This window comes from Trachypithecus francoisi, unplaced genomic scaffold (genome assembly GCF_009764315.1).
Source record: "Trachypithecus francoisi isolate TF-2019V2 unplaced genomic scaffold, Tfra_2.0 Lachesis_group0, whole genome shotgun sequence".
In the NCBI taxonomy this organism is placed as follows: domain Eukaryota; kingdom Metazoa; phylum Chordata; class Mammalia; order Primates; family Cercopithecidae; genus Trachypithecus; species Trachypithecus francoisi.
The window spans coordinates 179,288,371-179,432,549 of record NW_022681453.1 but is presented as its reverse complement, the minus strand read 5'-3'; the positions used below and the strand labels follow the sequence as shown (position 1 = coordinate 179,432,549).

At 39.8% G+C, this 144,179-nt stretch overlaps 1 protein-coding gene and 1 long non-coding RNA gene across 3 annotated transcripts; one reads left to right on the top strand and one right to left on the bottom strand.

Moving 5' to 3' along the window:
- Positions 1–28,757: 28,757 nt before the first annotated feature.
- On the bottom strand, positions 28,758–115,588 carry TGFBR2 (transforming growth factor beta receptor 2). 2 transcript variants are annotated; one of them, XM_033212881.1, is made up of 8 exons: positions 115,113–115,230; positions 98,997–99,071; positions 77,402–77,570; positions 71,878–72,068; positions 49,917–50,716; positions 48,082–48,223; positions 34,358–34,485; positions 28,758–31,464 (listed from the first exon to the last, which is right to left on the bottom strand). In XM_033212881.1, the coding sequence occupies exons 1-8, from the start codon at positions 115,204–115,206 to the stop codon at positions 31,285–31,287; spliced, it is 1,779 nt and encodes a 592-aa protein (XP_033068772.1). In that variant the 5' UTR covers positions 115,207–115,230; the 3' UTR covers positions 28,758–31,284. The 2 variants fall into 2 exon arrangements, with proteins under 2 accessions (XP_033068772.1, XP_033068771.1); XM_033212880.1 differs by lacking the exon at positions 98,997–99,071 and having other exon boundaries at positions 115,113–115,588.
- A 106-nt stretch (positions 115,589–115,694) lies between these two features.
- LOC117084288 lies at positions 115,695–118,320 on the top strand. The gene is made up of 3 exons (XR_004437390.1): positions 115,695–115,944; positions 116,528–116,702; positions 116,796–118,320. It is a non-coding gene; the product is annotated as an uncharacterized LOC117084288 (long non-coding RNA).
- Positions 118,321–144,179: the final 25,859 nt, after the last annotated feature.

Sequence of the window (144,179 nt, the reverse complement as noted above, 5' to 3'; positions counted from 1 at the left end):
TAAATAATCCTGAAAAGTATTATTTTATTAATTCCATCACTTATGTATTCTGCATATACTTTTTGTGCTTCTGTAATTCATCTCTGCACTGGAAACAGCAGGTATTAGCAATGACTGTTGATATTTAGATAATAAATATAAAATACTTTGATGTTTAGATGAACTAAGCACAAGATTGACTTGAGAAAACTGTAATAAGGGAAATAAATGGACACAGATAAAATGATTGAGTGATAACAGATGTAAAAGCTAGAATTAAAGAACTTAAAGAGTGTTTCAACTCTACAAGGTGGAGTAGCAGGAACCAAATTTATTCTTTCACATGAAACAACACAACAACATGACAAAACACATTAGGTTTTTAAGACACTGGACATCACGTAATGAAGGACAGTGATCCCTGAAATATAGGAAGCTAATGAGGTGAACCCAATGATTGCCCCAGCTTAATGAATGAGGTGTTTTTTGTTTGTTTTTTAAGTGTGGCACAGGAAGAGAAACCAAGGTGGATCTCAGAACTGAGTTAGAGACAGATTTGAAAGACTGGGGAAACCAGGTATTTAGAGAATATGGGACAGATTACTAAAGAGAAAAGAGCTGCATTGAGAGAAAATTCTGATCCACACAGTGTCTCCCTTGAGTCTTTAGAGTACTGATCAGCACATGTATGTAAGAAAACTACCTGAGGCTGAAGAAAGAATTCCCTTAGAAGGTTTAAGGAAACAGTGTCCACTTCCCATACAGAGCCTGTAATATTGCCTCCTTCTATTAGCCACGCTGAAAAACCTCATGATTTACAAGACATTGGGTAAAATAGTTAGAAAAGCATTGGGTAGAACACTTTAAAAAGCCTTGCCTCACTAGTAGTGTGTCTGAAATGGGGGGTTCTTGTTCTCGCTGACTTCAAGAATAAAGCCGTGGACCCTCGCAATGTTACAGTTCTTAAAGGCGGCCTGTCTGGAGTTGTTCGTTCCTTCTAGTGGGTTCGTGGTCTCCCTACCTTCAAGAGTGAAGCTGCAGACCTTCACGGTGAGTGTAACAGCTCATAAAATAAGCCCGCACCCAGCGAGTGAGCAGCAGAAAGATTCATTGAAAAGAACGAAAGAACAAGGTCTCCATCATGTGGAAAGGGATACTCGGTTACGTTGCTGGCTCGGACAGCCTCCTTTTATTTCATTATCTGACCCCACCCACATCCTGCTGATTGGTCCATTTTACAGAGAGCTGATTGGCCCATTTTACAGAAAGCTGATTGGTCCGTTTTGACAGAGTACTGATTGGTGCATTTACAAACCTTGAGCTAGACACAAAGTGCTAATTGGTGCATTTACAAACCTTTAGCTAGACATAAAAGTTCTGCAAGTCCTCACCCACCTCAGGAGCCCAGCTGGCTTTGCCAAGTGGACCGCATGGTGGGGGCAGCCAGTCCCGCACAGCGCGTCTACACTCCTCAGCTCTTGGGCATCCATGGGACCAGCGCTGCAGCAGCAGGGGGCGGCACCTGTCGGGGAGGCTCGGGCCGGGCAGGAGCCCATGGCAGGGAAGGGGGTGCTCGGGCATGGCAGGCTGCAGGTCCTGAGCTCTGCCCCACGGGGAGGTGCCTGAGGCCCGGTGAGAATTCCAGCGTGGCATGGGCAGGCTGGCAGTGCTGGGGGACCTGGTGCACCCTCCGTAGCTGCTGGCACAGGTGCTAAGCCCCTCACTGCCCAGGGTGCGGCACTAGCCGGCCGCTCTGAGTGCGGGGCCGCAGAGCCCGTGCCCACCCGGAACTCGCGCTGGCCCGCGAGTGCCGCCCATAGCCACAACTCCCACCCGGCCTCTCCTTCCACACCTCCCGGCAAGCAGAGGGAGCCGGCTGTGGTCTTGGCCAGCCCAGAGAGGGGCTCCCATAGTGCAACAGTGGCCTGAAGGGCTCCTCAAGCGCGGCCAGAGTGGACGCTGAGGCTGAGGAGGTGCCAAGAGCAAGCGAGGGCTGCTAGCACGTTGTCACCTCTCAGTAGGACAAAGTTAGCCTTAGACTAAGATGTCTGGGTTGTGTCTAGTCTTATTACTGATGATGTTAACGTTGATCACTTGGTTAAGGTAGTACCTGACAGGTTTCTCCATTGTGAAGTTAGTTTTTCCCTTTTCATGCACTATTATTTATAAGTGAGTTACTTATGGAGGAGAATTAAGCTCCATTTTTGGAGTGAGGAGTATAAATGAATCTATAGACATAAAGTAAAACCACTAACAGTAATTAATACATATTTTAGGGGAGATTTTTAGGATATGCAAGTATCCTCTTTCTTCTTAAAGTTTTGCTCACTAATTTTTGCAGCCATCAGTGGATGTTGCCAGCTGCAATTATTCCTGTGGTGTTCTAATGCTAACTTTATTTATTTATTTATTTGAGATGGAGTCTCGCTTTGCAGCCCAGGCTGGAGTGCAGTGGCATAATCTTGGTTCACTGCAACCTCCACCTCCTGGGTCCCAGAGGTGGGACCCAGCACTCTGTCAAAACGCCCTTTGCTGGGTCTCAGGAGCGTCAGCCTCCTGAGTAGCTGGGATTACAGACACGCACCAACATGACCAGCTAATTTTTGTATTTTTAGTAGAGAGGGGGTTTCACCATGTTGACCAGGCTGGTCTTGAAGTCCTGAACTCATGATCCACCTGCTTCAGCCTCCCAAAGTGCTGAGATTACAGGCATGAGCCACTGCGCCCAGCCTGAGTTTATATTTCTGTCATGCCTTTTACATTTATTAATTGGAATTATTTTGTAAGAAAAACATGCATTTCCCCATAGTTATTTATGTATTTAATTTTGTGCTTATATCAATGTGGACTCAAGGATATTCATTTTATGCTCGGGTGGTTCCAGGTTTGATCACTGGGAGCTTTCACAGATTGACTTCTGTGTCCTTTTGACATGCCCTTATCTTTTACAAAAAGCACTTTCATACCTTTTGGTACTACAAGATGCTCCAGGCTCATTTTTTCATTGTCCTAACTCTAGATTCAGCCATTTCTTCAAGAAGTCATGGTTTCTTTTATTGGAGAATGGTAGAAACTACTATCTGGACCATAAGTGTGCTCATTAGCCCTGGGTGCCACGGCATTTAGTTCATCTAAGAGGGCAAAGCTAGGAAATACATGTATATATCCTAATACAAGTACATACACATTCACAGACATGTAATTTATATATATTACAGACATATATGTGTACATGCATGTTTGTGTGTGTGTGTGTGTGTGTATAAACATGAGTTTGTACTGATTTCTGTGATTTTAAGGCAGCATTACAGAGTTATTTTAGCCTTCTCTGACTCCTCCATCTCTCGATTATTTGTAACTCCTTTCTCTGGCAATAAGAAATCTGGCTGTCTTTATCTATAACATATTTACTTATTGGTTCAAATTTATTATACATATAGATTAGTTCCAGAATTGCTAATCTGTGCTTTTGTGTGAAAAAAAAATTTCCCAGCTAGAGGATGGTGTTTGTGAACAGTACTTTTGTTCTCTAGCTTTACAGCACCCACAAAAAAAATTGTTTTCCAGAGTTACCTAGGTCAGCTTCTTTTCTCTCTATCCCCTTCAGTGAAGTTATGTCATAAATTTTTAATACTGCTAGATTTATTTGTTACAATCTACATTTCTTTCTGGTTATGGATACACTGTCTTTAACCAATCTTTAAAGGCTCCTCTGAGCACGTTTCTCAACTAGGCCTTCATCTTGGACTTTCATGTCCATCCTTGTGCAGTCCAGTTTTAGCAAGAATACTGCTAAGTCAGTTTAGGGAGAATCTTCCTTTCTTGATATCTGATCAAGCTCTTCACCCCCACCTTTGATGTCCAAGACCTTGGCCGTTTGTAGCAAGAATCCTGTCATGTCAGTTAGGCAAAAAAAATCCCCCTACCCTTGAAGGTCTCCTGTTAATGATTTCCTTTTTTTTTTTTTTTTGCTTTTATTGAGACAAGAGTCTCACTCTGTCACCCAGGCTGGAGTGTAGTGACGCAATCTCGGCTCACTGCAACCTCTGCTTCCTGAGTTCAGGCAAGTCTCCTGCCCTGCCTTAGCCTCCTGAGTAGCTGGGACTGGAGGTGTGTGCAACCATGCCTGGCTAATATTTTTGTAGTTTCACCATGTTGGCCAGCCTGGTCTCGAACTCCTGACCTCAAGTCATCTGACCGCCTTGGCATCCTAAAGTGTTGAGATTACAGGCGTGAGCCACTGTGCCCAGCCTGCTGTTAGTAGTTTTCTATACACTGACTCCGCTCAATGTGCTTGCTGGATGTAAATCCCCAGTCGTCTTTGTTGTATTTGGAACTAAGCCTGTTCTCTCTTGATATTCTTATTGCAATAGAGGAGAGAGATCAGATGGAAGTTGATTTATTTAATAGTCCTGAATGAAATCTTCCTTACCATTTTACCAAATGCCAGAATAATTTTTTTTCTTTAATATTACCCTGATATCCCAGTTGATTTGTTAACATTTGCATATAGTAGAATTCATTCATTGTGGTGTATACTTCCATGGGTTTTGGAAAATGTTAAAGTCAGGTATCTACTACTGCAATAGAGAAAAGTTCCACCACCCTAACAATTTTCTTGTGTGATCTCTTTGTGGTCAACTCCTCTCTTCTCACCTTCAACACCTTGCAACTAATGGTTTGCTTTCTATCCTAATGTAATTGCCTTTTTTTATAATGTCATATAAATGGAATCATATAAAGATAGCTTTGGGGGTGTAGCTGCTTTCATTTAGCAAAATATATTTAAATTTACTCATGTTGTGTTAACCAATAATTCATTCCTCTTATCACAGAGTAATATTCCATTGTATGGATATAACACAGTTTGTTTATCCACTTATCTGTTGAAAGATATCTGAGTTATTTCAAGCTTTGTATAATTATGAATAAAGCATCTATAATATTTATAGGTTTTCATGTGAACATGTTTTCAATAAGCTTAGGAGGGGATTTCCGGGTCATATGATAAGTATATATTTATTAGAAACTGCTAAATTATTTTTGAAAGAGGGTGTACCATTTTGCATCTCTACCAGCAATATATTCTATTTCGATTGCTCCATGTTCTCACTAGCACATAGTAATGCCATCTTTATTGGCCACTCTAATACCTGTATCTTCTTGTGTTTTTTTTTTTTCCATTTTTACTGTGATAAAATACACATCACATTTACCATCTAAACCATTTTTTAGTGTAAACTTCAGAGATATTAAGTACATTCACATTGTTGTACAACCATCAATACCACCTATCTCCAGAACTCTTTTATTCTTGGAAAACAAACTCTAGATTCCCCCCAAAAACAATAGATCTCCATTCTTCCTTCACCCCAGTCCCTGGAAACTACCAATCTTTCTGTCTCTATGATTTTGACTAAGTACTTCATATAAGTGTAATCATGTAACATTTGTCTTTTTATGACTGGCTTATTTTACTTTGCATAATATTCTTCTTTGTCTCTTGTAACTTTTTGTTATTTCAAGTTTATTTTGCCTGGTATTAGTAGAGCCACCTGTGTTCTTTGATTAATATTGCATAGAATATCTCTTTGCATCCTTTCACTTTCAAGCTATTTGTATCTTTGGATCTAAAGTGAGTATCTTCTACACAGCATATAATTGAATCATATTTTTATATCCATTCTGCCAATCTCTGCCTTTTGACTGGGGAGTTTAACCTACTTACATTTAAAGTAATTACTGATAATGAGAGACTTACCTCCTTATGCCTTATAGCTTTTTGTCCCTTAATCCCTATTGTCTTGTGTTTAGTTGATTTTTCTTGTAGTGAAATATTTAAATTCCTTTCTCATTCCCTTTTGTGGATATTCTATAGCTATTTTCTCTGTGTAGTTACCATGAGGATTACATTTAACATCCTAATTTTATAACATTCTAATTTGAATTTATAATAACTTCAATAACATACAAAAATTCTAGTCCTTTACTACCCCATAGCCATCCTTTCCAGTTGGTAATATAACAAAATTATATTTTTGTACATTGTTTGTCCAAAAACAAACTAATAATTCCTTTTAATACATTAGTCTCTTAAATTATGTAGAAAACAGAACATAAAATTAAAAATAAATGTTATAACATTAGCTTTTAAACTCATAATTTTTTTAAAAAATGCATTAATCTCCTAATCATGTAGAAAACAAAAAGTGGAGTAACCAACCAAAGTTACAATAATACTAATTTTATAATTTCCCATGTGTTTATTGAGATCTTTATTTTCTCATACACATTTAAGTTACTGTCTACTGCCCTTTCATTTCAACCTGCAGAACTCCTGTTAGTATTGTCTGCAGGGCAGGGCTAGTGGTAATAAACTATCTCAGCTGTAGTTTCTCAGGGAATGTTTTCATTTCTCCCTCACTTTTGAAAGACAGTTTTGATGGATATAAGATTACTGATTGGTAGCTTTTTTCCCTCTCTTTTAGCCTTTTGAATATATCAGCCTACTCTCTTCTGGCCTCCAAAGTTTCTGATGAGAAATTTCCTAATAATCTTATTTATGATTTCTCATATGTAATGAGTTACTTCTCTGTTGTTGCTGTCCAGATTCTCTCTGCCTTTGGCTTTTAAAGGATTTATTACAACATGTCTTGGTTTGAGTCTTATTGAATTCATCATACTTGGAGTTTATTTATTGAGCTTCTTGGAGGTTTATATTTATATCATTGATCAAATTTAGAAAGCTTTAACTCATTATTTCTTTTTTTTTTTTTTTTTTTGAGGCGGAGTCTCGCTCTGTCGCCCGGACTGGAGTGCAGTGGCCAGATCTCAGCTCACTGCAAGCTCCGCCTCCCGGGTTTCCGCCATTCTCCTGCCTCAGCCTCCCGAGTAGCTGGGACTACAGGCGCCCGCCACCTCGCCCGGCTAGTTTTTGTATTTTTTAGTAGAGACGGGGTTTCACCGTATTAGCCAGGATGGTCTCGATCTCCTGACCTCGTGATCCGCCCGTCTCGGCCTCCCAAAGTGCTGGGATTACAGGCTTGAGCCACCGCGCCCGGCCCATTATTTCTTTAAATAGTCTATTTTTCTCTCTCTTCTCCTTCTGGGACTTTCCACAATGTGTACATTGATTCACTTGATGGTGTCCCAAAAGCTGTGTTCACTTTTCTTTAATCTTTTTTCCATGTCTTATCTTAATAATTTCCATTGCCTTATCTTCAAGTTCGCCGATTCTTTCTTCTGCCTGCTCAAACCTTTGAATATCTGTAGTGAATTTCTCATTTCAGTTAGTGAAAATTTTGGCTCCAGGATTTTGGTTTTTGTTTGTTCATTTCTTTTTAGGTTTTATATGTCTTTATTGCTATTTCCATTTTGTTCATAAAACATTTTGTTGACTTTCTCCACATTTTCCTTTACTTTTTTGAATATCTTAAAGACAGTTGTTTTTAAGTCTTTGTCTAGTAGATCCATTTTCAGGTATGATTTTTATCATTTTTTTTTCTTTGAATGAGCCATTATTTCCTGTTTCTTTATTTGTCTTGTAATTTTTTGTTGTTGTTGAAAACTGGCTATTTATAAGTAATAACATGCTAACTCTGGAAATCAGATTTTCTCCCTTCCCTGGGGTTTAAGTATTTTTGTTATTAAGACCTTTTTGGTTGTCGTTGTTGCTATAGACTATATCTTTGCCAAGAATCAACCTCAGATGTGAACTTAAGGTCTTCTCAGATCTTTTCTGAGCTTCTGTCTTTCCCTGGGCATATATAGTGATTTTCTAATTTCTTTCACGTATGTGCGTGCTTTTGAATGCCATAGTCTTTAATTTCTGGCTTCCAAAAAAGGAAAAAAAGAAAAATGAAGGGGAGGGGCACCAGCTTTATACATCCCCTGGAAATCACTTCAGCTGGAGAAGAGGCTTGCACAATTTGGGAAGGTACAACAACAATGCTATCACCTCAATGTCTGCACCCTCGTGATCAGAGTGGCAATTAACAACTAAGCACGGATGAACACTATTTAAAGAGTAGAATTAGTTTTGTCCACCCTGGGTCCTACAAGCTGTGTGCAAGTTGCTCTAGGAACATATGCAAATAGTCTACCATGTGGCTGAGGTGTACAGCAGGGGTCCCCAACCATTTTGGCACCAGGGACCAGTTTTGTGAAAGACAATTTTTCCATGGACCTGGTATGGGGGATAGTTTCAAGATGAAACTCTTCCACCTCAGATCATCAGGCATGAGTTAGATTCTCAAGATCACTGACATGCATAGTTCACAATAGGGTTCATGCTCCTATGAAAATCTAATGCCACCACTGACGTGACAGGAGGCAGAGCTCAAGTGGTAATGCTTGCTCACCTGCCACTCACCTCCTGCTGTACTGCCCAGTTCCTAACAGGCCATGGACCTATACAAGTCTGTGGCCCTGGAGTTAGGGACCCCTGGTGTAGAGCATAGGTAGCTACTACTATTTTAAGAGCTGGAATTGACTAAAATAACAGCAATTTGTCATCCAAGCTTTCCCCTAAAAGTTGCAAGCCTTCAGTAGACTTCAGAGTTCCAAAATAGTTATATCAGACAAATTCTGCCAGTGCAATTGTTGACTTTGGAGGAGTCAGATTTTGATGCTCTATACCCCACCATCTTTGCAGAATATTCTGCCTTCTTGTAGTTTTAATTTGCATTTCTGTAGTGACTGATAATGTTGAGATGCTTTTAATATACTTACTTGCCATTGTGTACTTTATTTGATAAAGTTCTTGTTAAGTTAATGTGAGCTTTTTGTTTTCTTCATATTAAGCTTTAGATATCCTTTATATATTCTGGATAAAAGTCCTCTATTGATACATGATTTACAAATATTTCCTCCCAACCTGTGGTTTACTTTTCTGTTTTCTTAGTAGTGTCTTTCACAAAACAAAAGTTTAAATTTTAATCAACTGAAATGTATTAATTTTTCTCTTTTTGTAAAATATCTAAAAAAAAAAAAAGCTCATTACTAAACTCAAAGTCACATGGATTTTCTCCTGTATTTTCTTCTATAAGTTTTATAGTTTTACACTTTTTCACTTTTTTTTATAAACCATTTGAGTTAATTTTTGTATAAGGTGTGTAGTATGTGTTGAGATTCGTATATTTTGTATATGACACCCAATTTTTCTATTTATTGAAAGGACTATTCTTTATCCACTGAGCTGTCTTTGTATATTGTATAAAGTATAAATATAAATTCTAAAAATGTAATTTTCCCTCATGCCAAAAGAGAGAGAAAACATTTTCTCCCTTTCTTTCTGTTAGATAGTTCCTTTAGAAAATAGATTGCAAATGTTTTATCTGTCATGTTGAGTTGTATTTAAATCTCTTTAAAAGCTAAATTAGTCTCTTGCTAGTTTTGCATTTCAGAGATTTTTATTTCTTCGGAATGTTTGGGCCTTCTTTTTGAAATGCAAACATCGAGGAAGATGAGCTCTGTCTTCCTGTTCCTGCGGGAGTTTTAGCCTACATGCTTGACTCCTAGTGTCAAGCATGTAGGCTTCCTGCTTTTCACAAAAATATAAGAAGTTGTATTATTCTTTTTGATAAAGACAATTCACATGTATGTAATGGACTGCAACTGCTTTGCTATACAAAATGGTGTGATTTCTTTCCACTTTTACAATCACCTTAGCCAGTTGCATGTGATGCTCCTTACGTTATAGTTTAATGCTTATAGAATAATAAAATTGCTTTATTTTTCTTCTACCTTTGTTTTTTGTTTTGTTTTGTTTGAGATGGAGTCTCAGTCACTCTGTTGCCCAGGCTTGAGTGCAGTGGCACGATCTTAGCTCACTGCAACCTCCGCCTTCTGGGTTCAAGTGATTCTCGTGCCTCAGCTTCCCAAGTTGCTGGGATTACAGGCATGTGCCAAGCCCAGTTAATATTTGTATTTTTAGTAGAGATGGGATTTAAACATGTTAGCCAGGCTGGTCTCAAACTCCTGCCTCAAGTGATCTGCCCGCATGGGCCTCCTAATGTGTGGGATGACAGGTGTGAGCCACCACACCCAGCCTCTCATCTACCTTTGTGAAGGGAGAGATTTTATGGATTTGTGAGAGATTTTTTTCCATTTCTTTTATTTAGATTTCTCTGAAAATTATTAAAAATAAGTTACTATATTTCTGTAGTCTATTTCTGGGCTTCTTATTCTGATGACTGTAACTTTATAGGTATTTAAAAAAATCAGATAGTATGAAACCTCCAACTTGGTTCTTTTTCAGAATTGTTCAGGCTAGTCTGTTTCCTTTGCATCTCTACATAAATTTTAGAATATTCTTGCTAGAGATTCATGATTAGAGTTTAGTATTTCATTTATGATTTTCTTTCCTTTTTCATTAGTTTATTATAGCTTTTAGCATACAGATTCTAGACATATTTTGTTAGAGCTTAAACTGACAGATGTATCCTTTTTGAGGTTACAATTACACTGTGTTCTACTCTTTATCCTATCTGTTTCTTCACTGAGTATGTTCAATCTTGACTTTTCAGTGAATTTTTTAATCTAAATTGTTTTGTTTCTGTTAATTAACCTTGTTATTTTCTCTTCTAATAAAATAGATCAAGTCTGTCTACTCAGCACTTTGTAATTATAAAAAGCATTGGAAATAACCCAATGTCTTTGAGTAAGGCAAATAAATAAATTTTGTTATATTCATGTCATAACACTACATAGCAGTTAAAATGAATAAATTAGGTCGATATTCATCAACATAGATAGCTCTCAAAAGTGTAATCTTAAATCTTAAAAAAGTTGTAGAGCAATATACACAAAATACCATTTACATAAATTAAACAGAACATGTACAGGAAGTAACACTCTAGATTTTAGATATGTATATCGATAGGAAAGATCCACATTTAAGCCATAAGAGAACTAGGTCTTGAAGGATCAATAGAGACAGGACTAGGAAGTAAAGACAGTTATTTAGATGTTAATGTATTTGTAATATTTTGTTACTTTTCAAATGAAAGGCTAAGTTCTGAATCAAACATGACAAAATACCTTTATTAACTCTGAATACATGTTATAGGCCTGATTATGTGCTGACTTTTTAATTTGTTTCTAATAAAATAATTTATGATTGAGACAAAAAAGCATAAGAAAACAAACACAAAAACATTAACAGCTGTAATTTTTTTGTTGTTCTGGAATTAAAATATACAAACATTAATTAGAGTAATATTATCTATGATAGACTTGTATGAAATCTGAATTATGGAGCAAAATAGTCCAGAAGGTTTCAATTGCAAGGACAAATGTACTGAATCCTTAAGAAAGTAGCACAAATTGACAACAAATGAAACTTTCTCGTTCTTACTCCACATTAAATGATGTTGGGGTCATCTGTTTAGCAATTAGAAAACATAAATAATCTTCCATCAAGCCCACACTACACACCTGAATAAATCCTGGAGAGAATAAGCAATTAATTGTTTTAAAATAATGCCATAAAAAATCTTTACGAAAATAAAAGTGGATGTTTACTAGATCTTTGGACAGACATTTCTCTTCTAAATATGAGTGCAGCAGGAGAATTCATAAGAAAATAGAGTGAGTGATTATACTCCACGAATATTTTTTAGTTTAAATATTTTAAGTACACATTAAGAAAATTAAAAGACAAGTGAAAGTTTGGTGATAGGGTTTAATACATGCTACCCTAAAAATATGTCACCTTGAGGCTTGAGAAAACAGTAGAACCAGGAAGCCCCCTCTCACCTTTCACTCGCCCTTCTCCCCTAAAGTGGGCCATAAGACCCTCAGAGAGGTACCGTTCCTATGCCCAGGGGAAGGAACATCCTTATCTCTGAAGACACAGGGAGAGAAAAGAATCTGAACAAACAGGTCTTGCTGTGTTTCTCCTAGTTTATTACCGTAAGATTATGTCTTATTTGTGCAGTCATACTTTTGCAGAACTGTCTGCTCTTCATCAAACCTAAGCATGAAAATACATGGGTTTCCCTGTTTCTTTAGGTCCTCCTTTCTAAAGACTCCCATGTCACAAAAAAGTTATAAGAGAATAAATTTGCATGCTTTGTTGTTGTCAATCTATCTGTTGCTACAGAGACTTCAGCAGTGAAGCTAGTGATGGGTAAAATAAATCTTTCCCCTATACACTGAGAAATTATTTCTGACAAATATTATAATTCATAAAATCACTTTAGCATCATAGACAAATATATAAAGGATTGTCAGGGCTCAGAACACAATAACCCTTGGCAATATGTCACCTTGGCATGATGAATATTTTAAGCTGAAGGAAACTGACAACAAAGCTCCGCAGAAACAGGAAGGTCCTTGCTGATCTTCTCTTGCCTTTCTCCTCTGAAGGAGGCTATAAAAGAATTCCCTACACTACCTCCCTTGAAAGTAGGACAAAAGACCTTTATTCCAGAGGGGCTCTGCCCTATACTGGGAGGCCAGTAAGACTCTGAACAAACAGATCTGGCTGAGTTCTCCCCTGTTTATTTCCATTATATCACACCCCTTTGTCCTCTAGTCACACTTCTGCACAACTTTCTACAAAAATACATAGATTTCTGTGGGTCTTTACGTCTTCATTTGTGAAGGCTCTTGTGTCATGTAAAACTTATATTAAATAAAAATGTTATGCTTTTCTTTTGTTAATCTGTTTTTTTTTTTTGCTATAGGTCTCTTAGCCAGTAATCTTGCAATGGGTGACAATAAGATACTACCTGTTCTCTACTGCAAGAAATTACATATAATTCCCAGCCTGGAAATATAATTTCTAAACAAATACATGAAAAAATTCAACCTTCTATGAATAAAAGAGATACAAATAATAACATTAGTGAGGCAAAATTGTGGAATATTAAAATTTAAAAATGCTAATATGTAAAGCAAGTGAATGTTCCATGAAATATATGTCTTACGTATTGTTGGTGGGAATCAAAATGGGTACAACCCTTTTGAGAAATAATTTGGCCAGAGACCATAAGAATCATAAAAATACTCATAACCTCTTATAGTATATCTTAAATAATAAAACATAGCAAACTTACATGAAAATATTAATTGCAGCATTATTCATGATGGTGAAAAATAGGAAATGGGAAGCAATCTAGCACACAGAAATGCAGAAATGATAAAATAACAAGCATAGATGTGTAGGAACAGAAAGATGTGATGCATTTCCTGAGTATGATGAAATAACCAACACTCCTATTACAAAAGACAGGTTAACAAGAGAAAAGCATAACAGATTTATTTAATCCAAGTTTTACTTGACACAGGAAGCTCCAGGTTAAATGACAAAATGATATAGGGTATAACGGTTAATATAAAGTGTCAACTTGATTGGATTGAAGGAAGCAAAGTATTGTTTCTGGGTGTGTCTGTGAGGGTGTTGCCAGAAGAGATAAACATTTGAGTCAGCAGACTAGCAGAGGAAGACCCACCCTCTATGTAGGTGGGCACCATCCAACTGGCTGCCAGTGTGACTAGAAAAAGCAGGTGGAAGAAAGTGGAATAAGCTTGCTTGCTGAGTCTTCCAGCTTTCATCTTTCTCCTGTGCTGGATCCTCCCTACCCTAGAACATCAGTCTCCAGGTTCTTTGGCCTTTGGCCTTACACCAGTAGTTTGCCAGGGACTCTCAGGCCTTTGGCCACACACTGAAGGTTGCACTGGCATGTCAACTTCCCTACTGTTTAGGCTTTGGGACTTGGACTAAGCCACTAACTGGCTTTCTTGCTCCTCAGCTTGAAGATGACCTATTGTGGGACTTCACCTTGTGATGGTGTGAGTCAATTCTCATTAATAAACTCCCTTTCATATGTACATATATCCTATTTGTTCTGTTCCTCTGGAGAATCCTGACTAATACACAGGGAAAACTATCTTATTTTATATTTAGGTTCAATGAAGCAGGGACAGTTGAGTAGAAATGTTATTGGGCAATAAAATGTATTATCTAATAGTAATAGACTGATTGGAGGAAATTTATTTCTTTCTGGCATAGGGCAGGATTCTGGAATGGGGCTGTTATGACTCATAATCAAACAAGGTAGATGAGATACCTTCATTCTGGCCATTTCCTACCTGGAAGGAAGTAGGTGGGGAGAGTTAGAGTAACAATTTTAAACTTCATAGCTGACTTTGGGGAAAAGAGATTCTGGTTTCTATGATTTGCCTTGGAAGAGAACGAGGCTGAGAGATAGGAAGGCAGAAGGTCAGAGAGAAACTTTGATTCTGAGACTACTTCTGATACTTTAATTTGGGGGATATCATTTTCTGAGCCCCAACGGATGCATACATAAGACATAAAATCTTTTTAAAACAAGGTAAAAATTGTAGGTTTTTCATGATTCTTTTCAGTGTAACATTATATCATGCATAGCAGCCTACATGACTTGTCACCATGATTAGCCCTAACTGTAGTTTACTGAATCACTTCTATATTGTTGCCTTATAAAATTTTGAATGTTCAACATTTAAGTTGTAACTTCATATTAGCATTTTAAGAAACCACATTTAATATCAATTAGTGAAAGTATATGACACAAATAATTTAATTTCTTACTACAATACTTTATGTGAATGATTTAATTTTCTAACACAATATCTGTATATTAACACAATTACTTGTCTCATAAAACAAAACCACAAGGTATGGCCACATTAACAGCTTTTTCTTGTATCACTGTGCCAACAACGGAGACATTTCTTGCAAAAAGTATGACTCAGTGTAGTCCATAGGGGAGCTATAGTGAAAAAACATTCCAACAAATCGAGCTCTGTCCCAAATGTAGGGTATGTTCCCTGAGCAGAAAGAATAGAAGATTATATACTTCTTTCCTGGTTTTGGAGGAGATTTTCATCTGATTGCATTCAGTTCCAAATAAGTTCAACTGTGAAGTTTGAGAAGCTGGGAGGATTTCACTTAAATACCATCACTATTATCCTTCTAGGTATCCAGTGCTCCACCCTCTAACTTGAAGGGCTTCTGAGTGCTCTGGGAAACTGAAAAGCAGGTTACCCACACAGGACCTCAGTTAATAAATTGTAGTCTATAGCTTACTTTCAAATAGTATCACACATGTATTTGATATATGTGTGTGTGTGTATGATAGCTTTAATGCACATTACTAGGATGGATGGCTTCCCAATTTCAAAAAATACTCTAGGGATGGTGAGTTAGTATGTTAAAAGTCACACTTCAGAGACTGTTACTGCAAGCATTTCACCTACCTTTATATATCAATGGTGGAGGTTTTGTTAATTATCATGATGGATGTACAAATAAGTGCTCATTGCTGAAATTACTGGTGATCAAGGTATATGTCTTAGTCCACATTTGTGTTGTTATAAAGGAGTACCTGATAATGGGTAATTTATAAAGAAAAGAGGTTTATTTGTCTCACAGTTCTGCAGGCTGTACAAGAAGGATAGTGCCAGTATTTGCTTCTAGTGAAGCCTCAGGCTACTTCTACACATGGCAGAACGTGAAGGCAAGCTGGCATGTGCAGAGATCACAAGGTAAGAGAGGAAGCAAGTGAGAGGGGCATTTCCATCCCTTAAAAAAAAAAAAAAAAAAACTCCCTACAGGAACTAATAGAGTAATACATCACTCATTACCATGAGGATGGCACCAAGCCATTAATGACAGGTCCGCCCCCATCATCCAAACACTTACATTAAGGCCTCACCTCTGACATTGGAGATCAAATTTTATCATACTGTTTGGGGGACAAAAATCCAAACTATAGAAATATGTGGATGGACTAAATATGTTGGGAAGATCCCTTTCATCTTCAGTTGAATAGAATCCAGCTAGCTCAGACATCCATATCTTTTACAATGGTATTTGAAGCTTGTTTCTGAAACAATGTCCAGGTACTAATTAACTAGATTCTGGTTGTTGGACACCAACTGTAAAGTTGCTGCCCCCTAACTTTAGAATATTGTTGCTCTTGTCTCAAGTGTAAGGTCTGGTGATTGTACCTGAAGAGAGAGACTTAGAACTTCCTTGAGGTTGTGGTAAAGGTTGTATTATCAAATCTGCCGAGACCAGCTCGGTCAGGGAGACCCTAACCCAGTGGTGCTAGAGGAATTAAAGACACACACAGAAATATAGAGTGTGGAGTGAGAAATGAGGGGTCTCATAGTCTTCAGACCTGACAGCCCTGAACAGAGATTTACCTACATATTTATTGACAGCCAGCCAGTCATAAGATTTATTAAAGGAATTCCTTACAGGAAAGAACGGGATGGGCCGAATAAAGGGATAGGCTCTGACTAGTTATCTGCAGCATGAACATGTCCTTAAGGCACAGACCGCTCATGCTATTGTTTGTGGTTTAAGAATGCCTTAAGCGGTTTTCCGCCCTGGGTGGGCCAGGTGTTCCTTGCCTTCATTCTGTTAAATCAAGAACCTTCCAGCGAGGGCGTCAAGGCCATTGCGAGCATGTCACAGTGCTGCAGAGATTTTGTTTATGGCCAGTTTTGGGGCCAGTTTATGGCCAGATTTGGAGGCCTATTCCCAACAAAACCAAACTGGAGTCTGCTAATCCAGTGCAGCAAAGCCAAACAGTGACACTGGGATGGAGATGAGAGAAAATGAGGTATTTTTTGCAGGGTACTGAGCAAGAAGATTCAGGCAGCTCATGTTTAAGACCTGAACTCTCAGATGGTTTAAAGGTAGGGGTTTATAAAGATGGGGAGGCAAAGGTTACAGAAAAAGTCATAAACCAGTACATTGAGGCTATACACTGGTTTCACGAGAAAAGTGGGACATCTTGAAGCAGGGCCTTAGGTCATAGGTAGATTCAAAGACTTTCTGAATTGTAATTGGTTAAAAAGCAAAGCTTTGTCTAAAATTTGGGATCAGCAGAAAAGAATGTTAGCTTTAGCTCATGGGTTTAACTGCCTCCCTCAGGAAGAAATTTAGAATGAAGAATGGTGATCAGAGTTCAGTCCTCAGTTCCCTCTTATCTGAGGTCTATATGCCAATGGATCCATTTGATGGGAGTCTGGATTTCTGTAAACCAACTCAGGAAGAGAGGTTAAAATGTTATCTTTAATTTCTATAGGGAACAAAACATCTCCTGATGCTAACTTCTTTAGCTATTGTTTTAAGCTACTTTTGCCTTCTTGCTTATCAAATCGCTCATTTACTTCTCAGGGCTAACTAGGTGCTTGGAATTTCCCTTAAAGGAACTCAAGATATTCCCTTATTATCAAGCTTTGGTGGTAGGGGGTGGGCTGCAGGCCTTTAAGAGGGTTCCCTGCTCCATCTCAGTTGTGTGACTGCTTTTTTTGCAATCTGAGATGGTTTTCAGCAAAGCCTGCTAGGGAGGTTTTTGGGAGGAGTCTTGTATCCTTAGTCTGCTTCTAAGCATTTGAAACTACTGATAACCAAAAGAATCCGATAATTTTGACTGGCAAAATTGAGTTAGGTTAATTCACAACAGTCAAGGCCTGAGAAAATTATCTTAGGCCACTAGAGCCAGTACTGATGAACATTAAGTAGGCAGTAGGCTGCTATGGATGGGAGCTTCTTCCCAGTTGCCAGTATGAAAGACTATTGATGTCAATCTTTGGCACAAGAGACATGATTCTCACTTGAATGGATCCAGAAGTTTTAGAGTGTCTGACTTAGTATTCATGCTGTTCCCATGAGCTGACAGTATAAAGTGCTACTCCAGTGGGGGCTGGCTTTTCCCTGGATTATGACTTACCTTCATTCTGCATAATTTCTCCAAGTCTGCAGCACATTGTCCCTCAGCCCCATGAACATCTTATCTCATCTTAGTTCCTTTGTCTCCCTTCAACTGGAAAATTTTAACTAGACTTGGTGGTGGGGAAATAAGAAGCTTTGTTCTTATGCTTCCTGTCTTCTTTCTTGCTTTGAATCTCTTCACAGATTGCCTCTTGATATTTAGAAGCACAAGCATTTGAAATTTTAAAAAGCCTTTCCTGGTATTCATCTTTAACTGAAAATCATGCTGCCCCATGATTTAGTGTGAATGATGTAGGAGACCAGAATATGCCACCCCAAAATTTGCCTCTTTAGCATAAGAATTATTTTGAGAAACAGCAGACACAGGAGAAACTCTGAAAACAAGGGAGAAGTAAACCCTTTTCTATGGGAAATTTGCATTTATAAAATAAATCTCCATTTTTTAAGTGTGTCTCCCTCTTTGTATAAGAAAGAGAAAGATGGGTAAATCACTAGCGACTCTTACCCATGAAGAAGATACTGACTTAAATCTGCATTACAAAACGTACTCTTTACTGTACTTTTCCTAGATACCTCCTCCTCCCTGACACCCTTCTCTGTTTTGTCTTTAGCTGAAGATAGTATTTATGCTTGAATTCTAAGCTATCTCTTTGAGAGTTCCTCATTTTTCCCTGGGTGTCTCTCATGTATACATTTATTGCAGGGTACCAAGCAAGAAGATTCAGGCAGCTTGTGTTTAAAACTGGAAGTCCCAGATGGTTTAAATGTTGGGGTTTATAAAGATGAGGTGGGGAGGCAGAGGTTACAGAAAAAGTCATTGTATACATGTTAATAAACTTCTGTTTGTTTTTCTTTCGTTAATCTGTCTTTTTATATTGGGGCCCCAGCTGAGAATTTACAAGGGTAGAGAAAAAATTATTTTTTCTGTCCCTGTAATGACACATGAAGAAATACCATGAAAAAGAAACTTACTAATTCATATATATATATATATACACACACACACATATATAAAATATATACATAAAAGATAACATGGTACACATTATGTGTGCAGGGAAGCTTAAACTTCTCTGAAGGTTTGATAATTGAGTCTGCTGGAATAAACTGATAATAGACAGATTAACAGGAGAAAAGGCATACAAATGTATTAACATGCAAGTGCACAGGAGTCACAAAAAGTATAAACACTCAAAGACAGTTCAGATGGTTGAAGCTTAAATCCACTCATATAAACCAAAAATAAAATCCTAAGACCCTCAGCTAAATAAACTTGTAATCACCTGGTGGGTTCTTCCTGCCCATTACATGGACAAAATTAATTCACCGAGATTGTGGGACTGCAGTAAAGAAATAGCTTAATTAACACGAGGCAGACCACATAGGAGAACTGTGGTTGCCAATCATATCAGCCTCCCTAAAGGCTCAGAGGTTAGAGTTTTTCAAAGATAGTTTGGTGGGCAGGGGACTAATGAATGGGTACTGCTGATTAGCTGGGGATACAATCATGGGGGCATGGAAAATAGTCCTTGTGTGCTGGAGGGGCACTCTGGGTACAGGGCCACAGGACCCAGTTGAGTCTTGAGTCTGGGTGGGGTCAGTGGTTGCCAGAATGCAAAAGTCTAAAAAACATCTCAAAAGGCCAATCTTCTACAATAGTGATGCTATGTAAAAAGCAGCAATGTCACAAATCTTGTGACCTCCAGCCATGTGACTCCTGAGCAGTAATGGACTATAGAAAGTAGATCTTAGCAGAATTCAGTCCCCTTTCATGGTTAACTTGGCCTATACCCAAGAATGGGTAAAAACAGCCAACATGTGAGACTAGAAGCAAGTTGGAATCAGCCATGCTAGATTTATCTCACTGTTATATTCTTTGCAAATGCAGCTTTAATCAGACCCTCTCTAGTTCAGGGAGGACCCAGAGAAACCTGAAAAACTGAATTCCCAGCCATGATGGGAATGGAGGTCTGATATGCCTCATCATACTCCCACCCTTTGTGGTTTAGGCACAACTGACCAGCATTAACATTAAAATAGAGATCATAAGACTGAGTAAACAGACTATGGCAATAAGACACCAAATTCCAACCTGACTGGTATAGCATGTCATGGCACATGACAGATGGCAGATCCTGAAGGAAATAAACAGATTTTACTTTAAATTATATTTCTTTAACGTATTTTGAAATGGCCCTGCAAAGCCATCTTTTGTGGGGGAAATTTGCATCTGTAGAGAATCTCCATTAATGGAGTCAGGCCTTCTCTTTCTAGGCTTTTTTTGGATCTAGGAGAGATTAACTGAGAGTCTGATACCTTTAAAGTCTGAAAAGAGACATTTACCTTGTATTCTCTCTGAAGACTGCTATCTATGAAGCTTCATCTACATACCAAAAATTTGGCCCTCACAATCCCCCTTATCCTTACTCAAGCATTTTTTTCTACTGACTTCAAGTCTTTAGATAAAACTTAATTCTTTCAACCAACTGCGAATCAGAAAATTTTTGAATTTACCTATGATCTGTAAGCATCCCCTCAACCCTGCCTTCAAGATATCCCACTACTTTAGGCTGAACCAATGTATATGTTCTATATATAGATTTATGATTTTACCTACAATTCCTGTCTCCCTAGAATGTATAAAACCAAATTGTAACCTAATGTGCTCAGTCACACTTTTGAAGGAGCTCTTGAGATGGTTCTCAGGCCATGGTCACTCATATTGGCTCAGAATAAGCCTCAACACTTTTTCATGGGGGAAAGGGAAGTGGAAGATAATAGACAATTTTTGAGGAAGAATACATGATTTTGGGGGGAGGTGAATGGGCCTGAAGAACAGACAATAGCTTAGGAAAAAGTTTGTATGGGCTCCAAGAGTGGAGTCAGCTCCAATCTTCTTTCCTACGAGTTAATCTCCTCTGTTTGATGAAATTCTGGGGGTGAAGGGTGGGGTGGGGCAAGACAATTGAATGCCTTCTGAAGGATATTATCTTAGTCAAACAAGGAACTCAGCATTTGGTGCTTCTCAGGTCCTCTCAGTTGGAAGTTCAAAGCAGCATATTTCAGGGTATCATTTTCTGAGCCCCAAAGTGTGATACCCTGCAGCAGAAAGTAGGTAACACTCCCATAATCAATCATACTAGTATTTCTGGTATATAACATAAAAATATCAACCCTAAGTGTGGTAAACAAAGACTTAAAAGTAGCCTCACATTAGTTTGGGTCAGGTTTAGAAGCCAAATGAGCGAGAAGTTATTTCGATTTTTCTGAGCTTTTGAATGTGAAACAGCACACAGGGATTATGAACCTGTAGTATCTTATCCCAACAATAAACACTAAGTCTGCCATTTAGCTCTTTCTTTGGCATTTCTTCAGTGTCATCAGCCACGAAAGAGGCTGTTCTCCCATTAGACCCAGGAGATTTAGGAAGCAGTTGAACACAGACTCAAAAAACTCTCTGATGGAAGTGTGATTCCCTTTATATATTGGAGAATATGTAATGCATATAAATTAGCCTGATGTATTCTTTTGTAGTAGGATGTGAACATTCACTCTTATTGTGGAAAAATAGTCATTTGGTTCTTCTTTTCTCTGAAGCAGTAGAAAGATGGAACACAAATATTTCCTTCTCCAGGTAAAGTTTCAGGATGAAGTGAAGCAGTTGTTTGGTTGCTAATGATTTTGATAGGCTATCAAAAACTATTGAGAAAGGAGCAGGAGTAGGGCCTGGGTAAGGCAAAAGGAAGAGGATATGGAATCTGTAGGACCTGAGGGAGAAAGAATTGTGGTAATCTCTGGAGCAGAGGGCACCTGCCTACTGTTCCAAGGCAGGACCCTGAGGACATGGAGGATATAAGGAAATTGCTTATGGTGCACCAGAAAGCAAGCCTAGACCTGAGATACTCTGTTTCCTGGAGAATAATAACAAACTCCCTGCAAGGCAAGGAGCCATAAGAGAGACAGACTTGAACAAGTCCAGCAAACAAGGATAATGGGCATTTTCGGGTGAATTCGGTTTCATGGATAGTTAAGAACAACCCTTCAGCCCCCTCTCCTTTGTTCCAAATGTGTGAGACCTGGATGAATGATATAACTTCAGGAGTTGGTGGAGAAGGTTGTTTCAAAAATGAAGGGCTAATTTCCCACCAGCTCAGCAGGACAGGGGTTCAGAATCAAAATTAAAACAAATTTATAGTAAAATAGGACATTTCTGGCCCACCTGAGTTTGTAATCTGAGGTCAATGACCACTACAATTTAATTGGGATATTAAATGTTACTGTTTCACAGTATGTTTAGTTGTAATGCCAACTGATGGTCTTTAAAAACCAACTTTCAGGCTGGGCACAGTGGCTCATGCCTGTAATTCCAACACTTTGGGAGGCCCAGGTGGGCGGATCATGAGGTCAGGAGATTGAGACCATCCTGGCTAACTCAGTGAAACCCCGTCTCTACCAAAAATACAAAAAAAAAAAAAAAAAAAAAAAATTAGCCAGGCGTGGTGGCTGGCGCCTGTAGTCCCAGCTACTCGGGAGGCTGAAACCAGAGAATGGTGTGAACCTGGGAAGCGGAGCTTGCAGTGAGCCAAGATCGCCCCGCCTGAACTCCAGCCTGGGTGACAGAATGAGACTACATCTCAAAAAAAAAAAAAAAAAAAACTTTCAGAATGTCTTTCTGGCTTAATTCTGAGAAAAGATGCCAAAATGACGTACTGGTAGGTTCACCACACTCACATACACAGACAGAGACACACAAGGCACCACAAACAAAAACACAGAAAATAACTGTAAATATGTAAATATATAAAGATTTAGGCATTGAAACTGAGCCTTTTTTTCTATTTCTAAAAATTCTATGTACTATGGTTATTTTATGATAGAAAAGAATTGGCATACAAATACTAATGTAAGTATCTATAAATTAAGATTATTAAAGGAAAGTGCTCCATAGACTTTAAGCCCTAGAGGAGTCTTAGAGACAATGTAGTCCCATTTTATAGAGAAGAGCTAGACTCATGTAAGTACCTGTGGTAGTTTTAAAATATTGCTCCCAAATTCTTTGTCACATCTCCCATTGAGAGGTGGGGAGCTATGTCCCATTGCTTTGAATTTGGGTGACTTGCAACTGCTTGTTTCAATCGAGTATGGGAGAAGTGATCTTATATGATTTCCAAGGCTATGTCATAAATATCCATGTAATTTCCACAGGTTCTACACTCACCCTAGAGGAAGCCAGATGTCATATTAGAACTATTGTCTTAACACTGCCACTTGAAAAAGCCATGTGCAGGTGTTCCAGATGACAGCCCCAAATGATCTCCCAGTTAACTACTAGCACTAACCACCAGAGTGAGGGATCTTGGTTATCTAGTCTAGCTAAGCTATCAGATGATTTCAGTCCCAGTTGACATATGACTGCAATGGTAGAAGAAACTCCAAGTGAAAACTATCCAGCCTAATCCTTTCCCAAATGTCTGACCCACAAAATTTGAGCAAAATGAAAAGATTGCTTTAAGCCACTAAGTTTTGTAGTAATAATAACTCGAATATCCAAGGGTCATGGAGCTAAGAGATTTAGTAACAGGAGTTGGGCTAGAACCCAACTTTCCCTTCTCACCTAGGGTATTCCTGTAGCCCAAGGTAATCAGATGAGACACTGGATCAAAACAAATATATATACTTGTTGTTAAATTCCATAACATTCTTTGAGCACCATGGATTGCTCCTACATTCTGTCAGGGGCTGTTAAACACAGGGTGGCGTTAAAAGAGGATACAATGTGTGGGGGAAAAGTTGTCAGTTTCACCTCATTCTCATATTCCTGGGAAGAAAAAATCATAACTGCCAGAAAAATGATAGATGTTCAAAAAGTATGTGCTAACATTTAGATAAAGAGTAATCTTTACATGATGTTTTAATTATCATACAGTATAAACATTATCTTTTCTTATTAAGATAGGAAATGAAACCAAATGAAATCCGTGAAGTTGTCAGTCATCTTTGGGAAGGCTTCAAATGAACAAGGGAGAGTCTTGAGCTTGGTATACTTTCATCTTGGAAGAATTCATAGCTGGGAATCGGCTAAAGCTTTGCAGTGGGTTGAATGATGGCTTCCAATGAGATCTGTCCATGCCTTAGTCTTCAGAACCTGTTAATGTGACCTTATTTGGAAAGATGGATTTTACAGGTCTCATTAAGTTAGGAATCTTAAGATGATATCATCCTGGATTACCCAGGTGGGCCCTAAATCAAATGAAAAATGTTCTCATAAAAAAATTCAGAGATGGTGAAGCCTGCAGACACAGTGATTTCAGGCTTCTAGCCCCCAGAACTATGAGATAATAAATGTCTGTTGGTTTAAGTCACCAAGATTGGGGCAATATGTTACAGCAGCTCTAGGGATCTAATACAAGTTCCTTAAAAGGGAGTTGTAAGAGACCTGGAGGAATAAGGCTGTCCTCTTAGGGTAACAACAGTGGCTACAGCACTATGACCACATCAGTAGATGTGGGACAGCAGTCAAACTCATACTAGGAGTTTCTCTGCAAAAGTCAGACATTTTTTTGCAGCCGGCTGTTTTATTCCAGAGACATTACCAATTAGAACATGCTGATCATATGCTGTTGGTTAGTAAGTCTGTCTCTTCAGCTGATTTGTGAATTTCTAAAGACCAAGAGCCTTCATTTCTTTCTTCAACAAAACTTAATTGAAAGACTGTTATATTCTCCACTCTTTGCTAGGTGCTAAGATGCTGAGTAACACATAGTTTTCAAGATGCCAGCTGACCTTGGGTGATACACCACGTTGTGTTCAACTAATGTTTGATGGAGGAAATAAATATGGATAGATAAAACAGTTTGGAAGAGTAGACAGTTTTGTATTGACAGAGAAGAGACCTGGGTTCCAGTTGTGTAAACTTGGATAATTTCCTTAATGGTAAAATGGAAAAAAGTAACACCTACCTTGTAGGGCTTCTAGGATGATTAGCATATATGTAAAACATAGGTCCCACATAAAGTACGTATTTTCAAATGCCTGTAATGTTACTAATGAGGAGCTAATGTTCCAGCAAAGCTTATACCTTGCATCCTTGCATTAATATTTTAGTACATTTTCCATGTGTTTTTACTTACTTCATTTTTCTCCAGCTTTCTAATGTAGGCAGGATAGGGATGATTCTCACATGGAACAAAAGAACAAGACACTGAATCCATAAAAGAAGAGGATGGTAATGGAGCTACACAACGCCCTAGATTTCCTGTCTCACAGGGCCCTGTGTTTCCCACCACAGCCATGCCATTCACCCGGTTGAAAAAGCCCCTCGAGGAAAAAGGGTGGTCTGCTCACAATTACAGTTTAAACATGACTCATCTTCCTTAAGAGTCAATTGTACCCAAAGATTTTGGGAACAAGATATCTTTAAAATACTGCAATAACACAGCTTTATTTTAAAGCACGCAAAACTTAATCATAACAACGAATACTTAACGGGCATCGGTCTCTGTTCTAACCATTTTAAAAAACCACCATTTCATTTAACTCTTACAACTTTCCAAAGTAGATCTTACCATTATCCTCATTCTACACATTAAGAAACCAAGAAATAAAAACAGTTAAAAGATTTATGCAAAGTTACAGTTAGTGGCAGCGCTGGGATTTGAACTAAGGAGATTTGGCTCTAGAGGTTTCAATTTTAACCACTTTGTTAGGAACGTTTAGATAATTTATTTTAATGGACCTAGGGTACCAGGGCTACAGTGATTTTATTCTATTGTCTATCATTGTGGGCATAGGTCAGGGGAAGACTTTGAGGAGAATTTCAGAAGCACTGTGCCACACAGGCTGTTGACAGAAATGATTTTTAAGGATCAGCTGTGTGTGTGTGTGTGTGTGTGTGTGTGTGTGTGTGTGCACGCATGTAGAGAGAGAGAGCACAGAGAACAAGAGAGCAAGCATTTCACAGTGTATGCAATTTTAGCTTAATTAGAATAGGAATACTATTAACAAGTTATTTTTAAATGCACCAAAGATCAGGAGGTATATTAGAATTAAATTACACCGTGTGAGGCTGATTGGCAGCCCGTATAATGTGGGCAAGCTCACCATCTTGTGTTTATCAGCACAGTGTGCAAAGTAGGCCTGAAGGGCATGGCCCCAAACCCATAGAGTGTGGAGCTATAATTATTCAAGTAAAAAAAAAAGAAACTAATTGGAAATGTGATAAGTAATGATTAGCTAGTCTATTTCAGGAGGAAAATGAACAAAATGACCAGATGCCAACTGTAGTGGCTTTAGTGAAAAAAAGATAGATACACTTATTTAAATGAAAAGTTCTCTGTCACCTGAAGACAGAATTTCCCTAAGGACTAGACCATTAGCGTGTCATTTGCATAGAGAGCTTAAAACAAAAACAGCCACCACAAATAGAAACTCCTGGGCACAAATATAGACTGAATTCAAAGGATGCTGACTGGTGCAAAGGACTGAGGCCGTGCTGAGGGCACTTGGAAACTAATTGCCAGTTGGGAATGTTCCTGACCTTGCAGTAGCAAGAACTAAAATAACCCCAGCAAAACAGAGCGTAGAAGAAGGGAGAGGGGTTAGAAGACCTTGGCTCCTGTTTTGGCTGAAGCTCTTGGGCTGGAGCCCAGAGCCCATGTGCATTTGAGGAATAACTTTTCCTCCCTGGGTTCCCTCATGGGTAACTCCCTCCTCTCCAGTGCTAACTGCATCTGCCTCCTCCTTATTTTGGACTGTTGAATCAAACCCTTGGGCTCTCCAGAGCCTCCACGTTGTTATCCCCTAACTCCAGCTTTATCTTGTGTTCAAGGTGGGGGTTTGAGCTCTGGAGTCCAACTGCTTCAGTTCAAATTCTCATGCTAATGATTGCAACCCTTAGCTAGACCTTGCTCTCTGCCTCAGTTTCCTCCTCTATAAAATGGAGGAAAGCTACTTCACAGGGTTGTTGAGAGGATTCAAGCAGATAAAGAAGGTAAAACAGAGAATGGTGCTCGACACTTACCAAGTACTCAATAAATGTTAGGAATTAATATGAATTTGCCTCCTTGGGTGGAGCTCCCTAACTTCAATCATTCATATTCACACCTCCTGTAGTTGTCATGAATAAGTATCATCTACTTAATGTACTTTAAAAATCCATTCAAGTTTTTAAACTCAGCCATATTTCAAGCAATATTATTTGTGAAAGTCCAGGCTGTGTTAATGATTTTTTTCTAATACATGTTAATGATCCACTAAAATAAAGGTGGATCTATTTTTATAAACGTGGCACAATCTTAAATCATCTCAGATATCAGTACACATTTTACACATTAGGAAACACAAGTCTACACACATTCACTCATCTTCCAGTTCTGTCAGCATCTAGACAAAACTTACCATGTGATTGGAGAGGAAGTCAGACAATAGAAGTGGAAAAGCATCTTTTCTGCCTCCACTGAGCAGAGACCCAGAGAGACATGAGAACAACGATCCAGTAGCGGGGCTTTTCTTCATGGGGTAGCCTTTTGGTCCTGCTTGGGCAGGTCAGTTCCCTCAGGAAACAGCAGGAAGAACCAAGCATGTCAGGTGTTCCAAATTCCAGTTCCAAGACAAGTGGGTCTTGCATCCAGATTCTACATGGTGAGACCCTGGGCTTCTTATCTGAGCTCTCTGACCATCTGTTTCCTCATCTGCTAAATGGGCATAGTATGTACCTCACCGAGCTAGTGGAGGATTCAATCCGATGACACAGCGAGTATTCAGTGAATGAGCGTTCTCTTCAAATCATTAGTGCTCACACAGGACGCACATTTCCTGTCCTGCAGACCTGGGGAATATGCCCATTCTCCTCTGTTGTAAATGCTCTCTAGGTTTTTCCCTAAAAATCTGCTGCTTTGCCTAAGCAGTCCTTGGCATACTAAACCAGTTTAACATTGGCCAGCATGTATTGAAGGCTTTCCAAAACCTTCAAGACCCATCTTCAAAGGCCTAATGTGTCTTCTTACCACAATTTTATCTTGTACAGGATGAGGCTTGTAAAATCTCATTTTACACACGATGAAACTGAGGCATGGAGAGGTTAAGTAATTTGCCCAGATCACAAAGCTGGCAAATGGAGGAGCAGGTAACCTCTACAATTAGTAACCACTAAAATTGCTACTACTAAAGACAAGACTATAACTAGGGGCCACAGTAGGACCCCATCATCTAGCTCGGTGATTCTCCACTGAGAGGGACTTTGTCTTTCGGGGGACATTTGGCAATGTCTGGAGAAATTTGTGGTTGTCACAGCTGTGGGGTGTGTGCTGCTGGCATCTAGTGGGTGGAGGTCAGGGATGCTGCTAAACATCCCACAGTGCACAGGACGGCTTCCCTCCCTCCCAATTATCCAAGGCAAAAATAAGTCAGCAGTGCTAAGGCTGAAATACCCTTGTGCAGGCACTATGACATTAACTATTTAGAACCCAGCTGATAACTAAGAAAAAGCTACAGAATCTCTCAGATTCCAAAACAGGTAGCATGAAGTTCAGGCAGAAAATTTTGTGCACTTTGTCACAAGAAATGACCAGGAGCCAATTTCCTAAGGCATATTCATCTCACCATTCATTAAGTCGATTAAAAGCACCAAATGGATGTGGTATCTGGGTAGAAAAGGGAAGCATGGAATATGCCAAGAGCCAAGAAGACAGCCAACAGCTTGCTAGTCTGAGGAATGGAGAACACAGAAGCAGCAGTAGAAACACCGGCTGTGAAAATCCCTGCAAGAAACAGCCATGTGGACAGAGGTCTTCTGGGCATTCAGAGGGACATCACGCCAGGACGCCAGCATGGCGGGCAGGCCATGAGCAGCATCTGCTTCATCTCATATTACTGAGCTTCTGTGACTTTTTTTTTTTTTTTAAGGAGTGTGAGACTGTCAGTTGAGGAAGACAATATGAAAAAGTTGGAGATGATTTATCTGGTGACGTTTTCTGCATAAATTGCAAAATAACCAAATGAGGCAAATGGATTTAGTTACTAGAAATGAGAACAGGAGGCAGGATGCTCACCTGAGTATTTTGCTTTATTCAATCTAATAAACATTTTACTTATATAAAAGACAAACAATGCATAGAATGAAAATAAGTGCTTGAGACTTTTGATATAAAAAGAGTATATAGCATTCACATTCCTATTTTAATAAATGAGTACAGCTGAAGTGTTCCATAAAAGAATAAAACCTTCCCTTTATGTATAGTAGTGAAAAAAGTCAGTATTTTTAGGAACTACAGAATGTTATTCCTTGGTCTTTTTTCTTGAATAAGAAAAAAAAAAAAAAAAAACAAATAAAACAAGCCACAGTATCGTCTGACACTACATTCCAGTTTATGCTGATAACCCAGAAGTGAGAATACTCTTGAATCTTGAATATCTCAATGAATGGACCAGTATTCTAGAAACTCACCACTAGAGGTCAATGAGCAACAGCGATTGGGATGGTATCAGCACGCCCTATGGTGCAAGTGGAATTTCTCGGCGCCTCTATGCTACTGCAGCCACACTGTCTTTAACTCTCAGCCCACCCACACTGAGCAGGGTGCCCAGAGGTTCTGCCTAATTCCAAACTTTTGCATGTATCCTAAAAATCTTAATAAAATGAGACTTTCCAACATCCAAACAGAGCTGATATTCTCACTGCCGGTCCCTCTCTAATATTCCTATTAGGCTGAATATAAGTAGCTTCAAAAACAGTTTTAAAAAAAGAGATTACTTGCAGTATTAACACTTCTTTGCTGATTAACACGTTTCCTATGGAGTTTCAAAGCTCATACTTTGTTCTTGTCCTTGTGGACACAAATTTCCTAACTGCAAATGGGATTTCTGTGTCCCACATTCAAGTCCTCTCTAGTCATTTCTGCAAAGGTTGGGAAGGCTGGCATGATGGAGACAACGGTAACCATGAGGAAAGCTTCTTGGAGTAAAGCGCTCTTCTCTCCAATGCAGAGGGTAGAACTATTAACATATAAGCAAAAGAAACTTGGCCTAACAGACCCTTAAAGGAGTTCCACTTCAGTTCAATAAAAGGCCAACTTCAAATCTTAACACCAGATAAGGTCAAAACCATATTATATACCCCGAGAATGACTGCTTGCATGGACATTTCTTACAAGGGATCTTGGTTTGGTGGAGATTTAATTCCTAGACTGGGGTCCAGGTAGGCAGTGGAAAGAGCTAATGTTTACAGTGAGAAGTGAGGCAGCTTTTAGATGTCTCCACACCTTCACCTTTTGTGAACATGGACTGGAGATAACTGAAAGCCATCTGCTCTCCTTACCTGGGGATCCAGATTTTCCTGTAAAATCTCCACATATTTATAAAGTGGCTTCACTTTTTGAAACGCTGTGCTGACCAAACGAAACATATGTTTGGAGTGCCCAGGGTCGTAGTCCTGACAATGATAGTATTGTGTAGTTGAAATCCCCTTCATTAGGCCAAACTGTGTTTGAGCAATCAGGAGCCCAGAAAGATGGAACCCATTGGTGTTTGTACAGAAAACTAGAGAATCAAGTCAAGTGTAATGAAAAAGTAAACATGATAAAGCGTAAAGTGGGGATTTGTTCCTTTTTAGAAAAGGATGAAGGCTGGGAGCAGAGAATAGTAACGTAAGTGCAGGGGAAAGATGAAAAAAAAAAACAATTTTTCATTAGTAGACGGTGGGGCAATCGCACGGATGGGGAAATATGTTCTGATTTTTCTGCAACTCATGAAGGTAAAAAGTGGGGCTCAAAACATTCAAGGTAGTAAAGATGGGGTAGAGTTTCTAAGCTAGGTTGAGGGAAAATTTCTAAACTAGCCCCTGCAGATGTGCTGCTTGGAGCTTAAATGAAAAGTCCAGGAGAAGCAAGGGCACACAGGAACCCCGGGAACACTGGTCCCCAAACAGTGCCACTGTACTTAGTTCCATGGCCACAAGAGAACTGCTAGGCAGGGAATGATTATTTTGCAAAAGCAAGTGCAATGTGGTCATAGCTGGCTGTGAGACATGCAGCCTCTTTCCTCATGCAAAGTTCCCTGTTACACAGTCGGAGAACCACTGCATGTGTGATTGTCAAATGCTAATGCTGTCATGGGTCCCTTCCTTCTCTACTTGGTTCTGGAGCTCTCCAATAAAACCAATTTCCTGGGAATATTTGATCTTTTTCCTTGTCTCTTTTCAAGGTATGGCTATATATATAGAGATATAGACATATATAGATATATAGATATATATATATATATATAACATAGCTATTCATATTTATATACAGGCATTAATAAAGTGCAAATCTTATTGGCTGTTGTAAAAATCAATCTCATTTCCTGAGGAAGTGCTAACACAGCTTATCCTATGACAATGTCAAAGGCATAGAATGCTTGATGTCACCTACTCCCTGCTGCTGTTGTTTCTGCTTATCCCCACAGCTTACAGGGAGGGGAGTGACCCCCTTGGTTTTCCAGGAAGCATCAGTTCAGGGGCAGCTTCCTGCTGCCTCTGTTCTTTGGTGAGAGGGGCAGCCTCTTTGGACACGGCCCAGCCTGCCCCAGAAGAGCTATTTGGTAGTGTTTAGGGAGCCGTCTTCAGGAATCTTCTCCTCTGAGCAGCTCCTCCCCGAGAGCCTGTCCAGGTGCTCCAGCTCACTGAAGCGTTCTGCCACACACTGGGCTGTGAGACGGGCCTCTGGGTCGTGGTCCCAGCACTCAGTTAACGTCTCACACACCATCTGGATGCCCTGTAGTGGGGAAGAGATCCAAAGGGCACCATTAGTTGGTGGGCTCCGCAGAAGGCAAAATGGCCTGCTGACCTGTTGCTATAGTGAGTGCATGCAGGGTTCAAAAGTACCTGTGCATTTAACACGTGCTGACTGAGTGCCTGCTGCTGGAGGCCAGCCAGTTCCATGTGGAAAGGGGGGATTGTGCTGGGGGCGGCTGTGCTCGAAACTTACCATACTTTTTTGGCTCTGGTGCTAATTGATCACAATAGGTCCTGACAGCACAATGATCCTCTGCTGGGCTTCTGGGGTACACTAACACTCCCAACACCTGAAAATTCCCCATGCAGTGGCCCCTAATATCATTTTAATGCCTTTCTATTTAGAGAAGTTCTTGGTTCACAGCAAAATTGAGTGGAAAGTACAGAGAGTTTTCACAAAACCCCTTCTCCATACAGGCACAGCTTCTCCACCTCAATATCATCCATCTGTGTGGTACATTTGTTATAACTGATGAACTAGCACTGACACATCATTATCAATCAAATTCACAGTTTACATTAGGGTTCACTCTCAGTGTTGTATATTCTATGGGTTTTGACAAATGTATAAAGACATGTATCTACCATTACAGTATCATGCAGAATAGTTTCTCTGCCCTCAAATCCCCCGCATTCCACTTATTCGTCCCTCCCTCCATTCCCCTAAATTTCTGGTAGCCACTGATCTTTTACTGTCTCTGTAGTTTTTGCCTTTTCCAGAGTGTCATATAGCTGGGTCATATATACACTGTTCTCTTTTAACAGGGCTGATTACCCCAGTCAGAGTTGTACGCAGGCATTAGTGTGGTTTCATTTTCCACAGGCCATACATTTTGTAGCGTGATTCAGTAGCAGCTTCTACGAGCTGCCCAGGATGACCTCTGGGATGCTCCATTCCCCTTCAACAACATTAGGTTGGATCCTGTGAAACAGCTGCCTTTGAGGGTGAGGCATGCTTAACTCTATGCTATTTCATAGGCTTCACCCTAACTGAATCGAGGCCCCATCCAAGGAGCCCATCCAGAAGATCCTGCCCAAGAAAGTGGCAAGAGTTTTCTCTCACTGGCTTAATTTTTATTTTGCATTGCAAAAATTTTTGTTATCATTTCAAATCCTTTTTGGAAATAAAGCAGGCAGGAGTTAAGCAAATGGTCTGATAGGTGGAAATAGAGTGTGCTCCTCCCAATTATAAGATCAACATTGCTAATGGGGATCCGTCACACAGGTGGCTGGGAGTGGGATGGATAAATCTCAAACCTACCTGGGAGAGCTGACACTCTCTCTACTTGCTTTCCAATACGAACAACTTTCCAAACACACCCAGGAACCTATCTTTCCCTCCCGACACCATGAGTTCATGATGTTGAATTAATTGCATAATTCACCTAACTGACAGTATTGACAGATGGCCCTGTTAAGAGTAGAGTACTATTGTTGGTACACAAGTAACATTTATTTTATTCTGGCACTGTAATTACAGGCAGTAAATTAAATTAAATATTAAGCATTAACTTGAAATCAATAGGGCAACAAATCTCATTATGAGAAAAAATGTATTATGCAAATTCTTTTCAGAATTTTATCATCATGAATAATGGCTTCATTATGAGAACTATACAGGAGAGGAGGTAACAGAGTTTGAAAGAAACATAACACTCCAGTACATTGATTTCAGAATTTATGCAAAACATTCTTACAGTTTTCGTGTCAACGAGGATTTGCCCAAAACTCCAGAGAAGCCCGTGACCCACCACAGCCTGGCTCACCCCCGCCCCCTCCTTTATTAAGGCCTTTATTAAGGTCTGTCTGCTGAAGTGGCTCTGGGCCAGGACTGGCACAGACCAGGCTTCCTGCTCCATTTGTCTTCCGGATTGTGCCTGATTTGTTGTTTCTGTTTCTTATCTGAATTTGCCTTGCCCTTAGGGAAACCTACAACTTAGCCTCAGCCTTCGTGGTTGAGGGAATTCATCCAAAAGAGGCAATAAAAGGTTTTAGTCAGTAGAAAGAACAGTTTTCTCAGTGAGATAGGGTCACACAGTTCTCTCCCATTCTTCACTAAGGGCTCCTTCCTGGGTATGTCAGACATATGGCTGGTTCTGACTCACTCACAACCTACTCTTTTTTCTCTGACCATTGCCCTCATCAAAGTGCCCCCAAACAAACAATCTGGATCAGCCTCTTTGTAAGTCCAGAAGGACTGCCCTGCTATGGACAGCCTTAGCTACCATTTCCTAACGAGAAAAAATAAGAGGCCATTAGGATGTTCCCAACAGACAGATTTCTCGTTCCTTCCTGGGCATACTCCTCTTCTTTGCTTTCCTTAATTCCAGAGTGAGGAGTCAATCTCCTCTTTCCCATGCGTGCTCACTCAGACCTCTCCCAAGTCTGTGAGCACAGTCTGCAAACACCTGTACACAGCCCTCTGCATGCCACAGTCACTTCTCAGTACAGTTGCCTAACAAACCCTGCTTGTTTGGCATGTGCTAAGTATTTCCTGATGGAACTGAAGATTCCCAGAAGAAAACATTTGGAATCCAGAGGAATGAAATGTAAACTCCTGACGTGAAGGCCCAGGAGTAAGTAGCAAAGGCTGCAAACAAAATGTTTTAACCCAGGACCAAGGGGGCTTGGAAAATGTGACAAATGCCCTCCAAATGTCTACTCGTGAGCTCTCAGAGTATGTATCAGCTGGTTGGATCTGATAATTGGGTCATCCACTTTACTGAAATTTTCTTTACAAACAAAATTTAACAGGGCCATAGAACACAATGGGACCTTCCCTCAGATTTAAGCTCAATATTCCAGAATTTTCTGCCACCTAAGAGGCAACTTTGGTTGAATCTTACTGACCTTTGTAAACACTCACTCCTTACCTGGTGGTTGAGCCAGAAGCTGGGAATTTCTGGTCGTCCTCGATCTCTCAACACGTTGTCCTTCATGCTTTCGACACAGGGGTGCTCCCGCACCTTGGAACCAAATGGAGGCTCATAATCTTTTACTTCTGTGAAGAAAGCCAGCAAACACAGGGTCACTGAGAATGGCGTGTGCGGCCAAAGGAAATGAGCATGGTGAGATGTCTGGCTGGGGAGCATGAAGCACTAAGTAACAAATACATCTGTGATTACTCTAAGAGCAAATTTTAATAATAATGGATTAAGATAAGAAGGAAGGAGTGGTTAGGGGAAGGGCTAGAGAAGTATTCAATAAATGATTGCTGATAACTTAAAATGTGCTAGGTGTTATGCTGGGGGATAGAGTGGACAGCAACAGAGAGAGGGTCACGAAGCTTACGTTTTCACACAGGCATTCTCTACAGGGTGACATTGCACCAAAAGGGTGAAATTGGTTCTTGGGAAGTGGAAAAATCTTATGTATTACAATGGTTTGTGAGCCTCCAAGGGCCCAGAGTATACAAAAAGATTTAAAATGTGGTATTCAATTTCATGCAGGTATTGAGGCATAAAAAGGAATGAAACTCTGGCACATGCTACAACATGGATGAACCTTGAAGACATTATGCTAAGTGAAATAAGCCAGACACAAAAGGATAAATATTGTATGATTCCACTTAGATGAAGTACCTTGAACAGCTATATTCAGAGACAGTATAATGGTGGTTGTCCAGAGGGCAACCGGGGAAGAAGGGGGTATGAGAAGTTATCCTCTAAGGGGTAAAGAATTTCAGTTGAGCAAATGAAAAAGTTACAGAAAAATGAATAATGGTGATGGTTCTAGAGCACTGTGAATGTACTTAATGTCAGTAAATGGAACACTTAAAAATGGTTAAGATGGTAAATTTTATATTATGTCTATTTTGCTACAAAAAAAATCATAGAGAGTAGTGATTAGAAAAAAGTTGTCTATAGGCCAGATGCTGTGGCTCGCGTCTGTAATCCCAGTACTGTAGGAGGCTGAAGGAGGATTTCTTGAGTCCATAAGTTTGAGACCAACCTGGACAACATAGTGAGATCCTCTATCTATACAAAATAAAAAAACAAGCAAACAAAAATGTTGTTTAAAAAGGCTCCTTACGATATCACTGATTTTAGAAAAGGTTGAGAAATGCTGTTTTAGTGGGAAGACAGGGGACAGATTAACAACATCAACAACATTTTAAAAAGATTTTTAAAATTTTAAAATTTAAAAATTTTCCTCAGATGGTATATTCAACAAAGAAAATGATAAAGGAGGAGGTAATCCTTCACCAGGGCTTCAGGATTCAACTAAGGTCAAATTCTTTATAAAAACTTCCTTGAACATCCTTAGAGTCAATCTCGGTTAAATATCCTGGGCAGGGCTCTATTCTTGCATGTACCATATTTTATTTAATATATTCACCTGCTTATTTTTCTCACCTAACTGGACTGTGAGCATTTGGGTGCAAGTTGAGTCCCTTTCTCATTCTTGTATTCTTGGTGCCAGTTGAAAGGGCATGCCAAAAGGCTGTCAACAAATGCTTTGTTGAGTGAGTGAATGAATGAATGAATGAATGAATCTTAGATTCTCTCCAAAGTGGCAGTGCATAAACTCTGGCCGAATACTGAAACAAAACACCAATTTAAATGAGCAGATTAATATAGTGTAAACAGAGCACAGGACAGTTAAAAAGACAGAAAACATCCCAGTACTAAAACATGTCTGGGCTGAAAGGAGAGACTGGGCTGAATTCAACACTTTTCTCCAAAGTAAGTAGGATCTTTGGCCTTTAGCTTCAAAATAATCTTATTTAATGAGTAAAAGTTTCAATACATTTGCACTTCTAGGTAACAAAGAAGCTTTCATGGCAAGATGACATTTTGAAAAGGGATGGCTTTTGTTCTTTGTTCATTTTCTTTTTTCCCCTTTTCCAGAACTCTACTTGAATATTTATCTTTTTCAGCTTCACCCAAATAGTAGAGCTGCCAGGATATTTTCTTTTTTATAGTTTTAAATACAGGGGAATGTGGGATGAAGGCCTCCCATCACATTAAGACAAACCACAAACTATCCTCCTGTGTGTCATGCTTTCGCCTTCAAGTGCCCAAGCACTTAATCCACACTGCTCTTGGATGAGATCCGAATTGTGATTTGCATAGTATTTACACTCTTATTTTTTTCTTTCATTCCCTATCTTCAACCAGACTGTAAATGCCTAAGGCACAAGGCAGTGGCTGAATTTGATGTCTTTCAGTTATCTGCTCAGTGCCTAAAACTATGCCTTATACGTAGTAAGAATTTAATAAATATGAGGTGGGTTGAATTCAAGCAAAAGAGAAAACTGAGAATCAGATCTAGTTCCCAGTAAGTGTTTACTCTCACGTACTACTTCTCTTCTATAAAATGAATAGACTGAACTGAGCTACCTCCTCTTCAGATTTATCTTGTAATCCAACCTAATCAAATATGATGCCTCCTTGATACCATACCTTGAGATATACGTACTACCATATAATAGTAAAGGATTTGTATATGATATAAATTGTTCTTTAGAAAAGGTACAGTCCATAGACCTTCCATCTTCAATTGTTTGGGCTTCTGTAGCAGTTGTAGTTGGTGCCTGCCGAGGTCCCCTTCACCAAGCTAGCGCCAGCAGCCTACAGTTGCCACAGGTGTTGGCTCATAAGGGCTCATACCTTCACCCTTTTCTGGGGTATTGCCCTTGGCCAATGGGAGTTGCCTATCCTGGGGATTCCTGGACATGACCGCCTTACTCTCAGAGGCAGCGTACAGTCAATGACAAATTAATGTTGAAGTTTAACAGTCCAATTCTCTTGGCTCTTCGTGGGTAACTATGGTGCAATTCAGACTTTCCAGAGCTTTTCTGTGAGATCAAGCTGAGGTTAGACCTCTCTTGAACTACAAGTTCACTTAACTCCTTCCATGCCTCTTCCTGCTTCTCTTACTTCCGTCTCGTGAGAGCTTATCCCCAATAAATCATTGCACAAAAGTGTGTCAGACTCCACTTCTAGTAAAGCTGGTCCGATACAGCTTTCTCCTCTCTCCCTAGGCCTTTGTCTCAGTGAATCTGCACAACCTGACTGTAGCTGCAAAGCTACCCTGGGGAAGCCTTGATGTAGCCCCTTCTTGTGAAGGTGAAATTACTAAACCAGGAAGAACATTCTGAATCTCACATTGTATTACTGCTACTCTGATGAAACTCCTTTGCCTTTCCAGGAAGCTTTCATGCTTTTTCCTTTCTACCAAGCATTTCAGAGAGTTCTTTCTCCTCTGACTATCAACAACAATCCCTATACTCATGGTCAGAAGTGACAGAGGAGGACATGATGAACATCAGAGTAGGAAAATGTTGGGATCAGAGTAGACCCCAGCTGTCAATCTCATGGCTGACAGTCCTTGAGAACAAAGAAAAAGTCTTTGTCCTTGAGACTAGAAACCCAGAGCCAATTCCTTTCAAGTCCTAATCTTCCAAGTTACATAAACTATAGAATTTATTGTAATTTTTTTATAGGTACTCTGTGGACCAAAGCAAGTTTCCATGGGGAATAAGATGGCACTAAGCGTATTTTTACTTAAAGAAAAATTAATGAATGCTATTTTAGAAAGGAAGACAAAGGCTATAATCCCTTCCCAGAACGAAGAGACTTATAAATAGGTTACTTCCTACTTTTCCTAAAATCTTGGAAAGTTGTGAGAGTCCCTAATATTCCCAAGGGATACAAGGCCTGCTTCCCATCTTTGACTTATGGGAAATTTTACAAGGAAGGGAGGTCACGGGTAGTCTGAGAGGTGCTGGCAAAGGGACTGGCTCCTTGTGCCCCACTGAGAGAATTTATGGCTCTTCTGATTCCTCCTAAGCTTAAAATAGACAAGTCTGGGGACGGACGATCATCATTTAACCCCAACTGTCATACTCTAATCCTATAATATTAGTTTTTCAGATTAGGAGTAGGGATGGGGATATGCAGTGTGTACATGATTTAGGCTGACCTTTCTTTAACTTCTGAAGAATGTCCTATTTCTGTAATATAGATTTACCAAAACAGCTAAATGCATGTTTGCTTTTTTCTTTCTAATTAAGGATTTTTGCAATTCTTCTTTCTTTACCCTTCTCTCTCATTTTGGACATCCTACTCCTAACCCCCATTTTTTTTTCTCATGCCCTGCAGTGTGTAGGAAGATGGTTTAATGTTTAGCAGTGTGTATACTTGTGGCTGTCAGTTAACATCTTTGATATTCAATTGCAGTGATCAGGCAACACTGATCGTTTTTCCTTCTATGGCCATTAAGGCAATGCCATTCTCAGGGCCTCCATTAGGACTTGTAGGATGACCATGTAACATGGAGGCCATTCCCTCCTGGAGGGCATTTCTTAATTGCTCCTCAGTTCTAAGTGTCCCTTAGAATGCCTCGGATATTTGCTTTGACTCAGCAGAAGCAGGGGAAGAGGGTGGCCAGAGACAGCCTGAACCCTGTGAGAGGAGGTAGAAAGCAGAAAGTCCTCTGTGAGTCAGGAGGGTACCAATGGTCCTTCCTAGGATGAGACCTCCTGTAACAGAACCCAGGCAGTCCTGGGGAACTGGACAGAGCTGGTGAGTGGCAACGAGTTGATGGCCTGAGACCTTTGACACTCCAACTTTTTCCCCAGGGTTTCAGGCAGCTGGGACTGGGATGTTTAATCCACTCTGGCAAATGAGCACTTCTCAATCTATTTTTTATAAAAGCCCAGATGTTTTGCCCTCATTTCATTGGGAATAAAGGCTTTGGTGAAATACAGTAGAAATGAATTACAAGAAAAATGAATCCCACTTGAGTGTTGTGGCAACATCAAACAGCTATTAAAGGTACTAAACACATCTTGGTTTCTGTCCTTATATTGCAAATCTGAAACAGAGAGTTTGAGGACCAGCACCTTCCAAAGACCACACGTGGGGCAACATTGCTTTAAATGCTTCCTAAGAAATGTAAGATGCATTTTGACACAGGAGAAATGAACACAAGTTATTAAATGTATTTTAAGGGTTTCAAATGAGTTAGACAAAGAACATTGAAAAAGTCTTCAGAGACGGGATCCAACATCCTCATTTTACAGTTGAGAAAACTGAGGCCCAAAGAGTACACTGGATTCCAGGAAGGGCATTTAGAATTGTGCACTGTATTACTGTTACTCTGAATAAATTTGCCTTTGCCTTTTTAGGAAGCTTTCATGCTTGCTCATCTCTGCCAAGCATTTCAGAGATTTCTGCCCTAACCAGAGCAAGTACAGCTGGGGCAGTCCCTGGTATGAACACGCCCTTCCCAAATGTGACAAGGGTGCCCCTCCCTGCCTTGATGGGGCCCTCTTCAGCATATAACCTTGAGAAGGGGAACCTTATGGGGTCTGCCGGATGGTTATTTGTAATTTCTAAACAAGCTATGCAAAAAAAACAAGGACAAAGAGCAGCCCTCTCCTTAGCTGGTATTATGTACCCACATTAAACCCAAACACTTGTCCTTTCTGGGTTTAGGGAAGTAGATGTGACTGGTGGTGGAGGTGAGGTAAGGATGAGAATCTCATTTTAACCACAGGCATCAGATCAGGGCATAGTTGGCAATAGAATTAATGCAGTTCCTCTTTGCACATTTGATCAAATGATGCTTGACCTTGGGCCTCTCTCTTGTGAAGAACTGCATAGACAGCAAGTTCAGGAGCATGTGAGATGAGTCCAGAGAAAATGTTACACCTGGCTAACCTATAATAAGAACCACCTTTTTAAAAAAATTGGAATTGCCTCTAAGAAAAAAGTGAAGGGCTTAGAGAGTAATGACTGAGTTTAGCACTTAAAAAGTAGAAGAGCTAACAATACGCATTGCAAGTATTATTTTGTTGTTTTTGCCCTGACTCCTTTAAAAAGTAGATATGAGGACTTAGAAAAGAGATGTCAAGAGTTTGTGCCTCACTTCCTATATCCACAAAATAAGAATAGTCACATGTGTCCCCCACCATTATTCAGTGTGATGCTGCAAGGCCAGCTGCACGACCACCTCCCAACCCCATCGCAATGGCCCTTCCGGTTAGGCTGGCCCGACTCCAGGAAGAACAGGCGAGGAGGGCTGGGGAGTGAACCCTCCCAGCTTGGCCTGGAGCAGCCCTCCAGCAAAGACTGATGGGAGTTGGAAAGATAAACACCCAGCTTCCTTTAAGTCAGGTGGTATGACACTGAGGTGTGTGTTCTATACTGCCCGTAGTTACACTCCAGTTGCCCACAGTGGTAACTCACTTGATAAGATATCCTTTACTGGTTTCCTTCCCTCTCCTGACTCATTTCCTCATTCTCTTACTGGCATTTCCTGCAATCTCTTCCCAAATAAACTACTTGCACTCAAATTCTTGTTTCAGGGTCGGAGGCACTCCACCCAAGACATATGCCTACACAGCAGAATTAGTTCATCAAACCAAGTCTTTGTCTCACCCTCAGACTGTTTCTGAAGCCAGACAGACAGGGCTGAACACCTCAGAATTTCCTTGAGTGCCTCAAACAGCATCTTTTCTAAAAAACCTCTTTATTTCACTGCTTGAGAACAACTTTCTCTTCCTTCCATCTCCCTCCTGCCACCTCTCCCTGCAGTCTTTTTGCTGATGGAAGACACCCACAACTGCCTGGCCCTCGCAGCTTCTTTTACTTTGTCTCAAAAGGCTCTTAAGAGAAAACTATGCTTGCCTGTCTCTTCCCAGTTCCGCAACACTCAGAGGGCAGGTCTCTGGGACAGCAATGATCTTCCTCAGAAAGTCAGCATCTGGTGCACAGCTGTTGTTTCGACTGTAGTTCCAACGTAACAGGGCAGCAAAGTTGTTGATGCTTTTCCCCAAAGCGGTACCCCCGAGTTTTCGTATCTGCTTTTCAAACTGTGCTCCCTTGGAAATCCAGGAAAATGAAATGTTTCAATCCTGATCTCTCCTCAGCCCTCTTTCCAACGCCTCCTTTTTTTCTCTCTCTTTCTTGCCCTACCCCCTTCCCTTTCTTTTTGGTTCATTTGCACTTTTTTTTTTTCCCCATCTCACAAGACTCAGCAACTTGACAATACGCCAAGGAGCCCTTCTTGGAGCTGGGTTACTCCTCGTTAAATACTTGCTTAGCTGGCTGCTATGTGTCAGCTTCTATTCGAAGGCCTAAATGCTAGGGATGTGGAAGTCAGTGTGCTTGTAGGCCAGTTTGGCTGGGGATGACGAGCGTATTGTGCCTGCTGTGTTCACCACAGGGGTCCTGAACGGGACCACCTTCACCCGCCTTCCACACAGCACACAAACACTTGTATGAACACCAAACAGACGGAGACGTCTTTGTAAGAGAACCCGCCTCCAGTTCTGTTCTTGCTGAACGGCGATTTCATGAAGAAGCTTTTTCTCCTTCTTCATAAAACAGTCACACACCAGTCACCTCCTCCTGTCTTGTTCTTACTTCAAACAATTCCAAAAGATTTCTTTTCTTTTCTTTCTTTTGTATTCTTTCAGAGGAATAAAATGTCTGAAATGACAGCCTCTTTCATTATCTATCCCCCAAGTCTATTTTTCTTTCTAAAATCATCCCACCCACCCCACCCAACTCCAACATTATATTATGTATCTCTTTGTTCATTACCTGTCACTAAAATACTGGCTCTTCACTAGACTTCCTGTCTCTCGAGGAAAGACACTGCTTTTTAGACTACAGTATCCCTGGCATTTTAAATAATGCCTGCGACACAATCGGTACTCAATAAATAATTTTTGAGTGAATGAATGAATAAATGTATCTTTAGGGAAATAAAGACAAAGCAGTTATCTCAAATTTTAAGGCATCAATACTGTGACATGCTACACAAATTAACAGCTTTGGGTTCTGTTAACAGGGATTCACCCAGAGAAGTGAGGCTATCAGTGAATGTTCCTCAAACATGTGATTGTCTCCTCAGCTTCTGCTGGAAAGGCTTCGTATCACCTGCCAGGATGCACAGAGTAGCTCTGACTATCCTATCCACACTGGTCATAGGAATCATAGCTACTATTTTTAGGGGCAGTGCTGGGGACGGAGCCTCCCTCTGTCGCTAGAGTGCAGTGGTGTGATCTAGGTTCAAGCAATTCTCTGCCTCAGCCTCTTGAGTAGCTGCGATTACAGGCGCCTGTCACCATGCCCGGCTAATATTTGTATTTTTAGTAGAGATGGCGTTTCACCATCTTGGCCAGTCTGGTCTTAAACTCCTGACCTCATGATCGGCCCACCTTGACCTCCCAAAGTACTGGGATTACAGGCGTGAGCCACTGCACCCAGCCATAGCTACTATTTTTAAAACACGTTCTGCATTGGCCAGGCTAGCAGTATACCTGGAATACTACGGCCAGTGAGCTACAGAGTCAGACAACAGGGCTTTGATTCCTGGCTCCACAACTTTCACACTTCCTGAGCCCTCAGTTTTCTTGTTGTAAAATGGGATTAGTAACAGTATACACCCTAAAAGAGTTTTGGTAGATTAAATGAGTTGATGTCTGCAGCAAGTGCTCAAGAAGTGGTAGCTGTTCCTTTATGGCTTTATCTGGACCAAATGTACTTTCAACATGAAGCCTTTCTCTCTGACCACCCTCTTTACCTAACTGCAACACATCTCCCGAGCTCCCTGGTGGAATTCTGTGCTAAATGAAGCTGTACCACCTGGCTTTTGAAGAGCTCTATTATCATCTGTTTATGTTTTCTCATCTGATAAAAGTGAGGCTTCTCCAGTTGTAGTGCTGCTCTTTCTGTTTTCCCTGTGCTCCCTTGCAGTGAGGAGAGATTGGCTGAGAAAGAAGTAACCCAGAAGGACATTCCAGAGTCTTCCTCTTCCTTCAAGAGCTGACCTAACTCCCATTCCCTGACCCTAACACTGCACTCCCTGTAGCCAACCTGGGCATTCAGTCCCTTGAGCTCACTGCTTTCCCTTCCTAAGCATTTATCACAACTGAATTGCACTTGCCTGTTAAAAGCAGTCTAGTTAAGTGTTCCAGTGCCAGTAAATAGCATGAGACAAAGCCTGGAGGTGAGACCTAAAAGACTTTCATCACGATGAACTGATGAACACAGAATGAGAATGTGGCATGGAGGTGAGCTTGGAGCCTTAATATCCGTGTTTATGAGTCACTTAAAGGCAGGAGACATGGGACTTCACAGTTTTCTGTGAAATCTTCTGTCCCTAATCCTTGTATCCTACTTCATTCAGTTAGATCTTCTGCTACTTAGAACATTTTTCTTCAAGTAGTGAATAGTGTAATGTCAACATCCAAGAAAGTAAAACAAATAGTCACTTCTGCAACAGCTCATTAACAATTGGTAACGGAGAGGTTAATGTTCCATAGCTTAAAAAAGTATCAATACAACTGGGGACTCTCTCAGTATAGGATGGGGTGCTATATCCATATCACCAATGGCAGTCATCCTAAGAAATCCAAGGAGGCTCATTTACCCTCCTTCAGCAGGTAGATCCACTACACTTGTCATGTAGATTAGCTGTTTTCACTGGAGACTTGGATCCCACCATCCTTCTGCACACAGTTGAGGTGGATCATACCATCTTGAGTAGGCTTCTCTGTAGGTGCTTGGTAGCTGGCTCGATGGGCCAGATCATAAGCCTTTCATGTCACAGAAGTGGCCTCGATCCATGATCCCACAAGCACACAGACTCAGAGCCTACAGAGAAGATGACCCTGGAGATCTGGTTCCCTTTACTGTGTATCTATGATTTATCATACAAAGGTAAGCATATTCCACATTTCCTTTTTTGAAATAAGACTGCTGATTTTTTAAAAAGTGGTAATTACATATGTTGTACTGCAAACTGCAGAAGTTCAAGCTTAAGGAAAGGTCTTTTACATCCTTCCCTCTTCCTTATATCTTAAAATTAAAGCCTAACATCAAACAGGGGGAGTCATTATTTATTTAATTTGTAAGGTAAGAAACTTATCTGCATGTGTAAGTTTTTGAAAAAGAAGGGAGAAGAAACAAACAACTATTTCCTGTAGACTATAAGCCTCTTGAGGTCAAAACCTGTCCTTTCATCTATGTTTCTACAAAAGCTACTGCTGGGACAACATCAAGATGCATGCAGTTGGAGGGAATCCATCTGTCTTCAGGCTTCGTGTACTTTCCAGAGGGCTTTTTGAATGCAAAAGAAAAGCCTCTGAAACTAAGACTAGACTGAAAATCTGTCTTTAATGTTTTTGAGACAGGCCAAAAAGAAAGAAAGAAACAAACAAAAACCACTAATGCTTTTAAAAGAAGAAGTCAAGGTTGGAGAAGGAGCTTACTACATGAGTTCACATACTTAATCAAGCGAAGGGCTTTGTGTCAGGACGAACGTGAGGATGGATAAATAACCCTGGTGTCTGCAGCCTGAGCAAAGATGGGAGAAACAGGACTGTGGGCTTAAGATCAAAGGAAATGAGAACTGGGATGGCCTCTTTCCGGTTCCCCAGGGCTGTCTGTTCTTATCCTAAGGTTATAAAAAGGTTTTTTGAGACTAGCTGAATAAACCAGATCCTGTTCCTTCCTTGGGAAAACTTGTTTATACTGTAACTGTTTTTAGACCTCGTAAAAGTTGGTGAACTTCTTCCTCATTAGCTTAAATTTTTCCACACTCAGCAAATATCAACAGGCAAGGGTTTTAGTCAGTGAGAACAATGAAAGCTGGGAGCTCACCTAGGGCCTTAATAAGCTGGCTGCACTGACAGAGGGAAAGACAGAGACACAATCTCCCAACTCATGTTTATAGAATAACAGGGTTGAAAGGATAGGAAACGCTACTGAAATCTAGTAAATTTATTCTGACAGTGACAACAGCATTGTCTCTGACACAACTCATACCCGGCTAAAGATTCATTTTGGAACTGTCAAAGCTTTCAAGCAGAAAATTATTCTCAGTGGCTGAAACTTGGTTAAACAAATTTCACTGTGCAAGGAAAAACAAAGTTTACTTTTGGAAGTGTTTTGGGGGAAGAAACCTCGGTCAAGAAACTAGAAAATAACTATGTCAGCTAGATAGGAAGTGCCATCCCCATGCCGGGGTCTCAGGAAAACATGAGGTTCAGCAGTGTGCAAGATGGGAGCGGGTGACCTAGACCCACGCTGGAGAATTGGCTCTGCATATTCTGAAGAATCCGAGCCAGCAGTGGTGCCAACTGAAAAATGCTGGGTAGTTTGGACCCAGTGACCCAAGCTGTGGCAACCTGAGCAACACAATAAATAATGACAATACTGGATATCCATATAATACATGTCCCAAATCCCCTGCTGATATAAATACATAACTAGTAAACAAAGAACAGGGGATGGTGACAGAAGAGACAGATCTTTCTTAAAGTAGAATGTGCATATTAATAAATGTAGAAGAAACAAGAAAAACAGAAAATCTTCCTTAAGCAAGCATTATAGTAATAATTATTATAGGCACGAATTAGTCATAGATCGTCAAATTAGTGGGTAAATTATGAATAAGAAAGTTCTAAATAAGTATTTAGTATTTGCTAAATTTTGCTAAAATTTTAAATTTTGCTACATTTTGCTTAAGTTTGCTAAACAGGTATTTAGTATCTTTAGAAACAGGTCAAAGGGATGTATTACTTACAAATGGACAAATAGTATTTTTTACAGAGGAGAAACCAGCAGGTCCCACTTTAACCAAGGGACCAAATTTAACATTAGTCATCAGACACATGGACATCTTACTCCCCCTGATATGATGAACTGAAGACAGGCACACTACCATTTCTGTGGTAATTTTGCCCAAAATATGTAATCTCAACTAATCATGAGAAAACATCCGTGAAACCCAACGGGAGAGACAGTCTAAATAACTGTTTTAAACTTTACACAAGTGTCAAGGTCATAAAAGACAAAAATAGACTGAGAAACTGTCAAAAGGTCAAGGAGACTAAGGAGGCGTGCACATTAGATCAATGCGGGATCCTAGACCGGATCCTGTTTCAGAAAAGAACATTACTTGGGACTTGGAAGTACAGATAGGTATATGGATTAATTAAGAACACTGAACCCAGGTTAATTTGCTGTTTTTGACAGCCATACTATGGTTTAGGTTAGATATTAACAACAGGCAAAGTTGAGTGAAGAGTATATAGAAACTCCAGTAGTTTTGCAACTATTTTGTAAGTCTAAAATTATTACAAAACAAAAAGTTAAAAATGGAATAGAGGCCGGGCACGATGGCTCACGCCTGTAATCTCAGCACTTTGGGAGGTCAAGGCAGGCAGATCATGAGGTCAAATTTCGATACCAGCCTGATCAATGTTGTGAAACCCTATCTCTACTAAAAATACAAAAATTAGCTGGGCATGGTGGTGTGTGTCTATAATCTCAGCTACACAGGAGGCTGAGCCAGGAGAATCACTTGAACCCAGGAGGCGGAAGTTGCAGTGAGCCAAGATTGAGTCACTGCATTCCAGCCTGGGTGACAGAATGAGACTCTGTCTTAAAAAAAAAAAAAAAAAAAAAGGAATGGAGTTAGTTTGGCTTCATTTGGCAGCCAACAAGGATGAACTTGGGTGTACAGATTTCTCAGGTAAGACCTAAGACCCTTTCCAACCTGAGAAATAAAGAAGGACATGAATAGAAACACACAGTGGACAGGAGACAGCAAAAGGCAGTTCTAGTTCAATGAAAGCTTGCGCTGGGCTGCTTTCATTGGACAAGCATGCCAGAATTCTGTTGCTTTATGTGTCATTCATCTGCCCTCCACGGTACAGAGAAGAGTCAGGAAAGGGTATAGTAATGTAGACCTCAACTGTTCTTGCCTCCTGGACAATAGAGGACAATACTTCCTAGAACAATAGCCTCACCCTGGCACCCCAGATGTTTGTTGCTCATCCTATCTACAGGTTCACGGTCAATAGTAGTAACATCCTCTAACAGTGAAAAGGACTCAGCATACAACCTGCAAAGAAGACATAGCAGAGGGCATCTGGGAAGCTATGACAGTGTATTCAGGGAAAAATGATCCTAAAAGAAAAAAAAAAACAGTAGGTGGCTGAACTTGGGGAGAAAAAGAGCAAGCCAGCTGGACACCTTGGGCTTTTCAGGAGAAAAGTAGGAACTCCCAATCAGTCTTGCAGGCTTAAGCAGTGAAAGGACAGCCTTCCTCAATAACCTCTTCACTAGAATTTTCAAAACCTAAACAAATATCTCAAACAATGATTTTCTTTTTTTGCCCAATAAAAGAATGTCATGTCCATAAAAGTAAATTTTGAATCAAATCCTTTTCCCAGACATAATTCTGAAAAACCTTAAAACACAAAGTAAAAGAAATCAGATGCTTATCTGAATATTATCCTATGATCATTAGAGGTAATTCTTACACATTTTACTAGTATCCACTTCTTGCCAGATATTTAAATAATGGTGAAGAGATGTGTCAAGAGAAGAGTAATTATACAAAGCTTTATAAAAGGAGATACAAAGCTTTATGCTCTAAATGTGGCTTTCGGTTTAAAAACCTAGGCTGTTTAGCACAACCCCAAATAGTTCTGGGATGGTTGTATAATATCAGATCTCAACTAGCTCTAATAACTGCTTTGTAACCCCTGGAATAATGATCGAAGCAACACATGATCTTATTTTGAAGACAAGTTTACCACTACACAATGATGCTGGTCCATACGTACCTCCCACTGCATTACAGCGCGATGTCATTTCCCAGAGCACCAGAGCCATGGAGTAGACATCGGTCTGCTTGAAGGACTCTACATTCTCCAAATTCATCCTGGATTCTAGGACTTCTGGAGCCATGTATCTTGCAGTTCCCACCTATAGCAAAGACAGTGAGGCCCATCATTTAATTCCAGCTGCATTTTTATTTTCACAATATAGCTGCTAGTGGCCCCTGACATGTGCAAATGATTTTTTAAAAAAATCACGGTGCTGTTTTAAAGAATGAGAAATGCACAGAAAGGTACAGATAGATGGTTATTTTTTAAAATAGATGTTCTCTCCCTGAAAACCCTCTGAAGACTATAAACAAAGCATGCCAAAATAGGGAGGTGCCAAACCCCAGAACTGCCTTACTTAACCCCATGACTTGTGTCATCACATTTTTCAGTACCATCCTTACAGATAACCTGAGAGACAATATTTGTGATATTTTAAATGTTTATTTTTGCTTTTCAAAATTAAGTATTTTTTTATTCCTGAAGCTCCAAGACTTATGGTAAAAATAATAATTGCTATCAGTTTTGATCACTTCAGGACTGAGTCTTAATCTTTATTTATCCCATGGCACATTCCAGTGTGCAAAGGATATAGTACAACTGCATATCATCTCTACTGAATTAAATTGTATAAAAGCATTTTCACAGTAAAAGACCAAATCTGGATCACTTTATAATTCTGACGTGTAGGCCATGTAGTTTTATTTTGACTTTTAGGCCTGTGCCAATCTCTATGACTGATAATATACAAACATGGGATCCATCTGAAAAAGGAAAAAAATATTCCAGGGAATGCATCACTTAAATATTTAGTATTGTAGTATGTATAGACTGACTAAATAACAATGAAGTCCTACCTTCCCAAGGATGTAGGGAAACTGAGTGAGTTGATATTATCATTCCAAGGAATGTTTCTCATTGGCATGCATTAGAAACAATTTTTCTTCTCAAGAGGTCATTGCATGGCTCATTACTCTGGCACATTAGGCTGCCCATGTTTCGATGTTTACCTCAACACTGTGTGTGCTGCCATGGACACAGGGCTGACTGAGCAGTAACCGAATGCTTCCAAGTGTGTCCTGCCACCTGGCTAAAGAAGACAGTGCTGCTCTCCACAGACTCCACTGTGTGAAAACACTGGGCTTGTCATTTATAAGAGATGTTGTGGTGATTTCTAATCACCTTCCAATAGTTTCTTAGCCAAAAACATTTCCATTTTAATCTGTGAGAGTGCTTCAAGAGCGGAAGCGCTCACTCAGTTGACAAGTACTTATTTTACTTTCAATGTTCAAGGCATTGTGCTAGGTATCTTGGGTGACCATGTGGATGTAGATTTGGACTTCAGGGAGATCCATGATGCTATTAATAGGCCTTCCACGATCCTATTAATACAAAGAATAATACAAAGAAACCAACACAACTACAGCTAATATAGAGTAGAAAGGACTGAGTACAACCATAAGAGAGGGAAAAAAGTAGAGGTAAAGTTCTAACAGTGCTTGAAAAAAAGAAAAAACATTTGCTGGAAGAGAAATGAGAATTGATCCAGGAGGAAAAAATGTGTTGAATTGGAAGGGATTTGAAGACAGGAGGAGAAATGCTGTCCATTAGCAAAAATGCTCAGGCAGGAGAGAGCAGAGCATGCTCAAGGTAGACTCGGTACTTTGGCTAGATTCCCTAGACCAGTGTCCAGAGTATGGGGCTGTTTGAGATAAGAGCCAGGAGATATGGATCAAGAGGTTGGGTGAGGCCAGGCTCAAGGTAAAGGGGATCTAGCACTCTCCCTAACTTACCTGCCCGCTGTTAGCCAGGTCATCCACAGACAGGGTAGGGTCCAGACGCAGGGAAAGCCCAAAGTCACAGAGGCAGCAGGTCAGGTCGTTCTTCACGAGGATATTGGAGCTCTTGAGGTCCCTGTGCACGATGGGCATCTTGGGCCTCCCGCACGGAGTGTGATCACTATGGAGGTGAGCAATGCCCCGGGCGAGGGAGCTGCCCAGCTTGCGCAAGTCCTCCCAGCTGATGACATGCCGCATCAGGTACTCCTGTAGGTTGCCCTTGGCATGGAAGGCAGTGATCAGCCAGTACTGTTTCCCCAACTCCGTCTTCCGCTCCTCAGCTGTCAGGAACTGGAGTATGTTCTCATGCTTCAGGTTGATGTCTGAGAAGATGTCCTTCTCCGTCTTCCAAGAGGCATACTCCTCATAGGGAAAGATCTTGACTGCCACTGTCTCAAACTGCTCTGAAGTGTTCTGCTTCAGCTTGGCCTTATAGACCTCAGCAAAGCGACCTTTTCCCACCAGGGTGTCCAGTTCAATGGGCAGCAGCTCTGTGTTGTGGTTGATGTTGTTGGCGCACGTGGAGCTGATGTCAGAGCGGTCGTCTTCCAGGATGATGGCACAGTGCTCGCTGAAGTCCATGAGCTTCCGTGCCTTGCCAGCTTCCCAGGATGAACTCAGCTTCTGCTGCCGATTAACACGGTAGCAGTAGAAGATGATGATGACAGATATGGCAACTCCCAGTGGTGGCAGGAGGCTGATGCCTGTCACTTGAAATATGACTAGCAACAAGTCAGGATTGCTGGTGTTGTATTCTGATGGAAAACAAAACAAGGAGAGAAGGAGTTGGATGTGGTAGGTATGTACTGTCAGGAAGTGGGTTCATGCCCGAGCATCTATAGATTTTAGCATCTGTATAGTTTTTGTAGATACTACATTGTTAATTGTTATTTCAGGGATGCCAGTGCACACACGTTCAGTCTTCCCTGCCTCTGGCCATCTATTTGACATCTCCTCCTCTTCCTTCAAACTTCAGCTTAAATGTCACTCTTTAAGAGAGACCTAGAAAAACTTGGAAAATTGTCTTATTTTATACATTTTCATAGCACTTTATACCTTTCCTAGGTAACAATTCAGTGCAACTTAATTTAAATGACCTATGACTCCACCTCTTGATTTCACATCTGTCTTTCCCTACTTTCTCCATCCCCCACAGACAGGGAACTCCATGCTGGCAGGGACCACGTCTTCTTCACTACGGTAAATTGCACTTAGCATACAGCAGATCCTCAATACTGCCAAATAAAAAGACAAAGCATTTATTGAGTGTTATCGAAGCTCAGGACATTGGGAACATGGAAAAAAATGACACAGCTTCTGCCTTCAAAAAACTTGCACGTATGATATCTGGTAAAAACACAGAGCGTGCCACAGTTTCCACCAAAATCTTTGCTCTTTTTCAAGCTCCAACTTGCTCTGCTCTGATCAGCATTCAGGCTACCCTAGGCCTACAGGTGACAGGGAGGAGTCCGTGGAAAGGATCTCTTTGGACAGTTATCTTACACCACCCAACATTTCTCTTTTCAGTGTGCATGTAAATTGTAGTTTCATGGAACTGAAATATTTAATAGCAACAATGGAAACATTGCCACAAAGGTAAGATAACTTAAAAATGGAAATGCTGCAGTTTTATGACTTGGAATTCTGAAGCAGGCCCCTGTGGGTGGATGAGGAGAGTCCTCAGCACCAGATATCTAACTATAATATCTTGTGCATCAAACTTTGGTTAATATGCTGGCCTTGTTGGCTCTGGTGAAATAGTTTTCCTCTTTGGAAGAAGGACATGAAAAGAAACAGACAGTGGACAGGAGACAGCAAAAGGCAGCTGTAGTTCAATGGGAGCTTGTGCTGGGCTGTTTTCACTGGGCAAACATGCCAGAATTCTACTGCATTATGTGTCATCTATCTGCCCTCCAAAGTACCATTAATCAGCAGGCCGCATGCTCAGATCCTGGAATCATTCATTAAATATATCACTACTGAGTGTCTACGATAAGCATGGCACTGCCCTCACTGTTGTCTCCTCAGTCCTGAGAGGGTCTCAAGGAGACTATTTTAACAGCTTGACCTGTGTCAATCTGTGGGACATATGGCTGTGGCCACACCCATTCTTGGAAAAACCTAAAAATAAGAGACATAGGTGGCCAGGGGTCCTGTCAGTCTACTGAGGAGACAGTTGTATGAACAGGGCCTGCACTCCAAAAGTTTGTTAGGAGAAGCACTGGTGAGTCCAACAAGTATGTGATTCTCATGGATCAGATGTGGATTATGTCGAATGCTATGCAAGATGACAACCCGGAGAGACAACAGGATTTCAACAAAGTAAATCTCTTTAGAGGGGAGATACAGGAATGAATACATCCATGTAGTGCGAGGCATGAAGTCAAGATACCCTGCTGTACAACACAGCTGACCACAGACCCAAAGTGAGGTCTGTGTGAGGGTCCCAAAGTGAGGACTTAGGGCATATATACAAATAAGGAATAAATGGCATCTGGGATAGGGGCTAAACGTACAATGCAATCTATATATTAGTGGAATACGGAAAAGTTTAGAGAAACATGGAAGGCACAGTAGCAAAAAATTGCCTTTAAGTTGGTCTCTGAAGAATGGGAAAAGTCAGTGATGAGTGGAAAGAGTGCTATGTTCAGGAGAAAGAATATATGATCTATCTAAGGAAGAGTAATTCTCCCATACTGACCACCCTGCACCTGGGGAATAGAAAGGAAAAAACAGGTAGATGGTAGGGAAACAAACTCCATGTCAGAGAAGGATCTTTTGATTATTCAATTGTCAGTTTTCACCTACAGTAGGTGTTTGAAGAGAAAAAAAAAAAGTGATGAGAATATAGTCCAGGTGGAATGAGGATATAATCAAATTCTCTCAAGGGGAACCCATTACCTAAATGGTATTGATAAAAGAGTTAAGAAGAAATTACTTGGGCAGATAGTAAGGGTATGGGAGTCCAAGGTAAGGCTTTTCTTTTTAATGAAAAGCAGCCCCAAATCATTTTCTAACAAACAGCAACCTGTAAAGTCGAGCTTCAGACACAGACAGGCAAGCTGGGAGCTTGCACTGGTGAATGCCGGCAGGAACTAAGGACATGTTCAAGACAGTGGCTCTATCTTCCCTTCTCTGCCAGCCATGTGTACAGTAAAGAGCAGACAAGATGGTGCTGATCAACTGGAAAGTCCATTTGCATAAGATTAGGGTGGGGTGACCAGTCTTCCCCATGCACTATGGAAACGTCATACCTGATTGAACCAATCTGTGAGCCCTATGTAAATCAGACACCGCCTCCTCAAACCGGACTATAAAATCCAGCACATTCACCGCTAGCCCGTCGTTTCTGCTTGGAGACTCCTTTCTCTATATATAGAGAGTTGTTTCTCCTTCTCTTCTCTTCTGCTTATTAAACTTCTCTCCTAAACTCGTGTGTGTTCATGTCCTAAATTTTCCTGGCTCACGATGATGAACCCCAGGTTATATATAGCATCTGATACTTTCATGGTTTTTTTTTTTTTTTTTTTCTCAAGATGGAGTTTTGCTCTGTCACCCAGGCTGGAGTGCAGTGGCGTGATCTCTGCTCACTGCAACCTCACCTCCTACCTCAGCCTCCCAAGTTGCTGGGATTACAGGTGTGCACCACTACGCCCAGCTATTTTTTTTTGTTTTTTGTATTTTTAGTAGAGACGGGGTTTCACCATGTTGGCCAGGCTGGTCTCGAACTCCTGACCTCATGATCCGCCCACCTTGGCCTCCCAAAGTGCTGGGATTACAGGCGTGAGCCACTGCACCTGGCCCAGAATCTGATACTTTCATTTAACAAAACACAGTGAGAAATGAAGTTAGTATATATCAATTTTTAAGGTTTAATATGATTACTTGCTCTTAAGGTAAGTCTAAGTAGAAATGCCAACTTCCACTGACTGTATATTCTACATGAAAATCTTGGGTCTAGTAAACAGAGAAGTAACCCCAATATATCAGAATTCCAGAAACCAAGAGAAAAAAATTAACATTTTTTGGAAAGATACATGAATACATTTAAAAAATATAGGGAAAGAGAAAATTTGGTGACTGACCCTTAAAAACATAAATTCTTACACTGGGAGGCTTGGATTGGGACAAAGAACAGGCAAGAGTAGGGCAGAAATGGGGTGGGACAAAGCAATTTCAGAACGATTCAAATGCAAAAGAAAAAAGGATGCTCTTGTGGAGATGTATGGACTGTCCCTGTTGTCCAGCAAAGTACAAACCTGGAGAACAAAATTAAGGGGGCAGATGAACTAATGTTCAAACACAACAGCCGATCCAGCAGTCGGCATTTCCACTTAGACTTACCACTTCCACAATGTTCCCTCCCTGAAACTCTACCTCTATTATCTGTGGTATCCAATGAATGTGTTTGCTTGAAGTACCCACTTGTCTCCATTCTCTGTGTCTGTAACTACATGGAAATGTCTTATAATCATAAATCCACTTGATTATCTGATTGCTTCTCTCCTGACAAAGCAGGGTAGTGGCCAGATCTATTTGGTCACCATGCTATACCCAGTACCTGGGGCAGAATGGGGCAATTTATGGTATTCAACAAACGTGTTTTAGAAACTGAATGATAACTTATGTGGAATGATATTTCTCAAATTTCTAATATTTTATAGCTAGGTTTGACAAACTATGGCTCAAGAGCCCATGGCCTGCTTTTGTATAGTCCTATGCCCTAAGAATGATTTTCCCCGCATTTTTAAACAGTTGTTTAAAAAACAATAAAACTAAGAGGTTCGTGCAACAGAGATCTTATCTGGCCCAGAAAGCCTAAAATATTTCCTGTCTGGTCCTTCGCAGAAAAGCTTTGCTGACCCCTGTTCTAGAGGTGTTACTTTAATAACCTCATTGGCAGAATCTGCAGACTTCACTTTGGCCAAATGTGAATATGTAGTCCATTTTTTTTCACATATGAGAAAATGAAATTTGAAAAAATTTAAATATTAACTGCATAATTACTTAGCTGTGTCCTTGATTCACTAAAACGTCCAAATGAAATGTTGATTCATCATGGCTAATTTTATTTTATAATTCCTAACTATCTATAAAAACAGTCTTCTTTGCTCATTTCAATTCCTTTCTAGCCTAAAGGAAACACAAAAACAGAAATCCCCTTAAGTTTATGTACAGCACTGACTGAGGAAGATTCTAGAAATCCCCAGTTCAATGTCAGAAACCAAAGTTTTACTTTCTCCTAAAATTTCTGGTTATTTCTTTAGAAAACTTACACTTAAAAAACTTTTGGCGGGAGGAGGAATTCTTGAATAACATCTGTCAATCTTGAAACTTCAAAGAGGTGGTGAAAAACTCTAACAATAGCAACCAAGGCTGGAAGGAAGCTTTGGGATGTGGCTTTATCTAAACAAAAGCCACCCACACCCTCTGGCAGTATTAACCCTTGGATTGCTACTAGAAAACCCAACAGCTCTAGGTGTAGGTACAAGCCAGCATCTCCTTTACTCGGAGATCAACAGGAAATGTTTCTTTTTATCAGCCTCCAGTTACAGAGAAACTCATGAACTGAACACTTACTAAGTTTCTGGCTGTGTGCTAAGGATTTTATAAAATATTTAAATTTAATTGACAGAAAAACCCTATGAGATAGAAACTGCTATTATTATAAACCCCATTTTACAGATAGGGAAGCTAAAGGTCAGACAGTTTAAGTAATTTTCCAAGATGATAAGTTTAGGCAACAGCAAAGCTGGTATTTAAAATGAGCACTGCTTGACTGGAGAGACTTCTGATCTCAATCCCATGCCTGATCTCTTAACTTCATATTGGTGAGAGCCAACTAAGAATGACAATGACTTTAGGCTGGGTGTGGTGGCTCACGCCTGAAATCCTAGCACTTTGGCGGGAGGATCACTTGAGCCCAGGAGTTCGAGACCAGCCTGGGCAACATAGCGAGACTGTCTCTACACAAACTGGAAAAAAAAAAGAAAAAAATTAGCCAGGCACTGTGGTGCTTCCTGTAGTCCCAGCTACTAGGGCGGTTGAGGCAGGAGGATTACTTTACTTGAGGCAGGAGTTCAAGGCTGCAGCACACTATGATCCTGCCACTGCATTCCAGCCTGGGTAACAGAGCAAGACCCTGTGTGTATGCGGGCGGGGGTGGGGGGTCCCAATTTGATGAAGTGTTTTTCTTTAGTGTAGCCTGGACTAAGTGATTTTACAGCCATCCACCGAGTGACACTGGCAATTCTTGTATAATGTGTCTAAAGGAGTATATTTTGGGTATGGGGACTATTTCCTTTGCTCTGAACTAAGAACCACAGTTTAGCAGTGTCTCTGTAAATATGCATCCTTTTCCTGCCAGGAAATAAAAAGTTTTATGTGAAGGAGAACCCCAAAATCTTTTTCTTTTCTCAGAGCCTATTCTCATGGCCTAGACCTTAGCAGAGCTCAAAACATAATTGTTGCACTATTAGGACATTCCGTGAATAGAAATAGCATCGAACTAGATCTAGCTCTGACGGGCATGAAAAATAAGGGCGGAATTTCTCCAAGGCCCATACAAAATGAGGCTATAATAGTAAACATTTTTAGCCTGGGCTCGGTAAATAGGGTTCAGTGGGTCTGTGAATCTGAATGGGCAAAAACTGCATCTTTTTTGTTTTCTCTAACCTTTAATGAAAAATTAATATTTCCTAGTATTGGCTGTACCTATGACTTTGTTGTTGCAGACATCTCAGCATGTGGCTTACACTCATCATTTAGACATTTCAGTTGTTTAGATCTGCTGCTATTGTTATTTAAAGCATTACTACAGAAACACATATTACTGTAACACAAATTCATTTTTAAAATACTTGATCATTGTATGTCAGTGTAATTCGTTTTCCTTGACATACTTCGTGTTCTATTTTACGCATTTAAAAACGATCACAGTGAGAAGGGGTCGGTCCACAGGCTTCCTTACTTCAAGAAGTCCATGGCACATACACATAAAAAAGGGAAGCTCCCTTGGCAGAGTGAAGGCATTTGGGTTTTAGTCTCTTCTCCAGGACTCCTAGAGCGGGGATTTTGGGACTGATGGGTCTCTCTAGGAAGTTGGTAACTAGTGCCAATGGTAGATCTGCCCGGCTTGATTTGTTGTGCTGCACATGGACAACTGTAGGTGCTGCCAGAGCTTCTGTGGAGTGGGAAGGCAGCTCCGCAGTGGAGAATGAGAAGCCCTCCTTCGAAATCTTGTAACAATAATAAAGATAACTCATATATGATGTGCTTTGTTGGGTTAGGCACTGGGCAACTTATTTTGTAAACATGATCTACTTTATTTCTCCAACAACCCAATATATGAGTTAGATTCTCTTACCCCCGTTTTACAGAGGAGGATACTGAGCCTTGGTTGCTTCTACAACATTTTTGTCTACTTAGTAAATTAAGTATTCTTGCTAAGTAAAAGCTGTTCCTAGTAAGTACTCAATCAATGAATGCTGTCCTTTTAATGTTATAATTAACACGACTTGAGACAGGAAGTTCTTCCTTCCCCTCAGCTATCTCTCTTGAGCATAGTTTCCTTTTTTGGATCTCAGCCAGTTGTATATATACTCTTGCTTTAGGTGAACATGCTGGCATGTGAACATTCTTGTGGTTAGAGCTTCACTGCCAACTTCACAAAAATCTCTCTTGGCAGCTGAGGCTCAGTAGTGTACTAATACACCAAGGTGTGTGAAAAACTATCATCCATGTATCCCACTAAATTTTTGCCCTAAACTCCTTTATGGAGTGGAGGAATTGCCAAACTACTTCAAATATTAAAGTAGGACCCTATCTCCCAAATTCAGCTATGTTGATTTGCTTTTTATCAAGACACATTAACTGATCCACAGAGGATTTTATTTACCAAGTTGGCCTTAATTTAATGTTTTTTTTTTTTTTTTTTAACCAAGTGACTTTTATTTAAAATAGTGAATTAGGGAGGTTCAGTTTTAAGTTCCTTTTAGGAACTAGTGTTGGCATAACAAAGGATTTAAAAGAGGCTAAGAGCAACGTGTGTATGCGTGCACGCGCATGTGCGTGCATGCGCACATGCATACTAAAGTTATAAGACAAATTGGTTTACTTTTCAATCACTCCGAAGGAAAGTATACCACAGGATTTCCCCTTGAGGTTTTCTGCCAGTTCATACTTTTTTATGGTATATTAACACTTATCTTTGGAAGACAGATAAAAAAAGAATTTGACATTTGTCTTTAAAAAAATATTTATGTAACAAGACTCTGATATTTGCAAATGGCTCCTTATGTGCAACTAAGTCTGGCCTCTATGTGTGACAGAAGTGACTGGAAATTTTCAGAATTATTAAATGGATCTCAGAGTTCATTGTTAAGGAGACAGCTTGGTGGTATGGAAAGAACAAAAGCTTTGAAACCACTCAGATGATTAAGAAAACAAAAATGTGGGCAGACATGGTGGCTCACACCTGTAATCCCAGCACTTTGCGAGGCTGAGGTGGGAAGATCACTTGAGCCCAGGGAGTTTGACACCAGTCTGGGCAATATAGTGAGACCCTGTCTGTATAAAAACAAAAAAATTAGCTGGATGTGGTGGTGTGGGCATGTAATCTGCGCTACTTAAAAGGCTGAGGCAAGAGGATCACTTGAGCTCGGAAGTTCAAGACTAGAGTGAGCTATAATGGCGCCACTGCATTTTAGCCTGGGCAACAGAACGAGACCCTGTCTCAAAAAAAAAAAAAAAAAAGTTAGCCCTCTCTTTCTCTTTCCTTTCTCCTAAGGGTAATTTAAAATAATATACTAGCCCAAGAGCATGATATGGCCTTCAGAATCAGAGAAATTACTCTGATTTCTCTCTTATGAAAAAGAATTCATTCCAAAATAAAACACAGATAGAGAAAAGTACATAAAACAAGTGTCTGGCTTAGTGAATTATTATAAGGTCAACACTCTTGTAACCACTGGTCAGGTCAGAAAATATAACTTTGCTGGCCATCCCAGAAGTCAGTTCATGTTCCCCAACTCAATCGGAGATCCCTCCCTTCCTCTAAAAAGTAATCACTATTCCTGACTTTTATAGTTATCATTTTCTTGAGTTTTCTGACTGGTTTTATCATCCAAGTATGTATCTGCAGCCGTCTTGCTACTAATATGACTGAATATAAATGCAAAACCTTGTTTTTTTGCAGAATTACTGTTTTAAAAAAACTTCCTACAATAAAAACACCAGTAGACTCTTTACAGAAATGTTTAATCTGAATTAATCAAATCATCAGACAAATCTAGAAAGTGCCTTTATAAAGTAAATGAAATGGTCTGACCTAGTCAAATCAAAGTCAATGTCATGAAAACCAAAAACACGCTGTAGAGGCAAAACAATCAATTCTAATGTGTTGTCCTTGACTGGATGCTGAATTGAAACAACAGACCCATAACCTTGAAGAGATTTGAATACGGACTGGAATGTATATATATTCAGATGTATACAGGTGAAGGTATCTGTGTCTGAGTGTACACACACACACACACACAGAAAGAAAGCGAAAGCTAAGCACTCACATATATACTTCACACTGCAGAGTTCAAAGATCTTGCCATCATTTTCTGCACCTTTAAAACTTTTGTTGGCATGTTACATACAGAATAACTTGCCATCTCGTTATTCTAAGTGTGTCCCCAGACCAGCAGCCATCAGCATCCTCTGGGAACTTAATGGAAATGCAGAGTCTTAGCGCTGTCCTCAACTAACTGAATCAGAATCTGCATTTAAAAGTTCTCGCAGTGATTCATTTACACATTCAAGTTTCAGAGGTAAATTTTATTTTTGCTGAAGAGTTTAGCAAAACTCTTACGGTTTTATTCAGCACTAGCCAATAAGAAAACAGTCCATGATAATTTTCTAGTCAATTAACTGGTGGAGGAATGTAGAATGAGATATGCTTCCCCATCCATCATCCTAGTAAAAAGCACACCAATTTAAGCAAACAATAAAAAGTCATTTTAATTAAACTATGCAAGGACAGTAAGCTCACCAGCAATGAAGGATTTAATTTAACTTCTAGCTATTGACAGCACTCTTCGACATTCTGGATATAGTTTGAGAGTATTTTTTCCCCAAATGATGAAAGAAGTATTCTCTCCAATCAATGTGGTTGTTTTACTCCAACTGCACATATTTCAGAACAAAGCTATTCTCCACCTCTCCTATCCCATGGCACAGTCTCCTTTGTATTATTTCCTTCTTATCTCTCTCCCAGATGGAAAAGCCTTGCATGTATTCTAATCCAGTATGATAACCTCTTTTAGAATTCCCATGAGAGGTAAAAGTAAAACCTCTGCCTGAAAATGTTATGGTAGAAGGACACCACTGCTTTGTTATCATTCCTTAATCAAATCACAATATTTCTAACTGTAGATATATTGGGATAAAGTCTAAATATTGGGATATTTTTAAAATTATTCTTTACATTAAGTCAAATGGAGCCTCTGTGTACTTCTATTACTGGCCTTTCTGCTGTTCTCTAAAGCAAAAAGCAACAAAATGAATCAATTTTCTATGGGATGAGAACACTTAAACTCCTGCTGGACATTAAACTCATATCCCTTAAATCACTTCATTTTCAGGTTGAACAGCCATGTTTTCTTCGGTTACTTTTCAAGAGATATATTTATGAGACTCTAAAGTCTGACATATTTATCAGACCCTAAAATCAGCCTGCCCAGCATATAGCACCCAATAAATGCCAGGACCTTTTTCCTACAGATAAAGTGATCTATTCTCCGAAACCACGCTTGGCTACTTAAGATTCTTCATCATGTGTTTTGCTAAACACAGATATAATACTTGGAATGTAATCTGTGTAGCAAAGATTACAGCAGGACTCTCCCCTCCTCTTCCACCGAGTGCAGTTTAAGGCTCTTGATGGTTTCGTCTTTCTGTTTTGTTTTGACTCTTTCAGCAAGATCATCCAGATTTCAGAATGACCTTAACTTACCTCTACACCCTGGGGTCTTCATCACAGGAGCAGATTCCCAGCCACTGTTTTGATAAGTGCTCCTTTGCAATTGATTGTTTGAACCTATATGTCTGATTTTACAACTACTTGACAAGTTTTGGAAAATTGGTCATTTCAGGCAATTAAAACCCTGATTTAGCCTTTGCTCTTTTAGGCATCCTTTCCACTGTGATTTTCACTTTATGTTTCCTCCTTAGGATATAGATTCTTGCTACCTCTCTTGCTCTGACTTTAAAAGGAGGGCAACAAACATTAGGAGGGTACCTACAACGTACCAGGCTTTGTCCAAGAAATGATGACACATCTGTCCCTCCACAGAGGGAGCTTCACACCTGATACGTGTTCTTTGGAGCAAGATTTTTTTTTTCCATTTTCTTTTCCGTGTTATTACACAGAAAAGTCTTCTGACTACTAAAAGCAGTCTTCTGACTACTAAAAGCTTAGGCTTTGTTAGGATCCCCACACCTGCCCTGATTCTTTAATTCTTTTTCTGGCCGGCTGTCTGAATTATACCTTGTATTCTGTCTAGGGGTCCTCATGTTCTCAGGAAACCTGAAAGCAAGATGCATTTCTTAAGTTATTTCAGGATCCTCTCCAACAGGGAGACCAGATCCCTTTGGAAAAGCATATTCATTATTCACAATACCTGTTAGGTCACCAAAATACATCCTCTCTCTCGCTCTGGCTTTCCAGGTGAACCACAGGCTTCTGCAATTCCTTCTCACCTGAGTTTCTTTACCTCCTAAAATCACGCACACAGCCTTCCTGGTCCTGCCTTGTCTCTGACAAGGCACTGGCACCCAAACCTTGCCATCCAACCTTTTGGACACATGAAGGTTTAAAATGTGCTTTCCTTTAATGTATAGTTTAATCAGTTTTAAAAGCTAAGATGCCTATTCCCAATGAGGCCCTTGACCTTGTTCTAAAGCAATTGCTTGTAAATTGTTGTAGAAAAAAAATAATATCCCCACTTAAAAAGTCTTGTTATTCCTCCGTGGATGGGGTAAAACAGGTGTTGGTTTTTCTCCCCCTCTAACCTTCGAAGGCAGAATTTTGGCTCCTTCCTGCGGTAGTTGCCATTCTTTAATTGTTACCAGCCCTTTTCAGGTTACATGAGGAACGTGATAAAAAATATAAAAAGATTTGGCAGAACAAACTGTCTTGAGTCCAGTGGTTCCCAATGTTGGCTGCATATTAAAATATCTTGAAGAATTAAAAAATAATTCCTGATACCAGGCCCCAGACCAATTAAGTCAGAAACTGCAGGAGTAAGACCCAGTTAATGAGTAGTTTTTTAAAGCTCCTCAGGTGTTTCCAGTGTGCAGCCAAGGCTGAGAATGACTACATCAGCCTGGTGGAAGGTATTTTGAATAGGATGGGGCCTGGAAAATGGAAGACATGGAAATAATTTTAATGACTAAACTTCAGATAAATTATTCTTGACATTGGAACCAACTATATCCTCTAATTAGGCAACAAAAGTCATATATATGTATATTTTTGAAAGTAGATAAGCAAATATAATTTCTCTAAAAGCTAATATTTTGTTTTTAAAGCATAACTTGTAATGGCAAAATTGATATTTTCCATAACAGGTAACATGCAGGAGCGATGTAGAATAAAAAAAGACTTTCCAAAGGCAAGTCATCCAGATGTCCAAATGGTGGTGAATCTAGTCTCTGGAGTATATGTGGGTGGAAATAAAAGTCAATTTCACAGTGGTTAGCTAACTCCTTGAGCCTTTTTTTCCCTCTGGTGGGACACTGAGACACGTGCAAAGCAGCAAGAAGTCTCAGTGCACCCTTCTTGCCATTACTCATGGGCGTGGAGTTTATGGAACATGTGGAGGCCGCAGTGGGAGAGACCTGAGGCTGCAGAGGAACCAGCAGAACCTTGCTACAGCACCAGCAGTATGGGTCCGATTGCTTTCTTGGTCGCTCATCGCCAGTGGATGGAATTTGAGACGGCCTGTGTCCATACTGGATTCCACTCTGCTCATTCATAGCAGAATGAGGTTTTAGAGTACAAATATTCACAACCAGAAATCACATCTGGCCTCAGCGCAGCTTTGTTTACTTTGCTACTTAAGAAAAACAAAAAAGTGAGTTGCTTTTGCCTTAATTCAGTTTAAATACATTCTAAGCTTCCTTCAACTGAATCACAGTGTCCTCTAGCATGCAAATCTTTATTATTTCCTTGGCCAGACCAGGGCCATATTGATGAATTCCAAGTGTGCTTTCTAACCAAGGTTCACAACCAAAGGCTACTTCAGCTCTGAGTCATCACCTCAAACAACTGATTTCTCTTCTCAGGAATGAGACTAGCAACTTTAATCCATAATTTTCTTCCTCTTGTAACAACTTTTCGCAACCATATTTCCACACTTAGTTTTCCTTCTGCATTTGGACCAGAAAGTAAATCTGGTTTGTTTCTTTTGAAACGAAAATGCACAGCTGGAAAGCCAGCTATTTTGAGGCGTGAGTGCAGTTCCAGGGCAGCATACCTCAAATCCCCCAGAGCTACCAAAACACCATTTACTCTTTTCATTTCTTACATGCAAGAACTAACCATTTGCCCAAGAAGCCAGCTCCCTGGTGTTGGAGCTGAACAAACACAAAATGAGATTTGGGAGAAAGAGGGCAGCATTTCTAAGACTTGCCTTACTCAGAAAGCAACGGAAGTCAACAAAATGCTCAAGGCATGTGATCAATACACAGAGTGGGTTTGCTGGATGGCGTAAAGCAACGACATTAAGGACACAATGAGTCCAGAGGGAACCAGCTGGCTGAGATGTTCTGCTAGCAAGTTAAACATACACAGGAAACCGCGTGTCTGATACTGTAAAAAAATAATTTGTCTTCCTGCTAGAGTTAGGCTTGCAAACCAAAAAGGCTGTTTTCACTTAAAAGAAATGCTACAACAATGATAGAGGAAGGAATGAAACTTTGTGGCTACAAGAAGTCCTCTTCTCTGCCCCTCTCTCAACATCTCAGGTTAGAGAACACACATCACCACACCAACTGCTAAAGCCTGCACATAGCTTGCGAGTCAGCAACGTGCACCACTGGGCGTACATCTTATGGTCTGCGTCCCTATTTAACCACATAGATTGAACTTTGAGTCAGAAGTGGTTTTTCAAGTCCTGATTTCTAAGCTAGGAAGATACAATCAATGTATTTACAGTCCTATCCCATTCCAAAAACAAAAACAACAACAACAACAAAAGAGTGAAAGAAGATAAAGTCAAGATAGGAGCTAAAATTATGACAAATGGAATGGAATAGAAATGTGAGAATACAGGGTAAAAACTGGTAAGTAAGGGTGATATTAGTACACTAAATGTGTAGGTACATATTTGCTGGAAGCAGGATTCAGATTTGACTCTAAGCTTTTCTGATAGTTAGCATTTGAGAGAGAAACACAAAAACCATGAATATCTCTATCGGGGGTTGGCCTGAGACCTGTTTTTGTAAATGAAGTTGTACTGGAACACAGCCACATCCAATCGCTTACACAGTCTGTGGCTGCTACCACAGAGAGTTGAGTGGCTGCGAGAGAGACTCTGCCCTGCAAAGCTGAAAATATTTACTATCTTGCCCTTTATCAAAGAAGTCTGCAGACCCCTGCTCGGTGTGCTTCAAAGTGTCCTTAAGATCAGAGGCAAACAAGTCTTCAAGAGGAGAACACCTTTCTAAAACAGAGAACCAAAATAAATGTCTCCTGGCTTCCTCCTGAAGATAACAAAACAATGCAGTGAACCGCATTCTTTACAGTAAACAGATCACATTGATTCACAGGACTCCTTATAATGGAGAGCACCTCAATAGGACTCAGGTGGAGGAATTTTCAGGGAGGAGCATACATGACGTTAGTACAAAGCTCCTCACTCATCTGGCTAAGATACGAATAAGAAATTTGAATCTAGTGGAACAGTAATAACTATTTACAGTCAAAATTTATTAAGTGCTTGCTCTGTGCCAGGTGCTGTGCCAAGTTCTCTACATAAATAAATACATTATCCTCAAAATAATCCTATCAAAAGTATTCATTATTTCTACCCCCATTTTTCAGAGAGGAAAACAGGTGAAGTAGTTCTCCCAAGAGTCAAGAGCTTATACAAGGCTGAGCTAGGATCTGAACACAGGTGATCTCAGCAGGGAAGCCATGCGCTCAGCCCTGCCCTCTGTTGTCTTCCCAACAGATGAGCATCTTACTGGTCATCGTTTGTACACATCGTTTCTCATGGACATGGAAAATAGTGTCAGCCTGAGGTTGTGCTTCTTGCCAAGGACATGCTGAGTGGTGGGTCTGGGCTGCTGTTCAGTAAACAGAACAGGTAGCCTCTTATGTAAGGTGTACGGCCTCCCACAGGTTAAGACTGATAAAAAAGCAAACACACCACCCCATGGGAATGTGGAAGGGTAAGGGTATTCCTTTTATAAGAGACAAGATTATCTGGTTCTTCTATGACTCTCCTATGGACAAAAAGTGAGGAACAAACTATGAGCTCTTGGAAAAATCCCAGCTCCTCTCTGGAGACCCACTTTTTTGTTATTAAAATGAAAAGTCTGGAGCAGCCAATTCACAGGTTTCACTTCATCATAGAAATGTAATGATTCTATGAAACAAGACAACACACCTGAAAGTAGTTAGCACAGGTGCGCATATTCGGAGTAGGCTGCAATCCAAGGCAGCAATCAACACTATGGTTGTTCTATGAGTTCCCACAGCCTAGGCCATGGGCTTGCCACCACCTTGCCTACATTTCAACTGGAAAAGGGGTGGGACCCTGGTCCCGCAAACAAACTACTGAAAGTCCAGGACTTGGGTCCTTTCCTACATGGCCCCAGTGCCTCTCATTTTCTAGAATAAGCAGTTCAGTTCTAAGTTAGCAGGAAAAGCAGAATGGCCAAGATCCAGACATTTGGAAGCTGGAAGTGGTCCAGCAGCATGCCTCCCTTCATCCTCCTTGGCTTACCATCTTGTTTTCCATGTACCCACCTTCAGCAGATAATCTTAGCAAACAACCCAGGAATGAACTGATTGAGACCAACTCTTCTTAGCACCACACTATTACTCTCCAGGGCTTTCCAAGGCCACCAAACATCTCCTCTGTAGATCCAATTCAAAATAGGATCTTGTACAATGCATCTTGAAAACATTCACAAATGTCTTCTTGCTTTGGGAAATATTAAGGGACAGTCCCACAGATAAACTAATACAAATACTATAAGCTAACATGAACATGATCATAGAAACAAAAGAAATGCCTACTGAAAAGATGTCTGATTTTCTCCACATTAAGATCTACACCAGAACAATGTCTGTGGAGTATATTTAAAAAATAAACCTTATTGTCACTGCTGAAAAACACCCACATGCCACTGGAGAGTTCTGTTACACAAGCTGACTGAGTAAAGTATATTTAGCTGATTTCCAAATGACCAGGCTTTAAACCAAATTTATTCCTCGTGGGCCCATTAGCTCAGGGAGTTACTAGCATGAAGTTAATAAGACCTCCATCTCTGGTTCCATCCCTACCTGGTGAGTTCACACCAGTGCTTCTCACACTTCAGTGTGAAAGAAATCACTGAGGGCCTTGTTACAGGCAGATGCTGATGCAATAGGCCCCGGAGGGCCCAAGGTTGGCAGTTCTAATAAGCTTCCTGGTGATCCTGCTGCTGCTGGTCTAGACAATTTCAGTAGCAACCGTTCATACCATTCAGAAGAGGTATGTGCCTTGGCATCGAGTGTTCTCCTTAATCAGGGTAAGAAGGAGTAAGAAAGGATGCACCTACTGTGTGCCAGCCACTGTGCTGGGTGCTCCCAAGCATCATCTCCTTATATCCCACAACAACCCACAGGTACCATTTATCAGCACTACTTGACCAATAATGGCGCAGTCATTCAAAGGGAAGGCCTTGTGGCCCAAAGCAAGCTTTCCATGGAAAAAATGAAGAGGGAATGAATCCCTTTGGCAAGTACAGAACTGCGATTACCCTAATCACTGATGTGAAAGGCACTTGTGAGTTGTTTCAGTTTTATTTAGCTGCTTCCTGCTGTGATTCTGAGTCAAAACAGGAACAACGTGCCTAATTTGTAATATTATCCAACAATGCCAGGGATGTGGTTAGCTTTGATTAGAAATTCTAGACTCAGCATGCTCCCCTTGCCTCTGTGAAGGCATGTGGAGAAAAAGAGAAACTGGATGAAAGAGGGATTAAAGCAGAGTGAGCCCCTCCAAAACCTTGTGGTGTGATATGTAGGCATCCGAATGCTCGGTTTATGCACCACAGTCAGCACTCAACTACAAAACCTCAATGTGAGAACAGACCTAAGGCTACACAGGCCTGGTTTCCTGCATTCAGACAAGCACAAGTCACCAGCCCTCTATAAAAAACCCAACTACTGCTAACAGCTAACAGTGACATGTCAGGCAATGTTGCAAGCACTTTACATGCATTAATCTACTCAATCCTCACACCACCTCCCACCTGCTTTGTATTTCCATTTTACAGATGAAGAGACTGAAGCATGGAGATGTCAAGTCACTGGCCCAACACAGCAGAGCTAATAAGTTGTAGAATAAGCCTTAAATCCAGAAGATCTGGCTCATTCTTGAGTATTACACTAGACTGCTTCTTTCTTACCTAAACCAGCAGAAATCACCTCTTCGCTCAGTGTTCTGCTAATTAAATGTCTCACTGCACTTGGAAACCATTTATGAAATGAAAAAAACTGAGTTGTTGTGTTTGATTCTTACAGGTTCAGTGAGAGATCAATAACCACATCATGTCTTTGCAAAGTGGGGATGTCATCTGCAAGTAAACAGGGTGGCTACTTGCTCAGGATTCCTTCCTCTCCTACCTCCTGTGCTGCCTTCAGTCCTGGTGCCCATCAGGTCTCGTCTAACTGACAGCTGTCACCAGGCCATCCATCATGACCAATTCAAACAACTTCTCTTCTAATTGGAATTTTATATGTTGGTTAGTACAGGGATAGACTCTGATTTCCTTGGAATTCTACACAAAATGTTTTGGCAGGATGGAATCTTCAGAGACTGGGAGGGAAGCATGAATATGAGAGAACAGTTGTGCGGTGCAGACCCAGCCCCATTCTGGTTGTTTCTTGACTCGTGCCTGCCCTTGGTCACTGTAGGAGGCACGGGAACTGGCACTAGGCCCCACTGAGGGATTCCAGGGTTAAGGGTAGGTACCCGGTTCAAAGAAAAAAACAGCAAGGTTTCTTTAACTCTTTCATTCTAAAAACCATGACCTCAGTCCTCTGAAGAACTAGCTTTGATACTCACTCGTTGTTCGATCATGGACAAAGTGTTAAATTTCTCCAAGCCTGGTTTTCTCATGCATAAATAGGGATATTAACAGTGCCTACCCGCATGGGGTGGCTATGAGATGAAATGAGGTCATGCTTGGAAAGGGCTGAGCTCCATGCATAGCAACAGTGTGTTTTCTCTGAATATTAACTATCATTAATAGTATCACTAGAAATAAAGATCCATACCTTAAAAGAAAATCTTGTGGCTCAATCTTTTTTTTCTTACATATTAAAAAAGGTAGATGTACATAATTATCATTGTGTAGCTGCAGATCAGGAACTTGCCAGCAAGAGTACTGTGCTACTAATAATATAGCCACAGTGCACTTCATAGCTTTTGTGTTCACTACCTTGTTGGACTTGGAGTAGAGAAATCAACATTAAGAGTTTTCATTCCGGCCAGGCACCGTGGCTCATGCCTATAATCCCAGCACTTTGGGAGGCTGAGGCAGATGGATCATCTGAGGTCAAGAGTTTGCGACCAGTCTGACCAACATGTTGAAACCCTGTCTCTACTAAAAATACAAAAATGAGCCAGGCGTGGTGGCAGACGCCTGCAATCCCAGCTACTCAAGAGGCTGAGGCAGGAGAATCACTTGAACCCAGGAGGCGGAGGTTGCAGTGAGCCAAGATTGCACCATTGCACTACAGTCTGGGTGACAGAGTAAGACTCTGTCTCAAGAAAAAAAAAAAAAAACAGTTTTCATTCCTTGATATAAAGAATAGATGGTGGCAATAAGAGGAGAAATGGAATACAAAATGTTGCTCCTAATGTCTGCTGTTTTAGGTGGAAGAAATACCCCACTACAGAGAAGAGAGATGCTTAAAAAGCAAACACCGCCCCCGCCCCACCTCCTGGAGCATTTTAGAAGACTCTGAAATCACTCAGACATTTGAGTCATCAGTTGTGAAAGGCTTCCTGTACTGTACAGTGAGAAACTGTGTTTATGCTTATTATCTCACTTCATAAGAAAGTCTGAGAATAAGAGGAAAAACGAGGGATGCCCATGATGATCACCTGAGTTGAAATACTCTGAAAATGGAAGTCATTAATATCTACAAGGCTTATAGTAAAATATAAAACACATGAGATATTTTGACAAAGATATTCAATAATAAAGTATAGATCCAACTTGTAGGCCATTTATCAACTTTTGGAGGAAATAAACTTGTCTGCTGTAGAAAAGCCAGTATACAAAAGGAGAGAAAAGTTTTTTCAGTGCCAGTAAACGTGCCTGGGTATTCTGCTATTAGAGATTAATTCCTTTGGCTTAGGCTAGGCCTTCTTTTAAAAGGTGAACTACTTGAAGAAAGCTGACGTGGTAAGTCAGAATATCAGGTGCTACCATGTTTCATGTGATTTAATCTATTTAGATTTCCGTCCTAACTCAAATCACATAAAGAACATAAGGCTAGGCACAGTGGCTCATGCTTGTAATTCTAGCACTTTGGGAGTCCGAGGGAGATGGATCACCTGAGGTCAGAAGTTCGAGATCAGACTGACCAACATGGTGAAACCTCTTTCTACTAAAAATACAAAAATTAGCTGGGCATGGTGGCACACTCCTGCAGCCCCAGCTACTCAAGAGGCTGAGGCAGGAGGATCACTTGAACCTGGGAGGCAAGATCGCACCATTGCACTCCAGCCTGGGTGATAGCATGAGACTCCATCTTAAAAAAGAAAAAAAAAAGAAAAGAAAAGAAAAGGAAAGAAATGGACCATTTATAGGACGAGAACATAGGAAGGAAGAGTAACCTGGAAAGTGTTGCCCTGACAAGATGTGCATGCCTGCCTTCAGTTCACTGAGAAGTTGGCCTGGGGGAAGTTGGACAGGAAGAGAGGAAGAATGGTAGTAGGTGAAGGACACAGGAAGAGAACAAGCTGGATCTGCAGTGCTACTAAGCACCAAACACGAAACAGAAGGACACATCTCTTCTCGCAGGTGGAATGCACGTGGACACAGAGATAGGGTGTAGAGCCAGCACTTGTGTTTCAAAAAGATTTTTTAATTAAATCAGACCTGTTGTTGACTAAACTAACCTTTCCCTTCCCTGAATTTATATTCCTAGAAACATGAGAGTACTATTAATATTTATTTACACTATCATGTCGGTAAAAATTGAAAGACTTATCCATCCCCAGTGCTAGAGAAGGTACATGGAAATCCATATGTTCACATCCTTTTCGGGAGGAGAATAGTTTAGTAGTGCTTATTCAAATTTAAAATACACATACTTGTAATCTAGAAATTTCACTTCTGGCAATCTGCTTTGCAGAAATATTAGCACAAATGCATGAGATATTTTTACAAAGCTATTCAATGTAGCATTAAGTGGAAAAATGGAAGATAATCCATCAACAGGGACATGATAAGATCCATCATGGGAGATAATATGAAATTTGAGACTAAATTAAAACATGTACAGTATATCTATGTGTTCTATCTTGTTTAGAAGGAATTGTAAAAGTGGTTGGGTTTAAAAAACATTGCAAAATAATATAGTATGATCAAATAGTTGCACTGAAAGATGGATGACTGGATGGAATGGATGGAAGGATGGACAGATGGATGAAAGCAGGGAAGGAGAAAGGAAGAGAGGGAGTGACTGGGAGAGAGGACAGAGTGAAAGATAATATGAATGAATGATAGAGACATGTGTGCATCTAATACATTGTCAATACAGATGATCTGTTGCAGTGGGAGTGAGGGGATTGAGGGAAATGTACTTTCATTTTTAATTTCCACACACTGTTGGATTGTTTGAAATTTTTGATGAAGAGCATATAATACTTTTATAATTAAGCCACTGAATACTCTTCTTATTAAAAATTGAGGGAATAGTCTATGCCTTCCTTTCAAGCTGAGTAAACACTGAACTTCAAAGATGAAGGCTAGTATCTAATCTACTCTTCTCCTGACTTCAAGGGTAAACTTTTTATTTTACCCTTTATCCAAGGGTAAGCTTATTATTTCCTCTCTGTATTTCAATTTTTCTCTCATATGGGATCAATGACAAGTACCCCAAAGACAAACAAGTACCCTAAAGACAAATCCTGGGACTATGTACAAGAAACGACTTCAGTTATAAAGAAAGTCCTCCTCTAAGATTAAACAACCCCATCCAAATCTTTAGAACAATGGTTACCAAATTTTAGCTGCACCAAATTCCTGGGAGGGCTTGTTAAAATACAGATGGCTGTGATTCACCCCCTATGCTTCTGATTTAGTGGGGCCTGAGAATCTGCATTTATAACAGGTTCCCAGGTGATACTCATGTTGGCTGCTCAAGGGGCTGCACTTTGAGAACCATTGCTCTAGGTGAAGGAAACTATTTGTCAAAGACAAATAATAATGTTTGCCCCAGTCGACCATATTGGATGAGAACCAGAACAAACCCCGCTACTCCCTAAGCCCGTCTTTCCACCAGCTGAATGACTCCTAATCCACTGTATGGAATCCACCACAGGAGGAATGTGCTCTATGACACTGCAGACCCAGGATGCAAAAAACTGGCACAGATGTCAGATCCCAGACCCTTAAAGAGAAGAAAACTCACCTTCTGAGAAGATGATGTTGTCGTTGCACTCATCAGAGCTACAGGAACACATGAAGAAGGTCTCACCAGGCTTTTTTTTTTCCTTCATAATGCACTTTGGAGAAGCGGCATCTTCCAGAATAAAGTCATGGTAGGGGAGCTTGGGATCATGGCACACTGTCTCTAGTGTTATGTTCTCGTCATTCTTTCTCCTAGAGTGCAGAGATTCATTGGAAGCAAGGGGAGAGGGAGAGAGAGAAAGAGAAAGAGAAGAAATGAATAATTTGGCCTCCAGTCAGAAAGGCAATCTGGAACCCTTTTCCTTCATGACGTTGTTCCTAACAACGGCAGCTGGTTCCTGTTCTCCAGCATTCGCAGGCTGTCCTACAGTCTCCTCTGTTTTTCTACTTTTTTCTATTTTTCCTTTGTTTATTCTTGGAACCCATTTGCGGTTATAAACATCACCTGGAGCAGACAGCGTTCCATGGGGGCAGTCTTGGTGGAGAATTTTACACATTTAAGTCTTAATTAAATCATTAAAGGGGAAGACACAGAAAAAAAGAACATTCCCAGGTACTCAGGATAATTTTAAATCTTCCATTCTGAATGTAATGCAAACCTCACATCACACCCCTAGTTTAACTGGCAAAATCGGTCCTGTCTAGCTATACTGTTTTCAAAGAGCTTGCCTGGGGAAATAGTCACAGTTCCTCTTTTTTTGTTTGCTGGGCCCCAGAGCATTGCGTGTAAAGGGTATACTCCTTGTCAACAGCTGGTTCTGCTGAGAAAAACGGGAAGAAACATCCCAGATAAAGAATTGCAGTCTTTCCCAAATTACAGAAAGGAGCAATTCAGAAAAATAAATAAATAAATACATACATACATACATACATACATGAAACGGAAAAGGATTTCAGGGTGTTCTTCATTTACAGTTCAATGAAATATTTTATGCTGTCATAAACTAACTACTTTTACACTTAGTATCCCTTCACAGCACATATTTGAAGACTAATTTAGCCCAGGGCTCAGAGAATTTCTCACATAGAATTTTCCCTGGGTCCTAGGAAATGCTCAATTGGCTCTCCAATTGGGTACATTAGATTTTTAAACAACATGATTAATGCCCACTATTATAATTGAACAAAAGAACACTTTGGCTCTCTTGGAAAAGGGCATCACCTCTCTATCCAGCTCCCTCTGCTCCCTCATGAACAAACTATCTTGGATGACTGTCCAACAAGGTTAATCTGACATCCTCCCTTTCACCTCTGTCCTTTTTAGATGCAAAATACCTGCTGTCTTGAATTGCATTCTCTCTATCTAGAGAGGGAGCGGAAGGAAGGGCTAATTTGGACCAGTCAGTTTTGCTACAGTAATCTTCTATGAAGATTCTGAGTGCACACATGAGCCAATGCGAGCATGTACTCGCTCACCAATTTTCCCCTAATCCTCCCTGCCCCATGCACAAAGGCTCACTGCTCACAGCAAGGAAAACGGAAGGCAGGCTAGAAGCAAGAAGCAGCTAAGACACAGCTTGCACCTGTAAAAGATGTGGGGCCATCCCCATGAGAGAAAGAGCAACTTTGACCAATACCTCCTTTTTAGTGCTTAAGTCAAGGACACTTAAGGACCATCTGTTGTCAAAGAGATACGGGCAAGGGTATGGGTGAGGACAGCCCAGGCAGGAATGGTGCCAGTGTTGACATCCATGCAGCCCAGAGTTGACTCCAGTGGAGGTACATGTGTCTGTTTGCGAAGGGGCTCAAGGGCTCTGCAACTAGAATTCCGAAAGACACAAGAGGAGCAAGGCTTTGCTAAGTTGGTCCCTGCTGTGACAGGAAGAGTGACAAGCAGAATAATTGGTTGAGGGTGGCTATCAGGACACCAAATGAAACTAAATGAAAGTTGGCATAATCATACAACAAATCACGTATATTTAGAAATCTACCCATCCTAAACCCCAAAGCTACTGGACAGTCTTCAAATCAGCTGTAGTCATGGAACAAGAATACCTTCCTCCCTGCCCCTACAGTTGTGCGTGTCTGTGTGTAGGTTGTTTTTGGTTTTGGTAATAAAATGAAGGTACATTGTGCCCACGGAAAGGCATGGTCCCTCTTCCTTGTGATGCTTATAGAGGCCAAAGAAGGAACCGTGAGCCATGAAAGAAAGCTGCTCTATAATTATTGGGCAGCTCTTCCAGAGCCTCTGGTTTTCCACCTCTTAGCTACTTAGAGAACTAAAATCACAGAGAGAAAACAACTGTAACACTTGAGACCCGGTAAAGTCCTTAACTGCCTTCTCCACTCACTCCTGTAACAGCCAGGCACAGCTAACTTTTCAAACCCTTTTTGGATACAGCTGAGCATAGGAAAGGTAAATACAAAGAAGTAAATACAGACTTTTTTTGTCCCACAACATTTACTCTTAGCCATTGAAGAGGTTATCAATTTCCACTGAAAGAAGAACCAACACGATAAAATTAATTTTGGAGGCTGAGCACGGTGGCTCATGCCTGTAATCCCAGTACTTTGGGAGGCCGAGGCAGGTGGATCACACAGTAAGGAGTTGGAGACCAGCCTGGCCAACATAGTGAAACCCCATCTCTACTAAAAATACAAAAAAATTAGCCAGGTGATAGTGGTGTGCGCCTATAATCCCAGCTACTCAGGAAGCTGAGGCAGGAGAATCGCATGAACCCATAAGGCGGATGTTGCAGTAAGCCAAGATCATGCCATTGCACTCCAGTCAGGGCAACAGTGGGAGACTCCCTCTCAATAATAATAATAATGATAATAATAATAATAATAATAATAATAACTGTGGTTATAAAATATTTCTATCCTTGGAAGGAGCTTAAGCATTTTACATGGAATGGGCACACAACTGACATTAGTTAAATGAATGAATGAATGAATGAATGAATGAAAAAAACACTAAAACTGATTAAAAAAAAAAAAAAACACTGAAAGCTACAATCATAGTAGAGCCTTTCGGTTTCCACACTGGCTATTTTTACAGTAGCCTCCTGTCTTAGTTTAGGTTTCCCGGAAACAGACCTTCAGGCTGTGAGAGTTCTGTGCAGGAGGTTTTTGGAGATGCATCTGTGAGGGACTAAAGGCAGCAGTACTGCACAGAAGGAAAAAGCTAAACCATAATGCAGGTTGTAGCAAAGGCCTCAGTGAATACCTTGGAAGCTCTGAAAGTGAGATGGTCCTTCAAAGATGTCCCACATTATGGCAAAATAACCAGGAATGTGCTTCTCCGCATCAACTAGCCGTGGGACGCTGGATACCCATGAAAAGTGTCCAACGTGAATGAAGCAGCTCCCATCACTGGAGGGAAGACTCAGCAGTGAACCTTCAACAGCCAGCACCCCCAGGGAGTGAGTGCCTTGGTCATGAAGGAGGATCAAGGAGGGCACTATAGCATCCCCTACACTTCCCCTCCTCATTAGCAACACCCCTGGCTTCACAGGAGAATTTTCTTTGGCCAAGACAGGTCAAAATAATGTTCACTGTATTTACCCTTTATAGCTGGGACACAGAAAAAACAGGGAGGCCTCCTCTCTTCGACATGCTCACATTTTTTTGAGGCTAGCAAAGCCTCTATTCTAGAGAGACTTGATTCACATTCAATGATTTGGGCTTGTATTACTGGTCAGAAAAACAAAAATCTTAATTAAAAGAGCCTTTTTGGGTGGCAGAAGTAAGTGCTCACACCACCGTAGATATTTAAGAAACCACGGAAGGAAGCTTTGAGGCCATCTAGTCTGGTGTCTCAATCTTTCCTGCATTCTATTTGACACATGGTCATCCAGCCTCTCCTGAACTTCACTTGGTGCTTACAGAAAAGGAAGCCTGTTCTGCTGTTGGGAAACCATGATTGTGAAAATGTCTAAACTTATGCTGAGCACAAGTCTGCCCTCTTGCAGATGTTATGGATCCTCCCTCTACCCTTCAGAGTTATGCAGAATATGTTTATTATATTTTCTACCTGAAAGCCTTTCAATTTCATCAGCAGAACCCATGATCTCTCTTCACTGCACTAACCACGTCTAATTGCCCAGGCCATTCCTCAGACAGCATGATTTCTAGGCCTCTAACCACACTGGTCCCTCTCCTCTGAACACACTCTTTGTCCAAATCCTTTCTCTGAAAGTGTTACCTAGAAGTGGACATGGACAGGTATCACATCATATTGGCAAGTATGTCATGACAGGTCTTTGCTGTTAACATTCCTTCAGTTCTTAAGAAACCAGTTCATCCCCTGGTATGTACAGAAATTTGTAAAGTTTCCAGATCTATTATCAAGGCTAGCTTTACAAGGTCTGCGGGTCTCAAATGACTTATTCCCAAAAAAGGGGGAGAGATATTTGGATTTATATTCTTGTTTGTCAACTAGCCAGGAGCCACATAAGTTACTTTTTAAAAAATGGTCAATAAATTAAAAACATCAGAATAAGTCTGCAAAATGTCATATCTCATTAATGAATTTATGTACTTTTGCAAAATTGCAACTCTTCTAAAGATCAAGGTTGTTTATTTCTTGTTCATGCTCACAATCTATAACCATGAATTAATCAGATGATTCATGAGTATCCACTGTGTATGTATAATTACTATTTGAGATATGTATATGAGTTGGAGATAATGAGAGAGAGAGAGAGTAGAAAATGTGATCCAATAAAAATACATAGTTCTGGTCGGGCATGGTGGCTCATGCCTGTAATCCCAGCACTTTGGGAGGCAGAGGCGAGCGGATCACCTGAGGTTGGGAGTTCGAGACCAGCCTGGCCAACATGATGAAACCCATCTCTACCAAAAATACAAAAATTAGCCAGGCATGGTAGCGGGCACCTGTAATCCCAGCTACTCGAGAGGCTGAGGCAGGAGAATCACTTGAACCTGGGAGGTAGAGGTTGTGGTGAGCCAAGAATGTGCCACTGCACTCCGGCCTGGGTGACAGAGCAAGACTCCATCTCAAAAAAAAAAAAGAAAGAAAGAAAGAAATATGTAGTTCTGAGCCGAGAAATAAGTCATATCTAGTCCAATGGTTATATGAATGATATAACCAGGATTTCTGACTGAAAAAATAGGTTGTTTTTCTGGTTCTCCAAGTAGATTCCCCATTTTTAGCAGGTGGTTGTCTTTTCCAACAGCCAACCTTTCATCACCTCTTCTTCCAGACCTGAGATTGCCTCAGGAGAACAAAGCTCCTGGTCTCACTGTGGGGTACTCAGGAGGTGTTGGTTAAATGACTACTAAGTGGCAAATCCCTCTTCTTGATACAAGAAAGAGTTTCCAGATTTATTATATTAAAGATCGTTTTATATACCATGACATACCCACATAAATGTACACGTACATGCAGAGAACACCCTAGAAACTACATTTAATAATCGAAAGAGAGATGGTCTAAAGGAAAGGGAAATGGAACAGGTGTTTACACTTAGGGGACAGAGATACACTGACTGTGTGTACTCTGAGAATACATCATGTAAAAAGGGGAAAAGAAAGAATAACTTCTTAAAAGGCTCTCTTACCATACAGCCACACAGACTTCCTGTGGCTTTTCACAGATGGAGGTGATGCTGCAGTTGCTCATGCAGGATTTCTGGTTGTCACAGGTGGAAAATCTCACATCACAAAATTTACACAGTTGTGGAAACTTGACTGCACCATTGTTGTCAGTGACCATCATGTCATTGTTAACTGAGGAGAGAGAAAGATATATTAAATGATTATCCAACTGCCAGGTAGCCTGCCAATGAATTCCTGAAGATGTTATGCAATTTCGAATGAACTTGATGTCATGGAATGAATCTGAAGAAAGGCAAAATAATTCCTTCACATAAGATTAGAACTCCCTCATGTCTGCAATTTGTAATAAAATCCATTGCACGGTGGTGAGGGGTGGTGAGGGGTTGGGGTGGTTGAGTAGCCATTTGCTTTTGTCAACAGTTGTCATAAAGCTGACTTTCTACAAAAACCTTATCATTCAATAAAGAAACCTGGATAGGCCCCTGCATAGTACGGAGTGCTGGGTCCACAAATAAAAGTACCCTTAAGGAAATTATAGTTTAGCTGGGTGAATAAGACAGGAAACAGACCAAGTCAGGGTGACCCAAAATAGAGGGCAGTGCAGAGGATGTGGGAGCCAGGCGAGCATCACCGCCCAGCTGGGCAGGGAGGTTACAACCTCACAGAGTTATGAAGTGCCACACAAAAGGAGGAACTGTTGGTGGAGGCACAAGACTTTACCACCATCTTCCTGACCTACTCCTGAAAGAGCTAGAAGGGTCTTCTTTTCAAAGGACTAGTTCTACTGACTTCTGTGTTTGAGGGAAATCAATTGATTAACCAACACTTACTGAGTGCCTCCTAGACACAATCCCAAGCATTGGTGAGGCATTGGAGTATGATCACAGCAAATAAAAGCTGAACCCACCTAAGGATCTACCTTCCGTACCTCTCCCTTACCACCACCATGGCCAGCTTCCTGCCCTTTCTGGGAAGAAGCCAAGTTCATTCCCTCCTCAGGCCTTTCACTTGCTATTACCTTTGTTTAGCTTCCTGTCACTTTTCTGGTCTCTGATCAAATGCCACCCCTTCATGCTACAGTAACCTGCAAGTAACTACCACAGGACTCTGTTTTATTGTCTGCACAAACTATCTGCATCACATACTTGCTAATAATCTATCCACAAATATGTAAGCTCCATGAGACTTTCTCCACCTCATTTACCTACTACATCTCCAGTGCCAAGAAGAGAACCTGTCACACAGAAGGTATAAGAAATGTTTATTGGAGAAATGAGTGAACATAGGATGAATACAAGGAGTCCATGTTTGGCCCTTGATGCCAAGTAGGATAGGATATAGAGCTTCTTTACTCAGATTAGAGAGGAGTGTGATTATAAATGTGATATTCATTCCCATTCATTCAATAAAATATGGAAGACAGACTATTCTTTGCCAAATACATGCTGCAAGCTAGGGGCAGTTTAAATAAAGGTATAACACCCCATTCCCCATTTTCTTCCTCAATGAGATGGTGATGATGTTAACTAAAGACATTAGTTTGGACAGTCACTGAAGTATGATAAGGCTACTAGGCACTCAACCAGCAAACATGAATTAATACTTACATGCTAGACTAAGAAATATTAAGCACTTAGACCGAAATGGGGCACTGGAGGAGTTGCTGGGCCATAGAAAGTTGTGAGGTACTTTTCCAAGGCATAACCCTTAGAAAGGCCTAAGCAAAGCCTCGTGTTCCCTCTGCTCTTGCCTAGAGAGGAACACGTTCAATGCCCTTCCACAGTCACTCTCTGTCCTGTGAATTTTAGGTTTCTGTCTTAGATACTTTGTCCTGCAACTGTCTTTGTAGCTTGGGCATAGCACCTGTTTCCTGGGTCTCTAAAAATATAAAGATATATAAATTTAAGATTTGCTTTCTTGTGGTAACAGTAAATATAGAAGAAAAAAAATAAAGCCATTCATCCCTCTCGGGCCTCAAGTTCATTTCAGGAAGTATATTTTTAGGTAACAAGCTATTTTGAAATTTTCAGTGTCTCCCAGACCAAGAGCTCTATGCTTAGCTAAAAATATAGGCAGAAATGCTCTCTGAACTATGTGTGAAATTTGGGAGAAACACAACAATGAACATGTATTTTTTTCTAACATGGTTATGTTTGGATCAATTTTTGAAACAACTAATAAAGCTTTAGGTTTCTTTAACATTGTTAAAGCAAAAAAAAAAAAAGTGAAACCACGTTTTGTTTATTTCATACATATATATTTTTTGTATAGGTTATGTTTTGGACAAGCACCTATTTGCTGATTAGGAAGGTTTGTTGTTTGTAAATATAAAATCAAATTTCCATGACTTGAAATTCAGCCTTCCAACATTTTAGAATTTTAGCTTAGACTGGTGGTTATCAACTTGGAGAGTATGTTGAAATCAATCACCTGAGGAAATTTAAAAAATACTGAAGGGGTCCCCACTCCCAGATAGTCTGATTTAATTTTTCTGGAAGGTAACTGAGGCATCAGGAGTTTCAGAAGCCGCCCAGATGATTCTAATGTAGAACCAAGGTTGCGAACCCTGACCTATAATTAGTTGAAAAAAACACAATAAGCAGAAAACAAAACAGCAACCCCCGGCCTCCACCCCAGCACCACAGACACATATACAACTTATGCTGCTGAGGGGACAGCACCTGGATAAAGCTGGAAGAAGTTCCCTTGTGAAAAACATGCCCCTAAGGAGAGGTGATTAGCTCTTTCACACCTCGGATAGAGAGAAATTCTTCTCTGTGCTGGCCAGTCCTTTTCTAGCAAAACCTTAGAAACATGAAACGTGACAGGAGTGAGCAGTGATAAGACAGAAATGAAAACAGATGAGATGGGTGCTGGGAGCAGTGGTGGCCACAGATGCGTTGATAAATGCAAGCGGTTTAAGTCTGATGCTTGCAGAACAAAATCAACAGGGAAGAGAAAAAAGGACCATTAAAAGAAAGAAAGAGAAAGGGAGAGAAAGGGAAGGATGAAGGGAGAGGGAGAGGAAGGGAGGAAGGGAGGGACTGAGGGAGGCAGAGAGGGAAAGAAAGAGGGAGAGACTGGGCAGAGAGAGAGAGAGAGAAAGAGAGAGAGAAAAAGTCCACCAATTTGCACAGCTCCAGGTACACCACCGTAATGGGTCCCCTGAGACATACAATACATGTTACTTTACGGGTAGACCCACCAAGAGAAAGCCTCTCCATTGAATTTTGAAGAAAAGCCAAGCAAGCAACTGTACTGCATACAGACACAGGCATATGCGGGGAGGGGCAGTGCACAATAAGAATTTGCACATGCTGAGCACCTACCGTATACAAGGAAAGTTGCCTAAGATACAGCATATCACTTCACAAGAATCCAGCCAGGGACGCCACCTTTTTTTCCTTGTTACAGCAGAAGCTACCAAAAGCTACCACTGCTTCAGCTTAACCAGCATTTGTTTCCAAAAGCCTGTATGCAGGACATGTTCACCACCAGCCAGCGACTCCCCGTTAGTTAACGCTAGGAGACCCCCCAGCTTAACAATTCCGGGCAGCCCTTGAGGTCACATACATTCCAAACTTTGTTTTAAACCAGTATTCTTTTCCTCTATGTGATATAGGCCCTCAGGTCCTTTTATGCACACCATCGATATTGGTGGGATAGGTACTTAAGTTCGGAGGGCAAAGCTACTCTAAACCTTTGCTGGGTCACCTAAGTTTGATAAAAGCCTTATGAACACATTTTGGAGTGGGGGAAGATAAACAAATACAAAATTTGCAGGTCATCTGAGAAGGTCCGCAGATTCTCTCAGGCCCATAGGATCCAGTTAAGGCATCCCAAGTCAACCCCAGAATCCTCAAGAGTCACTAATAACATGCTTAGTAGTATATACTGCTGGTCAGCGTGGGATGAGGGCCAGTGGGAGGGGAGGGGAACAGTCATTTGTTGCATGGGACATTGCATCTGTGCACTCAAACCACAGGAAAAGATGTTACCAGTCATGATCTCACATATCAAACAACATCTCCTTATGTTTAATACATAATGTTTACAAAGCCAAAGGCATGGGAAGGAGACTAAGTATATACACGTGCATCGTTAGAAATAAAGGTACTCCTCTAAACAACAATACAAAACCCACCTAATTAACCCTATAGCAAACCCTAATCCAACTTCAACATTACTTTTAATCCAGGTTGTTACATTAGTCTAAGTCTCTTTAGTTAAGATATTCTCATATGAAGGCAGTATATACTCAGCTTTCTGTATCTGTGGGTTCCACATCTGTGGTTTCAAGCAACCGTGGATGGAAAATATTTTTTATAAAAATAGATGGCTATAGCTGTACTGAATATGTACAGACTTTTTTTCTTGTCACTATTCCCTAAACAACACAGTATAATAACTATTTACACAGAATTTACACTGTATTAGGTATAAGTAATCTAGAGATGATTTAACGGATATGGGAGGATGTGCATAGGTTATATGTAAATATTACACAATTTTATATAAGGGAGTTAAACATCTGTATATTTTGGTCTCCTCGAGGAGTCCTGGAACCAATCCCCCATGGGTACCGAGAGATGATGGTACTTGGATTCATTCCTATAGACTCTCCGTGAGCAGCTAACCATTTTTGGAGAATTTTCTACCCCAACAGGCAAATTCGTTATTCATAAAGTTCTCCAGAAAGAAGTTCCAATAAGAATATCTGTCACCTAGAAAGCCATCCACTAGAGGAAGTGAACATGCGTAGCACCTCTCAGCATATGACAGTATCACATGGCCCATAATATTTCACTTCTCTTCAAATAAGCCCATGAGTAATATCAAAACCTTCACTCTAGGTCATACCACCTTCCCCATTTTATCTCACATTTTCCCCACACTCACTGCCTACAGACAGAGGTTCCAGGTCTTGAGAATATGAATTGCCTGCTTAGCTGTGTCTATTTCTGGAACTGTACTATCATCTTTGAGAGTCAGATGAGCAGCCTAATAGGATTAGACTTATTTCAGATAAATATTACAAATTCTGAATATGACCTTAGTCCAAATCTTTGAAGTAGTGTCTATTATTAGCTGAACCATTAGGTAAAATCTCAAAGTTTAACAATAATCATAAACACTTGTCAGAAATGCATTCACGTATCATTGAATTCATGCATTTGTGTATCATTGAATTCATGTATCTACCTACTGTTGTTTTCTGGAATGATTTTTGTGGGGGGAAACTTAGAAATTTATTTGTTCTACAAACACCTGTGGATGTCTTACTTAGTGTTATATATTCATTGTAAGACCACTGAAATTGACACAATTAAATGTAACATCTCAAAGAATAATCCATGGAAACTGGTGAATAGAATTTATTGTTTTAGAGTACTGCTTCTCAAATATTAATACACAAGTACTTTGGGAATATTTTTAACCTGCAGGTGTAGCATAGTGGTATTGTGTGGACTGGCAAGTCTGAAATTTATAGGGCAGACTGGCAGCCTGGGAACTCAGGCAAAACTCAATGCTGCAGTTTTGAGGCAGTATTTTTTCTCTGGGAACCCTCAGCTTTTGCTCTTAAGGCTGTTCAATTGATTGGATAAAGCCCACTCACATTATAGAGAGTAATTTCTTTTACTTAAAGTCAAATGATTGTAGCTGTTAATCACATCTACAACATACCTTCACAGCAACAATGAGATTAGTGGGTATCAGGACCTAGTCAAGTACACACAAAACTGACCTTACGGATAGGAAGGGAGCTGCTCCCTGGGTGATGTCGCATTTGAATGGGAAGGCTGTGCAGAACCCAGTTTTTAATAATTGTTTCCCCTTCTCCGCTCATTTTGGAGTTAGTGAAATTAAATACCTATTCTTCACCTTTTTACAGGCATTTCTCATCTTCCAGTTCTTTCCATATGCTTTTCTCTTGGGCCTGACCTCTTAAATGATTGCAAACCCAGAGGCCCTGATCACCATATGGGCCCAGAATTGAAAGACGTGTTCTCTGAAAGGAGGTTTTTAATTGCCTGCAGCATTTCCGAGTCAGATACTGAGGCAGCCATCTGGCAGAAAGCCGCTGTGGCCTGTGATGCTGGCAAAAGCAGCTCTGACCCTTGAGACAAGGTGGGACAAGGCTATTGGCTAGTCACACACTTCCTCCCACCCAGAACAAAGAAGCAAGTCGAGCAATCTGGGAGGATTCCCTGTATACTTCTTTGGGAAAGAAAGACATCCCCAAGCCAATCAGATACCTTGGCCAATTACTACAACCAACCAACCAACCAACCAAACACCTTGTGATTGAGCCAAAGATAGGAACATTTTAGAAATATTTCTTTTTGCTGAAAATCTATTGCACACTGTAATTGGAACTTCTAATACAATACCTTCTTTTTAGTTTTTAAAAATGTGTTTGAACCCTAACGCTTTATCTAATTACACCTTGAGAAAAGAGAAGTGTGGGGCTTTCCTTCAAGTGACAACCCACATGGTCTCTGGGGTACCAATACCAGAGAAACCATCATTTAGCTAACAGGGAGACTATAGTGTGTGCAGGAAGAAAACAGAGACAAGTGACCTGAAGGCATCGATTCACCTTCTTATGCAAATATTTTTGTTGTAATAATACTTTAAAACCTTTCAGGGATGATGTCATTAATACTGTAAAATCTCTGTGAAATGACAATGCCTTACAATTCTTGCTTTTAAATAGTAAGTACTCAGTAAGTGCCAGAAGAATTAATGCCATTTAAAATCATTATTAATGCTTATTGGAAACATATAACATATCATGTACGTTCTCTACATTGTGTTAAAAAAAATGTTACTTTAAATATTACTTCCTGACCATGCCACTAGAGAATAAGCTCTAAAAGTGAAGCATGTCAACCTCATTGCTAACAAGAGAAATGCATACCATATTTCACGTAACGCATATTGAAAGAGATCAGTAAGTCAGATAGCACAGTGAGCTGGGCAAAGTGTGGGGAAATAAAGTTTCTCATAATGCTGGGATGTAAACTGGTATAACATCTCAGGAGTATGTGTTATTGATATCAATCAGCACTGCAAACGCAAATAACCTTTTGCCTAGCACTTTCACTTCTAAAAATTTATGATATTCATTGATAAAATCACTGCAGTGTTGTTTGTAGGGACAAACAGGTTTTTTTTTTTTTTTTTTTTAAACCGTTCATCAAGAGAAGAGTAGTAAAATAAATTAGACAAATCCAAACAAGGAATACAATGCAATGACTAAAAAGCAGGGGACAGCTCCATGTGGCTATCTTTATAAGCGTTGAAGCCCAGGCTATAACATTCAAGAAGAAAAGCAAGGTAGAGACCAATGTATAGAGTTACTTGGGCTGGGTGTCTTCTATTGCCCTTAGTTCTCCACCCTTGGTCGCTGGACTCTCTGCCCCAGGAGGCTCATCTTTATGGACTACATCAACTAGCTCTCTTGTCCTCAAGTTTCTATGAAGTTTGGCCAATGGGTAGACCCAGCGGTATACAAGAGAAGCAATGAGGAGCACATTTAGGGTATTTGTGCTCTGGCTCCCTCTCTGTGGAAAATTCTGTGGAATTTTTTCCAGCTGGCTGAGTCCTTCACTTGGAGGTCACAGGTTGTCTCTCAAGACATTTCCAAGATTTACTTCTTCCCTCTCCTTGCCCCTTTGTGCCCAGCAAGTCAACATAGCCATTACTAGTCCCAAGTTTCTGCACTACGCTTTCTCCCCTTTTGTGGTGGTTTCCCTTGACTGTCCATACCTTTGTAAGTTCTTCTTTTACTAAACTCTCCTCAGATCTTCCTAATTTGAGGGTGCCATCTGTTTGCAACTGGAACCCTGGCTGATACGCCACCATTTCTGCTTTGTTGTTATTGCTTTTTAAAGACAATACACACACACACACACACGTGCACACACACATGCATGCTTATATACGTAGACTGTCTCTGGGAGTAGATGCAAGAACATGAGAATCAAACATTATTTGGCCCTGTAAAAGGAAAATAAATGGGTAGAAAACTGAGGTTGAGATGCAACTTTTTATTTCATACCCTTCTGTCACTTTTGAATTTTCTATTATTTTTCTGTACTTAAAAAAATGTTTTCATTATAAATCAGTAAATGCAAGGCAGATTCTGTCATGGCAGATGCACGCAGCTTTCATTCAAGTGACAGCCCCACATAGCCTCTGGGCAGCAGGATCAGAAGTGGAGAAACCATACCTAATAGGGAGACCACCATGTGGGCAGAAAATAGATAAGCTCAAAAGCATCAATTTTCCTTTTCATGCACATGTGTTTGTAATACTAATAATGTTTTTAAAACCTTTCACGAATGACATAATCAATACTCTAAAAATCTCTTGAAAGAGTAGGAAATAATTCTAGTAAAAAACCTAGCAAGAAAATATATATATATATATACACACACACACACATATACATATATAGGGTTTTTTTTTTTTTTTTTTCATACTGAAATTACCTACCATCTGGCCAACAATTAAGGAAATCAAATGTCTGGGATACTGTCCACACAACAAGAGATCTGAAACAAATACCAGGTTGGTCCCTACCCTCCTGTGGCTTATATTCTAGTTTGAGAGGCAAAATTAACAACTGCTACCTCATGTCAATCAGTTTACTTGCCTTTAAATGCAAACATGAGGTTCACACATGGAGACACAACTGATACAGGAAGTGTGTGTGTGAGCGTGTGTTTTTATGCATTTATATGTGTGATTTCCCCGTTTGGACTTGTTCAATTGAGGGAATTTAGCTTTGTAGGTTTGAGTTTCACTAGCATTTTGGCTCAGTAATTTAGTAGTTTGCTATGACTGCTTTAAGAAAACTGCATAGGCCGGGCGCGGTGGCTCAAGCCTGTAATCCCAGCACTTTGGGAGGCCGAGACGGGCGGATCACGAGGTCAGGAGATCGAGACCATCCTGGCTAACACGGTGAAACCCCGCCTCTACTAAAAATACAAAAACTAGCCGGGCGAGGTGGCGGCGCCTGTAGTCCCAGCTACTCGGGAGGCTGAGGCAGGAGAATGGCGTAAACCTGGGAGATGGAGCTTGCAGTGAGCTGAGATCCGGCCACTGCACTCCAGTCCAGGCGACAGAGCGAGAATCCGCCTCAAAAAAAAAAAAAAAAAAAAAAAAAAGAAACTGCATAAACATAAATTTGTGTTTACCAAACAATTAAATTAAGGGATTAAGGAATGATTACTTGTGTCTCAAAGGAATTCATGCAATGAGGTACTTTAAATCGAAATCTTGGCTGTACCTTTAAACTCAAATTTTTTAAAATGTAATTTACAAGGATTTTTTTTAGTCTTCTACAGAATGAAACAAGCTGTAGCTCAACGGAAAAATAATTGGCTTTCTCCAGTGACAAACATAAAATAACTGAGCTGGAATTTCAATTGCATCCTTTCCTATTTATTTAACACTTACTAACCCCAATGACTCCAAATAAATCCTAAAAAGGCAAACTTGGTTTTCTTGCTTTCTTTTATCATTGAAGAATGAAGTACAATTTGAGTCCCCCCCAACACTTGCTGAATTTTCATTGATTTTTCCTTTTTTTTGTTTGTTTTTGTTTTTGTTTTTAGTGGCAGGGGACCTGTCTGAGATACAGGCCACATAACAGGAGACAAAACCTAAACAGTTAAAATGACTCTTGCAGGTGGAACTATCTACACATCATTGCCAAAGGCAGTATTTCAGAATTCTAGCACTTGTGGCATATTCAAAAAGCTGAAACAATTGGAGCTTTCTCAATCATGCTCTTTCAGCTCTAATAGGACTCATGTGAACAAAATACATCTCTGAAAGCTGGGGAGAAGCAAGCTGTTTATAGTAAATACTGTCATCAATACATGAAATTCTTCAGTTTTTCATTGATAAAGCTCACTTTAACAGTGCATTTACCTGGCAAAGACTGACTGGAGGGACTATGAGATGAGTCAAAAACCAGAATGTAGGGTTTGGGGCTGAGAAAAAGAGGAAGCCAGTTGAAAAAGTTAAGCCATATAAATGTAAATGGTATATTAGATCAAGTTAAAGAATAGAATGGAGCACTATTTCATGAACTGTCAAAATAATAACTTTATGCCTCTGCGGAGAAGTGCTTTAAAATTGGTACTTTACCTAAAGCGATAGCAACTGAGAAAACAATTCTCCCTCAGTTGACAGGACTTGGTGGGCTGTAGCAACAAGGAAATAATTTATTATTGAAAATAAAAGATGATTAACTCTCTTGGTGACAGTCAAAACAACATTGGTAAATAGCACAGTCTGATAGAGGCAAGATAATGATAAATGACTGATGGAGTTTTATAACATTCCAATTCAACTAAAATAATTTGTTACTTACCAGCAAAATTAGTCCATATAAACGAAAATGGGCTGCTCTCTGAGAGCCCTCATATTTAAACCCTTGAGGGAAGGGAGGACAGGATAAGACATGGTCCTTTCCTCAAGAACTTCAAGTTCTTCTAAGGAATTTTTTAAAATGCATGAAATGATTTTCATCAAAAGAGCTTGGAAATAAGAAAGGTCTAAATGAAGATGTGCTTTTTAATTAAGTTATTCATTTAGGATTTAAACAATTCTTTATCTCAAAGTGCTGAGGCAGCTTAATGGAAAATGTAGAAACTAACACAAAATCTGGTAAGAACAGATTTTTAAAAGGTAGTGACTATTAGAGAATCAGAAAAATCAGCCCCTGAAATGAGTCATTTGCCTCAACTAAGCATGGAATTTGGTCCAAGTATCAATTTCCTGTGAGAGCAGAATTTTCACTGATAAATTTCTCTGTGGAGGCTTTTGCTCCATTTTTTCAAAATATGCCGCAGGGTTCTTGTGCATGCCTGGTTCCTGAAAGGTTTTTCAATTACAGTTTTATTAAACATGTGAAAATATTGGTCAAAACAGATGATTTCCATATTTTCTCTGGAAAAGGGCCAGAGTACTACCATATTTGGGAAAGGCATCCCTTTAAAAGGTACTATAATGAGGTCCAAGGCGCTTGGTTTCTAACAACCAAATAACTTGGGCACAGGCTGAGAAGCTAAAGCAGAAATTGCTACAGTGGGTACAAGAGCTGGATACAGAGCACAGATGTGTTCTGTTTGGCATGAACTCTTCTCTTTTTATAAACCAAGTTTTAAAATTCGGAGATTCCACATGCAAAGCTGGTTTTCTAATTCCACTTAAAGAAATAAAGGAGACTTGGCAACAGTGGGTCCACATCATCCCATGACAACAGTCAGCTGGCTGTGAGCTGTGACGCTCCTCTTGAGAAAGTGTCTGTGTCCTCAAATTTGCCTCCTCCCTGTCACTCCTTCATGTCACCTACTCCCCTGCCAGGCCCCTGTGGCCACCTGAATTTTTACAATTAATGATTATTTCACCTGCCCATTCAATTCTCTCTTCTAATATTAGGGTTTAACCAGAATGCGAAAAGTCATGATTTAACTCTCTAATATGAATATTTTTAACATGTATTTAATTCTCTAATGTGGATAATCACATTTCAGTTCAAGGCCAGAGGCTATCTACTTTAGAAATCAGATCTATGTGATAATAATAATTATTATTACCATGATCACGACTCATTGAATGCAGACCAAACGCTTAGTCCAGTACTAAGTACTGTGGTGATTATTTCATTTACTTATCACAACCACCATGCAATTTTGTCATTAGCATTTTATAGATGGAGAAATTATGGGTCAAATAGATGAAATAACTTATCACAGGTCAATGAGAGAAAGCGAATAAAAGACAAAGCCAGTGGTGACACACAAGCCCACATCCTTCCTGATCCTCCACAATGAAATAGATATTCCATCAGTAAGTTCAAGAGTAGAACTTTACACACATTCCGGTACAAAGCAAAGACATGGGTTGGCTACTAGGAGTTAAAGAGGGTATACAAGGGGTGGGTAAGCAGTAAGTTTCTTAGACAAGAGCTTTGGTTCTTTGTAATTACTTCACCCATTTTAGGAGACGTATATAATAAGGTGAGCTTGGTGAAGCCCAAGAGTTTTAAGGTAAAAGAGTTTTAAGCCTGAACTGAGTGTGAGTTCAAGCTCTTACATGTATTAGCTGTGGGCCACTTAACTTCTTGAAACCTCCATTTCCTGATTTATAAAATGGCACCTTGTAGGGTCATGATGAAGAGCAAACATGCTTGAAGTACATGTGAAAATCTTCTAGACGGTAAAAAATGCCACACAAGCATTCACTTGTTAGAAAGGTAACATTCCATGCAATGCTCTCTCACACCGAAGAAAATTGCAGGAAAGAAATGACAAGATAAGTATGAGTTTGATAAGTCAATTCCTACTCATCAAACTTAGCAGTTTGATGACTTCTAAAAAACCTTTCAGGAAATTTGAATGAATAGACAAATTGAAATATAACAACTTTTTTGTTACTACTGTGCCCTGACGCTTTCAAATATATAATGGAATCAATCATTGTTACAATAAAGTTGCCAAGAGTGTTTAGGATCTAAAACCAAATAATCTGGTTTTGAAATATTATTCATAACCAGCATAGGTCTGGCAAATAGGCAGTAACTTGAAAATCCAGTTCAATTTCCAAATTCTCCGCTGACTCCTGCACATTTATCAGGAGAGAGCTGATCTACCTTGGCTTTGAGACACTTAGTGTGTTATTTCGCAATATGCTAATAAAATTAGGAAGTTTGACATGCAGAGACGGGAAGGCAATGATGTACCTTAAGACTGTGGAATTCTAAAATACTGAAATAAAATTACGTTTGGCTTATTTTTCAAGGAAATAAAATTGGTGTACTTTCATTCACAGCTGATGAAAGAATTACAGAAGAATATGGGCAACAACAATTGTATTAGATTTTTAAATACCTAGTTAAAAAGTGTTCTGGGCCATCCAGATATATGGAAAGCAATATTCCTTAATCTTCTCTGCTTGAACTCATTTGCTCACATAAGAGTTAATTATAAAACATTGCTATATGACTTCTACTGGAGGAGAATTCACCATGCTGGGAATGGCAGCAGGCTGCAGTGGAGAAGGCTCTGAACCGACCATGAGCTAACTTTGAGTTCAAGGGTAACTACCCAACCACTCACTGTGCCTGTTCTCCAACCAGTCAAACAAATGGGTTGGACATGATGAACTTACAGGTCTCTTTCATTTTGAAAAATGACACAAAAAGGACAGAAAGACATTCAGATTCACTTTGGTTTCTAAGATAACACCAAACACTTTGAAACTTCCCCCTTCATGTTTTTCAAGCAGAGGAAGTAAAAAAAAAAAAAAAAAGAAAGAAGTTTCAAATATTGTTAAGGCAACAAAGGGCAGGAAATTTGAAACAAAATCTGAGAATCTGCCCTTAAACTGGGCAATTTTGCTTGTTTTCTCACAGTGCAGTTAGATGAAAAAGTGTAAGGTTGATCTTTGCCTTTCCTGGGCATTACTCATTGCTGTCATGACCTTGATGCTATTTGCAGTAAACAGCATAAAGGGCTCTCTTGTGGTGAGTAGCTGCAACTTTTATGATGCTACCCTCCTGGTGAGTAAAGTATCTACTCCCGGCCCGGCGTGGTGGCTCACGCCTGTAATGCCAGCACTTTGGGAGGCTGAGGTGGGCGAATCACGAAGTCAAGAGATCGAGACCATCCTGGCCAACATGATGAAACCCCGTCAACTAGCCAGGACGTGATGGTGCGTGCCTGTAGTCCCAGCTACTCAGGAGGCTGAGGCAGGAGAATCGCTTGAACCCAGGAGACAGAGGTTGCAGAGAGCTGAGATTGTGCCACTACACCCCAGCCTGGCGACAGAGGAAGACTCTGTATTAAAAAAAAAAAAAAAAGTCTATTCCCTTCCAAGTCCTACCAATCCCACTAAGGTTGGTAACTTAGTCTGTTTGGCTGCCAAAATGAAATATGTGCGACTGGGTAATTTATAAAGGACAGAAATTTTTCACAGTTCTAGAGGATGACAAGTCCAAATTCAAGGCACTGGCAGGTCTGATGTCTGATGAGAGCTCCCTTTCCTGCTTCCAAGATGGCACCTTGTCGCTGTGTCCTCTAGAGAGGATCAGTACTGTGTCATCATATGGCAGAAAATGGAAGGGCAAAAGGACCCAGGCTGGTTACCTCCAGCCCTTTTACGTAGGGCTAATCCACTCGTGACTTAATCACTTCCCCCAAATCTCCATCTCTTAATACCACCACAATGGGGATTAAGTTTCAACACAAATTTTGGAAGGGAGACATCAGCCATAGTAGTTGGTGAGAAAAAAGGACAGTATTCACATAATTGTCAATGGGCTGTGGAAAAGTCAAGATAGATTCCAGCAGTGATTTTAAGATGGAAAATGAGAACCAAGCACAGAGTCTTCAAGGTGCAATCTTCCAACATAGTTCTGGAACACAGCTGGCTCCTTCCATCCATGGGAATGACCACATTTGTGTGCTGAAATAACATTTAGTACTAGAGATCAGAGTGGAATAAGCGATCTAAACTTTGAAATGTTTTGAATGACCTTTGGCTAGGAAGTCAAATTACAACGTTTTCTATTTCTTAAGACAACTCTTTATGAAAGTTCTGGTATGTACCTAACTTTGGCACCTTAAATTTGCCCCACACTGAATCTTATCTATTAAACCTATCTCAATCTGGGGTGAGAACCCAGATGTATAAAATCCTATGCCAGAGGTGACTGAGAAGGGCATTTTGACTATGTTTCATAGTCTTTTATCCATCTTAGTATAATCTTTTTACCAGCACCAGTGGAGGTGTGAACTGGCTCAATTTCTTGTGATGTCCAGTGTCAAAACGTATGCCTATAAATGTAACTCTTAGAAAGAGAAGCAAAAAATGAGAAACCATGGGGGAGGAGGGGAGGAAATGACAAGCACGGTCTGTTTTTAGGACACTGTACTTGCTGTTCCCTCCGACTAGAATGCGCTTAACCCAGAGATCTGCCTTCTTCATCCAGATTTCATACCAAGTACTGCTCAAATATCACTTTACTAAAGATGCCATTCTTGACAACCGTTTCTAAAATTACATGCATCTACCATTATTCTCAGACCCTCGCGCTGTACTTATCTGCTGACATATCGATAGAATCTTGTTTATTAGCTTGTACACATGGACTTTAATTCACTCTGTATTCCCCAGATCTCAAACATTGGCAGGCACATGGTGGTTGGTACTCTATAAACACTTGCTGATAGCTCTCCTTTCCCTAAGTCCTTTGAAGCCAAGTTTCATACCTCATTCTTGAGTTCCAAAGGAAACCTTCTTACCTATAGAAAATTAATGCATATTTGCTGTTGCTGGATAAAGAATAAGGATATAGTCACAGAGAACAAAGGGCATGTTGAAGCCAGGTATGGAGGGTATAAACAGTTGGTGAAGAGTTTTAAGCTCAAGGCTTAGCCTGTCTAAATTAGCAATAAAAGGAAGTCAGTTTTGAAGTCAAAGAGAGTTCTTCTTTCCCCTCTGGGAGGAGCTGGTTCATGAAAGTGGAGGGCCAGAGCGAAGAGAACTCTCCCAAGACACACTGTTCTAAAGTCAAGGGCATAATCTAGAGTTGCACAGTAGCCATGGACACATGGATTTATAAATTTAAATTAACTAAAGTTAAATGAAATCACGTATTCAGTTCCAAGTCAGACTAGTCATTTTCAAGTGCTTAATAGCCACATGTGGCCAGGAATAGACAGGTACTTTCATCATTGCAGAAAGTCCTACAGGACAACACTGAGCTAAAGAAATTCAAAAGGACCTGCGATCCTCAGCTTCTAAGGAGATCTGAAAACGAAGGCCCAGAGGGAACTGGAAGGAGAAGCAGGGCAGAGCTTGAAAAGTAATCGCACTGGAAAGGGCCCTCACTGCTGGCTTGGATGCCTTGTGTAATTAAAGTTCTATCCCAACTTCTTAAGGAATGTGTCTAGTATTAAATGATCGGCTGTCTGTAGTGTTACTGCTGAGGTAGGAAGAGAACACAATTAGGGACAAGGAGTAGTGTTCCATGGAAAACACGTTAGCTATGAGTGGCAGAAGCAAAAGGTCTCAGAAGTGAGAGAAATGGACCCAACTAGTTTTGCAACAAGCTGAAACCTGTAAAGGCTCAAGTCAGCTGGCACAACCTCTCAAAATGCAAATCCCTCAGCCTAAGATAAAAGTAAGGCTCATCTGACTCCTAAGGTATCAAATAATTCTTATTAAGCCCCATTTCAATGACTGAAACCTAATGCAGAGCCCAGGCACGCAGATTAAGTTTCCAGTCAAAGCCCACACAAGCCTAAAGAAAGGAAATTAACACTTCAGGAAAAAAACAAAAAAAAAAAAAACAAAAAAAAACTGGCTTTTTCAAAGGTTTATTTATTTATTTATTATTTATTTATTTTTTTTGAGGGTTTAAGTGACAGCATGCCAAATAAAGGTGAGTTTCTAGGAGAATATGGCACAGAGGTGACCAAGGTGGGTGAAATTTATTCACAGGGGAAAATCCAAATGCCTTCAGGGAAACCACTTTTGCAGGGTTCTTCTCATAAATACCGAACCCAATTAAAAGCATCCCTTCAGGGCAAGTTTTGTCCTAGGAGACTTCTACCTGCTGCTTTAACTTCCCTTTCCCCAGAATTTCCAGAAGTTTAATGGCTTATAATCCCTACCACTCCATGCTCATAGACTTTAAGCATATTTTTCTCCCACAAGACAGTACTATTTTTATAATCCTTTTAAGATTAAAACTAAAAACACAGATGATAAACAAAAAAGGGCCTGGCTGCATCCTCCTACAATAAAGTATTATAATTACAGTGCACTACTAAGGAGTATTTCCACAACATTAGACTATCAGGTTTCCAGGACAAAGAAAGAGCCTATAATTCCAAAGCATAGAAATGGAAAGGTACAACTAATTTAATCTGCCTCACTGTGATTATAGGTGCTAAGAAATTACCTGAAAGCACCTCTTTGGGACTTGAGAAGAACGGGAACTTTAATGATGCTCTGTAACTGCCCTATTCATTATGATACCCAAGAGCCACCTGTGGCTATTTAAATTCAAGTTAACTGAAATAAAAATATATCTATATTTGAAATTCAGTTCCTTATTTGCACCTGCCACATTTCAAGCCACATGCATCATCCAAGATGGTCTTAGATCCACTGTTCAATAGAACTTTCTGCAGAGATGAAAATATCTCATACCTGTGCTGTCCTTAAACCTTAACACAGCCCAGGTATAAGATATTTTCATCTCTGCAGAAAGTTCTATTGAACAGTGGAAAGACCATCTTGGAGAGATAATTACATGATTTTTTCCACTTTCATAATAGAGATTATGAAGTAACAACCTCCAAAATACAGGGTTTTTAGGCTACTGGCCACCTTCTACAGTCAGGTGAACTCTTTGTAGTGGTTTACACATGTGTACCAATTGCCCTTATCTGCCCAGTTTCAAGCACATTAATATGGCATTCGATGTAATAAAATGCATGCCACTGAGACTCAGCTCAATTGAAGCTTGAGTTTCTTCAGAATTCCAAAGGATGGTGCATCTCTTTGTGAAACCTGAAGTGGGGACTTGTCAGGAAAATGCTTATGAGTGAAGCCTAGGGAAAAAAAGGCATTTTCCGAAATTAATAAATTTATTTCCTTGTTTTTTGTCACACCTTATTCCAGAGGTGTCCCCAGGCTACTGTGTGTGGAACGAGGTCTGGACAGAATCTGATGATAAATTGGGGGACACTGAAAGTCCTGGCACTCTAAGGAGCTTCCCCACACATCTTTAGTTTTTCCCATATGGGAAAAAAAGAAAGGGATTTCCTATCTTCCCATCACAAACTCCTGGCTTTGCAGTGGTTTTATTACGTCATTCCCCTACTTACAATTTGCCAGTGACTCAGAGAATTTAGCCCAAACTGGCACTTAAGGCTCCCATAATCTGATTACCTTTCTGTTGAATAACTTCTTTTATCAGAAACCCTTTGACCTGATAACTGCTGGCTTTCCTACCATCACAATTTCTACCTCCCTACCAGATCTATCAGGTGGATTTTGAGGTCAAGAAGAGCATCCCCAAGGCAGCCTGCCCAGCCCCTGGAAGGAGTTCAGTGCCTTCACTGTTGGCTGGGAGGTTTATGTGATGGAGGGAAGCGACTCCAAGAATGGTGTCTGAAAGGATGCCTGGTGTCTGATGCTACCCCTCAGGAGTGGTCCAAGGTGGATCAAATGTTGCCTGCTTTGGCCATGGCTGACAGAGCTGAAGAACTGCCTCTACATGGTGGGCGGACACACACCCCAGGCAGGCACTTGCCAGCTTCCCTCTGTTTCCTTGAAGGAAGTGGAGTACCATGGCCCTGGGGCTAACAAGTGAACAATGGTGCCTGCCTTAAATCATATCCAGCCTTTCAGACCCAGGTCAAGTGTTTTCTCTTTTGGAAAACCATCCATTCCCCCCACTAGCAACCCCACCAATGTGCTCTGCCTCCTTCGGTTTTGGTTTTTAACCATCTTTATTGTGAAGTATCCTTTTAGATAGGCCTGTATTTGCTCTGTTCCACAGATGAGTTTCCAAAACCTTCTAAAACCTTGCTCATATTTGTTATGCTGGATTTAAAGTCAACAGATGGGAGTTTTGAACCCAGTAAATGGCATTTCTTTGCTGTGGGAAATCAAGTACTTTGACCTCTCTGGTGAAATTCTTCATTTGTAACCTCACTGGGTTAGGCTAGATTAGTGTTTCTCAACATGGTTCCACATCAGAAATCATCTGGAGATCTTTTAAAACAATAGTGATGCCAAAGTCCTACCCCAGGGCAATGAGTCAGAACTTCTAGGTGTTGGGCTTGGGCTTTGGAATTCTTTTAGAAGTTCGCAGGTGATCCTAACGTGCAGCCAGGGTTAGAAAAATAAACGGAGTTCAGGAAGGGACTTATCCTACATGGATTGGAGAACTCAATAGGAAAAAATGTAGTAGTTAGAGACGGGGCATGGCAGTACTGGACAGAGGCAGTCAGGCCCATAGGTGATGCTTCTCATCTTTGCCTTGAGCTGTAACTAGAAAACCTGCAAACTGCATTATAACCAGAACATTATTACATATGTATACCTGTACAATCAAGCCCAATTCAATTAATTTTCTCATATGACTCAAACTCTAATACCATTTGGAGACGAGGCAGGAATCATAAACATAACTGGCTGCAGGGCATTTAGTTGAAATTGTATAAATTCTTCCCGAAAAATAATTTTAGATTAATTTTTAAGTGTGGATTTTACAAGTTAAAGTGTGGAAATCCTTTGCCAATTCCCAAGGGGACAATAAGCTTAACAGTAGACATCTCTGAAGGATCTGAGGAGCAAGTTTCCTGAGAAAGCTGTATTTTTAAAGTTTTGACCCTACAAGGCAACATTAAAAGTAAGTTCAAGGAAACAAATGTGAGAAAGGATATCTCCCTTTAGATAACCTAGCAAAGAAGTTAAGAAGGCAAATAGTTCCTTAGATCAGAATTAACAGCTGTGAATAGCCTTCCTTTCAGAAAATTGCAATGCTAAACAGACATATATCCTTGCAAACAATATATCCTTGCAACTTAATTTATCTTCCTAGGATCTTTAATAGTTTTCTTTTTTATTCCATGAAATAATATATATTGAGCATCACCTATCCACCAGATGTGAAGAAACACTATTTTCAATATGTTCAAAATTTGAGTCTTTTCTTGATACAATAACATCTGCCTTAACAGGAATCAGTATGTACAAATTACAGTTTTTGAAGAATTATATAAAAGGTATTATTCCAGAAGACTTGCTATGGAATCCCTTTTAAAAAGGGTGTTCAGAAAAAGGTAACACTGAAATGTATTAGAGTTTGAAGAAAATCACTCCAGTTATAAATCCATGAACCCAGTCATTGTTTAATGAAGCTCATCTTTGCTGGAAAATCCCCACTGAGAACAAAGCATCACAATGATCCACACAGTCCCAACCAAGCCCACTGGAAAAATCACCCTGAAGAAAAGAGAAAGAAGTCCATACCACAGTGTGAGGACTAATTTAATGTGTTCTTCAACAAAAATTAAATAAAACAACATGACTCAATTTTTCTTTTATGTTGCAAGGAAAATAACATTTATATAAAGCTAGCAGTAGAAAAGCAGAAGCATAGCTTAGCTTTCTATGATGGCAAGTGAAACACAGTTTCTGCTAATCAAAGTGATTTTTTTTTTCCTTTGAGATGGAGTCTTGCTCTGTCACCAGGCTGGAGAGCGGTGGCACAATCTCGGCTCACTGCAACCTCCACCTCCCGGTTCAAGTGACTCCCCTGCCTCAGCCTCCAGAGTACCTGGGACTAGAGGCACGTGCCACCACACCCAGCTAATTTTTGTATTTTTAGTACAGATGGGGTTTCACCATGTTGGCCAGGATGGTCTCAATTTCTTAACCTCATGATCTGCCCTTCTCGGCCTCCCAAAGAGCTGGGATTACAGGTGTGAGCCACCGTGCCTGGCCATCAGAGTGATTCTTAGCCATTTTCTTTGAAAATATCAGTCATACAGGTAGGCTCTGTTACTCTTCAGTGAATACCTTCTTTTATATAAAAGCAATTTGACTAAATTAGATGTCTGTGTGAGTCGTGTTCTGCTACTCAAAACAGTTCCTGTTCTATGTTTCTCTATATTTTGTTTGTTTGTTTTCTGAGATGGAATCTTGATCTCTTGCCCAAGCTGGAGTGAAGTGGCATGATCTCGACTCCCTGCAACCTCCACCTCCCGGGTTCAAGTCTCAGCCTCCAACTAGCTGTGATTACAGGCGCCCACCACCATGCCCGGCTAATTTTTGTACTTTTTAGTAGCGACGGGGTTTCACCATGTTGGTCAGGCTGGTCTTGAACTCTTGACCTCAGGTGATCTACCCACCTTGGCCTCACAAAGTGCTGGGATTACAGGCATGAGCCACTGTACCCAGCCTCTTCTCTGTATGTTTATTCAGACATTCATGTTTAAGAATCTCTGAGAAAAGAAGCCAAAGATGATAACACTTGACCTCTATGTCTATATGATGAAGAAGTGTACTTCCTATATAAAGATGCCCGTATTCCTGATTAGGTTAGGCAACTTGAAGTTCTAGTGAAGGGCAAAACTACAGGACTGTAGGAACTGGCATAGCCTTTTACACGTGGCAGCATTTGTCTACTGACAACGGTGACACAACCTCCAAGAGGGCAGACCACACGGTACATAAAAGAGAAGCTGTCCCCATAAGAAAAGGGGAAAGGTAAAATGACTCATTACATAGTTTCAACTCTCTTATGACAGGTGGACAAAACCCTCAAAGAAGAAATTCTCCAGTCTTAAATAGGGCTTTTAATGTTCAAGGCAAGAAGAAGTCTCCTGATGACTACACTGCCATCGCCTCTTTGACAATTTAGCTATGAAAATATGAAAACACATGGAGACTACAGATTTTTACCTTACATTTACTTACAAATTAAGCAGTGAGGGAGCACAATGACTAAAAATAGAAAAATGATGAAAAGATTAACTAATGATGCTGTACTATGTCTCAGTGGATGGGCAGTCCTATTATAGCTGGGGCAGATCATTTCACCTTTCCGGGCCTCCATTTCCACATCTGTAAAACAGGATAATTATATCCATCTCAGAGTTGTTTTTAAGATTACAGATGACATGAAAGTGAAACTGTTTTGAAAATAATGAAGCTCTCTATTACTGTGAGATTAAAATATTATTATAACTAGACACAGTCAATATGTTTTCTTCAAAGTTATCAGACTAGACATTTTTCCTCTGGTGCTCTTTCACCCATGTGTCTCAATCATAGTCAAATTATTCATATCACTTCTTTTTTTCTGTTTTCTTGGTACTCGTTTTCTTTTTCTTTTCTTTTTTTTTTTTTTTTTTTTTCTTCTGAGACAAAGTCTCACCCTGTCTCCCAGGCTGGAGTGCAATGGAGCGATATCGGATCACTGCAACCTCCACCTCCCGGGTTCAAGTGATTCTCCTGGTTCAGCCTCCTGAGTAGCTGGAATTATAGGCATGCGCCACCATGCCCAGCTAAATTTTGTATTTTTAGTAAAGACAGGGTTTCACCAGGTTGGTCAAGCTGGTCTCGCACTCCTGACCTCGTGATTCGCCTGCCTCGGCCTCCCAAAGTGCTGGGATTACAGGCCTGAGCCATCGCACTGGCTGGTACTAGTTTTCTGCCTGAAGAAGTAGGCAAATGACTATTTTCATGATTTTTTTTTTTTTTTGCTTTTAATATTATTTAACAGCTATTTTGACAATGAAAGACATTTTATATATTCCCAAAAGGTATGCACCAAAGAAGGGTGTGGGCAGAAATGTTCACAAAATCAGGACCTTTCATTGCCTCTTGGTGACCACCAATAAAGTACACAGAAACCCATAGTGAACTGAGGTCTAACTGGCTGCTATCAACCAACACAATCTTGAACTGCTGAGTCTGATCACTGTATTTTCTTAAAACTTCAGGACAGTTCAATTTAGAGAGCACAAGAGTCAAGTGAGCCTTCCTGGTCATCTTAAGCAACATGGGAAGATAATTTAAGAAAAGTGACACCATATCAATCACTTTCCCAAGCTTTTCAGGGGCTCACTCCAAAGACTTTCTTGATGATAAATTTTATTAAAGTACTGATCATAATCAAAATGGTACATTGTATCAGAGGTCAAGCATTGTTTTCCACTTCCTTTCCCAGAACTTATTAAAGATGTACATCTGAAGAAAGATACAAAGAAGAACAAAATTGTTTCGACTGGCAGAAAATGGCTTACACAGACAACTAACACTTAGTCAAGTTGCTTATATATATGAAATAAGGTATACCTTGGGAGTGACAAAGCCAATAGGCTTGGCTCATAGGGGGCTAACTACAGCTGTAGCAGTTATTCAAGAAGTTGACATATTCTCTCCTGTCCCCTGAAGACACCACAGGCATCTCATTAATAAACTGATAACAACCAGTACTCAGAGTTCGTGAAAATGCTTTGTCAAGTGCTGAATAAATATAAGTGATTATCTACTTACCACAAACATCCTCACCAACATCATCATTAAAATCTTGAAAGATAAGTGCTTTTCAGTAGTTTTGAGAGTTAACCAATGACATGCTAAATTAAAAGCATTGTATTTCAACCATTTCCAATAAGTGCCACAGAATATTTAGACTTAAGAATATTAAAATTCTGGCCAGGTGTAGTGGCTATATGGGTGATGATCTGGCTGAAAGGCAGATGACATATCTGGAAGCTGTGCTTGCACAAGAGACCACTACCCGTAGTACCTACACTGCATGTTTATTCAGGTTGGATGAAGACTATGGCGGAGGAGAAGGCTGAAGGCCAAATTCAAGACCTTCCTTGGAAACCCACTCCTATTAAGCGCCCACGTAAGAAAGGCCTCATGTTTAAGTCTCTTTTGCATGTGTCACTTTAACAGGGCTTTCCAAAAAGTACAACCTGGGGTCACCTTTGCAATATGGGATTATTTACCCTCAGGTAGGTAGAAGAGTATCTTCAGGCACTCTCCATTTCACCAAGACCCCTTCAGCCATCCTTATTCCAGGAATCCCAATGACTGAGATCATCTCTGATTCATAAAGAGGAAAGGCAGGAGTGGCAAAAAATTGTCCTGTGTCAGATGGTGTGATTTACTTTATGACTTTGTCTGGCCTCTATAGTCATAATGCATTGAGCCTTCTGCAAAAGATGCACACATGAGAGAATAAATGAATCAAAGGCAGAGCTGGTGATGGATGGAAAATCAACCTTAACACCCACACAGCACAGCTCCCCAAAATTCACAGAAACTAAAGACTGCAGACAGAGCAAGTCTCCACTGTAAAGAACAATTTACACAAAGCAGATCATATGAAATTTTCCACAAGCCTATGGTTCTGTCAAACAATGCTACAGGTGGCTTTAAGTCATTGACATTTACACTTGGTGGTGAGGTAAGCCATCTCGGAGAAAAAAAATTAGCACACCCAGCCTTGGATCTAAAAGCAAGTTTCCTCAGCCTTTGAAAGCAATGAATTCCAAACAGCAACAAACACAACACATAAATAGAATTAGTGAGAATGTGTGCTAAGATCTATGGCAAAATCAGACAGAAGTTTCTCCCTCAAAGAGTTTTCATTCTAGTAAAAGAGTTTAAAACACACAGAGATAGCACAGGTAGCTTAGCAAACAAGGTCATATGAATGACGATGCAAGGCTTGTTAGAGAGGCTATGTGCAGGAGAAAGAATCGCAGTGGGATGGATAATCAAGGAAGGCCCAATAGAAAAAGTAACATTTAGACCAGGCATTATTTCAAAGGGTGGAGCTGTTGTAGGGCACAGATAGAGAATGGTAAAACTTGGGGAAGGTGGTGGAGAATGGTCACAAGCTAGGAAATTTCTAAGCAAAAAGGATGTGTGAGGCAGCTGGGTTCGAGTGGAACCAGGACATGAGGGATGCGAAGGGTGGAATAGATGATGGGCAAGAGGTTTGGCTTCATCTGTGCATGTAGTCATCAAACTGGTCCTGTGTCCCATCGGCACAAGGCACTCTCTTAGGAGCCCAGGGACACTGAGGCAGCCCCCATGCTCAAAGAGGAAGGGAAGGTCATGTGATGACCTAGGATTCATAAAATCCATGGAGGGCTTTCTAGCAGGGGTCCACTATTCAAAATGCCATCCGGGGGTAGATTTAACTGATGGCAATGCCTGTGTTATCGACAGAGAAAGAACAAAGGGTGTCCATAAGCAGTGACCAATTAGGTGATTTTTACAGATGACAAAAATAAGAGTTCAGGTTTGTGTTATGGTCGCATAATTCGAGGGCAAAAATAAAACCAAATGGTTATGCATTTTATATAACTTTTCTGATGAATAACTTTAGAGTTGATGCAACAGGAAGCACCATGAGATATGAGCTGCAATGGAAAGTTTTCTTTTTTTTTTTTCTTGCCAAGTATAGTTCAGATGTCAAAGGCAAAGAAAAAAAAAGTCAGAAAATAAAATTACTTGGAAACATCAGAAACTGCTTGTAAGAACTGCTTATTGTGGCTACTATGTTACTTAAGAGCATTAAAAACTGACAGGGACCCATAATTCTGGAAGACAAAAGTAACTAAGGCACAAAAAGCTGCCTTATGATATTAAAATAAAGAAGCAAATCAATGAAAATGCCTACAATGGCACCCTCAGGATAGTCTAAAACAAATGTTGAGGCCGGGCGCGGTGGCTCAAGCCTGTAATCCCAGCACTTTGGGAGGCCGAGACAGGCGGATCACGAGGTCAGGAGATCGAGACCATCCTGGCTAGCACGGTGAAACCCCGTCTCTACTAAAAAAATACAAAAAATTAGCCGGGCGAGATGGCGGGCGCCTGTAGTCCCAGCTACTCGGGAGGCTGAGGCAGGAGAATGGCGTAAACCCGGGAGGCGGAGCTTGCAGGGAGCTGAGATCCGGCCACTGCACTCCAGCCTGGGCGACAGAGCGAGACTCCGTCTCAAAAAAAAAAAAAAACAAATGTTGAGCAATTCAAGAAAAATTTATTGAGTCTTCACTGAGCATCAGACAAGTAAGTTCCTCAAGACAAAAGAGGATTAAAAGATGTTGAAGAGTAAAACCACTTCCTGAAAACCTGTCATCGAATCATTAATTTATTGGGCACCTACTTTGTATAGAGCAGAGTGCTACCTATTTTAAGAAATGCTGAGGTATAATAGCTCCAGAATGAATTAAGGCCTACATATGTCAAGGCAATCTGTGAGTAAATGCCTAATGAGGTAAACATGATTAATGCAGTGAGTTCAGTATAGAAATGGGTCCTTGGGGCCAGGAGCGATGGCTCACGCCTGTAATTCCAGCACTTTGGGAGGCGGGTGGGCAATCACGAGGTCAGAGTTTGAGACCAGCCTGACCAACATGGTGAAACCCCGTCTCTACTAAAAATACAAAAAAAAAAAAAAAAAGTTAGCCGGTGGTGGTGGCACACACCTTTAATCCCAGCTACTCAGGAGGCTAAAGCAGGAGAATCACTTGAACCCAGGAGGCAGAGGTTGCAGTGAGCCAAGATTGCGCCGCTGCACTCCAGCCTGGGCAACAGAGCAAGACTTCATCTCAAAAAAAAAAAGAAGAAAGAAAGAAAAAGAAAAAGAAAAAAGAAATGGGACCTTGCATTCTACAGTTCACCATGGTCAAGGGAGGGACAATCAGTGGATGAAAGACTCATGAAGGATGATTGGGGAAACAGACTGGTTAAAAACTGACTCATTTAATTGACTTGCTACCAGTGCCTTCTGTCTTCTGCTAGCTTTAGCATGTTATGATAGTTACCACACAGTTAAAACAGCTTAGGAAGAGTCAAAAGACTCTCATAAAACTAAGTGCAACTCTTCCTCGAATTCTCCTCTCTTTACTGACAGAAACAAGCCTGATGTGATCCACTAAAACCACTGCAGATCATTTGGCTACTCTTTGGAACATGCTTTAATGCTATTACAGCAGTGTTTCTCAAACTGCAATGTGTACAGGAATCACCTGGGGACCCTGAGAAAGTACACATTCTGTTGCAGTAGGTCTGGGGAGAGGACCCACAGTCCTCATTTCCAATAAATTCTCAGTGATGTCAGACCTCCTATGAGCGGCAAGGTATTAGAACACCTTCAGTTGCTGTTATCAGAAGATGATAGGAAGCCATCATTTTTAGGGTCAGAATGCTGGAGCTCAAGATTTGAGCCTTGGTGCATATGATAAGTCATAAAATGTAATATTCAGGAAGGAATGAGGCTCCCAAAGAAGTGAGAATGTAGAATGAACAAAGGCCTAAGAGAATAGAAATGTATTCTAACAATACAAATTATAAAAATAAAAGTAAGAGTGCCCGGGGGGACTGAGATTGTTAGATTATTGTATAATGATATAATTTAAGGGATTCCAAAATAATGAATATAAAATGTTATTATTAGATGTTTTTCCTTTTCACATACTTGAAGGACAAATTGTATCATATTGTCTTTTTTTTCCCCCCAATACTATGAGCTTTAGAGAATGAGACGCAAATCTGGTATGTAGTAACAAGGTAGTCACTCAAAGCAAAAGTTGAAAGATTCCTAGTCTACGCTAACAACTGTCTGCAAACTCTACAGAAGTGCAATTATAGGTTGCAGCAGCTACTCCCCTGCCTAAAACAGCAGTCTGAAAACTGCCAATCTGTTGCAAATTCTGTCTTTTCTGAGAATATTTTAAGAAAAATGGTAGAGCAATATTTGAAAGGCAACAGAACACTAATTATATCTAGACAAGTTTCCTTTTTTTCCCCCAAAAATATGAAAGCTCCTTTAGGCTTTACTTCTCCTAGGCATAGCAAAAGCATTTCATAATCTTCTACCTTAGGAAAAATTTTCACAGACACTTTTACCAATTCAGAGGAAGGGGAGAATGAAAACACCATAATTAACCAACGAGAAATAATATTACCACCAAAACCAAGTAAGCCTTTTATTTAGCAAGAAGGAGTGAGCTCTAGCTGAAGTAAACATGCTATTTAGTCAGGATGTACGCTCAGACACCTGTAGTAGGAAATTTTCAAAATAGCTATTTTTTTTTCTTTTCTTTTTTTTAATAATAGTCGTCTCCAACGAACACCAGTGGAAGTCTGTGGTATTTCTCAGTTCTGACCTGTTATGACTTTTGTTAGTTTTCTATTTTGATTAGCTAAAGATTTTCTAACTCAACTTCAATGATTTATTCTACTAACAAAACAGTAGAGGGATAACAAAGAATGAAATGTTTCAGAAGAGAATATACTGGCAATCTTATTTATTCTTGTCACTGTATAGAAGGAAAATGAACCCCAATGGGAAGAAAGCCAGCCTGGTCACCCAGACAGCTTGATTCCTGGTACAACACACCTTCTTTACCAGCTGTCTCCTAGGTAGAGTCTAATCTCAAACTAAGGGTCAGAGTTAGGTTATCTTTCACCCAAGATGAAGGTTTGTGATAATTACATCTTTGCAACTTCTTTTCTACTTGGCGCAGGGCTCTAAAGCAGGAAAATGATGAAGGGTTTAGCTAAACCTGGAGGAAAAATATTTTCGTTTTGTGAAATAACAATGCAGATTTCAGTCTCTGTTTGCAACGGGGGGAAGGAGGAAGAGGCAATTTTTAACATTTATTTTCTAAACCAACAAACAAATCCTACCATTCGTCAAAGACTCAGGTCTTTGGAATCTGAAACTTGTAAATTTCAGAGACACTCTTTAAGAAGAAAAATATAAAATTAAGAATAAAGTGAATACAAAATTAAGAATAAAGTGAATATTTATTTAGAATTAAAATAGTATACAGGCCGGGTGCAGTGGCTTACACCTGTAATCTTAACACTTTGGGAGGCAGAGGTGGAAAGGTTCCTTTGAGCCTCAGAGTTCAAGACCAGCCTGGGTACATAGTAAGACACCATCTCCACAAAAATTAAAAAAAAAAAAAAAAACTGGCCAGTCATGGTGGTGCACGCCTTTAGTCCAAGCTACTCTAGAGGATTGCTTGAGCCTAGGAATTCAAGGCTGCAGTGAGTTATGATCATGCAACTGCTTTCCAGACTGAATGACAGAGTTAGATCTCATCTCTGGAAAAAAGAAATTTAAGTAGTATCATACAAACAACAAATTTTTAAAAGCTATAAATACTACAAATATGAAGTGTTAAAAAACAAATATTTTTATTAACTGCCATACCTCTGAAATACTTTTCCTATATTTTTTGGTTGCATACTCTTTGATCATCTCTTCCAATAACATTTTGCAATATTCTCTATTGAGAGAATAAAAAAACATTCAGTCTTCCCTTTAGAACTGTAGATCAGAATTTGTAATTTATTCTTGAATAATTTGGAAAAGTTCCTTTCAGCTTCATAATTCATTATAGGTAATGTCATATAAATTTTTCGGATTGACTCCAAATTTGGAAAACTTTTATCAGGTTTCTTTTACATGTGCGCTGTAAGATTCAGGGCACTGCAAGATTTCATAGTGTTTGACTTGATGACACTTGTTAGCCACATTTCCAGGGCCTCACCTAAAGCCAGGAGATGAACCTATACCAGAGTATAGGTAGCCTTGAAGGTTAAGTTCAAGCTTTTCACAGTAAATCCACCTGAGCCTGGCATTTATATCCTCAACATATTTGATGCATCTGTGAAGTCTCCTAGTCCTTTCAAATGAAGTGCTTGTTTTACTCAGAATACCTCAACTCTCTGATGGCATAATTGTTCCATGATTCAGCCAAGACTGTATCACTTGAGGTATATACTTCATTTTCCCATTGAGATCACAAGACAGGCATGATGTTTGACTACCTGGTGTATAAACCATATGTTATTGTATTACACTAAGGAAATCCAGTGGGATACTATATGAAGAATGCTAAAACACTAGAAAAATGCTGGATATTATTATTTCTCTTAACCCCTACTCTTCCAACACCCATGCTATAATGGACAAGTAGTTTATGTCAATTAAGGCAGACTAGTCTCAGTACAGTATAACAATTAGGAGTCGAGATCCCCAAACCAGACCATCTTGATTCCAATCCCAGCCTAATCATTTTCTAACTAGGTGGACTTAGGCAAATTTATTAACTCTGGAGGATTTATAATAAGCATAACATAACCTACCTTGTAAAGTTGTTTTTGAGGGTTAATATACTTGAAGTACTCAGCACGATCCAAGTAGTAGCAAGACCTCAATAAGTGGTAGCTACCATGATTATTGGGAAATCAGTCCATGAAGTCTCTTGAGTAAAAGCGACAGGTGGCATAAGCCCAATTCCATTTCCCTATGTAGAAAAGTTTGCAGGGTTTGGGCATGACAGGTAGTCATCCACAAAGCAGCAGTATTATCACCCCATAGGAAATGAAGACTTTGTAATGATTCACACTTTAATAAAGAGCTGCTGCAGCACATACTGAAAATATGCACCCAACCCGTATCTTCTTTCAAAGGCATTCATGTTAGTTCAGCCAAATCCCTAGTTCTCTAAAACGAAGTTTTAACAATCTTATATCTTCTAAAGCACTGGGAAGCCTTTTTCCTTGTTTTCTTTAAAGAGGCCTGACAGGAGCCAAGCCTCTTTTTTATTTGAACCATGGATGGTTCAAATAAAATATTTACAATAGGAGGAAAAAACATTCAGATAAACTTTGCCTTGCCCTGGTGGTCTCTCAATACACAGAAGAAATGCAACTAGAGCACTAGGAAATCTAAAAATAAAAATAAATAAATAAAAGACAAAGAAAAAAAGTATAGAGCTAAAGTTCACTTCAGGACAACACAAACTAAGAAAAACTACATTTCCCAAAGGAAATACAGCACTATGTCTACAGAGTAACTCTTATCTTTTTCTTTAATGTTCAACGCTGTCTGTTCCAGGGAAAAACATGATACCATTAACCAAAACTAATTTCTACCCAACATCTCTGCAAAGGAATGTTGCTGCTGCAGACCCATCCTCAACATGGGAAGGCCCAAGGCAAGTGAGCAAATAGAGGCCCATATACCATAAGTGAAAACATTTAAAGTTACAAATCAAGCTGGCGAACTGCTCAATAAAATAGGTTTCATCCGTCTACCTTGACTGACAAATATATCTTTTCAATGTCTTGGAAGACCAAGTACAACTTTAGAACTCCTACAATATTCATAGTCCTTCCTCAGAAATGGGTGGTTTGAAGACAGACATCATCCTAAGCCCTGGTAATGAATTTGCCTTGCTCTCCCCTGCCTGCTGCATCCTACCTCAAGAGGGGCCTTGTGATATGTGGACACCCAAGCTCTCTCTCTCTCACACATACACGCGCGCACGCACGCACGTACACACACACACACACACACACACACACAGAGCTATCCCTTGACCGACCCTCAGGCAGAGATGGCACAACCAGTAGCAATTGATGGCCTCCAGGAAGATGGCTTCAAGGATCCATGCAAAGTGCAGATACCAGTTCAGGGCCTTCTGGGCAGTGAATTTGGGTTCCCAGGTAACCAAACCATGGTCTAAAAATGAAAAGAGAGTAAGACTGGAAGGCCCAAAAGTCACCTCACCCCATAGGCATGGCTCTGACCAGAGAAGAATGACAGCAGAGTACCATCTAAGGCCCAGGACAGTGGCCAGTTGTGTTCATATACTAGGTCTATATTTTAGTTGTAGAGCTGAAAAAATTTGGAGGAAAATATTCCCTCAGAAAAGAGAAGAAGAAAAAAAAAAGAGTTGCATGTCTTGACCTTTCCCAGATAGAATCTCCCCAGTTATAGGTACGGGCCCTGAAACTAAATCTCATCTAATGATGATAGCTTCAAACCTATCAACAAAACACAGATGCCAGGGAACCCTTAAGAGTCTAAGCAGGAGGCCATAAGTAGACTACATTGACTACACCCAAGAGGACAGTTGCTCCTTGTTGAGTGCTAAGACCTAAAAAGCTGACTGGCAAGTAAAAGGCAGAAGTAATCCTGATGTAATGGGCGAGGAAGAGAATCTTAACCCCCTATAAGTTTTCAAATTGTCCCCTTCAAAAGCCAAACTGGGCCGGGCTCGGTGGCTCACGCCTGTAATCCCAGCACTTTGGGAGGCCAAGGCGGGCGGATCATGAGGTCAGGAGATTGAGACCATTCTGGCCAACACGGTGAAATCCCGTCTCTACAAAAAATACAAAAAATTAGCCGGGCGCCTGTAGTGTCAGCTACTCAGGAGGCTGAGGCAGGCGAAGGGTGTGAACCCGGGAAGCAGAGCTTGCAGTGAGTGGAGATCGCGCCACTGCACTCCAGCCTGGGCGACAGAGCGAGACTCCGTCTCAAAAAAAAAAAAAAAAGTCAAACTGTCCCAATCTTTGTTATGTTGGACAAAGTTGGCTCTTCTTGCCCTCATCAGCAGTTGTACACAATTGACTGTACACAAATGACTGTACTACACGCTTGGAATTTGGGGTTTACAATACACATCTTTGCAAATGGGGTATGTCCAACTGCTATAAGTGGCCAAACCACAGGTCACCCACCATGAGTCCTACCACTAAGGCACCATTGTCAAACTGCGGGTTGTAGAGTTTCCTTATGCAAAGAAACTCTGCCTTATCTTGATTTTCTGTGGTACAAATGTAGTCAGGAAGGAGGCAGATCATGCAAGCAAAGCAAATCAATTAAATCAGGAGCACTGAGCTGATGACATTAGATGGTAAGCTTCCCCTCTCTCAAACGCGATATCCATTCACCCCTCTTCAGCCTCCCTCCCCCCACACACATACACACACAGAGACCACAAAAAAGAACCTAGCAGCACACAAGCATGAGAAACCTGGGCCACACACACATACACGCACCCAGGCAAACCTCCAGAGAGACCCTGAGCAGGATCCATCTTTCCATCTATAAAATAAAGATAATACAACTTATCTTGGAGATTTCTTCCTAGGATTAAATTAGATACGTAACGTCATGTGGTTGGCTCAGGGTAGGTTCTCAAATGTTAATTCTCTTTCTCTTCCTTCTCCCTGACTTCTCCCTGAGATGAGCCAATTTGCCCGCGCAGCATTCCAAACCCTTTTGGCATGCCAAAGAAGTACGAGTCATTATCTTGCCTCAGTCACAAGCAACAGGTACCTGTGGAGCAAAATATTACCAGGAAAGTAGAGAGTGCAAAATAAGCGGTGAGCATTCTTGCTGCAAATGCCTATCTGTTCTACTGAAAATCGTAACTTAAATCTGCTGAAGCTGTACATAAGGACCTGGAGGGTAGAAGCTGACAAGGTAACAGAGTTATGCTTTTATGTGGAACTTGGCCAAATAATGCCATGCTGTAGCCAGGAAGCATGTTTCCCCTGCACCCTATTTAAAACTGCTTCGGTGGTTTGCATCAGACCTAAATAATATCCACGCTACTCTAGGGTAGGCAGTGGTGGCTACAGGACCACACTTCCCTTCAACTAACGCTGCTTTACCCTTACAAACCAAAACATAAAACCCGATGAAAAAAGAAACTTAAAAACTAAATTCAGATTTTAGCACTTCATTCCTAATAAAATTCTCTTTCCAACACCCTTCTAGAAAAAAAAACAAAAGAGGTATCAGTACCTACTGGATAATTTCTCTGGTGACTTTATTTAAAGTTTTGCAGTGGCTTTCAAGGCCCTATACTAGTTCAAAATGTATGGCTAAAGGAATTGCATGAAAACTTTCCATCATGTTTGTCAGAAGTTGAAACATCTTTTTCCATATTTCATGAGAACACAAGAACCAATTCCATACTTCAAAAACAGTCAAATTGCTTATTGTGATCAGAACTAAAACTATTTGAACTGAAAGTAAAGATTTTACTATTCGGACCAAACACCTAATAAACAAGTCACTGCTTAGTTAAATGCTCGACCTCAGTTGCACTAGATACAGTAGGATGAAGTGGAGGCTCAGCTCAGCACTTCCTGGGTGCTAAATGATGTGTCAGGCACTGCCAGAGACCCCGGAGATAGAGAACTGAATAAGATTGAGATGATTAAAGGCCTAATGGGGCAAGAGAGTTACGAAAAGATATAACTTTGGCTTGGTATCGTTACCAGCTAAGTGAGAGGTCTGTATCTCATAGGAGATATTTACCTCAAACTGGGGCATTCAATGCAGGTTTCCTCAAGAAGATGACACTTGAACTACGTCTTAAAAAATGAGTGAAAATTAGCAGGGTAGCAGGAGTTCCAGACATCCTGAACAAAGGCACAGCTGCCTAAATTGCTCACATCGTGTGTATGTGTAGTGACACCAACAGACTGGGAAAGTGTGGGCTGTGGTGGGATGTGAAGCAGCAGAGTCAAATGGGAACCACGTCGGAGGCCCTTGGTAAGACCAATTAAGGAGTTAACAGTAATAACAGAAGCTGATATTTATTCAGCATTTACTGTGTTGCAGGCACCATGTCCAATACTTTAAAACAATATTTTATTTAATCCTCACCATAACTCCATAATCCTCATTTTACAAAGGAGACCAGGGATGACCAGTAGGTAAAGTAACTACAACAGGCTACACAGCCAGTAAACGGGAAGTGGGTTTGGAACCCAGGACGGCCTGATTCCAAAATTTATACCCTACACTCTTCTACCACCAGCCTATCCTCAAAAGAACACTAAATGAACGCATCGGGTCCATCATGATGCCTATGGAATGGAGAATGCAATTAAAGGCTGCCCAACGGGGGCTCTGTGATAAGGCAGGGATAGGAAAGTGAGAATAAATTGATTCAAAAATACATTCAATGGGACCTAAAAGGAAACATTCAACATTCACATCCTCCTACTGCATACAACAACAACAAATGAGGCTTTTGAAAATGAGGTATAGAAAATAAAACACCAGTATTCCATTATGCTTTCAAATATAAAGAGTTAAAACATGTATCCTTTTCTTTACATATAACATGCTCCCAGCTGTTAAATTCAATGAAGGCAAAGACCAGGTCTGTCTTATTCATCTGAGATGGTGTCCCAGGTCTGAGCGTCCTGCCTGGCAAGAGATACTCAACAAATATGGTTGAAAAGGTACAAGAAAAAAATGCCCACTTTTTGCAACGATATCAATGAGATCCAGAATTAAAAACTAACCTTACTGAAAAAATTAAAAGGTCATGTTCATAATTGAATAGAAAACATGTAGTAGTTATGTTGACTACACAGACAACAGTCATCTTTAGGGATTGCTACATTGAAAAGAAGGCATGAGTTCAAAATGTGATTAGTATTTTGTATAAAACATAACTCATTAAAAATAAGATGCTGTTAAAGGGAGTGGCCTAAAGGTAAAAATGTATTTTTATGAGGGTGAAAAAAAGCACAAGTAGACCAAAGATTTGGGGCCTAATGATGTCTAGTCTCTTACCCTGACAAAATAAAACAGGTTATTAAAGAGATCTGAAGAACCTGTATCCCTATGACACTTTTACAAATTATTTGTCCTCAATAAGAATCTACTTTTAGGAACCTGAAAAGTCTCTTATTTTTCAGACCTGAAGAGCTATTGTACACTTTACAGTTTTCCCCCAAAGAGTCATTTCTTAATTTTGATCGTTTAAGAAGAGTGAATCTACTAAGTTAAAAACTAAGAAACTTTCTATTTCTTAGTGAAACTTGTTCTTATATTTAAATCCTTTGCATACTACTAAACAGAAGTACAGAGGCTACTAAACAGAAGACAGATTTTGGGGCTTTTCTATGTGACGTAAAAGGAGCCTGTTGTTTATTAAACAATCTCATTCCCTCATATATTATCTTGCATCAAGATACTTTGCAAAAAATGTTTTCAGTTTACCAGTTATGTTAGAAAAATTCTGAAACCATTTCCTTACATGAAAAATGAAAATGTAAGTAGAATTAGGTTTCTCATCTTCAATATATCTATCTTCAACCTTCGGCCAACTTTTAAAATTTAATTTGAATCAAATGAATACAAATTCAAAATATTCATTAATTCAACCATTTTGAAACTTCAATTCTATAAAAATAGGAAATCTGTGGGCCTTGTTAAACTGTCTAAATACCCAAATAAAAAGCCACCAGGCTTTTATGCTAATTGTTTAAAAGTGTGTATATTGATGAAATGAAAGTGACTCATGAACTACTGGGTCTGGAATTTGCAAATCATAAATCTTATCCTTGTAAACAGAACCTAACTAACAACATCAGGGCCTGCTAATTTCGTTCTTTTATAATCTGGAACAAAAGTTTTAATGATTTTTAACATCCACAGAAAATTAAGGGAGCCATTTTAAATATTTATTAGCAAAATATAACTTAAGTTTAAGAGTCTGGAGGAAAATGGGAGACAACTGAACATTCTGGTACTGCAATGCAGGAAAAACACCAAGAACGAAACACTAAGAGTTTATTAAAACCATAGGACTCAAATGTGTGTTAAGAGTTTTTGCTTGCAATAGTGCCTCTTCCTAATTAGATTAAAAACTTCCATCTCCATGCCACCTTCAATGTATGCCATAATTTTTAAAAAGTTCCCAATCCACTTCAAATACTCTGAAATTTACAACTGACCGTGATGCGCGTTTTTTCTAGAGAAACCAAAAGGTAAATCTGCCCATGTCCCTGGATAAATAAAAAGAGTGCCTCAGGCTGATGTGGACTGTCAACTCCTCTATATTTCATCCAAAGTCTACATGGGTCATCTGCAAGTCACCAGAAGAGCTAGGGGAAAGGAGGTGAGGACCACAGCACGTTAAGATGTTAAACATTAAGATGACGTAAAATTACGCAGATTCAACCTTGCCATTTTACAGATGAGGAAACTAAGGCCCAGAAAAAGCTCTATGACTTGCCCAAATACTCGGTTACCCAGACCACAGCTGCAGATACTGTTATTTGGATCATAGCTGCAAAAAGTCTAACTTTTGGCCAGGTGCGGTGGCTCACGCCTGTAATCCCAGCACTTTGGGAGGCCAAGGTGGGCGGATCACGAGATCAAGAGATCGAGACCATACTGACCAATATGGTGAAACCCCGTCTCTACTAAAAACACAAAAATTAGCTGGGTGTGGTGGCACGCGCCTGTAACCCCAGCTACTCGGGAGGCTGAGGCAGGAGAATCTCTTGAACCCAGAAGGCAAAGGTTGCAGTGAGCCAAGATTGCACCACTGCACTCCAGCCTGGTGACAGAATGAGACTCCTCTCAAAAAAAAAATCTAACTTTTGAAGTCTCAGGTGTTTTACACTTTCCATAACAAATCATTAAGAACCCCCATTCCTGCATGCAGATAGATAGATAGATAGATAGATAGATAGATAGATAGATAGATTTTTTTTTTCCTTAAAAACCTTCAGACACAACGATCAGGTGGTTAGCCTAGGTAGTTTTAACCCTTCGGTTTCCAACAAACGATAATTGCATAGAACTATCAACTCCCTGAAGACAGGACTGTCTTGTTCCAGGCAAAATCTACAGCCCCTAGGGCATTCAGTGAGGGATTCTCGGTTTCACCTGAGCATCTCCACTCCCTACCCATCCATGCCAAGGTGTCAGTGGAGCCAGCTAACTTTCTTTTGGAAATCGCTTATTTTCTTGAAACTTGTATCCAAAAACTCCGGGCCAAGAAGCCGGCCTGAGGGAAAGCGTGGCCGTGTCCAGGAGCTAAGGACTGAGGAGCTGGCCTTTTGAACGGGTGGCTCAGAAAGAGCTGGGTGGGCACGCGGCATCCCCACGGGCTGAGTGGCCCAGGTGTGCTGGCTGCTTTGGCAGCTCAGGCTGCCGCCCCGGGCCGCTGCTCCCCGGCCGCCTTCAGATAACCAACTTCTCAAACTTCCCTTTCCGGGGGTGGGGGCTCGCCTCGAACGCGGCCAACACAACGCCTTTCCTGCTCGCACAAAGGGGACCAAACGTGCCCCGCGCCCCTTGCAAGTGAACTTTCCATCTTTTTTTCAAGAAAAACTCACACATCCCTGCAGCTACGGGAGTCGAGCTGCTTGAGTGCCGCGGAGGAAACTTTCCTCGTTTCCGCCCGGGCGCCGGGTTGCCGGGCCCGACTGTCAAGCGCAGCGGAGAGGCGGGGACCCCAGGAAGACCCCCGGCGCCCCGCCGAGCCGAGGCTGGGGACCACTCACCCGACTTCTGAACGTGCGGTGGGATCGTGCTGGCGATACGCGTCCACAAGACGATGTGCAGCGGCCACAGGCCCCTGAGCAGCCCCCGACCCATGGCAGACCCCGCTGCTCGTCATAGACCGAGCCCCGAGCGCAGCGGACGGCGCCTTCCCGGACCCCTGGCTGCGTCTCCGCGCCGCGCCCTCTCCGGACCCCGCGCCGGGCCGGCCGCGCAGATGTGCGGGCCAGATGTGGCGCCCGCTCGCCAGCCAGGAGGGGGCCTGGAGGCCGGCGAGGCGCGGGGAGGCCCCCGGCGGCCGAGGGAAGCTGCACAGGAGGCCGGCTCCTGTCCCGAGCGGGTGCACGCGCGGGGGTGTCGTCGCTCCGTGCGCGCGAGTGACTCACTCAACTTCAACTCAGCGCTGCGGGGGAAACAGGAAACTCCTCGCCAACAGCTGGGCAGGACCTCTCTCCGCCCGAGAGCCTTCTCCCTCTCCTCGACGTCCAGCCCCTAGCTCTCTCGTAGCTGCCAATCATGTTTCCTAGACCAGCCCCTCCGAGCGCTTTGGCCGACTTTCAGTTGCCCCTCACCGCCCTCCCACACCACTCAGGAGTTCCTCGCTCCAAGTATTTACACAAGAGTGACTAAGTGCACGCAGTTCACAAAGTAACAACAGAAAACGTCCACGTTTTCCCTGGTAGATCAGAACATCTGCCGCTTCCCCTCAGCTTTCTTCAGATTGCTCCTAGGTGCTTTAGAGATGCATTTTCAAATTACACGTTGAGATCCAGGAGTGAATACTCAAATCTATTGAGTCGTGAGCACATTTCTGTCCCAAATAAAATAGTAACGGTAAATTGTACTTCATTAAACTTGTGCTTCGGTTGTGTCTATATGCATGTATGTATGTGCATACACTGTCAAGTGGTAAAATGTTTTTCTTTAGATCGAAGTCTAGAAGTTTTTCTCAAGTTTTAATGTACTTATTGATCACCTGGGAATCTTGTTAGAAAATGCAGATTCTAATTCAGTAGGTCTAGGAGGCAGGCGGAGATTCTGCATTTCTAATGAGCACCTGGATAGAGCCTCCCATTTCACACTGCCTCTTCCCGGGACTGAGTCAGTGAGTAATTGTAAATGATCACCTATCACGAAGTGATAATGGTGGGAAATGTAATTTTCACAATGTATAGAGTATAGCAGAAATTGTAAAATTAAAAGTGACTTGGGAGTCACCTGAATGCGTGTGCTTTTATTCCCTTAATGCAGGTGAAGAGAATACTTAGCCTCTCATGTGCAAAAGGGGTAACATGGGAGCAAAACAGTATAAACTTTCAAATTTCCTTTCTTGCTAGGGCAACCAGATTTGCCCAAGACATTCCCGGTGTGCATGTTCTGTAGTTTAAATATTAATAGAACCCATTTTCTCTTTCAGATATGTCCTGATTGGATAATAAACTATGTGATCAACCTACTTCCTGCTCTCAAAGATAGGATTCTGTACAGCCCTCTGGTCAGTAAAGCTTCCAGCAATTCGTTTAATGAATTCCTTTACCTGAGAGAAAGATTGCAGAGGCAAGGGTTTGTGCCAGAGTCTCCAGGGAATAAAGGTAAATAGCACTCCCCCAAACCCAGCTCCCAAAATCTGTCATTCTAAGAGTTCATGTGCTTCATCCTGGAATTTTAACTCTTGCTCCACGTAGCACCCAGCTGCCTCTGGATGTTCTACCACTTCCTAGCACTCATGTTTAAGATGCAGAAAATACAGTGAAATCAGGAGGGCTAGGCATCTTCTTTCCCATCAATTAATTGCCTTGCCAAAGCTGGAGTGACTTTGTCAATGGAGGAAGATTGAGTTCCAAATCTTCTTCTCCCTGTTTCCTCCCCTGCCACCAGCCCATGCCACTGCCATGGCTTGAGTAGGAGTCTCCCACCAGTCACCCTCAGCCATGGCTATTCTGGGCTCTTTCACTCAGTTTCTCAAATGAGAGCTGAATTCAGTTTTTCAAAATACAAAACTGGTTATACCAACCCTCTGATTAAAACCGTTTAATGGCGTCCCACTGCTCTTGAGATAAAGAGAAGATAAAAACCAGATCCTTGAATGTGCCTTCAAGCCCCCACCTCTCCTGTAAACTTTCACGTGGTTTCTCCTTGCTTGCTGAAAGCCTTCTCCAAATTTCCTGAATGTGCCTCTGTAATCCCCCTACTCTTTATGCACAGAGCCTTCCTTCCCCAGTATGGACTTCCTTCCTCTGACCTTTTCTTCTTCACCCAGCCAACTCCTGGTCTTCGTGGATTGAATGATAACTTCTTTGATGGGCAAGCTTTCACTGACCTCCATGAGTAGATCTTTTATTATAGGTTCTCTTGGCACCATATGCCTTTCTTTTAACAGCTGTAACTTTATAATTATTTGTGTCATTCTTTAATTTCTATTCCTATCCTCCACTCAACTCCAAATTTCTTGAGGGAAGGTATTATATATCTTTCCCTCCACTTACTATTGTGTCCCAAAGCATCTAACACATAATCGATGTTTAATAAATATTTATTGGATGAATGAATGAATCAGGCAATAAAGATTTAGAAGAAAATTGTACTTGATTGTTCTAGTTGCTTCATAACTCTGGAGAAAACATTGTTACCTAATATATGAGATATAAACAGCCTACATTTTAGCCGAGAATGATGTCACCACTACTTCCTTTTCTTAAGAATGGAGAAGTATGTGGGTTTCTTTCTTCTTTTTTTTTTTTTTTTCCTACATTTGCCCAAGTTCCTCCGGACAGCATACATGTACTTTCTTTCTCCTCAAAACACAATGTGGCAAATAAATGTTCAATATATTCCAAAGGCTTTGTTTTCCCTAATTATCGCAAAGACAGATGTTTTACATTGTTAGAGGCTAGGCATTTGAATCCATGGTGGAATGTTTAACTAGTGATCTTTGTCATCATACACCATTAATGTTGATTTTAATTTTGTTTGCCCTTAACATTTCTGATTTAATCTTCAATCTTCTGTGAAATTGAGAAGAATCAGAATTCAGCATTGCCAATGCAAGCTAGCCTTTTGAAAATCATCATAATAGAAATAATAGAGATGTAAACTCAGCATATTGCAGTTTGATAATTTTAAAAATTCATCAGACTGGGTGCAGTGGTCCACACCTGTAATCCCAGCACTTTGGAAGGCCTAGACAGGAGGATTACTTGAGCCCAGGAGTTCAAGACCAGCCTAAACAACATAGCGAGACTTCATCTTTACTAAAAATAAAATAAAAAATTAGCCAGGCATGTTGGCATGTATCTATAGTGCCAACTACTCAGGAGGCTGAGGTGGGAGGATCACTTGAGCCCAGGAGACTGAGGTTGCAGTGAGCCATGATTGTGCCACTGCACTTCAGCCTAGAAGACAGAGTGAGACCCTGTCTCAGAAACAAAAAATAGAAAAAAGAAAAAGAAAAAAAATGGTCATGATGCCCTTCCTTTTCACATTCTTATTGAAAGGGATGTCTGATACACTCAATCAAGACATCGTTTTCCCACATAGTTGTATATTTGGCATAGTATAATATTTTGTGTATTCACATAAGCAGTTAATATATACATGTAAAAAACTGGGCCATTTGCAAATGGGAACAAAAAATAATAGCCCGACTCAGGGTTTAAAAAACAAGAAAGGTAATTTTTAAGCCTTTGATGAGTTGAAAAACAATAAATATCAACTTGAACAGAAATTTTAAAAGTTGACAATCTTTTTTTTACCGGGTTTTCAAACTCTGTGACACACACACACACACACACACACACGAATTGAATCAAATTGTGGTTTATTTAAACCTTGCATTTCTCAGTTGTGATGAGGGAAGAACTTCCTACTTCCCTGAACTTTTTGACATGCAGCTGTTGAGGTTACTGTCAGCTAGAGCAGATAACAGGGAGATTCCTCTCCTTATAAATTAACCAATCTCATTCTCAGCTCTTATCTCTTGGCCAATTTTCCTTTTATTGTGAAGCAAACCAATAAGCACTGAGACTGTAGTTAATTTGTGAGGGTCATCCACCCTTTGTGGGTCATCCATAATGCTAGCTCCTCCAAGAAATAGTTTGTGATGCTTCACCTACTGTGATCACTCCTCTCCCAGGGATAACCCAGGGAGCATTTCATTTATTTAGCCTTTTAAAAAAAATATTTGCCCCATTCTAACATGGAGTGCATTATTGCTATTTATTTATTTTTTAGAATTCTACCCTACCAATTGGAAAGTTCTTGCAAACACAAAATATTCCTTTTTCAACGTAGAACCACACTCTGTGCTCTATAGATAATCAGTATTCAATGTGTGTTTCTTGTCTCCAATAGAGAAAAAAATAAGAATATCAGTTTTCCTAATCCATTCTCTTGTTTTCAGTTCTTCACAGATATTAATAGAACCTGCAATAATGCCACATGTTTACAGAAAGCATTAACAGCATGTTTTGAAAAAAATAACTTTTTAAAAATTACAAGGGTAATATATGTTACTTGTAGGTAGGAAATATAGATTTTTTTTTAAGGCACAAGTTAAAAGGATTCTTAACCCTACTATCCAGTGATAATCCTTGTTAAATTTTGGAGCATGTCTTTGCAGTGCTATTCTAATCTTCCCTTTACAAATGAATAATTTGAGGATTAAAGAGATTAAGTATTTGGCAAAGGTCATGTAGCTAGTAAAAGACAGAGCCCAGATTTGAACTTAGTCCTGTCTAGTTCCAGACTTGTTCTACACTCTAGAACAAATGGATAGATGGTTGATCTTCGCCACCTGACCAGTGAAGGATTTCAGGAAATGCCACTCCAAAATATGGTGATTTGGTATAGTGATTATTTTCAGTTGAAGGCACTTAAAGAGCAGCAAATGCAGGGAGGATGAGAGACATGTGGAACAGATGTGGACCAACCTCCTGATTGAATCTAAGCCAGACCTCCATCAGCCAATCTCAAGCCTACCTCTAGCCAATCCATAGGAGTCTGAGTAAGAATAAGCAAATGCTGTTTAAGGAAAAATTGGGGTTGGTTTGTTATCCAGAATTTTTGAGGCAATAGCTAAGAGATATAAGGGATCTGAAGGGCGAGGAATCGTAGAAAAGCAAGGTTAAATAATTTGCAGATGGTAAAACTACAAAGGGGTTCTTATAGACAAAAACTATCATGAGGTTTGTTATGGGAGCTGAAGATGAAGAAGGCAGTAGGACTCCAATTTAGACTTTTAGGGTCATCTACAAAACATACAGTTAAAAAACATGGGCCGGGCACACTGGCTCACGCCTGTAATCCCAGCACTTTGGGAGGCCGAGATGGGCAGATCATGAGGTCAGGATTTCCAGACCAGCCTAATCAACATAGTGAAACCCCATCTCTACTAAAAATACAAAAATTAGCCGAGTGTGGTGGTGCATGCCTGTAATCCCAGCTACTCGGGAGGCTAAGGCAGGAGAATCGCTTGAACCCAGGAGGTGAAGCTTGCAGTGAGCCGAGATCGTGCCATTGCACTCTAGCCTGGGCAACAGAGCGAGACTCCATCTCAAAAAAAAAAAAAAAAAAAGAGAAAGAAAAAACAATTTTAAAAAATTGGCCAACACCATTCCTTGTTTACTTAAAATCCACTTTCTCTCCCATCTTGCCATTGGTTCACTAATTTTGTTTAGGATTTGGATGTAGCTCCTCTTAAGAAAAAGGCCCATCCTTGTCTAAGGGTGGGTATGTGATCCAGTTCCGGTCAAAGCGCTGCAAGAAGAAATCTGATGGGGGCTTGTGGGAAATTTTTTTTCTACCTGATAACAAAGAAGTGCCTAAGGAAAAGGACTCACCTGTTTCCTACCTTTGAACATAATTGGAAGAGGATAAAACAGTTGGAGATGCTCCAGTCACCTTTCAACAATGAGAGTAAGGCCAAAAGTATCAGAGTAGAACCACTAAATCATTATCAGCAACTACCTCAATGCAGACATTATTTGAGTATGGTTGATAGTCTGTAAAGATGGCCACTGTCGCCCCCTTTTTTCACTGTACTCACACATTATTCTGCACAATAAGTGGTGTGATGGAGTGTATTTTTTCCTTTCCTTGAATCTACGCTAGCTCTGTAACTTGCTTTCACCAGTAGAATCTAGTGGGAGTGACACTGACCATTAGTGCCAATTCTGGGACTGGTCTCAAAAAGAGACTTCCTCTCTCTCAGGAACCAGTTTTGCCAGATGCAGTGGAGTGTATCTATAGTCCCAGCTATTAGGGAGACTAGGGAGTCCCAGCTGTTAGGGAGCTATGAAGCAGGAGGATTGCTTGAGCCCAGAAATTTGAGTCCAGCCTCAGCAACATAGTGAGACTCTGTCTGTAAAAAAAATAAAAATAATAAAAATAAAAAAGAATAGAATCAGGACTGGGTGCAGTGACTCACGCCTGTAATCCCAGCACTTTGAGAGGCCAAGGCGGACTTATCACGAGGTCAGGAGATCAAGACCTTCCTGGGTAACACAGTGAAACCCCATCTCTACTAAAAAATACAAAAAATTAGCTGGGCATGGTAACACACGTCCGTAGTCCCAGCTACTCAGGAGGCTGAGGCAGGAGAATCATTTGAACCTAGGAGGCAGACACTACAGTAAGCCAAGATCGCACCACTGCACTCCAGCCTGGGCAACAGAGCGAGACTGTGTCTCAAAAAAAAAAAGAATCAGTTACTACGTAAGAAGTTTGAATACCCAGAGTCTATCATGCCTCGTGGAATCCCAAGCTAGCCATTTGAGAGGCCACATGGAGAAAGAAAGAAAGAAATGCCCAGCCAGCTACCCTCTATTCTAGCCCTCCTACCTGAGACACTAGATATGTGAGTGAAGAAGCCATCTTGGATTTTCTAGCCTCAGCAAAGACCAGGGGGAGTAGAATCAGCAAGATGATCCCCATTTTGCAGATTGATAAATAATTAATTGATATTGCATAAACTGTTAGTTCCAGCCCAAATCATTTCTAATACAGAGAAATCCACTGATGAAATTGAAAGAGGAGGACATTTCAGTTACCATAAGCTGTTAACCTGTGTACCAAATACATAGCCACATCAACTATTAATTGACAATTGCATGGTTTCTTTAGTTACCTTTGAATTGCACAGTTGTATACATTTCTATATTGTATATGTTTAAAGTGATTCCATGTTACAAACCCATACATGTAAAACATATTGTGATTTCTATTTTAGCATTTATTTATTTTTACACACTAATAAGGAATCTCAACACCCAAGAGTGGCCCAGCATAATTTGAGCTCTGAGAAGCCCTGTATTTCATTTCAGAATGAGGATAATAAAAAGGCACTGAAGGAGATTTTGATCATGGGAGGGAGAGATAATGGATAATCAGATAAGATTTTTCAGCCAATGATTAGCAAGTCTGGATTGTGCATCCAAGAACGTAAGACTGTCAGAAAAACAAGTGTGAAATAACCAAAGTCTAAACCAAAGTCATGACCGTGAGAATAGGGGGAAGTCGATAGATTAAAAAGACAATACAGAGCTCAGTCTGGTAGGAATTGGTATGTGAGTTGACATGGAGTGACACAAAGAGATATTCTAGCAGGAGACAGCTCTCAAAGCAACTTACACTTAACATAATAATTCTAGACAACTTGTATTATCTGGCACATTTATCTCTACATGCCATACAACATACAGAGTGTTTGTGTGAATAAATGATATTACTCCTCACAACAGTCCTATGATAGCATCATACATAGTCATTTTATAGGTAGGGAAACTGAACCAGAGAGAGGTTAAGAGATGGCAGAGTTGGAATTCTGGCTCAGTATGACTGGCTGCAGAACCCAGGCTCTAAGCCACTCTGTTATCTGCTGCCATGACACCAGCCACCTCTCAGTCTCCCCCACTAGACTGTGATTTCCTGAGGCAGGGACTGTGTCTTTAGCATCTTTAGCTTCTTGTGCCTGATCCATATTTTTTGCTCAATGAATACTAGTGAATAAGAGGATGGTTCAATGAATAAACTCTGTAATTTGTAATATTTAAGAACTGGAACTTTGAAAGTTGTGAATTTAGGAAATAAAATCTGCATTTCCCACAACGCCTGACCACAAAATGAGGTTCATAATGCTCATCACAGAGTTTAAACACCTGCATAAAACTTCCTCTTAAAGTGATGAAAAATGCTTTGTAAAAGTGAAAATGGTACAAACAAATGAAGACAGATTTCATTTCCAGAGAGAGACTTTATATCCTTTATAGTTACATTAATAAATTTCACCCTGGTAAAACATTCATCTCAAATTCTTTATTTTTTAAGAAGGAAAATTACAATAAACAGTTTTAAATCTTTTTGTCAAACTCAATGTGTGCTTTCTTAAAAATACTGGATGACACTCCTCTTTGGACATAAGTTTCAAGTGCCACGATCACTTAGTTTAATAGTTATTAAACAAACTATACTACAAACCTTGGAAGCTAGACACCTCATCAAACATAGTTAATTTCTTTAATTATAACAAATTGTTTTAATTATTAATTTCTCAAAAGTACAAAGCCACTTACCAATACAGGTTAATTGACTTAAAAATATTTACCTTAAGGTGGATTTATTTAGTTGCTATCACAGAAAAGATGATAATAGCAATTTTAAGAGTTATGTTTAATGGGCATGTACTTCAAATTCATGGTATTACACATCTTAAAACATATACAATGTATGTGCATTAATTATATTCAATAAATACTTGAGATTTACTAGAATAATTTTGTAACTTAATAAAAAATAAATATTTCAAACATATTGTAGCATTTGGAAAGGTCTTCTCAAAATCCTGTAGCCCTGGAAAGCTTCTGGAATTGCTTCAGCCAGTCCTCTGCTTCTTTCAACTCCAGAAGCTTTGTTAATTCGCATAATGGAGGTGAGAAATACATTTTCATTTTGGCCATGATTTGCGCTCAAAATATATAGACTGGCTTACAGGATTTTACAGGTATGCCTCCTGTGACATGAATAGGACATAAAATCTTACATCCTTTGGAGTAGAGCCTTAGGCCTACGTATCCAGTCCTGTCTGAAGCCATTTTTGTAATGTTCTGACATTTGATCTCAGACTAACTGTATACTACTGCTCAAAAATTTTCACAGTTTTCTAAAAGTGGTAATTTCCTGCAAAAGACTGTCACAGCATGCTGAAGGATCAAGAGCAAAGTCTTCACTTAGTTTACAGAAGAGGTCGATGCGGGTTGGCTAATACAAATTTGTACATGTAGAAGAATTCAATCTGAGATTTATTTTTATTGTTAAGTGTTACCCGGGTAGCAAGGATGTGGGGAGACCTTGAATTTCTTATCCATTTCTAACTCCTCCCATCTACCAAACCTAACTAAATATTTGTCAATGACAAACTGACTTTGGTCAATTCACAACAGCTCTGTAAATGCAGAAACTTCAGATTAATGGCTAAGAAAGATTGCAAAGAATACTTGGTAACAACACACTTATGCTTCAGTGTATCAGAGGTTAGGAATGCACAGTGTGTTATGTGCTCTTGCATAATCATTTGCGCAAGTCTCCAGAGGATATTAATTATTAACCCACAGAATCATTTGAACACCCTGTGCCACTTTTGCCTTCAGGCATTTCAAAGGGTTGCCTCCTTCCTGAACCTGACAATAGACTCATTGGTTATTGTTTAGAATTGCCATGGTAAATGCTTATCTCCAAGTTATAAAAAACTGGACCATCTGTTTCTCACTTAGTCATTCCTCACCTAAAGGCTATCAGAATGCTACCAGTTCTTTAGAATTCCAGAAAAAAATAGTTCAGAGAGGTTGCCTTTGATATTTATCATTATCATTTTGCCTCCAGGTATAAAACAAACCCCTAAAAGACAGTTAAAACATTGAACTATTTTTGTAACACTTGGTGTTTTATTTGACTAATTTTACAGATACCTTTTATTATGCTCTACTTTTTTTTCTCCTCAGCCATCGGCTCCAATGAAACATGTTTTTTCTCTATGGGGAGCATCCATGTTTCCTAGGACATTTTTCTCCAAGTAGAGAAAACTAGATCATGGTTTTACCATAGAATTGTTATATGTTTTCATATCAATCCTTTACATAATTATCTTACAAAAGGTAACAATTATGTACATAAAAATCCTACTCCTGGATGAAGTATACAATCTCTAGCTAGATCTAGAAAATAATATTTGTATAGTATTTTCCATTTCACAAAGAGTCTCTGCATATATGATCTTCTTCACTATACATAAAAACCATATGATGTGAAATTATTAATATATAACTATTGTTTATGTTACTGTCAATATTTTACAGATAAAGACATGGATATTCAAAGACATTAGTGACTTATCCAAGGCTACCTAGCTAGTAAATGCCAAAATACAAATTGATTATCTGACTGTTCTTTCCTGTATCCCTCATAGCCTTCTTAAACTTTCTTCTCTGTTGTCCTATATGTCAAACTCTATGCTCGTCTTTTACCTCTGTTCCCAACTCAGGGTACCCTGGTGTACTTAAGTCCATTTGCAAAGTCCAAGCAATATCATTTGCTTTCTATCCAGAAAGGGTCCAGAAGTGCTCTGGAGCCAGAGTGCCCTGAGGGCATTGCTATAGCACATCCAGCACGGTGATCATCAGTTAGCAGACAGTATCTACACATACAGAGGAGCCCGGAGGAGCTGCCTGCACAGGTGAGTCATCCCTAAGGGGAGTCGGGACGGGGATGGGCATCTTCTAGTAAAACCACTGCTCTTGGCACTCCATGATGTCCCTATGGTTGTCCTCTACTCATCCAAGGCCTCAGAGCCTCTTCATTCTGAGAGCCACACTTGAACCAGCAAACTCCCTTTCAGAATGTGACTCTCTGCTCTGTTCTCATAAATGTGGCTTCTCTCTTCCTTACATACAAGCCTACAACATGCTTTTTTCCACAACAGGAGATCCTGACCTAGAATTCATGGAATTAACTCAAATGAAGTGCAAACTGTTGTATGTATCTACATAAGTATGTTTTTCTTTTCTTTTCTTTCCTTCTTTTTTTCTTTTTCTTTTTTTAGACAGTGTCTCACCCTGTTGCCTAGGCTGGGGTGCAGTGGCACAATCTCAGCTCACTGCAACCTCCGCCTCCTGTGTTCAAGTGATTCTCTTGCCTCAGCCTCCCCAGTAGCTGGGATTACAGGCACCCACCACCACACCCGGCTAATTTTTGTATTTTTAGTAGAGAAGGGGTTTCAACATGTTGGCCAGTCTGGTCTCAAACTCTTGACCTCATATGATTCGCCCACCTTGGCCTCCCAAACTGCTGGGATTATAGGCCTGAGCCACCATGCCCAGCCATAAGTATGTTTTTCAGAAGAGAAGATTTGAGCTTTTATCATATTCTCAAAGGGGCCTGTGGTTACAATAAATAAATAAATAAAATAAAAATTTTCTAATAATATTTAGAGTGAGTGATAGATTTAGAAACCAGACTCAGGCCATTTCACTCGAAAGTGCTTATGACTCAGTTCTTTCTTGATTTTTCACTTTCTAACTGGGTGACCCTGAACAATTTATTCAACATTCCTGAGTCCAATTTATTTTTGATAGTCATGCCAGACTTCCATTTCCACGAATATGGCATAGGCACAGTTTTCCTATTCCTATTGATAAGTACAATACAATCCCCAGACATTATGTATTAGGCAAATGCAAGAAGACTATAAAAGGAGAAAAGATAAAGACAAGCCAGTTCGGGATGCCTAGACCTAGGGAAATCACATGGCAGTAATTGTCGTGGGCTTCCTTTTTGGTTCACATATCTCAGACACGAAGCTGAGGAAGCTGGAAACCTATGAACACTAACAGGCAAGAGAAAAGAAAATTTAAGCTCCAACAAAAGTTTCTTCTCTCAAGCCAAACATTAGGAAATAGGCAACCTATCAAGACAGAAACATTTTACACAGTAAGTTCTCCAACAAAATACCACATGAAATACTGTGGCCCCAGACCTATCTATACCAGTAAAAGATTAACGTGAAGCCTAGATTTCCACCCTCATGAGTCTGTAATGAGGAACCCTAACACTTCTGCTAGGATAGCTTCAAAGAAGGCCAAGTCAGAAGAAAGGATTTTCATCCGCTGGCCAGTAATGATATCCCCACTCTGCTCCCCTCTGCTTTCATGATGGCAATTCAGACCACATGAGCAGCTTAGACCACATCCAGCAGTAACAAGGCGTCTCTATCCGTCCTCACTGTGGTGGTATCAGAAGAGACCTACTGGAAATTTAGGACTTTATTGCCTAGAGTAATGAGGCCACTACCACATCAGTGGAGACCACATGAGGAGCTGGAACTCCAACCTGCACCCAACAATACTGAGATGCTTCCCTCCCCACTGCCTCTACCACACAGGTATCATTGGAGGTAAAGGAGGGAACCCAGACCTCTTCTGGCAGTAACAAGGTGGTAACTACTAGCAGTAACAAGGTGGTACCTATCATCTCACTGAAGCAGGGTCAAAAATATCAAAACAAATGCTTTGTAATAAGATCGTAAATCATGTAACATGATGCAAAAATGTCCAGGTTTCAATAGAATATGATTCATCATGCCATGAACCAGGAATATCTCAAACTTAATGAAAAAAAGATAGTCAGTAAATGCCAACACCAAGAAAACAGAAATGTTAAAATTATCTGCTAAAAATTTTAAAACACCTATGATTAAAATGTTTGAACAAGCAATAGGACCAATGCCAGGAACAAAATTACAAAGTCTCAACCAAGAAATAGAAAATCTCAGCAAAGAAATAGAAAGTATAAAAAAGAAACACATGGAGATTTAGAATGAAAAATATAATAACTGAAATAAGAATCTCAGTTAATAGAATCAAAAACAGGTAGAAGAGGATTGAGGAAAGAATAAAGGAACTGGAAGATAGCCAATAGAAATTGTCCAATCTGAGCAAAAAAGAGAAATAGGCAGAAAAAAAGAGCACAGTCTTAGGGATCTGTGAGACTATAACAATTTATCTAGTACTTACAATATCAGAGTCTTGAAAGGAGAGAAAGAGGAAAGAACTGAAAACATACTTGAAGAAATAATGGCTGAAAACTCCCCAATTTTGGAAAAGACATAAACTTACAGATTCAAGAGGCTGAACAAAGCCTGAAAATAATAAGGCTAAGAACATTGATGTCAAGATACATGATAATTAAAATTTTGAAAGCTAATGATAGAAAAAATATTGAAGCAGCCTGAGTAAAACACCTTACTTATAGATGAAAAATAAGGATGATGGTAAATTTATCTTCCTAACTACGAAGGTCAAAATGAAGTGGCATAATATGTTCAGGCACTGAAAGAAGAAAAACCCTGCAAACCCAGAATCCTATATTTAACACAAAATATCCTTTAGAAAAAAAAGAAATTCAAGTCATTCACAGATGAAGTATAATTAAGAGAATTTGTTGCCCAAAGACCTATCCTAAAAGATGTTTTTTAAACAGGAAGAGAATGATAAAAGAATCTTGGAAATCAGAAAGGGAAAAAGTACAATACAAAGAGTAAAAATATGAGTGAACACAGTAAATTTTCCTTCTCTTTTTGAGTTTTCTGAATCATGTTTTATTCTATAGTACCATCTAATGTGGCTCTAAATCTATATAAAGGAAATGTTTAAGATAATTATTATAAATGGAGGAGGGTTAAAGATGAAAAGACAGGTGATAGTTCAGTATATCATTCAAATTGATAAAATATTGGCACCAGTAGACTGCAATAAGTTATGTATATATCGAGTAAAACCACAAATAAGCTGTACAAAGAAATGTACTCAAAATGCTATAGGCCAAGCAAAATAGAATTTTTGGAAAAAATGTTTGAGTAAGGAAGAAAAATGTAAACAAATAAACAATAATCAGAAGAAATAAATAGGAAAACAAAAGTAGACTTAAGTACTAGCTTATCAATAATCACATTGAATGTAAATAGTCTAAATATACTAATTTAAAAACATATATTGGAAAGAGTGTGTTAAAAATGACCATACTACATCCTATCTAAAATAAACCTACTTCAATATAATGATATGGGCAAGTGAAGCTAAAATTATAGAAATGTATATATCATGCAAATATTAATTAAAGAAAAGGAGGAGTGGCTATACCAATACTTGATAAAGTAAATTTCAGAGCAAAAAAAATTACCAAAGGCAAAGAGAGACATTAAATAACAATATACCATCAATTCACCAAGAAGACATAGCACTCCTAAATGTATATGCACCAAACAACAGATCTGCAAAATATGTTAACCAAAATGGATAGAACTGAAAAGAGGAATAGATAAGTCAATAATTATAGTTAGAGACTTTAACACATCTCTTTCACTAACTGATTGAAAAACTAGACAAAATCAGCAAGGATAGAGAAGAATAAAATAATGCCATTGACTGACAGGAATGAATAGACATTTATAGAATGCTTCCCCAAACAACAGCAGGATATAGATTCTTTTGAAGTGCCCACAGAACCTATTCCAAGATGGACTATCCTGGGTCATGAGACAAACCTCAACAAATTTAAAAGATCTGAAATCATACAAAGTATATTTTGAGACTACAATAGAATCAAATGGATATCAATAACAGAATGATAATAGAGAAATCTTCAAACACTTGGAAACCAAATGACATACTTCTGAATTATATTAGATCAAAGAAGAAGTCTAAAAGGAAATGAAATAATACATTAAGCTGAAGAAAAGCAAAAATACATGTTAAAATTGTGAGACACAGTTAAAGTAGTGCTGAGAGGAAAACTTATAGTACTAAATACATAAATTAGAAAAAAGGAAAATTCTCCAATGAATAATCTAAGCTTCCACCTCAAGAACCTTGAAAAACAGAAACCAAATAAATACAGAGCAAGCAGAATAAATGATGCAATAAGATAACAACAGAAATCAATAACATTGAAAATAGAAAACTATAGAAAAAAATCAGTGAAACAGAGAACAGTTTATTGGAAAAGATAGATAAAATTGACAAAACTCTAGCAAGCTTAACAAAGAAAAATGGAGTGAAAACACAAATTACCAATATCAGGATGAAATGGGGATGCCACCACAGACTCTGCAGACATCAGAGGATATTGGAACACTACAGGCAATTCTACCCATATAATTTGACAACTTAGATAATAGGGGTCAATTCCTTGAAAAGCATAAACTACCCCAACCCACTAACCATAAAATAGATAATGTGAATAGATCTACAACTATTAAGCAAAGTGAATTTGTAATTTTAAAACTCCAAAAAGGAATTTTCTGTCCCAGATGGTTTCAATGAAGGATTCTACCAAGTGTTTAAAGAATTAACACCAATTACATGCACTCCATTCTGGAAAATAGAAAAGGAGAGAGCACTTTCCAGTTCATTTACTGTAGCTGGTATTATCCTAATACAAAAACCAGACAAAGACAGTACAAAAAAAATTAAAGGTTAATACACTTATGAATATAGATGCAAAAATCCTTAATGCAATATTAGCAAATGTCATTCAACAACATAGTAAATGAGTGAAATATCATGACCAAATAGGGTTTATTGTATGAACACAAAATGGTTCAATATCATAAATTGATCAATGTAATCCATCAAATCAATAGGCTACAAAATAAAAATTATATAATTACATCAATTCACATAGAAAAAGCATTTGACAAAAGTAAATATCCACTTCTGATTTTTAAAAAACTCGCAAAAATAGCAATGTAGGAGAACTTATTTAACTTTATAAAGAGCATCCATAAAAAACTTGTAAAAACAAGAAAGAGTGTTCACTGTCACCATTCTTACTCAACATAGTGCTAGATTTTTAGCCAGTGTAAAAAGGCAAAAATAAATAAATGAATGAATAAATAAATAAAAGACATACAGATCAGAAAGGAAAAGTGAAAACTGTTCTAATTTGTTATTGATAAGGTACAAAATAAAAACAACTCCAAGAAATAATAGGTGAGTTCACAAGCTACAAGGTCACAGGCTACAAGATAACAAATATCAAATGTATCTCTATGTAATTTCTAACAATGAACGTGTAGGCACTAAAAGTAAAAATACAATACTTTTTACATAGCTCAAAAATGAACTGAAATACTGGGGTGTAAATTGAACAACATATAGAACTTGTGTGCTAAAAATTAGATGACATTGGTGAAAGAAATTAAGAAAGATCATAAATGGAGAGATATGTCATGTCCACAGATTGTAATACTCAAAATAGTAAAGATGTCAATTCTTAAAAGATGCCAGTTCTTAAAGATGTCAATTTAAGAACTGACATCTTTAGTGTGTTTCCTATCAAAATATCAGCAATATGTTTATAGATATAAAATATTAATAGAAAAGATATTCCAAAATTTATATGGAAAGGCAAAGAAAATAACTAAAACAATTTTGAAAGAAAATAATAGAGGTAAAGAAATCAATCTTCAAGCTACAGTAATCAAGACCAGAAATAAAGCCCAGAAGTAGACTCACATAAATATGCCCAAATAGTTTTTTACTAACATACAAAAGCAATTTAATTGAGGAAAGATAGCCTTTTCAACACATGGTGCTGGACCATTTGGACTTTGGATTTCCATATGCAAAAAACCCCACACACATACACACACGCACACACACAAACCCTCAACCTAACTCATATTTTATACAAAAATTAACTCAAAATGAATTACAGACTTAATGTAGAAAGTACAGCTATTAGAGTTTTAGGAAAATAAACATAGGAGGATAAATCTTTGCAATCTAGCTTTAGGCAAAGAGTTTATAGTCTTGAGAAGAAAGGCACATTCATAATAGAAAAACATTAATAAATTAAATTTCATAATTTAAAAGTTTGCTCTGTGAAGACCTTGTTAAGAAGAAAAAAAAGACAAGCTATAGAATGTGAGAAAACATTTGCAAACCACATATGTGATACAGGACTAGTATCTATAATATATAAAGAACTCTCAAAACTCAGTAGTACAAAGCAAATAATGAAACTAAAACATAGGTCAAAAACACGAGAGTACATTTCACCAAAGAATACATACAAATGGCAAACAAGCACATAAAAAGATGTTCAACATCATTAGCCTTTAAAGAATTTCAAATTATAACCATGATGAAATATCACTAAATACCTATAAATGTGGCTAAAATAAAACATAACAACATTGTCTTTCTATACTTAGATTTTTTTCACTTAGTAGAGTGTCTTCCAGTTTCATTCATGTTGTTACATATAACAGGATTTTCTTCTTTTTAAAAGCTGAATAATATTTCATTGAGCACATAAATGTGTGTGTGTGTGTGTGTGTGTGTGTGTGTGTGCATGTGTTTATCCATTCATCTATTCATCCATTCATCTGTCAATGAACATTTAGGTTGATGTCATGTTTTTTTCTACTATGAATAACGCTGTAATGAACGTAGGAGTGAAAATATCTTTTTGGAATACTGATTTCGTCTTTCCTTTGGATGTATACCCAAAAGTGGGACTGTTGGATCTTACAGTAAATCTCACTTCTATGTAAAATCTAAAAAACTTGGACTCAGAAGCAGAAAGTACAATGGTGATTGCCAGGGGTTGAAAATGGGGGAAATGGAGAAATATTGGTCAAAGGCACAATGTTTCAGTTACACAGGATAAATAAATTCTAGAGATGTAATATATAGCATGGTGTTTATAAGAAATAATAATGCATTGTATATTGAAATTTGCTAAGAGACTAGATCTTAAATGTTCTTACCACACCCACACACACACAAACGGAATTATTTGAGGTAAAGAATATGTTCATTAGCTTGGTAGTGGTACCTATACCAAAACATCATGTTGCATACTTTAAACGTATACAATTTTTATTTGTCAATTATGCCTCAATAAATCTGAAAAAAGTAATGATAACATCAAATTCTAGAGAGGATAAAGAGACACTGATTCACTCAGACATCATTGATGGGAACGTAAAACAATACAGCCATTTTAGAAAAGAGTTTGGCAGTTTTAAAAATAATTAAACATGCAATTTCTATGTAACCCAACAATTTCACTCCTGGATACATATTCCAGAAAAATGAAGATGTGTGTGCCCACAGAAAAATGAACAAGAATGTTTATAGCAGATAAATTCTAATAGCCTCAGACTGGAAATAACACAGATGTCATTCAACTAGTGAATGATTAAACAAACTGTGGTGCATCTATGCCATGGGACTGGTACTCAGCAATAAAAGAAAATGAACTACCTGGATACATGCAGCAGCCTGGATACATATCCAGAGAAATATGCCAATGAATAAAGCTGATGACAAAAACTTACATGCTATATGTTTCTATTTATAATACTCTTTAAAGTACAAAATGATGAAAATAGAGAACAGATTAGTGGTTGTCAAGGGTTAAGGAGGGGACAAGGCAGTAGAGAGTAGGTGTGACTATGAAGAGGCAACATGTGGAAGCTGGCAGTGACAGACATGTTCTGTATCTTGACTGTATCGATACCAATATCTCGGCACTGCGTGCTATGGCACTGCATTTTTGCAGTGTTATCAATGAGGGAAAACTCAATTGGGGTACATGGACTCTCTCTGCATTATTTCTTAAAACTATATGTGAATCTATAATTATCTCAAAAGTTTAATTTAAAAATCTTGTCTGTCAATGTTTTCTTGAAAATCAAATGTGATCATATCTATGAAAACTATAACTTGTAAAGCACAGATACATGTTAAGTTACATACACACGCACATATATATAACATAAAGGTTTTATATATATGTTATATATATATATATATAACATTAAACTTTTGCTTTATAGGTATTTGAAACTGATATTTCATTATTCAATTGGACTCAATACATTTTCAAGCATTTGTTTGCTGAGTTCTCCAATGTCCATGGAAAGAGAAATAGTTAATGAGAGTGCAGGCCTCATTCTAATTATAATGAGAGATAGATAAGAACACTCCTGGGTTAACACTCACAATGTGGCCTTTGTGTTTGAGGATGTAGCTGCCAACAAGATAATTAACTATCAATGATGCAGCAGTGAATGGATTTCAAAACTGGCCTCAAAAGTGATGGCTGGAGATCACTGGCCAACTATAGCAAAGATTACATAAGAGAAACCTTATAAATGATTAAACTTAGTCCCAAGTACATAGTAGGTATACAACAAATATTTGTTGACCGAATGAATGCCATACTACTAAATAAGTGATAACAGTTTGCACTGCAATTAAATCTGCACTAGAATGTCCTGCAGACACCTCAAATTTATCATGTTTCTCCCGGAACTGGCACCTCTGCCTCTGCAATCAAACCAGACACTTCTCTGGCATTCATTTCTTAACAAATGACACCAACATCTACCGACATTAGTTCCATCAGGCCAGCAAGCTTGAGGTCTTTCTAGACTGCTCTTCCATACCCAATGTCAAACTGGAAATTGAGCACTTAGCATCTCCTTAATTGTCCACCTTCCCCACCCTCACTAACTCTGGCTTCCTTCCTTTGTCATTTCTCAATGGGAAATTTCACATTGCTTCTGTCTTCAACGGTCAGAGTGACTCATCTTGTGGAAAGTTGTCCTGATCAGATCAAATGAAATATTTTTAAGGTAACATTAATAACCATTTGTTGAGCTCTTGCATTACTATATACTATGCTAAGCTCCTTTTGTACACTAACTGTGAGGGTGGTTTACAAGGCATTTTGATTGCCTTCCCAAGTGAATCTAACCCATTCCCACCCCTGTCCTTAACCTCACATAATTTTCCTTCCTGGATTTCCTTCCATATTTTGTTCAAGTGTTTTTTCACTGTAAAACCACATATCCTAGAAAAAGAGCCTCTTCCCTGAACATTTCAGAGGATAAATATTAATTAGTTTGGGCCAATCATGCCATTTTATTAGCTTTCACATCTAGAGGTTAAGACATGGCAATTCTGGCCAAATAAGAGGAAGTTGGCTGATAGTGGGTAGATGGGAGAAGAGTGGATTCTGACAGAATTTTGTTGCTCTTAACAAGAGATGCGTAACTTTCTTTTTTTTTTTCAAAAATATACTTGATTGCTTAGAACAGTTATAGATTTATAGAAAAATGGAAAGACAGTACAAAGAGTTCCCATAACTCCCACACACTGTCCCCTATAATTAACATCTTAACTTTCCCTTTGAGGTCTGCTGACATGGCTGTATGAGGAGATGGATGGATCCCCTGTAGCCATGTAGCAAACATGAAGGTAACACGGAGGGCAAACACCAACATAGCACAAGGAATGTGTTTATGGCCTCACAAGTACAGTATAGCAGAGCTTGAATCCAAGCCCTATGTAATTCCAAGATTATGTTTTGATTATGCAATTCTTATCACACAATATTGCATTTATTCATCACTTCACTATCTCCTTTCCTAGACTATAATTGCCATATAGGTAAATTTTATACAGTCTAATGTGTGATTTCTTCCAGTACAAGAACCATATATTTTCATATGGCTGGACATAATATTAGGGCAAGTAAACAGTATGCTTAACCTGGCTAGCCATAAGTAGAAAGCTGAAACTGGATCCCTTCCTTAAACCTTGTACAAAAATTAATTCAAGATGAATTAGAGACTTAAATGTTAGAACTAAAACCATACAAACCCTAGAAGAAAACCTAGGCAACACCATTCAGGACATAGGCATGGGCAAAGACTTCATGTCTAAAACACCAAAAGCAATGGCAACAGAAGCCAAAATTGACAAATGGGATCTAATTAAACTAAAGAGCTTCTGCACAGCAAAAGAAACTACCATCAGAGTGAACAGGCAACCTACAGAATGGGAGAAAATTTTTGCAATCTACTCATCTGACAAAGGGCTAATATCCAGAACCTACAAATAACTCAAACAAATTTACAGGAAAAAAACAAACAACTCCATCAAAAAGTGGGCAAAGGATCTGAACAGACACTTCTCAAAAGGAGACATTTATGCAGCCAATAGACACATGAAAAAATGCTCATCATCACTAGCCATCAGAGAAATGTAAATCAAAACCACAATGAGATAATATCTCACACCAGTTAGAATGGTGATCATTGACTATACAGGAAACAACAGGTGCTGGAGAGGATGTGGAGAAATAGGAACACTTTTACACTGTTGGTGGGACTGTAAACTAGTTCAACCATTGTGGAAGACAGTGTGGTGATTCCTCAAGGATCTAGAACTAGAAATCCCATTTGACCCAGCCATCCCATTGCTGGGCATAAACCCAAAGGATTATAAATCATGCTGCTATAAAGACACATGCACAAGTATGTTTATTGCGGCACTATTCACAATAACAAATATTTAGAACCAGCCCAAATGTCCATTAATGACAGACTGGATTAAGAAAATGTGGCACATATACACCACGGAATACTATGCAGCCATAAAAAAGGATGAATTCATGTCCTTTATAGGGACATGGATGCAGCTGGAAACCATCATTCTCAGCAAACTATCACAAGAACAGAAAATCAAACACCACATGTTCTCACTCATAGGTGGGAATTGAACAATGAGAACACTTGGACATAGGAAGGGGAACATCACACACTGGGGCCTGTTGTGGGGTGGGGTGAGGGGGGAGGGATAGCATTAGGAGATATACCTAATGTAAATGACGAGTTAATGGGTGCAGCAAACCAACATGGCACATGCATACATATGTAACAAACCTGCACGTTGTGCACATGTACCCTAGAACTTAAAGTATAATAAAAAAGAAAAAAAAAAAGAAATACTGCTTTATCTCCCTTGGGTCCCTTATGGATTTGTTTCACTCTTTACCCCAAATAACAGACATAAGGTTTGTGAGATTGACTAAACCCCTAGCTCTAGCAGTCACAATTGGCCCAAGTCAATAAAGATAATTCCCTCCTTTTTTCTGACATTTTTAGTTTGAAGATCATAATATGATGAAGGGTGATATAATCAATGTGAATTTCTAATTAATGGTTGAGATGAAAGTAATCTCCTCCACCTAGAAGTGAAGAAGAAGGTCCGGAGTCATAGAAATCACTGGTAACTTTCGTCTTATCATTCCTACATGAGGGAAGCCAGCTTAAGGATGAAGAAAACATACAGAGGAAGTAAAGCTAAGAGAATTGCAGGAAAATGAGACCTGATGACATTGTGGACCTTTGAATCAAACTTAAAACCTGCCCTAATTCTGAACTTTTCAACCTCATGAGTCAATACATTTCCTTATATTAATCAATCTGAATAGGGCTTTCTATAACATGCATATAAAGAGTCCTTACTGACACAATCTTAATTACTTCTTAAAATCTGTTTTAGATAAAATATCACACTGGTAAATAATGTAAATATAGACTCCAGTCTGCATTATCTAGCAATAATAATAGCATTTATTACATCTATTCCTTTTTAGTTATATCCTTGAAGCATTACAATTGTATACCTAATATTACATTGCTTGGTATAAACCATTTAAGAATTTTAGGAAATGTTCAAATGTGAATATTAACTTAAAAAAAGAAAAAAGAAAATTTGGTGTATGTATAATTCATTTGTCTTTAGGTGTCAGTCAAATCATGATTTGAGTATAAATATGTATCCTTTGTATTAAAAAGAAACAAGACCAGTGTTTCACTGCCAGTGTTTCATTCATGACACTCCTATTCATTGTGTAAACTTAAATCATATAGTCCTTGGAGCTCAGTTTCCTTCAATGGAGTATTTTTGTGAAATGATTTATGTGTGTATTATATATATATATATTTCTGATTATGAAATTTATGTTTTCATTATGAAGACACAAGCCTGAGCTTTTAAGATCTTGACATTACATTTGTTGAATGAACAAATATGGCAAAGATTTTTGGTAAGATTTCATAAGGAGTTCAAAAAGGCCTCAAAGCCAAACTGTTACATGGAGGATCTGCTTTTGGAAAAATTTATTTATTGGAGATGAAAAAGTGGAGATGCAACTTAAATATTCTGGTTCAAAAATTGACATCCGTATGCCATATATTAACAGGCAAGGAATAGAGAGAAAAGTGCAAAAACTCATTCTTTGACTATGATGTTGAAAGTGAGTTCAATAGCCATGAGACTGCTATTGAAGTGAGCGTCACAATGCTTTGAAACAAATAGACTCTTCTACTTGTCTTTATAAAAACTTGCCTTGATTCTTAAGAGAGTTTTACAACCTTCTACAATAAAAACTTAACCATCAGGCAATAATATGACTACTTGGTCTTGTTCATAAGCTGTAGTTTAATGACTTTAATGCTGCCTATCTACTTTTATCTCTCTGATTCTTCCGCTGGACTTTGCCCTTTTGATAAAGAATTAATGTTTGAACAAGTCTTCAAAAGGAATGGTGGGGCAAAAGAGAGGAAGGGGAGTGGTAGGAAATGAGAATAGAGTGTAGCCAAGGCTGATAACAAAGAAGTTTATTCTATCAAGAAAGCTCTAGTGTGCCTCTGAAGGAACCTAAGCAAAGGAGAGCTCCTTTGTTTTCAGGTTTAATTATTCCCTTAGTGGAGCTTGGTGCAGTCCTAAAAGAGATTTCCTTCCTAAACTTCTCCTTATTCCCATATGGCCTAGTTTACTCACTCTTTGCTGTATCCAGTCCTTACCACCAATCATGGGTGCTCCATGCTTTCTCACAGGCCAGGGATCTCCAAAGATTTTTGGTTGTATGCCTTTATCAGTTAAAAAAAAAAGTGAAAATACAAAAATTTTTCTCTCATATAAAATGAGACTGTTATGGCCAATATGGTGGCTCCATGATATCATAAGCTCCTTATATCTTTCTGTCCCCATATCTCTCACGTGGCTTCTACCTTCAAAGTGAGAAGATGGCAACCGGAACTCTGATCATCATATCTGGGCCCAAGAAGGGAAAAAAGGAAGGATCCTATTTCTGTGTTTTCCTGTTTTAAGGAGACTTCCCAGAGGTTCCATCCAATAACTTCTAATTGTTCAGAATCTAATCACTTTACCATAACACAATTGTAAAGAAGACTGGGGAATATAATCTTTTAGCTGGGCGCACTACCACACCCAACAAATACCACAGAAGAAGAGAATGCTGTTTCTGCCATTTTGCTTCAGGATCTTGTTTTTTCTATTAATCATCAAAGCAGCCACAATTCTTTGCTAAAATATCCTTAAGAATATATTATTTCCTCTATGCACGTCTTTCATTTTAACAATCTCCAAAATGTATTTCTTCAGTCATTGCTGCATCACAAAGGAAATGTAAACGAATAACATAAGCTGAGATGAGTTAACACATCTATATTTTTATTCAGCTGGTAAATCACCTTTCTACATTGTGTGATTTGCTCTAACATGTGTCTCTTTTGTATCTCCAGCAATGTCTTCTATGCATTTTTGAGTAAGTTTACTGACAAATGCTTTTTAATTTATTGCTACATTGTACCTTGATGTTATTTCAGCCATTTTTACGATGCCAGGAAAAAAAAATTTATAATTATTGCATGTCATTTTGTAAAGTATTCAATTGAGCATATTATGATTTAACCTTCACTAGATTTCCTGGATGTTTGGCTCTTAGTTATCTAGATAATCATGATGTCTTCATACTAATATTACCTATAAATTCAAGCGACTTCTCTTTAGGAAATTTTAGTATCTTGCTGCAGACCTGAACTTCATGTTATTGACATGACACAGACCTGTGCCTTAAACTATTCATATCAGTTCTGTTTAATAGCCATTTAATGTAAACTATGGTTGTAATTTAAAATTTTCTAGCACCCACATTAAAAAATATAAAAAGAAATATAAGATTATTTTTAATAATATCTAACCTAATATATCCAAAACATTAAAATTTCAAAACAAAATCAATAAAACATTTAGAGACATTTTAATTTTCTTGTACTGTCTCTGATTTTCATTTTATATTTTACATTTACAGTACATGTTAATTCAGACAAGTCACATTTGAAGTACTCAATAGCTACCTGTAATGAACGGCAATGGTATTGGTCAGCACAGGCCCAGATCTTACCATATCTATCTATACCCTGAAGATGGGGACATGGGTCTTGTGACTCAAGATCAGTTCTTAAAATTCCATATCCCAAATAACCCCTTTAAGGATTAAGTTGTTTCTTCATTGTCATGTGTGATAGTGGCAATGATATTTGGTCATTTGACTCAACTCCTCACCCTCCATTTCTCTCAGTGGTCTTACAATTTCATTAGTCCATATGACTTGGCTTGACTTCCTAGAATTCCTAAGGTGTATATGCAAATACTACCTCAGAGACACACAAACTTTGCACACCTTCAATAATATTTAACCCAGAAACATCTCTTGTCCTTCACTGAGTGCAACATTCCTTTGTTCTGTCTTATACTAAATGTCTACTCCTGTCCTTTATACCTAGCTCATGCCATGTACCTTTTCTGACTCAGATTTCCCAATCAAAGACCATTAGCTTCTATATTATTCCTTAGGAAACTTCAGGCTACAAGTAACAGAAAAACCTTACACATAGTGTATTCAAACACAATGAATTGTACTAATGCACACAACTAGAAGAACACAGGGCAGTGGTCATGCATGGCTGAATGATGGTTTCAGGCACTGTCTTAGGTTGGGGTTCCCAAGAAGTAGAATCTGGGACAGGGATTTGGATCTATGTAGTTTGTGGAGGAAAAACCCTCAGGAGAAAGGAAGTGAGGAAAATGGGATGGGGCAGATGAGGAGCGACGCAGAGATGTGATTTCAGCTGGAATTGGCTTCTGCCTAATCCCACAGGGAACTCTGGGCAGAAATTACGCCACAAAATCAGTCCCACCTTGAAGCAGGAAGGTGGTCTTCTGTACCCCTATGGCAGTCAGTCATTTGCTGAGGGTTATTTCAGGGATGAAAGAGGTGCATAACTTCCAGCAGAGGGGAGTCGGGCTTCTCATCTGAAAGGAGAAATTCTTAGGAGGAAAGGACAGCTATTAGCAGTGGCATGCTTTAGTTGATTAGGAGATCAGGGTAAGGCACCCGCAGGATCCAATACAGCTGCATTTTTTCTGTGGTTCTCTTGGACATGTCCTGCTCTGTGTATGGATTTTATCTTCAGCATTTCCCCTCTCCCCTGGGAAACCTGCTTTTCTTATGCAGATCCTGGGGGAGTCAATGTGTTAAATTTCCTATGAGTCCGCCAGGCGCAGTGGCTCACTTCTCTAATCCCAGCACTTTGGGAGGCCAAGGAGGGCAGATCACATGAGGCCAGGAGTTAGAGGCCAGCCTGGCCAACATAGCGAAACCCCATCTGTACTAAAAATACAAAAATTAGCTGAGCGTAGTGGCACCCGCCTGTAATCCTAGCTACTCGGGAGACTGAGGCAGGAGAATCCCCTGAACCTGAGAAGCGGAAGTTGCAGTGAACTGAGATCCATCACCACACTCCAGCCAGGGTGACTCGTCTCAAAAAAAGAAAACAAAAATTCCTATGAGTCTCTCGAAAGAGTTAGGAAAACCTTCTTAGAAGCCCCCAACAAACTTCCTCTTGCTTCTGGACCAAAATGTGGTCATATCATCATTCCTGAAGCTTTCTTTAATAAGGAGGATGGGATTAAATGTTGACCCATCAGTTTCACACCTTCGTATAAGATCAGCTCTTACCAAGGGAGAAGTGGAATATGGTGTCAGCCTCAAGGTACACAACTCACAGCCAGAGAAAGTCTGAGAAACTAATTTGCGTTGAGATATAAACAATCGTTAATGGTTTCTAGGAAGGCTGTCTGTCAGGAATTTTTATCTCTCATAATACAAAACCGAGAGGATTTAGCCAAAGAATGTTTTTACAGAATATATTGTCACACAGAACAAATGTGAGTTGTTACCTCTTTATTTTTCTAACAACTTAGTAAAAAGAAACATAAATAAAAAGAAGTTGAATTATATATAAGTATACACACACATAGATATGAACAAGTTTTATAGTTGATGAGCTGAAATTGTCAAAGGTTACCAGATCATCTTAATATAAGAAAGTGTATACTTAGATATCTGCATGTATTTTTATTTTCCATTCACTCTATAAAGTGAAGCAGATTGCATCATGTATTAGAAATCCTGTTTTTTGTTGTTGTTGTTGTGTTTGGTGGTGGTATTTTTAAGATAGGATCTTATTCTGTTGCCTAGGCTGGATTGCAGTAGCAGGATCATAGCTCACTGTAACCTCAAACTCCTGGGTTCAAGCAATCCTCCCACCTCTGCCTCCTAAGTAGCTAGGACTACAGGTGTGTGCCACCAGGCCTGGCTAAGTTTTTAAAAATGTTTCCAGACTATGTTGCCCAGACCAGTCTCGAACTCTTGGCCTCAAGCAGTACTCCTGCCTTGGCCTCCCAAACTGTTGTACATACAGGCAAGAGTCACCACACTCTGCCACAGAAATCCTAGGTTTTGTACTCAGCTACACCACTTACTAGCTGTTGTGATTCTAGTAAACTGATTTAACCTCTCTGAATTTCACTTTGTTTATTTTAAAAATAAGGAAAAAGATTTATCCTGCTTAGAGAAGGATACTGTGACACAATGAGTTGGTGAATGTAAAAGTGCCTTACAAAGTATGTGTTCACATATTTTATGATTTATTTATTACAGTATTATTACAATGGGGAATTGATTTATGGCAATATGATCTATAACATTTCTGGAACTCCAATAATATTCCAGGTATGTATTGGGCCTGATGCTTTCAAATATAGTATCTATGTGCCCTCTTGAATCTCAGGGCTAGAACATGCACTGACCCAGAGAGCACGGTAAAAATGATGCCATGTGATTTTCAAGGCTAGGTTATTAAAGACTGTTCAGCTTCCACCTTCTTTGCTGAAACACTCATTGTAGGCATTCTGAGCTCCATATAAGAAGTGTGAGCACCCTGATGTCTCCATGATAGAGAGGCCTGGAGGAGAAATCACAGAGAGAAGCCCTGAGACTACATTGAAAGAGATGCCAATGAGCTTTAGCGTTGAGTCACTCTGGCCCAGATATCAGACCTGAAAGTGAGGAAGTCTCCGGAGAATTCTAGCCTCCAGCCATTGGAGTCAACCTCAGCCATTCGAGTTTTCCAAGCTGAGGTTCCAGACATTGTGGAGTATAGTCAAGCCATGTTGGCCATGTCATCTGAACTCCTGACACACAAAAAATTCATGAGCATAGTAACATACTCATTGTTACACCAAGTTCTGGAGTGGTTTGTTATGCAGTAATAAATTAACAAAACAGTTTATTAGTAAAGTGTTTTGATTAGTAAACCATAAAACTCTGCATCATCTCTGTCAACTGAAGAATGATGACGTTCATAAATTTGGAAAGGAGAGCATTATTTCTCATAAAGGTTTGCAGTCTGCAGGCTAGCCAACTTATAGGGAAGCGTCACTTCTGGCAAAAGATGAGAACAAGCACTCTGAGGGAGGGTTAAAGGGAATAGGAATTTATGCCGCGTATAGTGGCTGAATTTACACAGTCAATAATCTATAGGAGGAGTCATGAATATTTCACGAAAGGAGAAACAAGGGCATGCACAACTGAGCTTCATGCCTCTTCATGGGTTGCATGTTCAAAAAACAGCAGCCTTAGCATGATCCACAGGCCACGGTGTGGTGGGGTTGGCCCTCTGACATCAAAAGGTGAAGCAGAGGACAGGAACACCATCACTGTCCATCCTCTGTGAGCCAGCCAAAACCAGTCTGGAGATGGTGGTCAGTTTTTAGGAAGGGATGCATTGTGAAACTGGTGAGCTGTCCTGTTGAAACCACAAAGAGGGAGAGGGAGTCCAGTTGCAGCCTCAGATGACTAACTAAAGGCAATAAAGGAATGAATCCTTTATTGGTAGTTTTCCAGAGTTTGTTTCTGCTTACTTCTTAGGAAAGAATTCTGGTTAAAGTTTAACAAGGAAGGGGCACACTGAGGCACATCCAACCTCTGGTCCTGTTACGGCCAGGAAC

Coding starts and splice junctions, on each gene's coding strand:
- TGFBR2 (XM_033212881.1), bottom strand. CDS start 115,206: ATGGGTCGGGGGCTGCTCAGGGGCCTGTGGCCGCTGCACATCGTCTTG. Junction 48,224..49,916: donor ACCTGGCTAACAGCGGGCAG/GTAAGTTAGGGA, acceptor TCTTTGCTATAG/GTGGGAACTGCAAGATACAT. Junction 34,486..48,081: donor GCGCTGTAATGCAGTGGGAG/GTACGTATGGAC, acceptor CTTTCTTCACAG/AAGTAAAAGATTATGAGCCT.